The sequence below is a fragment of the Macaca mulatta genome, chromosome 4 (genome assembly GCF_049350105.2).
Source record: "Macaca mulatta isolate MMU2019108-1 chromosome 4, T2T-MMU8v2.0, whole genome shotgun sequence".
NCBI lineage: Eukaryota > Metazoa > Chordata > Mammalia > Primates > Cercopithecidae > Macaca > Macaca mulatta.
The window spans coordinates 137,627,680-137,733,384 of NC_133409.1; the positions used below are offsets into that span (position 1 = coordinate 137,627,680).

At 42.4% G+C, this 105,705-nt stretch overlaps 2 protein-coding genes across 2 annotated transcripts; one reads left to right on the forward strand and one right to left on the reverse strand.

Moving 5' to 3' along the window:
• Positions 1 to 37,559: 37,559 nt before the first annotated feature.
• Positions 37,560 to 102,519, reverse strand: CDC5L (cell division cycle 5 like). Its single transcript, NM_001261272.1, is given in 16 exon segments — positions 37,560 to 37,957; positions 38,696 to 38,908; positions 54,976 to 55,173; positions 58,155 to 58,397; positions 58,692 to 58,772; positions 60,291 to 60,455; positions 62,076 to 62,238; positions 65,281 to 65,429; positions 74,665 to 74,853; positions 76,811 to 76,955; positions 79,263 to 79,481; positions 94,200 to 94,299; positions 97,048 to 97,175; positions 97,781 to 97,942; positions 99,982 to 100,085; positions 102,462 to 102,519. Coding segments are annotated over 16 exon segments (2,409 nt in total). The 5' UTR covers positions 102,507 to 102,519; the 3' UTR covers positions 37,560 to 37,852.
• Positions 82,223 to 85,237, forward strand: LOC144340349 (uncharacterized). Its single transcript, XM_077999836.1, has 2 exons — positions 82,223 to 82,362; positions 83,771 to 85,237. The coding sequence occupies exon 2, from the start codon at positions 84,104 to 84,106 to the stop codon at positions 85,142 to 85,144; it is 1,041 nt and encodes a 346-aa protein (XP_077855962.1). The 5' UTR covers positions 82,223 to 82,362; positions 83,771 to 84,103; the 3' UTR covers positions 85,145 to 85,237.
• Positions 102,520 to 105,705: the final 3,186 nt, after the last annotated feature.

Genomic DNA, 105,705 nt, shown 5'->3' on the forward strand with positions numbered 1-105,705 from the left:
AAAGATTCCCTTATGTGCGGCCGATACAAACCACGCTTTCAAAAAATATTAAATGTCATGGGAAAATACTCGTGATGCTCAGAGGAAAAGGAGACCAAACTGAGTGTGCAGCACTGATCCGAACATCAATGTATGCACAGTAAAAAAGCCTGGAAGGAAAATTGCAAAAATGTTCAATGAGAGTATCTGAAGGAGGGAACCATGATGGTTGACATTTTCTTAATTTTCTAGATGAACATACATACTGAAGATATTTTGAAAGAAAAATAAAGATGCTTGAATCCCGCATCAGATGGACTAAGCCAGAATCTCCAAAGGCTATGAATCCTAGAGATCTGTACAGCACTTTCGAAGCGTTTGGAACTCTTCCGTGTCTACGCCATGCCAGTGCTTTATAACTAACTGCTAAAAATCCAAGGCCGAAAGAGGTCTTGCTCCTGCCTGTGCAGGACTCTGTAAACTTGATTCGCTTGGCCCTTGCAGATGGTTCTAAGGGAGGGAGTGGCAGGGCAGAGGGCAGCCTGTGGGCAAAGCAGGACACTTCACAGGCAAATGCTCCCTGGCATGTGACTTCCTCTGACTTGGAAAGAAAGAGGTCTCCATGGCTCTATGAAAATCGCTTTGCAAATGAAACTGAAAACAGGGCCTTGGAGATAGCCAACCCCAAAGCACACCCCTAGAGTCACTCACCTGGAAATACAGTTATAGCCAAACACACAGCTCCACCAGGTGTAATTCGATCAGAGTTCCATCTGTGAGTTGACAAAGTAACAAAAACATTTCACACATCACTCTGCCATGGGGCTGCCATTTTGAAATTTAGAGTCCAGGAGACCCTTGTGCTTCCCAAGAAGAAAGACATTTGTGCGCAATCCAACCTAATTACTGATGAGGCCCTCTTTAATCACCACAGTTAGGGCCCAAGTGGTGCCTTGATAGGCGGGAGACAGAACAGGCAAACCTGAATGGCCCGGGGCAAGCTGACCCTGGAGGTCTCCCTCCAATGCCTACTCGGAATCTCTTCCCATTCCCCCACCCCCAACTGCCCAGAACCCTACCATAGGTTCTCCCAAGCCTGGGTCCCACTGAAGGTCTGTTTAGCACAAACTCTCTCTTAATCAATCCTTTCACTCACAGTGCTAGCCCCTCAGTGGACAGGGCCCAAGTACATAAGCAGAAAAAATCAGATTAATTCATACTAAGGTGTGATTGACTGATGAACTGACCCCTGAGAGCCACAGGAAATTGGCTAGCCATGGAGAACATCTTGGCCCCAACCCACAATGGGCTTTGAGACTCCCGCGTCCTCCTGAGAGGCTGGAAGACAGCGAGGTTCCTCCGGACAACTTCAGCCCTGGAGAAAGGAGGCTTCTTCCCGGGTCTCCTTGGTGAGCATCCACAGGCCAGAAGCACTGAGGAGAAACTCCTGGGGCAATTACATCAGCACAGGACGCCTTTGTTTTGAGCTAAGGCTGGTTTTCCCACAAGCGACTGAAATAAATTAGAGCGTTTTCAACGAGGGCGGTTGAAAGCGGCACTCTTGGAAAAATCTCAGCAGCTGCTCTTTATTGGATTATAACTAGGAGCAAAACACCCCAAACCACACAATCGCCTGCAAAGAAGGGGGGGAAATCAAATCAAATACAACATTGTTGTAGGCTCTGGAAAATGTTTCCCCAGGAAACCCAGCCTGGGAACCTAGTCAATGTTCTCTTGCTCGGCTGCGAGGGGATACAGACATTGCTTCTCGGGGGTCAAATACAGTTTGTCTACATACAGGCAGCCAGAGACACCGACAGACAGCCACACACAGGCAGGCTGGAGACAGGGGACAGACGCCCCAGTGCAAGGCTGCTGCCAGAGGGATGCACTGAGGCCCAAAGAGAATGTCCCGTCTGCTGCGCTGGCTCAGCCCGGAACGAGACACGCCAAGCTCTCTGCTGAGAGGTCTTTAAGAATAGGTAAAACTACCCTGCTTGAGGGGTGAGTGCAGCCCATCGTTCCCTGGAGCCCAGAGGTGGGATATGTTCCCTAGGAAATCCATGGAGGCATGGATACATTATTGGTATCTAATTCGGCAGACAGCCTGAGATGGAAAGAAGGAGCTAGAAGACCAGAAACCTGGCTGGGTCTAACACTGCTAATACTTAGCTCTGTGAGCTCAGACAAGCCATTTCTGTTTAGCTGAGCCTTCATTCCCTTATCCATAAAATGGCTATAGTCTGAGAACACACAGACACATAGAGGGGAATGGCACACATTGGGTCCAATCAGAAGGTGGAGGCTGGGAAGAGGGAGAGGATCAGGAAAAATAACTAATGGATACCAGGCTTAATACCTGGGTGATGAAATAATCTGTACCACAGACCCCCATGACACAAGTTTACCTATGTAAGAAACCTTCAGATGTACCCCCCTGAACTTAAAATAAACATTAGAAAAAAGAAAAGAAGAAATGGGTATCATCACATTAGAGTCTCCTACATTTCCATGGTGGACGTGGGAGATTGTTCAGAAGCCTCAAATGAGAAGCAAAAGGAGACAGCAGTCAGAACAGTGGTTGTTTGGTGGGGGTTGTAACGGCCTGGGACAGGGGCAGAGGGAACCCTCTGGACTGATGTAAAGGCACTAGCTCTTGACTGGGGTTCCTCCGAGTTCCTCTGGCAAATGAATTCGTCAAAACTGATCAAGCTATATACATTTAAGATCAATGCATTCCACTATATGTAAATTACACCCCGGTTTTTAAAAATGAGAAGTAAAACGAAAGCGCTGAACAAATGAAAGCTACTTCTGCCATAAAGGAGGCTTTATTGGCCTGCTGTGAACAGAACACTCTCAAGTAAATAAAGTCTCACTTTGCCCTCGGATAGGAGATTATTTTGAAGTTCAGGTTCAATAGTTTCAGAAAACACATATGTTTGTGTCTAGTTCGAACTGGTTTGGTAGGTATTTAAGAAAAAAACATTAGTTCAATTCAGAGTTCAGTCAAAAAATAATAATATTTGGATTCGGTTTCGGGTTCAGTGAATCAGGGCAGTGTTTTCCAATTTGGGGGTCACGGTTCGGTTCAGTTCAAGTTCTTGTTAGAACAGCCCAGCATGGGGCTCGGCCCCTGGGACACAGCCAGCCTGGCCCACCAGCCATTGTCCACACACTCTCATCCCTTCCCGATCAGCAGCAGTCAAGGGGGACTTTCCAGCCTCTTTCCTGCACCTTCCAAAAGGAGAAACCAGAACTTAAAAGGAAAAGAAAATAGTTAAATTTTTTGGCAAATCAAACCTCAGTCTGTATTCTTGCACACGTGGGTGATGCAAGACTTGGCCTCTGAGATGCTGCCACCCACCAGGAGGAAGAGTAAATAATCAAGGCATCGGGGCAGTTTATGCCCTGGGCCCTGGGTGGGTGGGGGCTGCTATACCCTTTTGCAGGTGGAGGAACTAAGGAAGGGGGTGTGATTCACCCAGTGCCCCAGTGAGGGCTGGAGACTGTGCTCACACCCAGGTGTGTGCAAGAGAGGGCAGGGTATGAGAAGTCCTCCTAGACCACCCCAAGCACAGCGGCAGCGGCTTACTCTTCCCAACTTCCCATTGCACCCTCTGTCCCCAGTTAGTCCCAGCAGACACATGTGTGTGGTCATGACTTCCCTTTTTAGCCTTGGCATTTCTGCTTAAGAGTAAGGCTCCAACTTCTGTTTCCAAGATTCCCAGCAGAAGCTGGCACAATGGGCAGAAGACAGAGCTCAGAATTATTGCTGGAGGTTTCTGGGAATATCATTGATGTGGTATGAAAATAAGCCTCTAGAGGAGCCTACGAAGAGGAAGGTTACCTCCCACCTGGCTCTCCCTTGCTGCCCTCTTCCCTCCAGCCTGGCACCTACCTCCCTGAGCCTCAAATAGAGAACAGCCTGCAGAAGACCAGGCCTCTAACGCTAGCCCCTGCCTACCTCATCTCCTGCTGTCCCCACCTTGCACCCTACTCTCTAGTCAATGGGGAAGTTTTATGCCTCTGTGCATTTGCACTTTATATTTCTTCACCCAATGCACCCGTCCTCCTCCTTATCCTCCTGTATAACTTCTCCCGGATGCTTCCTAGGAAGAGTTGACCACTCTGAGCACAGAAGGGACCAGATGGGGAGGGCATCACCCAGGTCTCAGGTACCTCCTGCTTCCTGCCTGCAAAAGGGTTATCAGTCCTTGATACAAACAGCCTCTGCTGGCAGAATCATCATGTACAGTTGTACAGCTTATGCACTGCACAAATGTGTCCAGCTAAGACGGTTAGCAGGGACTGAACTCCACTTACAAAGCTGCGCTACTGAAGGCTGTGCCCATCCAGAGAGGGCTCTTTTTCCTAATTCTCCCTGTCAAGAGAGCAGCAGCCTTGCCCAGCAGACACGTGCAGATCCTGGGAGTAGGCATTTGGTGCCTTGACCAGCCGTGCTGATAAGCTTGTCACTCATCCTTGCTGCAGTGACTTGCAGAAGGGCCTGTCTGCTGCTGGGCTGGTTGCTTTCTTCTATAGGCACTGGAGGGCTGGGTCTTCTCTCTATAATAGTAGCCCTGAGCACAGCATCCAGCCTGCCAGCTGCCTGGCTGCTACAAGAGCTGATTTTACCCAATGAATCAAGGACTTGGCGAATCCCTTCATTTCGGCTTCCATGCTCAGGCTGAATGTCCATCCAACATCTGTCAGAAGCTGACACCATTTCATGGCCCTCTGTGGAAGTGGCCGATGCCGTTCCTGGCCACCTGGCAAAGGGCGCTGGGGTGAACTTCCACCAGCATCTGCTTCTGCCTACGTAGCCCCCATCCAGGCACCGCCAGGTCCTCGGCTCACCAGGCTTAGGGGTTTGGTTCTTGTCCTAAAAGATATTTTAGATAAAGTACCTGGGCCATGGAGGAGGCACATGCAGGTATTGGGGCCTTCTTGGCGGTGGTATCTCCCTTCCCGGCCCTGTCAGCCTGGCTGTGCCCCCTCGGCCTGGCCCAGTGTGTGCTTTTCTGCTACCTGTGCTCTGACCATGGGGTTCCACATCCCTTGTTTCTGATGTGTTGCTCCCCTCAGACCTCCATGCCCTCAAGGGACTCCTGGGCTGCTGCCCCAGTTCAGGCGACCACCACAGCACACAGCATAATTGTCCATGCCCATGGCCCACAGCTGCCTACCATTTGGGCATCACGGATTCGCGCCTGTGAATGCCACTTCTCATCTCTCGATCTCAGAGGCATCCAGGAGAAACAGCATGGGTCAGGTGGTCCTAAATTCAAATGTCCACTCTTCTCTCCCCATCTGGAGAGTTTGAGCAGCTTGTTAGACTCTTCCAACCTTAGTTTCTTCTTTACATTGGGGAGATAACAGACCAACAATGTGGGTTCAGCAAGGTGATGCCTGAAAAGTGGCTTGTACCTGGCCCGAATGACCAACTTGTTGGGTTGCCCAGGATTTTCTGAGTTTAGCACCAAAGCTGTGCATCCAGGAACTCCTCAGTGATAAGCAAACTAGAACAGCTGGTCCGCCTACAGCCCCACAGATGGGAGCCACGCCCTCTTCACCCGTCACTCAGAGGAGCAACTGACAACCTGGAGCAAGACCATCCGCAAAGCCTTGGGAGTGAGGAGAGGCGGCCAGGAAGTAGTATTCATTGTGCCAGACCCAGGCTGGGCCTCGCTTTGTCACACCTAGCAACACCCCTTCGAGTTGCCCCATGCCCCCGCAGAAGTATGAAGTCCATGGGGCTGTGGGCCCCACAGCTCCTAGGGCAGAGCCTGGCAGGCAGTGGGTGCCCAGGACCCCCAGCTGTTGGGTGCTCCCACGCGCCCTGGCCAGGCCAGTGAGGGAGGGCGCAGCCCAGCAGGCCTCCGTGGGGTCCTCTGAAGGGAAGGAGGAGAAGGGCTTTTACTCCTTCCCTTAGGCAGAGGTGCAGGCAAACAGGCTCCTAACCCTGCTGTAAGGTAAAGTCTGTGAAGCGGGAACAAAGCGGTTTGTTCCAGCTCACCGTGTCTCCGCAGCCGTCGCCTGCCGTCTCTGGGGCAGCAGTGACACCTGCTGGCCGCCGGATGCGCCTTGCTCCGCATTCCCTGCGGGAGCCCAGTTGCCTGCAGCCCTAAGGAAGCTCGGGACCTGGTAGGACGCAGAGGAGAGGCCAGTCCGCCCAACCCTGCACCCCTGGGGGGCATGGGCTACAGACAGGCAGCTGGCTGGAGATGATGCTGGAGCTGCCGGCTCTGGGTCCTTGGGGAGGGGAGGACAAGTGGCCGCGGCATCTGTCCTCTCTGGAGCATGGGCCCCGCATAGCCTTCAAGAACGAGGAGGAAGAGGGACCTGGACAGAGCTGAGGGCGCAGGGAGCTAGACCAGCTTGCGGTGGCAAGCACCCTCTCCTGGATTTACCTATTTCCTCCCCTAATGCTCCAAGAACACATTGTTTCCCCCGTAACACTTCTCAATTCTAAAAACAATCACTTTGTCAGAATCTTCATTTTCTCTTTGTTTCAATCCTAGTGCTAAAATCTGGTTTCATCTTCAGTGCTTCCTCCAGAAGCAAATGTCTCTGCAGCTCATGAGCAGGATGGGACATGCCTGGGAGGGTGGTACCACAAAAGCCTCATGGGGGCAAGGGCACCCTGTGGTCAGCCGCCTCCCTGGCGGCCAGCTGATCACTGCCCACACTCCAGCCTCGGAAAAGCAGCTATTTAAAAACGAGGCCTCAGCAGAATCTCAGGCTCTCCTATGCCTCAAAGTCCAATGATCTATGCTCTTCCTAGTAGACATCTGGGGAAATCGAGGCTGGGAGAAGCAGAACAGCTTGTCCCAGATCTCAGAGCTGGCTCAGTCTCACCCTCTGTGCCTCCCATTGCTCTGTGCCTGCTTCAGGCTTCCAGAAGAAATCACGTATTGTGTTTGGGGATGCCTTGATATCAAAGAGAAAAACTGAATACAACATTAAATGTTTATCCATAGCGGACTGATTACATAAGTAACCTATACCCACCCACTGGGGTGCTGTGAAATAGCACATTGGCCTTAGAATGGCCACTCGTCTGTTTATTTTGTGATTGTGAGCAGATTACCCACCCTCTCTGAGCCTCTCTTTCCTAATCAATAATGGGGTGATGCAGTAACATCCTTCTAAGTATTTATCTGAGGCCCCCAGGACTTCATGACTTTACAGGATATTTATATATAATAACTCCTTTTTACACACACACCCACACATACATGCGTGCAGATTACAAAACAATATATGTGCTTATTCTCGGTCAAGATTCTGAAAAACATAGGGTGGGGTGACTTGAAAATAGTTTACTTACAGGGTTTAAGGAAATCAACAAGGGAAGAAGGGCCAGTAACCATCTGTAGGGCTGAAGGGTAAAGGGAGGAGGTTATTATGGGAATCCAGAGAGGGAAAATGTGTGAAGGGGCCACCTGACAGGAGCTAGGACTCCCAGCAGAGGGCTGCCACCAGCCCCCTGACCATGTGGTCTCCCACCAGCTCCCTGACCATGAGGTCTGCCACCAGCCCTCTGACCACAGGGTCTGCCACCAGCCCTCTGACCAGAGGGTCTGACCTGGCACAGAGGGAACCAGCGAGAAGAATATCCTAGCCGTACCTCCTATCCCCTGCAGAGGCTGAGCCCTTTGATGCAGTGCACACTGGTCATCTTCTGAGCAGAGAGTAGGGTGAAGGAGGCAGCCAGGGCAGAGGCCCATACAGCTTGTATGCATATGAGAATATCCAAAAGAGACAGCCTAACATATCAAACTGTGTTCATCTTGGGTTGGGGGCCAATTGGGGTTGCCAGGAAATGATACTTGGATCTTTTACTTCCTATTTCTCTATATTTGCATTTATAACAACTAGCAGATATAAAACGTGTCATCGGCAGCAGTCATTAAAATGTTCCATTTGGGGAACAGCACCTAGATTTCAGTGAGGTCCTGGTGGAAAGAACCCCATGCAGGGGTCCACAGTCTCAGCAGCTGTTCGCGCCTCCTTCAGGAAGTGCCGCCTGCCCCCTACTCCAGCCCACTTGCGGCAGTCGCTGCACAGAGCTCCAGGTCAGCTTAAAGTTGAAGGACGGTACCTCGTGTTGGGCTGCTCTGTACCCTTCTACTTAAATGAGGCACGTGTATCCACAGCAAGACAGCGGCCACCCCATTTTCCTTTCCTTCTGTGCCCCGGGCTGGGCACAGAAGAGGTGCCCAGGAATATGTGGCCACAACAAACTGATGGAATGCACCAGCTCTGTGTCTTACCAGTGGGATGATCTGCAGGGTAAGCCATTTAACTTCAGCGTCCTCATCTCTCAGGTGCAGAGACGGATGGGGGCCTTGCTCACCTCCCAAGGCTGCTATGAATTGAAAACATTCTGAAAAGGCAAAAGCACATGCAAAACCGATGTGTCAGGAGCAACACGCTTGGATTCATGCGCCTTTGCAAATGCTTTTCTTTTCAGTGTTTAAAAAAAAAGTGTGTTTAAGAAGAGCGATCACTTCTCTTCATTTCCTGCCCTCTCCCCTTTGCAGGGGCATGAGACATTTCATTCGGGGTCACAGATTCTGTTTCTGTCTGGGGGAGGTAGGCCTCGGGGGAATGGCCCCCTTTAGGAATTTATACCGGGGGAAATACAATCCAGTGTTTTCCAGCCACCATTTAGCAAAAAGTTGTCATCGGAGTAGTTTCCTCCCAGCGATGCTGCCTTCACCTTACCCCCACCCCGCCCCCCGAAGGACCGACTTGGTGACTCTCTTCATAGTTATGAACAAGCAAATCTGCGAAAACTTAGGAGGCCTCGGCTGAACCAAAACGTTTTTCAAAGAAACACTTTCCAGCCCAAGAAAGGTAATATCCTGGAGGGCTGCCCGCCTTCCTGCAATTAACTAGAATACCACCCAACAGCGCTTTTGTTGGCTACCATTTCCCATGGAAATACCTCAAATGCTTTTCCTCCTGGTGGTTCAGCAACTAGAGACATGGAAACAGACTGCAGCTCTAAAATGGGACCTTTGTCTTTTCCTGTTCAAGCCACAGAAGGGTAGCCTGGACCAGAGAGCCCTTCCTCTGCCACCCACGGCAGCCTAGGCGCGGGCAAGGGGCAAGAGTCCTGGCTCCCGGGTGGGCTCTGGGCCCAGGCCCTGAAGCAGGATGGGAGGGGAGGGGGCGATGTCATGAGGAGGGGCCTAGGGACTGAGACTCTACCAAAAGTATACTCAAGTCCAGCCCCACCAGAGAGCCTCCAGCTCTGTGAACTCGACTGCTTAACTGTACCTCCCTCAACCCCCAGGCCTCCACTTTCCTATCTGTTAACTAGGGAAGCAAAACCTTGCAGGGTTGTAGTGAAGATTAAATGAGCAACACTTGTCCAACCTCCTGATACCCAGTAGGTGCTCGTTACAGAGTAGTTTTCATTTTATTCTTTGAGTTAGAGTGTCTGCTCCACTGTCTCCTTTTAAAATATAAATGCTGCTGGGCGCGGTGGCTCAAGCCTGTAATCCCAGCACTTTGGGAGGCCGAGACGGGCGGATCACAAGGTCAGGAGATCGAGACTATCCTGGCTAACACAGTGAAACCCCATCTCTACTAGAAAATACAAAAAAAATCTAGCCGGACGAGGTGGCCGGCGCCTGTAGTCCCAGGTACTCCGGAGGCTGAGGCAGGAGAATGGCGTAAACCCAGGAGGCGGAGCTTGCAGTGAGCTGAGATCGCGCCAGTGCACTCCAGCCTGGGCGACAGAGCGAGACTCCGTCTCAAAATAAATAAATAAATAAAAATTTAAAAATAAAAAAAAATATATAAATGCTGCAGGAGGAATAATCTTCGAAGGTTTCTAAAAGCCTATCAGGAAGAGGAAAGGAGGTGGTGGTGCCAGGTGGAGGGGGCCAAAGGAGAGATGTCAGAAGAACCAAGCCACAGAGCAGCTGATCTATCCTATCAGGAGCAATGGCAGAGAGCTCTTCCAAAGAAAGCATTAAGGCTTCTGAGCCCCCCTGGAAACCTAATGCAAGGGCTGTCCCCTGACCAGGTGGTCTGTACCATGCCATCAGTGACAAGGACACTCAGAGTTTCACCACTGACAGGACCCAGAAAAGGAATTGGTATGCAAAGTATGTCCCTCCAGCTTCAAGCCTACCCTGCGCGTCCTCCATGACCTCAACCCACGCCGCTGCCCCTCCTTCCCAGCCATCTCCAACACCAGTCTGCAACTGCACTGATGCTAGGTTACCAGCACCAGGCCTCTCATTTCCCAGAAGCATGCCCTTGTCCACCTAGAGCAGCCTGACCAGCCCTGGGAAGGACCTCCGGCCCCGATGACCTGTCCAACTGGGTGTCTGCACCTGAAATTTCACCAGCAGCTGTTCATTTCTTTAAGCAGGAACTGTACAGTTTTGAAAATGTTCAAACTCTGGAGGAGACAAGATAAGTAAAAGGAAAAAATGGGGTGGGGAAAAGGGAGTTTGCTGTTGTTTACAAGGAGCACGAAGATAGAGGCATGAAGTAAGTTTGTAATTTTGTGACTCGTGCTATCTTTTGCTCACTGAATCATCTCATTTGACATTATCTCTGATCCTTTTTGGACTGAGGCAATGTATTCATTTGTTATTTAATATCAAGTTGGATATATTACATTTAAAGATATAATTTAGTCAGCAAATAATAAATTTGCAAATTGAATTTCATTTTTACTTCATTTTAAAACGAGGCTACAAGCTGCTACTCCTCTATAAATGTAGCATCTTGACTTTTGCTTCTGAAAAGCAGTTTTTATAAAATCATAATCAAGAAGAAGTCTCCGCTATGACAGAGTGAAACTTTGGATGTGTGCGTGTCCTTTGATCGTCTTCAGGGAAGGAACAATTCTGAGCCCCAAATCAAGAATAAAACAGCTGAAGACGAGGTGAATGAGGAAGAGGTCGCAGCACACCTTTTTGTACAGGAAGCTCACAAGTGGCAGCATTTACACCACGGGGAACAGCAGCAGCCACTGGGACATGATAACAGGCAGGGCAGGGCACAGGGACCAGAATGAGGAATTTGGAAGGTAAAATTTGTATAATTTGCAATTTTGCTAAAGAATGCTGCTGTTGCCAAATGACATTTTAGTAGTTTTCTTTGTTTATGCTGATTTTTTAAAGATATACTCTAGTCTTTCAAAAATGCATTGGATGATCCAAATTGTCTCTGAGAATTTTTTAAATTTATTACAAAGGAGTATAAAGAGTAACAACAATGCTCATATCCACGCCACCTTGAGTTAAGAGTTCCTCCTTTTCAGAGGCCAAGACAGGTTGATCATTTGAGGTCAGGAGTTCGAGACCAGCTTGGCCAACATGGTGAGACCCCCGTCTCGACTAAAAAAATACAAAAATTAGCCAGGCCGGTGGTGGTGCACACCTGTAATCCCAGCTACTCCGGAGGCTGAAGTAGGAGAATCGCTTGAACCCAGGAGATGGAGATTGCAGTGAGCCGAGATCATGCCACTGCACTCCAGCCAGGCAACAGAGTGAGAGTTTGTCTAAAAAAAAAAAAAAAAAAAAAATCTTCAATTTCACTGGGAACATTACTACGAGTCACGAACTGCTATAATCATGCCTAGTCAGCTTTTATTACATATCCATGACAAGAGAACTGTGTTTGTGTAGTGCCCAGCTGTATTAGTTGGCAAAAAATCTAAGTTCTTACATACAGGTTGGTGAACGGCCCTCGCCACCCGAGCCTTTCCCGGGGGCTCATGCATCTGGTTACAATCCAGCAACTAAAGAGTTAACATCTGTCACGGAGCCTCCAGCACCTAGGTTACTGTCCCAGAGGGCCTGGCTGAGGAGCCCTGACTGGGGATTCCCTGCACCCACTAAACCTCTGAAGCTCCTGCGCGAGATTCTATCCCAACATGCCTCTTTGGCCCAGCAGCTTGGACACTCCTTGGCAGTGGTGCGGCCATCCCCCGACCCCCACACCCAAAGGCTGTGGCTGCCCCATAAATCGGCACTCCCCTGGCATCGCCCTCACATGGCCACGTGTGGAACTGCAGGCTCTGAGCTCTGCCGGGCGGGAGAGCAAGTAGCCAGGCAGTGACTTGTCCAGTGCTGGTTAATACTGCTGGTTCTGACAGCAGAGGCACCCGTGCGACAGAAGGAAGGAGGCGGGCCCAAGTCTGTAGGAGCATTGAGGGCCACGTTCCCTCAGGGGTAGGTCCCTCTTTCCACAGTCCCTGTTGAACTTAACCTTCTTTTTTTTTTTTGGTTTGTTTTTGAGATGGAGTCTCGCTTTGTCGCCCAGGCCAGAGTGCAGTGGTGGCGCGATCTCGGCTCACTGCAAGCTCCGCCTCCCGGGTTCACGCCATTCTGCCACCTCAGCCTTCCGAGTAGCTGGGACTACAGGCGCCCGCCACCACGCCCGGCTAATTTTGTTTTTGTATTTTTAGGAGAGTCGGGGTTTCACCGTGTTAGCCCGGATGGTCTCGATCTCCTGACCTCGTGATGCGCCTGCCTGGGCCTCCCAAAGTGCTGGGATTACAGGCGTGAGCCACCGCGCCCGGCCAAATTTCACCTTCTTTTAATAAAACACGTATTAAAACATTGAAGCACCTGCCCATGCCCATCACTAGCATTAAGAATCTAAACTTAATAAAAATGAGAGCTGACATTTATGTAGTGATGCTCACTGCCAGGTACCATTTTAAGTGTTTCCTGCCTCCCTAAGTACCATCCATATCATCACCATCATCACCGCCCCCCTTTACAAATAAGGAACCTGAAAACAGAGGTAATCAAAACTGACGCAGGAGAATCAGAATTCAAAACCAGGCAATCTGGCAACAAAGCCCACACAGGGAGCATCTTCTCTCATCCACCTGAAAGATTAAACTTGATCTAATTAAATATGACGTTTCAAGAAAGAAATGTCAATGATTTCATCACTCATAGAGGTATGGAATATATGGAAATTTCTGACATTTTTGTAAGGCCTTGAAAATGTTTTATTTAGCTGCCGTTAGTTTAGCAGAAGCTAGGAAGAAATCAACACCACTTACAATAGCTGATGTTCAGAAAGATTTTCCGCTTATTGAGGCTAAAAGTTACCTCATGCCTATAATTTTGTGGGGAAATTCTTGGAAGAGTTTGCTGCCATCTCCTGTATCAAAGCATGGCCCAGACCAGCGCATCACTTACCGAGGGTCCACCGTATCAAACAGCGCATCGCTTACCGAGGGTCCACCATATCAAACAGAAGCTCACACCAGCAATTCCTGAAAATTAACAACTGGGAAATTATAAGATGTATTTGATAAACCAGTTTGCCAGAACTTAGACAATAAAAGAGAATATTTTTAAATCTTGGATTTATTAAACTATGTAATTTACATTATCTCTCCAGCTAAATATTTGCATATCAACTTCTGTCCCTACCAATAATAAGAAAGTTTCACCTGTGAATTAGATTGTCACAAATGCTCTCTTGCTAAGTATGTCATTCTGCATCCTCTTTTTTCTCAGTGGTTGCTTTTGATTGCTGCACAGCAATTCCTCTTGAGACCCTCCCACACTTTATTTTTTCTTTCCCTACTGATGGATGCAACATCCAAAGGTTGTTGTTTCATCACTGAAACCTCTGCCTCCCAGGTTCAAGTGATTCTCCTGCCTCAGCCTCCTGAGTAGCTGGGACTACAGGTGTGCGCCACCAGGCCCAGCTAATTTTTGTATTTTTACTAGAGACGAAGTTTCGCCGTGTTGGCCAGGCTGGTTGCAAACTCCTGACCTCAGCTTACCAAAGTGCTGGTATTACAGGCATGAGCCACCGCACCCGGCCTAAATTTTTAAAAGTTCTTAAAGCATCTGGAATTTATTCTTGTGAATGGTGTGAGGTGGGGAGATAAGGCAAGGAGACACACAGAAGGGAATTTAGGAGCAAGATGACAGCCACTAAAAATAATATTGCAGAAGAAAATGAATTCCATAAAAACTTACCATATAACATTTTTTTAAAAGCCAATCACAAACCACATGTCCACTACTAGTGCATTTGTATTAAACATTTATGTGTATTTTTAAAAGCTATACACAGGTCATGTTTTAAATGTCTCCCTCCTAATAGTCCTCCCTCTCCCATTAGAGTCACTATATCTCCCCGATGCACCTCTTCTCCCTCTTCTCCCTCTTCTCTTCTGAGAAAGGAGGAAGAACTCTTTCCCCAAAAATCATCCTTTGATCTTTGGTCAGTAATGGGATGTCCTGGTTTGCCTGGGATAGCTCAGTTTTCCCAGATTTCCCAATTGTTTAATCTGATGTGTCCCATACTATGGTATTGGTACCACCAACATGTACCACCACTGGTATTGTTACCACCATTTTGGCATTAGTACCACCAATACCATAGTATGGGATACATCAGATTAAACCACTGGGAACTAATACCCTGACTCAGCATATCTGATACCCAGAATAATTCGTAGTTTCATACATCCCACTTTTTACATGTTGAAAAATTTTCAGTTATCAAATAAAAATATTACAATTCACAGTTTGCACTGTTTCAGTGTTTAAATTCTGAATACAAAAAAAAATTCCAAGTGGTCACATAGGATGACAATTAAAGTATGTAATTTACATTATCACTCCAGCTAAATATTTGCATATCAACTTCTGTCCCTACCAATAATAAGAAAGTTTCACCTGTGAATTAGATTGTCACAAATGCTCTCTTGCTAAGTATGTCATTCTGCATCCTCTTTTTTCTCAGTGGTTGCTTTTGATTGCTGCACAGCAATTCCTCTTGAGACCCTCCCACACTTTATTTTTTCTTTCCCTACTGATGGATGCAACATCCAAAGGTTGTTGTTTCATCACTGAAACCTCTGCCTCCCAGGTTCAAGTGATTCCTTTCATCTTTATGATGATCATTGTGTTATCATTGTTTATTTCAAATCTATTGTTTAAATGCAGGAGTAGGCCAGGCACAGTGGCTTACACCTGTAATCCCAGCACTTTCGGAGGCCGAGGCAGGCGGATCACCTAAGGTCAGGAGTTTGAGACCAGCCTGGCCAACAAGGTGAAACCCTGCCTCTACTAAAAATACAAAATTAACCAGACGTGGTGGCACATGCCTGTAATCCCAGCTACTCAGGAGGCTGAGGCAGGAGAATCACTTCAACCTGGTAGGCGGATGTTACAGTGAGCAGAGATCACACCACTGCACTCCAGCCTGGGCAAAAAGCGAAACTCTGTCTCAAAAAATAAATAAATAAAAACAAACCCAGGAGTTCTCTGCCAGGGGTTGGAGACATGAGCTGTTCCCTAAGCCTGATGACTTTTAATAATTGTGAATTTATTCACACACAAAAAAAATGTGTGTAGCGCATGCCAGAGGTCAACTGTGTAACTGGGTGTTTGTCTAATTAACTTCCATGTAAAATATGTTTATTTAGTAAAAGGTAAGAAATTAGGCCAGGCACAGTGGCTCACGCCTGTAATCCCAGCACTTTGGGAGGCTCAGGCGGGCAGATCACCTGAGGTCAGGAGTTCAAGACCAGCCTGGCCAACATGGTGAAACCCTGTTTCTACTAAAAATACAAAAATTAGCCAGGTGTGGTGGCAGGCGCCTGTAATCCCAGCTACTTGGGAGGCTGAGGCAGGAGAATCATTTGAACCTGGGAGGTGGAGGTTGCAGCAAGCTGAGATTGTGCCACTGCAGTCCAGCCTGGGCAACAAAGCGAAAGTGCCTCTCAAAAAAAAAAAAGTAAGAAATTAAAACAAGCTAATTTGAAGCTTACAGGTATATTAGCACAATAGTAACCACAGCAATTGCTTAGGAGTTAAACCAATTAAAGATTTTTTTTTTAAGGAGGGGTAGGTTATCACTGATATAGTTTAGAATTGCTGATTGCTGCTGCATGGTGATAATGAAAAGCAGACCAATTCTTACCCATTTAAATAGCCTTTAGTTAGTGTATGTCCTGCTGGACTGCTTTCACCACCTGCACTGTTACCATTCTCAGAAGTGTCCCAGATTAGATGATAAATTATTAAATATATAGTCAGTGGTTTCTTTGAATCTTTGTTTTTGCTTATATGGGGGGGGAAAATGGCTGTTGAGCACAACTGAGAGAGGAAAGAAGTCTGGAGCTATACAGCAAACAATGAGTTAATACTTTGAGGTCTTCTTCCTGGACTGGAATCTGCCTCCATGGCCCCGCTTCTCTTCCTTGGGGGTCACATGAAAGAAAATTAAGCCTCTTGCATGTGACAGCCCTTCAAATTGGGAAAGGGCTTGCTACAGATTGAACTGTGTCTTCTCCAAAAAAGATGTTAGAGTCCTAACCCCAATACCTGTGAATGTGACCTTAACTGGAACAGGGTCTTTGCAGATGAACAAGCTAAAATGAGGTCATTAGGGTGGGCCCTAATCCAATACCTGGTGCCCTTGCAAAAAAGGGAAGCTGTGGACAGAGGCAAGCACACAGGGAGAATGCCACGTGAAGATGAAAACAGAGACTTTGTATGTATTTTACATAGGAGTTAATGATGGAGCTACATTACAATGAATGCCAAAGATTGCCAGCGAACTGTCAGGAGCGAGGAGAGAGGCAAGGAACAAGTTCTCCCTCACAGCCCCCGGAAGAGCCAACCCTGATGACGCCTTGACCTTGGAATTCTAGCCTCCAAAACGGACAGACAGTAAAGTCTATTGTTTCCGCCCGCAGTGTGCAGGCGGCCCTAGGCACCTAACACGGGGCTCTTACGTCGCTTTCCCACGCCCCACCAGCTCTCCGCCCAACCACGACTCCCATCGCTTCACCCTGATGATTCCGTTTCCCCCAAAGTTCACAACTGAACAAAAGTCCCCTACTAGTCTTATACGGAGGCCATTGGTATCCGGGCCCCAAATCAGTCAGATTCTTCTATTCGTTGTCATCTCATTTCATACTGTTACACTCAGCTCATCATTCTGTTTGGTCAAAATATTTTTTGCATCCTGCAATACTTTTCAAAACATGAGCTCTCCTGACCAGCTTCAAATCATCCCGGAATGTAGTAAGTGTGCTTTTCAGGCTTTCATGCAAGTGAATGCTTGGAATGTTAAGCAGTTCAGGGTCAAAGGCAGAGTCTGGGACACACTGCCAGATACTGCCCTTGGGGATGACACTACTCCCTTAATCAGCACAACTTTTTGTGCTGACTTTGTACCTTGGTGCTTTTATTTCTTTAAATATTGTCCTATCTTGACCATAGTTACATCAAGTTATATAAAGCAAAGTTTTATAAATACAAAGGTAGTAATTAAGTCTTTCTCTTGACTTTTACTGTTATTTAATGAAGAGCTTTACTTTACGTGAAAAGTAATATTGGCTGGAGTGTTCCCTATTCCTGTTTCTCTCCACTATTCACATGTGGCCCAACCTCATCAGACGCTCCTGACGGCCTGGTTCCACCACCAGCAATGCTAAGTTCTGCCTTGCGGGAAATAATTACGCTCTTTAGGGATATCTTTGCACATTCAGAAAGTCCAGAGATGGTCAACCTGGGCTAGCATGGCACTCCCTGGTGTATGGGGACCTGGGCCCCTGCTGTCTTGCCCTCCCTCATGCCTGGCCTCTCTTCCCAGTGTCTCCTTGTGGCAGATACAGTGGCCACAGGGCTGAGAGCCTCTAGTGTCTGCCTCTAGCTGGCAGAAGAGAAGGAGGAGGGTACAGCCTCTCCCGTCTTAAGAACACACCCTCTCTCGCTCATCATTCCTGTTCTGTTCCACTGGCCGGGACCTAGACACTCCACCTTCTTCATATGGGCTTTGAAGACTGTGAAAGACTGCAGAGAACGTCCATTGGGAGAGTGCTGGCGATTTTGCTAAAATATGAAACAGGTTTAGAGGCTAGGCCATGTGTAGGAAACGTGGGGCTTGTAACTTTGGATTCCTTTCCAAAGTGTGGAATTTATCTGTAAAGTAAGTGTATTCGTTGGAATTTAGTTCAGCTGTAACAGAAAACCCCGCAGTAACAGTGGTTTGCTTCTGTTTCCCATGTCTGAATGTTTTAAATGACAGTAATGCCTACCACCGACTGAAGGCCTGCTGCATGCCAGGAACGGCCCTAGATACTTTCCATTTCACCTTCTGGAGACCCAGTAAAGGAGGGCCCCCCTTTGAAGGTGAAGAGACTAAAGCTTGGAGAAGGGAAGTAACTTGTCCAAGGTCACACAGCTCCTTCATGATAGAACCTGCAGGAACTTAAAGCTCTTTCCATTCCACTGACCACACCAGGGGATGACAAGTGCCACCCTCACTGCACCCAGGTCAACTAGACGGGAAGGGACATCACTCAGCTGACTGTCTGGTGACAGAAGCATGTTTTCCTGGACTGGCTTTCATAACATGTGTGCTAAATGGGTGAAAACTAAAACTGAAATGTGCATCCACACTCATCACCCCACACAGGCTCTTCCTGTTAATTTTTTTAAATACCGCAGAGTGATCTATTTGGGTTACACTTCTGGTTCACCAAGCACAACTATGAACCAGATATGAGACATAAACCGATGCCAAGGACGTCTGAGACGAGACCGCACGGAATGATGAGTCTCCAGGCGCTCAAGTCCTCTCTTCCTCCCCAAGTACCAAGTTTTGGTCAAAACAAACAAACTCGTGGCCCTGAATCTGGTGTGAGGCTCACCCCTGGTATCTTTCTCTATGAACTACGGCCCAGAATCATGAAGGGCCTGGGTGGTAGTAAAGCTTTCCAGGTGCGGGCACTTGGGGGCTCAGAGGCAAACAACCTCACGACCCCTTTTACTCGAGCAGTAACAGCTGCACTTCACACAGGGAAGTCAAGGTCAGAGATGCCAAGTAATTTGTCTCAAGTCACACAGCCTAAAAATAACAGAGTCAGGACTCAAACCCAGGACTTCTGACTCTGAGAACAGAGCTTGTTCTTGTTCCCGAGAAGTTCCCCCTCAATGTCTCCCCCTCTTCCCATCCCCTGCTGTGTGGAGCAGCAAAAGTAATTGGTAATTTCCAGAGGTGAAGCCCATCCATTGTGCGGGCACTGGGGATGGAGACTGCAGAGGGGGCCTGGTGTTTTGTGACCAGACATGCTGGGGGACAAGAGGGAGAGAGACAGAGACAGAGGCTGAGCGAGTGGTCCCCTTTCTGGGCAGATAAGCAGAAGGCGTGATCTAAAGAAGCTTATGACCTAGCTAAGGAGCCAAGACGTGACACCGGAAGAAACCACGACGCAATGTGAAAGCCACAGACTGCCGGTCAGCAGAGAGTAGGGCTGCCCTTCCACGGGGGTTCTGGGCAGAGGGTGGGCTGAAGCCAGCCCAGCCAGATTTGGACAAGGGAGAGAATGGAGAGGACCCAGTGAGAGGATGGAGAGGAGACTAGCCTGAAGTAGGGGATGACCCGGGAGGCACCCTCACCTTGAGGGTGGAGGCAGCACCATCCTCCATCGCGTGGGTGTTGCCATGAGTTTAATTCACTGAAGAACGTTTAGGTTGTTTCAGTCTTTTGTGATCACGATGCAATAATGATAGATTTCCCTTCCAGATCAATCCCTAAATGTAGAATTGCTCACTTAAAGCACAAAGAGTGTTTCCCAGGGTTTTTTTTCTTTTCTTTTCTTTTCTTTTTCTTTAGGCAGGGTCTCACTCTGTTGCCCAGGCTGGAGATTGCAGTGGTGCAATCATAGCTCACTGCAACCTTGAACTCCTGGGCTCAAGCAATCCTCCTGCCTCAGCCTCCTGAGTAGCTAGGACCACAAGTGTGTGCCACTACACCCAGCAAATGTTTTAATTATTTGTAGAGACAGGGACACCCTATGTTGCCCAGGGTGTTGTCAAACTCCTAGGCTCAAGTGATCCTCCCACCTCAACCTCCCCAGTAGCTGGAACTATAGGCGCATACTGCCACACCTGGCTACTTTTTGTAATTTTGGCAGAGATGGGGTTTCACCACGTTGCCCAAGCTGGTCTCAAACTCCTGAGCTCAAGTGATCTGCCTATCTCGGCCTCTCAAAGTGCTGGGATTACAGGTGTGAGCCACCGTGCTGGCCTTTCCCTGTTGTTCTAATTGCATTCCGTGTTGCCGGGTTTGATGGGTTTCTCCTGCCCTGCTCCCCTCTGTCTCCGCTGTGCTAAGACAGTCTCAGAGCTGCTGTCCTGCTTCTTGCCAGCTCAATGAGGTGGTAATGTGTGCCCTGATCATGTTTTTGAGAAAATGTAGAGAAATCAAGCTTTATAAACTCACTCTAAGCTTTTCAAATGTATGAGAGGGCCCGGGCCAATTGGTGAACTCCACATTGACTCAAATACAGTGAACAATCTCTTTTATGCGCTTTGGGAAAGAGCCCAGGTTTTCAGATATATCATCATTTTCAGGGCTTGTTTGTAATGGTGTCAGGAGGACATGACTCTGAGAGTGACCCCCATATCCCCAGCCACAAGATGGTGAAGCAGGTGCAAGACTGAGAAGTGGGTGGTTATAGAAGCAGGGCCAAACTGTGCTCCGTCCTAACCTTTTCTGAAATGTTGGTCCTAACGTAGGCATTCCTTATCTATCTCATCCCCTTCAGGGGCCTCAGGAATTTGTATTTGTGTTCACATAATATCTACAAGATGTGTTCTCAGCTGAGTTTGAAATATGTTGGAATATACTTTCAAAGACCAATGCAAAAACTTCGAGTTAACTCAGATGCTGTTTTACTTGTATGAGGGGAACCAATCAGCAGTGCTGACCAAATGAGTCAAAGGAGAAGGAGTTTTCCCCTCACTGACACAGAAGAAACTGCAGGGACCAGGGTGCTTTGAATTTCAGACAGGAAACAGACACATTTCATAAGTGCAAACCCTTCCTTATGTAAAATGTGCTGCTATATGAGAATGAAAATACCTTTGTGTTTAAAATATCATTTTGCTAAGCTGCCAAACTAAGATTTTGCTATGTAAAACAGCCTGCATCAAGGTTAGTTTCAAGCCAATTAAAATTAAATCTCAAAAGCAGTATTAAATTTGTACATCTCATATTCTAATATAGTTTCAAAAAGAAGCTTACAAGCCAGGCACTATGGCTCATGCCTATAATCCCAGCACCATGGGAGGCTGAGGTGGCAGGGTCGCTTGAGCCCAGGAGTTCAAGACCAGCCTGAGCAACATAATGAGACCATGTCTCTAAAAAAATTTAAGAAAAGCTGGGCATGGTGGCATGCACCTGTAGTCTCAGCTACTTGGAGGCTGAGGTGGGAGGATCGCTTGAGCCTGGGAGTTCAAGGCCACAGTGAGCCGTGATGGCACCGCTGCATTCCAGCCTGGGCAACAGAGCAAGACCCTGTCTCAAAACAAATAAACAAACAAAAAACTTACCTCCACCACATACACCAGTGATTTTTCCCCTAGAGAGAATAATATGCACATCTCCAGAAGTGTAGGGAGACAGGAGATAGAAGTGTATTTTCTGCTGTTGTTTAATTTTGTTATTGCTGTTTTATTTAACTAAATGAGGATTCATAAACGTTTTGGTTTTCTTTTTTTAATAGTTATTGTGGAGACAGTGTCTCACTGTGTTGTCCAGGCTCATCTCGAACTCCTGGGCTCAAGCAATCCCCTCACCTCAGCCTCCCAAAGTGTTGGAAGCCACTGCCGCCAGCCTCATAAAGGTTTTCATCCTGTAAGTCACGTGTGCAATTCACAGCTGCATTTTCTCACTAGTCCACCAGCACCCTGCTAGGTGGTGACAGACAGTGTCTTTGAATAAAGAGATCAAGATTTTACCAATTGTCCAGGGTGGCATGAGACAGGCAAGGAAGCCGGGTGTTCTGGTTTGGGGTTCACTATGTGGCCTACAGCTCCTTGTACATTCCACAGCAGCAATGGCCACACCGTTGCCATTTAATTGACTGTGTTCAAAGCATGGCAGAGTAAAAAGGCACACTTACTCACCCATGCTCACGGAAGACTGAACATTGAGGCCCCTCGTGGCATGTACAGTGCAGTTTTGAACCAGAAATGAGTTACTACAACTTAGTAATCAGTATGTCTTACAGCTGGGATGTCCAATCTTTTGGCTTCCCTGGGCCACATTGGAAGAAGAATTGTCTTGGGCCACACATAAAATATACTAACACTAACACTAACAATAGCTGATGAACTTTTTGAAAATGGCCAAAAAATCTCACAATGTTTTAAGAAAGTTTGCGCATTTGTGCTGTGCCTCATTCAAAGCCATCTTGGGCCACATGTGGCCTGCGGGCTGCGGGTTAGACAAGCTTGTCTTACAGCCCTATGTGACTTTCTAGAACAGCACTGTCCAGCAGAACTTTCTGTGATGACAATAAGCTGGCTAGGGTGACTGAGGGACTGAAATATCTACTTTTATTTAAATTTAGCTAATTTAAATTCCAATTTTAATAGCTACACATAGCTAGTGCTTACCATATTGGACAGCAAAGTTCTGGAAGAACCAGAACCTTTCTGAACTTTGATTTTTCCTTGGGTTTTCTGACCCTCTGTCAAAGCACAAACATGGCAATTGTAGGTACAGCGAGAGCCCTTGTTCTCCCCTCCCTCACCCAACTCCCCTGCCCTTTCTACATTCCCCCTTCCACCCAACGCCTTTAGAGCTTTCTAGGACCAAATATTATTTCTAATAACAGAGCTTTCTCATTCCAGTTATAATCACAAATCCCTCCGGGGGGAAAGTCTTATAGTGCAACAAATGGCCTATCCAAAGATTTCAGAAAATTACTTTTTAAAAAACCTTTGGAGTGGACTATGCGGGGAAATTAAATAAGTATCAGGTTGGTTTGAGTAAGTTATCACATATGCCCCATGAGTTTCAGGCCATGTTTTGAGAAGGCTTTTTTCACTGGTTGCAAATAACGGACAAATTGTTAATATCATGAGTGATCGAAGGAAGGGCCAGTTGCTGCCTTCAGAACAGGAAGAGCTCTGCAGGGAGGAGAATATTAATCAAGCCATCTGGAGAGCAGAGGACAGCCAGGAGAAAAACAAGCTTCTCCTTCATGTATAGGCAGCTCCTGGGTGAGGCTCCAGCAGTGTTTCCCAAACTTCCACGTCCTTGCACGCCACCTGTATTAAAAGGCAAATCCCCATTCAGCAGAGCTGGGTGATGCTGATGCCGTGGCCCATGGTGACCCTGCAGGCCTCGATGCCCCGAAGCTCACAGAGAGCGTCCGCATCTTCCAGCCCTGGCTCTCGGGTCTACCCTGCCTGCTGAAGGCTAGCTTCTCTTGAAACGAGCATCTTGGAGCCTATCTCCTTCTAGGAATTCAGCTCTGCTTTATAAACTCACCTGCTGCAACCAGCAATCTGCAGACCTCCAGGAAGTTGCCAGAACTCATCCAAATTTATAGGATAGGACTGGGCATGGTGGCTCATACCTGTAATCCCAGTGCTTTGGGAGGCCAAGGCCAGAGGATTGCTTGAGGCCAGGAGTTCAAGACCAACGTAGGCAATATAGCAAGACCCCATCTCTACAAAAAAATTAAAAATTAGCCAGGTGTGGTGGTGCGCGCCTGTAGTCCCAGCTACTTCCAGGCTGAGGAAGGAGAATTGCTTGAGCCCAGGGAGATCGAGGCTGTAGCAAGCTATGATCATGCCACCCTAGCCTCAGCAACAGAGGGAGATCCAGTCTCTAAAACAAACAAACAAACAAACTTGTAGTTCAGAAGCCCTGAGAGATTAGCTTTGGGAGATTTATATATACAATCTTCTTCCTGGATGCCTATGTAGGTGAGAAACCTGGGGTCATCCCTGACGCTGCCTGATCCTAACTCCCCACAAGTTGTTGCCCTCGCCTTAGCGCCTCTTAGACCTGTCAGCGTGATGTTCACCACCACTGCTGCCCCCATGGCTCAGGTTTGCATTGCTCTCTGCTCCCCTGTAAGCTGGCCTCCAGCAGTCCTTTGCTCATGCTGACTCCTCCTCCTTACGCCTCTGCTGGAAACTCTCCTTGTCCTCTAAGTACAGTTTTCCACCATTTCTTTTTTTCAGTCTTTCATTTTGGCACTAGCTAGAATGGTTTGGTTCCAAGTAACAGAAACCAATACAAGAGGTCAGGTGCGGTGGCTTATGCCTGTTAATCCCAGCACTTTGAGAGGCCAAGGCCACTGGATCACCTGAGGTCAGGAGTTCGAGACCAGACTGACCAATATGGTGAAAGCCCCGTCTCTACTAAAAATACAAAATTAGCCAGGCGTGGTGGCACATGCCTGTAATCCCAGCTACTTGGGAGGCTGAGGCAGGAGAATGGCTCGAACCCCAGGAGGTGGAGGATGCCGTGAGCCTAGATCACACTGCTGCACTCCAACATGGGCAACAAGGGCAAAACTCCATCTCAAAAAAAAAAAAAAAAAAAAAGAAGAAACCAACACAAGTTAGCTGATGTGTAGGGGCTCTCGCAGGAACCAAGGGAGGTCTGCAGCTAGTTTTCAAGAAGATCCTGAAAGCAAGACTGAAGCCACTAGAATTCTCCCTAGATCTCATCTCTGCCCCTTTCTGGAGACAGCTTTCTTGGTTCCTCCGTCCCCATGAGGAAACGTGGCAGCTCTTCTGCTCCTGACTTTACACATTCATGCCGCCATTAAGGGAAACTGAACTCTCTCTTTCAGCTCCAGATTCCCAGTAGAGAGGATTTTATTTGCCCAGATTAGGTCAAGAGTGTCAAATCAACTATGAGGAAATGGAAGAATAAAGAATTGTTGGGCCCTGTTTCATTGTATGAAATTTTCATACAATGAAAATTTAGAGAAATAACTGATTGGAAACGAGGACATCAGGAAGGCTCCACGGAAGAAGTAGAACTTACAGTATCTTTTAGGCACACACAAGGAAGCAGGGGGCTCGGTATCCCCATCACTCAATATATAATCTCACTTGGCTTCACTGCCTCCTGCATGTTCATCCCCACTGCCCCATATGGGTATTACTGGTCTACCCACCCAAATTCTTGGTTGCAAGCCACAGAAACCACTTCTGACCAGTCTCAGCACAAAGGGAGTTGATAGCTCACACTCTGTCAGGCAGGCCCAGAGAACCAGGTATGGCGTCTGTGTTGCCCGGAACAATGTCCAAAAGACACCCTGCAGAATCAGTCCTGTGCCCACTGGGTAGATACCCCGAGGTCTGCGCCACCACCACCTCTGCTGGACATTCCTCCAGTGGTGACGGCTGGCTCTGAAACTGCACGCATGGGTCCTTCTGAGCTGGAAAGTGTGGATTCCACACAGCCTGGGCTCCTGTGCATCCCTGGCTCCTGAGCCAAATCCAGCAGCACCTGACTGGGGAGCTTTCACTGCCAGGAAGACAGGGAGAGCAAGTTTGCAGCTTCTATGGTAGGAAGCAAGGAGGAGATTCCACAAACATACCAAGACACTGCACATAGTATGAGGCCAAAACGAATGATGAGCGTCAAGTCCAGCCCTGAAATCCTGAACTTCTCCCTGCCCTATCCACCCCGGGGAGCCCACGGTGGCTGTTCACATCACCATCCCTTTACTCATGCCTCAACCTATATGAGCTTCTCTCCTCTCTTGCTGGTAAAAACCCATCTGCCCTTCAGGACAACAAACACAACCCCACATGTGCCACCTGCCCTGTCCAGGCTGCAGCTCCCGCCTGTATTCCGTGGCCCTTGACTCTTAGCCCTATTTTACAACCTGCTACGTAATATTGTCACTGTGTTGTCACACCTGACCTCCCCTCCCTGCCTGCAGAGGGACCTAGTTCCTCTGAGCCAGGAATCGCGTCTCGTTTGTCTTCTGAATGCAGCATCTGCATTCATGTGTGCCCTCTGCAAGTTGCTGAATCGTATTGGGAAGGCACGGAGAACACTCCTTCTCCATTCCTCTGCTTTCTAAGAGAGGGGTTTTCCCTAAACTCTCCTGGCCTCTTGCCCAGAGACGTAGGAGTAACCAGACTGGTGGGTGACAGCCAAAAGCCTAGAGTCCCAGGCCTCTCTCTTCTTTTCTTCTCATCCTTGACCAGAATAAGGCATCAGCCTGGGTGAAGGAGTCCACTCTGCAAACTCATCCTGGCCCATAAGAGGGAGCTCTGAGGCCCAAGGGTGGTGGGCGCTCTAGGAAGCCACTGCTAGCATGAATCTAAGCCCTATCTGCTTTTATCAGTAACCATGTTGATTTTTCATCTGTTTCTTTCTTCTTGTTTCCTCCTCTCTCTTACTTAATTTAGTCTCTGGTAGGAAGGAAATGGGTCAAATTTGCCCTTTCAAGCTTGATCTCCATCTATAAGAGGAAGACAATCGAGTACTTATACTTCTGTTTTGTGAGGATCATATCAGACAAGGAATAGGCGGGTTTAACCTCATCCCTAGTATGTCAGATGATTACTCAACACAAGCCATGAGAATTAGAGGTACCTACAATGTTTGTTCTATGTACAGATCAGTCTCCAAAAACAACCTCCCTCTTGACCTCCAGATCCGTATTTTCCAACACCTGCTTGACATTTCTACTAATAGTAAACATTTCATCTTTTCTCCAAAATCAGTTTATCATGCCACCTTCTGTCAGAGGTATCATCATTGTCCATCAGAGACATATCCAGGCACCAACACCTTCCACTCTGCCTCCCCAAAGCTCTTGAATACACCCCTGCTTCCTTCTCCATTACCCCACCCTCATTACCTGCTCCTAGACTCCTGCAATAACTTCCCATGGTCTTCCTGCCTCAGCCTCTTTTCTCCAACCCCATTACGGGCCCCGCCTCCAGGTTAGTCTTCCAAGCACCGCTGAAGGCATTCGAAACAATCCCAGTAAACAGCTCCAAAGATGTGGCTCTTTAAAGTCACATCCCAATGACTCATTGCCTCCTCCACACCCATGGAGCCCCCACTAGGGCTGGAAGCTGAGGCTTCAGTAGTAAATACGGCGAGCCCCACCCTACGTGGTCAATCTGTTTTCGGGAGGCTTAAATCCCAGGTCGAATGAACCTGTTTTTCAGAGAGCATTGGTTTGGTTTAGGTTTTTCCCTGCACTTACTTGCTATGGTTTTGTCATCAAGCAAAAACATTGCTTTTGTTTCATTATCTGCTAGGGATTTTAGGACCTGATATTGTTTTGGAATTCATCTAGTTCAAAATAATGTTTTGTTTTGTTTTTTTTTTTAAAGCAAGTTTGCTTAAAAATAGTGGTGACAGTCGAGAATGAACATGTTCTGCTTCTCAGATTTGAAGGTCAAAAAAATTTTGGCCGGGCGCGATGGCTCACGCCTGTAATCCCAGCACTTTGGAAGGCCGAGGCGGGCGGATCACAAGGTCAGGAGATCGAGACCATGGTGAAACCCCGTCTCTACTAAAAATAGAAAAAATTAGCCGGGTGCAGTGGCGGGCGCCTGTAGTCCCAGCTACTCGGGAGGCTGAGGCCAGAGAATGGCGTGAACCCGGGAGGCGGAGCTTGCAGTGAGCCGAGATTGCGCCACTGCACTCCAGCCTGGGCGACAGAGCGAGACTCCATCTCAAAAAAAAAAAAAAAAAAAAAAAAAAAAAAAAAAAAATTTTACCCCAGTTCTTGGTCCCTCGGTTAAAAGCCATTCCTCTGTTTAACCACCAGATGGCACTGGAGCCGCGGTGGGCGGGGCCAGCTGGCTCCGGAGTTTAGGACCACACCCCAAGGGGTCCTGGACAGAGAGCAGATGGAATTTGGAAGAGATGTCCCACCAATTCCTTAACCAACCATACAAGCATGTCACTTTATTTTTATTTTATTTTTTTTTATTTTATTTTTTTTTTTTTGAGACGGAGTCTCGCTCTGTCGCCCAGGCTGGAGTGCAGTGGCCGGATCTCAGCTCACTGCAAGCTCCGCCTCCCGGGTTCACGCCATTCTCCGGCCTCAGCCTCCCGAGTAGCTGGGACTACAGGCGCCCACCACCTCGCCCGGCTAGTTTTTTGTATTTCTTAATAGAGACGGGGTTTCACCGTGTTAGCCAGGATGGTTTCGATCTCCTGACCTCGTGATCCGCCCGTCTCGGCCTCCCAAAGTGCTGGGATTACAGGCTTGAGCCACCGCGCCCGGCCTATTTTATTTTATTTTATTTATTTTTTTATTTTATTATTTTATTTTATTTTTGAGACAGGGTCTCACACTGCCACCCAGGCTGGAGTGCAATGGCACTGCACATCTCAGCTCACTGCAACCTCCCCCTCAAGGGTTCAAGCAATTCTCCTGCCTCAGCCTCCCGAGTAGCTGGGACTTCAGGTGCGTGCCACCACACTCATCTAATTTTTGTATTTTGAGTAGAGACAGGGTTTCCCCATGTTGGCCAGGCTGGTCTGGAACTCTTGGCCTCAAGCGACCCGCCCACTTCAGCCTCCCACCACGCCCAGCCAGCATATCCCTTTATTACCGATTTTTATTAAAGAACAAAATATTAATAATTGATTACCATAAAAGCAATAGTGGGAAAAAAACCCAATAGGTGATTTAGAAAACCCCAGTCTGTAGCTCACAGAGTCTGCATGTCATGATTCTTAGTTTCACCTTCTTGTTACAGCTCACCCCCAGAAAATGACACCTTCTACAGAAGAAGCTGGAAAAAAATAATCCCTCTAGTTTGGTGCCTGTCCCATCTGCACACTTACCACTGCTAAGATCCTGCCTTCCCTGGGAGCTCAGTTCTCCAGGGCTCAATTCCCCAAGGTGTAATCCCTGAAACATTTAGTAGCTGTTCATCCACATGGGCTCCTCCTAACTCAGCAAGCAAAGAGGAGGCGGCTTGCTCCCGCCAAGCCTCTCAGTTCCCTGCCACTTGAACACTAAAATAAAACGTGACCTGGAGCCTGTAACCCCATCACTTTGGGAGGCCCAGGCCGGTGGATCACTTGAGGTCAGAAGCTCAAGACCAGCCTGGACAACATGAGGAAACCCCGTCTCTACAAAAAATAATGTGGGCAGCTGCCATCCTCCTTTTTCTTCCACCAGATTTTCAGAACCAATTAAGAGAACTTTGAGGGAAGACAATGGAAATTTCTATGGACGTTTGAAACCTGTAGTCTAGGCAGGGCACGGTGGCTCAAACCTATAATCCCAGCACTTTGGGAGACTGAGGCAAGAGAATCCCGTGAGGCCAGGAGTTCGAGACCAACCAGGGCAACAGAGAGAGATCCTGTCACTACAAAAAAAACTAACTTCTAGATTTCTCAAGCAAGCGAAGCCTATATCCGGGGAGGTTTTCTTGATCTCTCCTGTCTCAGATGAAGAGTTTTAAAACCCAAACTATAGTTGACAGACCTGACCATTTTTGTGGGGAAGCAGGGAGCTCACCTTGGAGTAATCAAATAACCATCTCCCACATATCCTTTGTTTTATAAATTCTGTGTTTATTTAACATAACGTTATGAAATATATGAAATACATATAGATAGTAAAAATCGTTACTATAGTGAAGCAAGTTTGACATAACCATCATCTCACAATTATTACCCTTCTTGTGTGGCAAGAGCAGCTAAAATCTACTCATTTAGCAAAAATTCTGAGTACAATTCAGTATTAACTATAGTGCTTATACTGTACATTAGATGGCTAATTTGTCCATCCTACAGAGCTGCTACTTTGCATCCTTTGAATTAGATATTTCCTACTCTCCGAATCCCTGGTAACCACCATTTTCATCTCTATGTATTAGACTTTTTGTTTTTAGATTTCATGTGAGATGGTGCCATATTTTTCTTTCCATGTCTGCCTTATTTCACTTAGCATAATGTCCTCCAAGTTCATCCATGTTACAGCAAATGGCAGGATCTCCTTTTTTAAGGCAGAATATTACATCGTGCGTGTGTGCATGTGTGTGTTTACACATTAATCTGTCGATGGACAGTTGTGCTTCTGTGTTTCCTATTGTGGATAATGCTGCAATGAACACGAGAGACCAGATTATCTTTATGAAGTAGTGATTGCATTTCCTTTAAGTGTATACCCAGAAGAGGGATTGCTGAGTCATATGGTAGGTTTACCTTTTACTTTTTTAGGAACCTCTGTACTGTTTTCCATATGGCTGCACTAATCAACACTCCCACCAACAGTACACAAGGATTCACTTTCTCCACACCTTCTAGTTCCATCTCACCCCCAGGCTGGTCTCAAACTCCTGGCCTCAAGTGATTCTCCCACTACAGCCTCCCAAAACACTTGGATTACAGGCGTGGGCCACCACACCCGGCCAGAAAATGTTATTTTAAAAATCGTTAAGGAAGACAAAATATATCTAGAATTCCTTAAGTGGAAGTGGATCATCATGAAGGCCTTCATCTGCATCATCTTCACACTGAGTGGGCTGAGGAGGAGGTGGAAGGGAAGGGACCGGTCTTGCTGTATTAGGGATGGCAGAGGAAAAAGAAAATCCTTGTATAATTAAACTCTGCAGTTCAAACCCATGTTGTTCAAGGGCCAACCATACTCTCATTTCAACATGTAAGCAATATAAAAAAAATTGAGCTATATTATATTTACTTTCATATTGTCTTCAAAATCCGGTATTTTACACTTAATAGCATACCTCAAATTTTACAACAGCCATGTTTCAGGCACTCAACAACCACGTGTGGCTAGTGGCTCCCATACAGGACAGCACAGTGCTACATGGTACATTAACAAGTCTCTTATAACTGGCAATTTTAATACGCATATATTACTAAGTTACTGTCTTCTTTTTTCAAAGAAAAAAATCTTGAGACAGAACAAAGCTTTTGAAATATTTAAGCCTATCTCTAAAATGTTCGTCTATTAATCATTGAGATTACTAACCTCTCTTCAATGTTTTGGTGAACAGTAGACAACATGTACCACAACCTCCCCATGAAGTTACAGCAGAGCTGAAAAATTTGTATCACCTAGTGATGTCATAGCTGTCATAAAGTATAACACAATTACTTTACTTTTTAAATTTAGTGTAGCCTAAGTGTGCAGTGTTTGTAAGTCTACAGTAGTGTAATGTCCGAGCCTTCACATTCACTCACCACTCATTCACTGACTCACCCAGGGCAACTTCCAGTCCTGCAAGCTCCACTCACGTAAGTGTCCTATACAGGTGTACCACGTAATCTTTAACACCATATTTTTACTGTACATTTTCTATGTTAGGTGTATATATAGTTAGGTATACAAATAGTTATGACTGTTACACCTGTCTACAGTATTCAGTACAGTAATGTGCTGTACAGATTTGTAGCCTAGGTGTGTGGCAGGCTGTATCATCTAGGTTTGTGTAAGTACACTCTAAGATGCTCCCACGACAGTAACCTACTAACACATTTCTCAAAAGGTATCATCCCCATCAAATGATGAGTAACTGTACTTTCTGATCTGGTAACAGAGCTGGCTAATGAGCCGGTAATATACACAGCCCGGATACACTGGACAAAGGGATGATTCGCCTCCTGGGCAGGATGGAGTGAGACCATGAGAGATTTCATCACACCACTCAGAGCTGTGTGTAATTTAAAAAGCACAAATTACTTCTTTCTGGAATTTTTGATTTAATATTTTTGGGCCATGCTGACTGCAGATTATAAATCTCAAGTAAAACCTCAAGGGGGGACTACTGTAATATTGCCTGAACTTCCCTCCTTGGCCTTATCTCTGGCAGCAAATATGCAGAGGAGACCCAAAGAAATACTGTAGGACTGCAGGAAGGATGAGGAACCAAGGAGTCACTTTCAACAAATAATCCAAGCCCAAGAGGCCAGGCAGAGGTGAAAAACTTGGAACCAAACGCAAAGATTGGCCACCAGCGACCACCAGATGAAATAAACAGCCTTAAATAATGAAATAGGATGCATACCCTAGAGATCCCCCCAAAACATACATAAGCTGTCCCCTGACCACAGTGTAAAGGAGCTGCTAAAGGAATTAAAATTGGCTCAAACCACTGCTTCATTCTTTACTCAGGAGTCCAGAAAACTACAGGCTTGAGTGTGATTTTGAAAAGCAACGGTTAGTGTGCCAGCTCGAAATTCACCCTGCTTTATGAAACAGGAGTTGTAACCTAGAAACGTTTCCGTTTTGCCAGTGGATCCAATAGCACAGCCACTGAGGGACACAACAAGTGGAAGGGGCTTCACTTCTGCTTCTGGCGCTTTTCCTTCTTGCTTCTACTGTGTCACTGTCGGCACTTCTTTCTGCCAGGGAGGCGTGGGAGACCCAGTAGTGAGGGCGCTCTGGAGTTCTGCTAATGACCCAGGAGGCAGGTTTCCTCCAACTATCACCAGCACCCTCAGCAAGTGACTTCCTAGTGAGGTTCCCTGGCACCCTGGCACCTCAGCAAACTTCTCCACCCACACTCTCTTCAGTGAGATGTGAATCCCAGCCTTTGAGGAGGCGGGAAAAGGGCTCTTCCAAGTCCTTCTTCGGTTACTCTCTGTCTACAGGTAGCAGCTGCTCCCTACATCTGCCATTCCTGTATTATTAAGAGATGTCTTTGTCCCTCTTAGTAGTTAACTCCCTACTACTGGTCAGTAATCTTCATATTGAGTCTTCCTTGTTCAAATCACCGGTTTGCTTTCTTTCTCCTGAACAGATCCTAAACCCTGAATGACACCATAATTATTTGTAAGATTTTAAAAGACGATGTATATTTTCTTTTTTTTTTTTTTTTGAGACGGAGTCTCGCTCTGTCGCCCAGGCTGGAGTGCAGTGGCCGGATCTTGGCTCACTGCAAGCTCTGCCTCCCGGGTTTACGCCATTCTCCTGCCTCAGCCTCCCGAGTAGCTGGGACTACAGGCGCCCGCCACCTCGCCCGGCTAGTTTTTTGTATTTTTTAGTAGAGACGGGGTTTCACCTTGTTAGCCAGGATGGTCTCGATCTCCTGACCTCGTGATCCGCCCGTCTCGGCCTCCCAAAGTGCTGGGATTACAGGCTTGAGCCACCGCGCCCGGCCGACGATGTATATTTTCTAAATCACTAAGAAAATTAAAACCAAGAAATTACAGTCCATTTACGGACATCAGTGAGAAAGTATAAGACATGATTACAGAAGACTAAAGTCATTAATTAGCATAAATGAAACAGACAACCTATTAAAACCCAGACTCTCCAAATGGTTTGAAATACAAAATTCAACAAGATATGCTGTTTAAGAGACAACTAAAAATTATATATGAAAGTTGAAAATAAAAGGACAATTTATCATGCAAATATAAGCAAAGAAAGGAGATATTCTAAAAACAAAGCAAGTAAAATTCCAGGCAAAAAGCATAAACAAAACAAAAAGGATAGCTTTAGGCCATGAAGTCTTCCTTATGAATTGTATGTAACAGACACAAGTATTTATATACTAAATAACACTATTAAAATACACAAAGCAAAAGCTCTAGAGAAACAAATGAAATTGAGAGAAATAACTATAATCGGAGACTTTAAGAAAACACTATTATTCTAGGGTATCTATAACAACAATAAGAACATTAAATTTGAATAATTAAATTGGTTGAATAAACACACATTCACCTCTGTCCTATACAAACTAAATAAATCTTCATTTATAACATCCATATAACACTTTTTAAAGATGCTAGGCCCCCAAGCCTCAATAAACAGAAACTACATAAACTTTATTTTTTTCCACAAGGTAAAAATCCTACAACTAGGAAAAAAAATTTTTTTAAGCCAACCATACAGATATTTTGAAAGACTTAATTATTGAACCAGAAATTTAAAACACAATGATAAACTACTTAGAAAACAAGACTACTACATGTCAAAATGGCTGGGATGTGAATATATTTGAACTTAAGAGATAGTTCAAAAGCCTTCAACACATTCGTTTGTATACAAGCAAAAAATAAGCATCAGTCTCAAAAAGTTAGTCAAAAAAATCTACAGAAAATAAAATAAGCCTAAATTGAGAAATTAACATATTTTAAAACAAAATCCCAATCGATAAGCAAATCAAAACAAACACTAGTTTTCTGAACAGAAAAGGTGTATCCTTAACAAGTCTAGTCAAGTAAAAAGCGGTAGAATTAAGAGAAGGTAAATTTCCTAGAACTTAGAAATGGCAAAGTTAATAGAAAAGAGATTGCTATTAGAATTTTCTGCTAACAACAGATGTTTAAATGTAAACAAAATAAAAGTATTTCTTAAAAAGTATACATTACTTAAATTAAATAATAAACATAAAAGGAAAAATATATTTTAAAACAATTTTTAATTTAAAGTTGCTTAAATTTAAAAATAGATAACATAATAGTCACAAAAGAAACTGACAGTTACAAAGAAATTATTTCCAGAAAGCACTGTGAACTCAAAAGTTCTACAAGTACAGACTTTCAACCTTTCATGAACAAATCATTCCCATGTTATAATAGCTTAATGCACAGAAAAAGATATACAATTATCCTATTTAGAGAGCTAGCAAAATCCCAATGTCAACATACAATAACCAGGCTGGGCATGGAGGCTCACACCTGTAATCCCAGCATTTTGGGAGGCCAAGGTAGGTGGATCACCTGAAGTCAGGAATTCAAGACCAGCCTGGCCAACATAGCGAAACCCCATCCCTACTAAAAATACAAAAATTAGCCAGTTGTGGTGGCGCATGCCTGTAGTCCCAGCTACTCAGAAGGCTGAGGCAGAGAATCACTTGAACCCAGGAGGCGGAGGTTGCAGTGGGCCGAGATTGCACCACTGCACTCTAGCCTGGGTGATAGAGCAAGACTCCACTTAAAAAAAAAGTACAATAGCCCAAAAGACCAATCTCACTAATGTAAAAATGTAAATTTCCTAAATAAAAGATTAGTAAATCAAATTCAAATGCATTTCTAGGGAAGATGCATGGTTAGCCAACATTAAGTCTGCAATCACTGTAGTGTAGTTTTTCTTTGATTTCGTTTTTTATTAGACAACATTATGTCTTTAATATTTCAAAAAGGACTCTCCCTTGTGGTGGTTTCTTTCAGCTTTTTATCACATTTTATTTCTATCCCAAAGTTACCGAGACTTTAACATGCTTAACAAAATTTTAACAATAGCTTAATGAATGCCTTAATGACCAATACCTTAGTGAACAATACCAAGGTATTGAAGGTTATTTTTATTGTGATTATTTTTTAATAGAGACAGGGTCTCACTATGTTACCCAGGCTAATCTTGAACTCCTGAGCTCAAATGATCCTCCCACCTTGGCCTCCCAAAGTGCTAGGATTACAGGCATGACCCACCACCCCTGGCCTCAGTGTGAATGTTAAAATAGTAACCAAAATTGCTGTGTGGTGCTGGTAAAGAATCCTGGGCTTTACAGGATACTAACAAAGGATAACAGTGTGTCTGTTCACCATTTCAAGTGGCACTGCTACCTGGCAAACGCATATGCAGTTTACGATGCGCCAGTTTTGATATTTTGTAATTCTTGCCAATTTTTTTAGGCTATAAGTTTGTGCATTACTTCAAATTTTAAGAACAAAGTGAGCCTTTATTAATATTAGATCGACTTTTAAATCCATATGTCTACAAAAAATGCAAATAAACTATAAATCCTTTAAAACTTTTTAAAAATTAATCTACCTGATTCCAGGAATGCAAAGATGATTTAATGTGGGAAAATCTATTAATACAGCTCATCAGAACATCAAATGAGAAAAATTATATGAATGCTTTAATAGATGCCCGAATGGTATATTTTTTAAAGTTCCAGAGCCATTTCTAATTCAAACTCTTTAAAAATTAAAAAAGAGACACTATCTTTCAGATAAAGACTATCTAACTCCCAACAGCAAACTTAAAAGTAAAAACTATGGACATTCCCATTAAAATGAGGGAAAAAAAGTCTAACATCATTATTGTTATTTAACATTGTCCTAAACATTTCTGCTAACAAAACATGCAATAAAAGTGAAATAGAACTATCAGAAGAACCACTATCATTATTCACTGATGATACTGAAGTTTTTCCTAGAAAACCCAGAACTTACTGAAAAAAGTATTTGAATTAAGTGACTACATACCAGGAAAATATGAATTTATGGTCTGATAAGACTATTAAGAATACACCTATCATGCCTCTCCACATATCTCCACTACTATTACCTGGACCCTAGTTAGAATCACTATTATTTTTTTGTCTGGATGACTGCATCAGGCTCCTAAATGGACTGGTTTCCCTATTCCCAGCCTGGTGAGATCTTACACAGTTAAGGAGATAAAGTGATGTTTCTAAAACCAAATCTGATTATGTCATTCCTTTGCTTAGATCTTCTCATAGATTCTTATCATATTTAAAGTAAGATCCAAATTCCTTATTATAGCCTTATTTATGTGGCTCTATACAACCAGGCCTTACATACAGAAATGCCATTCTTGACACTCCAGCCACATAGTCCTTTTTGTTCCTCAAACATACAAAAGAGGCTTTGTTTGCTATTCACTCCACCTGGGATGCTCTTTCCTTGAATCTCACAAAGATGGCCCATTCTAAAATGTCAATCACATGTTATCTTAAATGTTACTTCTTTAAGAGGTCTCCTTGGCCATGCAGCTTATAGTGGTATGGTGTGGTACAGTGCAGTGGTATAGTGGTGAGCACAGCTGCCTTCCAAGAGGTCTCTTTGATCGTCCAGTCTAAAATAGCCAGTCATTCACTATCTCATAATCACCCTACTTTAATTTCCTCCACAGAATCTGAAACTCATGGTCTGATACTTTCCCTGTACATATTTAGTATCTCCTCCCCACTAATGTCACCTCCGTGACAGCAAGAACTCTGTCTTAATAACTGCTTATCTCCAACACTTAAGTAAGTGTCTGACACATAAGAATCACCAAATAAACATTTGGATTTTAATTGTCTGTTATTCTCAAAAGACTATAAGCTCTACTAAACAAGAACTAGGCCTATTTTGTTCGTTGTTCTCTCTCTAAAACTCTGGCACAGGGTATACATTCAATATCTGATGAATGAATGAATGAATGAATCCCTTCCCTTCCTATAGTTCCTAGTATTCTAAGACTGGGCAAATGTTTTTGGTCATCTCAAAACATTGCTGGCCTATAATGAGCTCATAGCCAACTGATACTGTACACTAAATTAATTTATATGAATTATTATAAAATTAAATCTCTCCACCTCTATCCATTCCCCAAATTCTACACTGATGTAACTGACTTCTTACGCTAAACATAGAGCTTTAAGTTTGATGGCCTTCTTGAAATTAACTTTTAAAATGCCTTTGTCAAAAAATACTTACAAGAAAATAATAGGTCAAGGAAAATTAAATATTTTAAGCCCTGACCCATAAATTATTTAAGTAGCTGGAGGAGAAGAAACCTTCTTTAAAGTGATATTTAAAAAAAATTTGAGGTACTAAAAAGTTAATCTAACTCGTCAGTGTACACAGAAATGACCATTCTTTGCTGAAACTAACAAAGCCACAAAGAACTGCCTCTTAAGTGTTTAAGATACTGCATCACCATTTTGATTACCCAAGAGTTACTCATTAAATATGACACAGAGTACATAGCTGCTGGTTTGCGGGCACTCTTAAGTATCTAATTACTTAAAACAAAAGGCTACATTCTCAATTTTTTATATTTTGTTTTTATTTAAGAGTTACTCACAGGCAGCACTTTAAAATTAGGCTTTTTAAATTAAAGGCCAAAACTAAAAAAGTTTGCAAATATGACATTGCTAAAAGAATGACAGCCTTAATAATTTAAACTCTAAAATGTCCGTCCTGTGGAGTTAAGGTCTTTATACACAGAATGTGTAAGATCGATATCATTTAAAATAAACAACCAAAAAACCACAGATGGTGGGTAAATTTGTCAATGAAGATAAGCATCAGTTTCAGCCTTCTAGAGTATGAAAACCGGCAATTAATCCTGTGACAGAATATAAACTGTACTTCAGAACTTTGACTTTAAAGTCTCTTTCTCCAGCAGCAAATCAGCGTATCTATGTTGAAGTTCCTTTTCTCTTTCTTGTTGTCGCTGAACATCTTCTTTTAGACACTTAAAGAAACAAAAATATTAAGTAATTCTTTTAGATGTAACTATATTGAAAAAAATCTACAGTACTTTACTATCTTAAAAACCAGCTGAGTTAAATCATGATTCTTAAGAGGTAAAAATTTCTCAAAGAGAAACAAACGTATCAAATACTTTTGCTATAAAACCAGTATCACAGCCATTCTTTGATTTGGTCATATGAAATCCTGCTGCTACTTCAAATAAACAAACCACTACTGTCTTATCAGTACCCACAAATGCACTTCAAGAAGCCCTGGCTGCCCTTTAGCTGGACAGGAGCTATTATGCACATTTGGGAGATAAATTGAATCCAAATCCGGTCAAAGGAATTTGATGGTTTGGAAGGACTAGCTATGTTCCCAGCCACCTAAGTTATAAAACAGAAAGATATTGGTTTAGTTTCCCCTCACAGAGCTACACGAATGGGATGTGATCAAGTTTCAAGGGGACAAATTACAAGGGCTAAGTATTCCATTTCACAGTGTATCTACGTATGAAACAGAACATGAGTAAAGGAAGGCCTTTGTATCTACAACTTGCCTAGTCTATCCATCTACACAGAGGCAATTCTAGATTAAAGTCAAACACTTTAGGCTCTCATTTTTAAAAGCCTGACACTACCAACTTCAGAGACAGCCTACATAGGAGAAGTAAAAGAGGACAGCCCTGATAATTCTTTGCAGCACTCTTTTAAAGCAACGCTTCAATATATAACGTTACCTCTAGCCTCCGGGGAATAGCAGAATCTTCATGTTTCTTGAGTTCTTCAAAAGTGCGTAACTCCAAGTGAGCCTGTTCAATTTGGTCCCATAAGTCATTCAACTGTTTCATGAGCCCCATAGCACGAGACTGGTAACCCCCAAGCAAAATTTTCATCTTCTTTTCCATCTTTGCAGCTCTCTTGGCTTCTGTCGTCATGTGACCCCTGTTTATCTGGAGAGCAGGGGAAGATCACATCAGCATACATGAGAAAAGTAGGCTATTAAATAAAGGGCTAAAAAGGTACCATTCGTTCATGCATGTGCCTCAAAGCAAAAATACACTAGAACTCCTTATAGCTCAACTACTGTAAAAAAAAAAAAAAAAAAATCAAGCTTAAGAAGGATTTATCTTGCACCTAAAGGGTTTTATAGGTGAGTACCAAATAATCTATAATCTATTTATAATAATTTGACCCATGACTGAACCTCAAAGCGGGCTTGAATGTCACAGTAGGGGAAAAACTAATGCCTACTTTCTGAAAATGACTTCTGCTATCATTCAACGTATTTATTTTGGGACTAGCTACAAGCTATCTTCATCATCTATATCCCAAAAATGTACTTCTGGGAGTCTGTTCACACATCAAGACCCCAACTTTTACAGTTTCCATCCCAGGGCCTGCATCCTAAATCTCCTGGCTCTGGGAGCTGAGGGATCTAGTGCAAGTCTTCCTAGATCACTACATCCCTAGAACAAAGAGATACTTTTAATCAAGCATGCAAGTACTTTCACAGACTGCACCCGTTGGGGGCAGTGCAGAGAAGGAGCCAAAAACATGAAGCTCCACATTTCTCCCTGGAAGGGGCTCATGGCACAGTCTTCCAGTGGCTACTTGACAGCCTGGCTTTTAACGTGCATGGGGAGTTAATGGGACAGTGGAGTTTTTGCAAAAGTAGCCTTCTGGCAGCCTAAGCAGCAGCTGGACACTTTCCAAGCCTTTCCCCCTAGTCTGCCCCAGCAGTAACTCTAGGCCTACCAATTCCTCCTAGGAGTTTATCCACACATCAAATGCCTCAATTTGCACAGCATCTACCCAAAGGACTATATCCTAAATCTCCTAGATCTGGTAATGGAAGAGACTAAGCATATGCATGTCTCTCTAGATCAGAAAACAAGGAGGTGGTTTTAAACAGGTGTGCAAATACTTTCTAGGGCTACACTCTCTGGGAGCAGTGAAGAAAAGAGTCTGGAACATGCAGCTCTCATTTTCTCTCCAGAAAGGGTTTATAACCACATACTCTTCCAGTGGCTACTTGACAGCCTGGCCTCTAACTTGCATCAGAGAGCTAATGCGGGAGATAAACAGTACCCCTCAGGCAGCCTGAGCAGGAACTTGGCATATCCTGAGCCTTTCCCCCAGCACATCCCACTGATAATTCCAGGCCTACTCATTCTTCCTAAAAGGAGTTTGTCTACAGACTGCGTGCCACACTTTTACAGCTCCACACAGACAAGGGACTGTACCCTTCACAACCTAAGCTCTGGAAAGTGACAGGGCTTTGCATTCCTGAATCTCCCTAAACCACAGAAAACAGAGGTGGACATACTACGAGCCCACTTCCAGCAGATTATCTCACCAGGATCACAGAGTGCAGCCACAACACAAGTATAGGCATTTGCCACAGAGACGGCTTAGTGTAGAGAGAGTGGAAGAATCAAGCACTTATCTTCAACATGATGACAGAAGGAACTAGGACACATACCCAACACCTCAACCTTCCCAGCTACATCGAAGCATCTGGCTTCTACCTGACTGATTACAGGGTATTGATGGAATATAGTACCAAGAATAGAGACAGCAGTCTGAACAAATACAAAGATTTAAAGGGTATCTTAAAATATCTAGCTGGATGGATTGGCAAGATCCTTCTGCTACACAAGGCCAGTCTAAGAAGTCTGAGAGAGGCAGTTGTCTCATGTAACGCACAGAAACCAACATAGAGACAGCCAAGAACAATTAAGAAATAGGAAAATATATTCCCCAAAAAAAAAAAAAAAGAAACAAAATAAAGCAATAAAAACCAACCCAAGTGAACTGGAGATATATGATTTACCCAACAGGAAATTCCAAATAATGGTCACAAAGATGCTCACCGAGGTCAAGTGAGCAATGCAAGAACAAACTGAGAACTTCCACAAAGAGACAGAAAGTATTAAAAAGTACCAATGAGAAAACATAGATCTGAAAACTACTAAAACTGAACTGAAAAATTCAATATGGGGGTTCGACAGCAGACTAGTTTAAGCAGACGAAAGGATCAGTAAACTAGAAGACCGGTCACTGGAAATCATCTAACCTCAGGAGCAAAAAGAAAAAATAATGAAAAAGAATGACCTAAGAGACTTATGGGACACCATCATGGAGAACAACTTATGCATTATCAGGTGCCAGAAGGAGAAAAGAACAAGTAACATATTCAAAGAAATAATGGCAGAAAACTTCCCAAGCCTGGGGAAGGAAATGGAAAGCCAGATCCAGGAAGCCCAAAAGACACCAAATAAGATAAATTCAAAGAGACCCACCAAGACACATCACAATTAAAATGTCAAAAACTAATGGCAGAGTATTGAAAACCGCAAGAAAAAAGCATATCACCATGTATAAAGGAACCTCCATAAGACTATCAGAGAATTTCTCAGCAGAAACCTTACAGGCCAGAAGGGAGTGGGATGATATATTTAAAAATGAAAAAGAAAAGAAAGAGAAGGAAAGGAAAGGGAAAGGGAAAAGAAGAGAGAAGAAAAAGAAAGAGAAGAAAGAGAGAGCAAGAGAAACTGCTAACCAAGAATACTATACCCAGCAATCCTGTATTTCAAAACCAAATGGATGATAAAGACTTTCTCAGTCAGAACTGACTTTATCACCACTAGACCTGCCTTACAGGAAATGCTAAAAGGAGTTCTTCAAGCTGAAGGAAGAAAACACTTATTAGTAACATGAAAATATATTAAAGTACAAAACTTGTTTTTTGTTTATTTTGGATATTAACCCCTTATCCAGGCTGGGCGTGGTATGTACGTTGTCATATCCAAACATTCTAATACTCTAATGGCAGTGAGTAAATCAATTATATCTCTAGTATAAAGGTTAAAAGGCAAAACTATTAACAACTAAAGTGCAACAATTTGTTAAGGGAATATTATATAAAAATTTTAAGTATAACATCAGAAACATAAAATATGGGAGAAAGGGGTGTAAAAGTGCATAGTTTGTATATGCAATTGAAATTAAGTTATCAACTTAAAATACCCTGTTATATAAGCTCTTTTATGTAAGCCTCAAGCTAACCACAAAGCAAAACTCTGTAACAGACAGACAAGAGATAAAAAGATAAAATCCAAAGCATACCACTACAGAAAGCCATTAAGACACACACACACACACACACACACACACACACACACACACACACACGAGGAGGAATAGAACAAAGGATCTATAAACAGAAAACAATTGGCACTGGTTAAGTCCCTCACCTATTAATAATTACTCTGTAAATGGATTAAATTCCCCAATCAAAAGGCATAGAGTGGGCCAGGCACGGCGGCTCACGCCTGTAATCCCAGCACTTTGGGAGGCTGAGGCAGGCGCGTCATGAGGTCAAGAAATCAAGACCATTCTGGCCAACATAGTGAAACCCCGTCTGTACTAAAAATACAAAAATTATCCGGGCACGGTGGCAGGCGCCTGTAGTCCCAGCTACTCGGGAGGCTGAAGCAGGAGAATCGCTTGAACCCAGGAGGCAGAGGTTGCAGTGAGCCCAGATCGCGCCACTGCACTCCCGTCTGGCAACAGAGCAAGACTCCATCTCAAAAAAATAAAAGGCATAGTGGCTATTAATAAAAAGAACAAGAACTTTTTAATCAATAAAAAGAACAAGACCTCACAAAGTGCTGGGATTACAGATGTGAGCCACCACGCCCCAGCCTGGATAAGGGGTTAATATCCAAAATATCCAAAAAACAAACAAACAAAAAAGCTCAAACTACTCAATAAAAAAACAAGTAACCCTATTTTTTAAATGGGGAAAGGACCTGAATAGACATTTCTCAAAAGACGACATACAAGTGGTCAACAGGTACATGAAAAAAAAAGCTTAATATCTCTAATCATCAGAGAAATGCAAATCAAAACCACAATAAGGTATTACCTTACACCTGTTAGACTGGTTATTTTAAAAAATGAAAAACAGTATGCGTTGGCAAGAGATGTGGAGAAAAGGGAACCCCTGTTCACTGTTGGTGGTATTGTAAATTAGTACAGCCATTACGGAAAACAGTACGGAGGTTCCTCAAAAAACTGAAAACAGAATTATCATTCAATCCAGCCATTCCACTTCTGGGTATATATATCCAAAGGAATTGAAATCAGTATGTCAAAGAGATGTCTGCACTTTCATGTTAATTACAGCATTATCCACAACAGCCAAGATATGGATTTTTAAAATATGGTATACACATACAGTGAATACTAGTCAGTCTTTAAAAAACAGGAAATCCTGTCATTTGCAACAACAGATGGACACAGAGGACATTCTGCTAACTACTATGAGCCAGGCACAGAAAGCCAAATACCATATGATGTAACTTGTATATGGAATCTAGAAACATTAATCTCATAAAAGCAGAGAGTACAATGGTGGCTACCATAGGATAGTGCAGTAAAGAGTAGACAGGGAAAGGGGAGATGTTGGTCAAAGGTACAAAGTTTCAGTTAGACAGGAAGAACAGGTTCTGGTGATCTATTACACAGCATGGTAATCACAGAATCATGTTTATTTCAAAATAGCTAAAATAAGGGATTTTTAGGCTGGGCATGGTGGCTCACGCCTATAATCCCAACATTTTGGGAGGCTGAGGTGGACAGATCACTTGAGGTTAGGAGTTCACGACCAGCCCTGCCAACATGGTGAAACCCCATCTCTACTAAAAATACAAAAATGAGCCAGGCAAGGTAGCACATGCCTGTAGTCCCAGCTACTCCGGAGGCTGAGGTGGGAGAATCGCTTGAACCCAGGAGGCAGAGGTTGCAGTGAACCTAGATCACACCACTGCACTCCAGCCTGGATGACAGAGCAAGCCTTCATTTAAAAAAAAAAAAAAAAAAAAGATTTTAAATTTTCTCTCCACAAAGAAATGTTATATATTTGAGGGGATTAATATGTTAATTAGCTGATTTAATCACTTCACATACGTGTATGGAAAAATCACATCTTACTCGATAAATATATGCAATTATTATATGTTAATTAAAATAGAACTTTAAAAAATGCACCCAGGTGCAGTGGCTCATGCCTGTAATCCCAGCACTTTGGGAGGCCATGGCGGGCAGATCACCTGAGGTCAGGAGTTCGAGACCAGCCTGGCCAACATGGCAAAACCCCAACTCTACTAAAAATACAAAATTTAGCCAGGCATGGTGGCACACACCTGTAGTAGTCCCAGCTACTCGGGAGGCTGAGACAGAAGAATCACTTAAACCCAGGAGGCAGGGGTTGCAATGAGCCAAGATCAGGCCACTGCACTCCAGCCTGAGCAACAGAGCAAGATTCCATCTCAAAAAAAAAAAAAAAAAATCAAAGTCAAATAAGCCCATGGGAGGTGGAGGCAGAGGAGTAACACTGCATGTATGTGCCTTACAAACATGAGATGGATCTAAAATTAATTTAAATGAAGAAGTTCCTTTAAAACCATTCATTTCTTCAGATTTTTATAAAAGTTAAGCTTTTATTCCTCTGCAATTTACTTGAACAATAAATTCATGAAAACTGTTCATGTCCTTTATAAATGAACCTCTGATAAATCAAACCATGTTCCATGGCAATGATTATATGTCTCCTAAGGGAGCCAGGATATACTGGTTGAGGGCAGGCAGCACAATACAGTGGGGTAAGAGTGAGTCACTCATACAACCCAGCACTGCGGCCTAGCTGTTTTGAGCTGATGCAAGTTATTTAACCTATGTGTCTCCATTTCTCCATCAGTAAAATGGCAGTCATTGCTACAAGTTATGAAGCTTAAATAAGATCATAGACATAAAAAGCCTCAGTTGCCCAGTGCCTGGCAAGAATAAACAGTCAACAAATGTCAGGTCTGATTATGATGATTATTTTCCAGATACTAACAGTTCAAACATTTTGCTCTTTTCCCTAATAACTAAGGGGTAAAAGGATGAGGCTTTAAAAACTTCATTAAAATTCCAACTTCAATATAAGTCTACATGGACCCTTTCCTGGAAACACAGCAAGGAAAAACAGTTGGTCCTTCTTTTAAGTGAGGAGTTTGCCCCTTGTGGACCACAAGACCAAATAACACACACTGGACCTCTGTCCTACAGTGTAAAAATAGTGTTAGAACATGGACTCGCGGTGCTTCCCAACTCTATGGGAAGACTTTCTAACCCTGAAGTTCAAATAAGGTGAAGGAAGTATCTAAGTATTTGATCCAAGAATTGCACTCCTAGCATTTCCCAAGAGAAATGAAAACATGTCCACACGAAAACCTGTACACAAATGTTCATAGCAACATTATTCATAATAGGTAAAAGCTGAAGCAACCCAAATATCCATCAACTGACAAATGGATAAACAAACTGTGGTATTATCCACACAATGAAATGGTACTCAGCCAGAAAAAGAAATACTAATATATGCTACCACATGGATGAACTCTGAAAACATTATGTTAAATGAAAGAAGCCCATCACAAAAGACCCATCACATATTATATGATTCCACTTATGTGAAATATCCAAAACAGACAAATCTACAGATACAAAAAGTAGATTAATGGTTGCCTAGGGGTGGGCAGGTTGGGGGGAATGGGGAGTAACTGCTGATAAAGAATCTGTTTCTGAGGTGATGAAAATGTTCTAATAATAGTTGCACAACTATGTGAATTTACTAAAAGCCACTGAACTACACACTTTAAATGGTCTTCACTTTATGGTATGTAATTTATATCTCAGTAAGGATATTATAAACATAAGGTGTACAGGGAACAGAAACACTACCTCCACAGGAGAAAAAAAAAAAAAAATCCTCATCTTCAATTCTTCTGTACAGTAAATGCAAAAATATTTTTCCCCAGAAATCAAAAGCAGTACTTTCTGAGTATAAGTTCTAGAAAGGTGGTAGTGGGATGGATTTAGAGTTAAAAAAAAAAAAAAAAACTTCTGCCAGCCACATAAATTTTATGACACCATTAAGGGGAGAAGATGATAATTCGTACTCACTCTTTTCCACTTCAAATATTTCTGGAGTATGTCTTTTTAAGCCAGTGGTTTTCAACCACAGCTAAACTCACCAGTGCCCTAACTCAAGAGACTCTGATTTAAATGGCCTCAGATCTTTGTGTCCTTAAAAGCTCCCGTAAGATTCTAACAGGCAATTAGGATGTCAAACTCTGTTTCAGCCAGAGTCATTACAGAAGCTAGGTATCAGTTGTTTTCTCAACTATATCTACCAAAAAGTCCTCATTTCCGATAACATATGAGCAACTAAATCCATCAAGTTATACTCAAGTTCCTTATTCTATAATTTAACATGTTCAGCCAGGCAACAGTGGTTCACGCCTGTAATCCTAGCACTTTGGGAGGCCAAGGCAGGTGGATTGCTTAGAGCCCAGGAGTTCGAGACCGACCTGGACAACACAGTGAAACACTGTCTTTCAAAAAATATATAAATTAGCCAGACATAGTGTCGCATGCCTGTGGTTCTAGCTACTTGGGAGACTGAGGCAGGAATCACCCAAGCCTGGGAAGTTGGAGGCAGCAGTGAGCCATGATCACGTCACTGCACTCCAGCCTGGTCAACAGAGCAAGACCCTATCTCCAAAAAAGAAAAACAACTCAGCATGTTCTAAGAATACCCATTATTACATACTCCAATCATATCTGGATTCAAACACACATTCCAAAACCTTAAGAGCAAATAATTTCAAATTAATACATACAATGCTTTTTAAAAATTAGTCATATGAATTAATATTTTCATTCATTAAGATAACTCAATTATCTATACACTGTGCTCTGTGGATAGTCCATTTCCAGTTTGGTGTAAGAGCATAACATCCATACTCAGAAACTGCTTAATTAGTCATCAAGGTACATTTAGTATTATCAGTACCCTGTATCTTGGAACTACCTCACCTCATCCAGTGGAGTCACTTATTATTCTCAAACCATCAGAGATTTTAAAACTTCAAAGTTGTTAGCTTTCATTTAATGCCATTTTATTTCATTTAATGCCATTTATTTCACAATCATTTTATTTCATTTAGCTCAAGCTTTGTAAGTCTTCTGGCTCAAATATTGTGCTAAAGTTCCAAGCAAATATGAACATAAGTTGTACAAAAATTAAGCACAGAAAAAAATTAATTTAGCCAAATAACTATATAGCCATTAAACATATAAAGAAGAAATGGAATACAGCTTTTAATATTCAAGTTGAACTTAGTTATCTTACGTCTGTCATTTGATTATTAAAACATGAAGGAAGATATCTGCATGCTTTGTAAAATGCTCAACCTATGATTGCTCAATATGCTTTAAGGAAAAATCCTAATCTACAGTTTCTGGTCTTTTTCGAGCCAATAAACCTCACGCATGAAATGTACATGCATACAGGGACAGGACTAGCTTAAATCAGCCCAGCTCCTCCCAACACCCATCCACACACAGAAACAACACTGAGGTGCAAGACAGCACAAAATTTTATTTCCTAAAATTCAAATAAAAAGGAAAAATCAGACTCAGATTTAACCAGATTCAGATTTCTAAATTAGTTTTTTAAAACAAGCACTAGCAACTGCCCTGATGGACACCTTGCTTTAGAAGCCACCACACTGTGCTTTAAATATGTACTGGCACAAAATTTCTAATAGTCTTAAATAAAATGAAGTTCACTGTCACTAATAGGAATTTAAAGTAGACCAACACTGGATACAATTAAAGCTGACTTGATCAAATATGAAAGGGTAAACTTCAATTCAAAGAAAGAAGTTAAGAATATATCCACATACAAATCGGTAGGAAGACCAAGCTGACAAATTTTACGCATCATAATTCTATTTCATAATACAGTATCTAAAATTTGCTTCAAATTTGCTTCAAAGTAATAGTGGAAGGGGGGATAATAGGGGAAACAAGAGTGGCTATGATTGATGACTGTCATAGCCGGGTGAGAATACATGAAGATTCATTACACCAGTATACTTTGGGGTACATTTGAAAATTCTTGCAACAAAAGAAATTTTTTTTTTTTTTTTTTTGAGACGGAGTCTCGCTCTGTTAGCAGGCTGGAGTGCAGTGGTGGGATCTTGGCTCACTGCAAGCTCCACCTCCGGGCTTCATGCCATTCTCCTGCCTCAGCCTCCCAAGTAGCTGGCTACAGGCACCCGCCACCACACCCGGCTAATTTTTTTAAATATTTTTAGTAGAGACAGGGTTTCACCGTGTTAGCCATGATGGTCTCAATCTCCTGACCTTGTGATCCGCCCACCTTGGTCTCTCAAAGTGCTGGGATTACAGGCATGAGCCACCACGCCCGGCCAAAAGATATTTTAAAAGTCAAATTCAATACTGTATCTACTCTAAAGGCTACTTTCTCAAGACCATACATCACAAACCATGAAACATCAATGTAATGAAATATAACGAGACATTAAAATTTACAAGTATGTCAACTATTTCAACACACCAAAATGTATACATGAAATGTTAGATTAAAATCCACAATGATGTAAAAATCTATTTACACTAACCAAAATCTGAGTTTTAAGCCTCACTCAGTACAATCTCTCTCCTAAAATCAGCCCATGTCTCGAATTTCAGACTTTCCTCAAAATTTACAGAATATAAAAACTTAGCCACCTGATTGTTTAAAGTGAGGTTAGTTCCTAATACCTCATAGTATCAAACCAAGTATGATCCAATTAGGAAACTCTAAGGGTGATATAGATTTGAAGAGACATGGGAGAATTCCCATTTACTAAAACCTGCTATTCGCTAATCACACAGTATCTCATTTAATCTTACATTATCTCAAACTCACACTTCCATCAAACAAAAACGATTACTCAGCCGGGCACGGCTGGCTCACACCTGTAATCCCAGCACTCTGGGAGGCCAAGGTGGGTGGATCACTTGAGGTCAGGAATTCAAGACCAGCCTGACCAATATGTTGAAACTCGTCTCAACTAAAATACCAAAATTAGCCAAGCGTGGTGGCAGGCGTCTGTCATCTCAGCTACTTGGGAGGCTGAGGCAAGAGAACTGCCTGACCCCTGGAGGCAGAGGTTGCAGTGAGCCGCGATCGTGCCATAGAACTCCAGCCTAGGCAACAGGAGCAAAACTCCATCTCAAAAAAAAAAAAAAAAACTATTACCCAATTTTACAGATAAGGAAATATAAGACCCAGAGAGGTTAAGTAGGGCACAACTGCTGGCATCATCACCGAGTGGCTCTGTGGCTTGCCCTAGGCCACAGCCACCAGGGGATGATGGAATGCAGCTGGGCCCCACTTAAAGTCCAATACATTTGCCACACCACTGCTAATAAACCGAATGTCCTCCTTGGCTCAGCCCCTGAAATGCAAACATGCCTGAAAAAATTTAAGCTGTGGAACTGAACAGCTTAAATGCCATCAGACAGCTCCCCGAAAAAGAAATTATTCTAGACACATGTAAACAAGAAATAAGACCTTAATTAGCGATTCTGCCCATCATTCTTTCCCTGATTTAGACTCTCACCTATATGTACCCACTTATAAGAATTTTGACACCTGAGAAGTTTTTCCTTTCCTCAGTTTGTATTTTAAAATTCTAAATTCTTTTATTAACAAGCTATAAAACTATAAGAAAACAAACATCTCTCAAAAAAATGTATAGAAAAAAGGTTGCATTTACCACTTTTTTACAAGTAGGGTGGAATATAACTAGTGTTTAATCATATTTACAACTATTAAATGAAAAATGTAGAATATGATGATCCCAGTTTAGTTTTAAACACCTTCATCCAAACATTAAAAAAAAAAAAAAAGATATATGGAAGTATGTGGGGGAGTGTGTGCATATATGCACTACAATGTTTACGGTGATTATGTCTGGATAGTAGGTTCCTTTTCTTCTTTATGTTTTCTATTTCTTTTAAAACTTCTACAAAGCACAGGTATTATTTATAGAAAGACGCCTAGAAATGTTATTTTTTGAAATGCATAGAAGAGAAACTGTCTAAAAAAGACTGGCCAGAGACCAATGGAAAACTGATGGTCCCCAGGAGATGAATCAGTGGAACCTAAGTGTTTCCTCGGGTCATTACAAAAGGGAGCTGTATGGGACTTATAAAAGTGTAATTGTTACTTTCAAGCTCACTAAGTTTGTTAAGGTTACTAAGCTTAAGTAATTCCAAAATAAACACATTATCCTTGGGTCTCCAATACTGTCTTCAGTAAAAGTCCGTTACAGTGAGCTTCAGAAACATTAAGAGCACCCCTCACTGAAACTCTTGCTTGGGGGCCCAGAATATAACCTTATCCCACTGGAAAAACAGGTTTAAGGATACCCAAAATAAATACACAGTCAATGGGAGCTCCACTTGCCAGTCCATCATTCAGCAATATGATCCCATATAATAGTCAAGATGTGGTTCAATCACCAAAACGTTTGCAAACAACAGGAGTCCATGAGTGATTCTCCTTTAATCTCTATACCACTTACCAGCATTTTTATCAGTGAACCTACTCTACTCTGATGAGATGCAGGTCCAAGAAAGTAATTATTGTTTGCATCTATGAGTTAGCAACCATCAGACTGCATCCCTGAAAAGTACGCTAACCAGGAAGGCAAAACCTTACTAAAAACCTTTCCAAGGACAGTAATACACGAACAAAGCAATACAAGAGCACTTTACATCCGCATACATTAGGAAGTGAAACACGTCAACTGCATAAAACAAATTCAATTCATGTTGAGGCATAACAGAAGCAACCTGGTTATATCAAGATCTCTGGTCCAGCTCATAAAGTTCTTACCAGAGACAACTACGAAATCCGTCAGTGCCTTTAAGGGTCATGGCAGAGAACAGAATTTGGGAAACAGAGAGTATTCCAAAGTACTGTGAACTCCTCTCCTGTACCACAGGTCACTTCCCCCACCCCTACACAAGGCAACATAAGCATAAACCTGCTGATATCTGACAACATATAGCCCTCTACCCAGAACTGTCTACTAACTAAATCCTTGCCCTAAGTTTTCCCTCTTTAAAGTATTAAGGAAATTTTTTCCTGTGTAAAAATATCTGACTTTATAATGAAAATCACTGAGAAAATGAGATCTACTGTGCAGCCAATTTTGTAGAAATATAACCTTCAGACAAGTCAGGGGTCCCCATAAGAGCTACAAATACACTGAAAAGGATTTTAAGTGTGTTATCTGTGTTTTTTAAGTTACTTTACTTCTAAGAAGTCAATGTTATATAATATTTCTTGACTACAGTTGACTGTGCCAGTAAATTACAGGGAGAAGTAGTATTACTTCTGGACCTACTTTCTATCTCTAAGGAAAGCCTTTCCATTTTTATAGCTAACATGACAAAATCCACTTTTCAGCCAAACTTCCTCAACACAGCAGTTTAGATACTATTTCAAATACTATTAAATTTAATGGCAGGCCTAAATTCAGACTTCTCATTTCACTTTTGCACCTACTGGAAATTATTTCACTCAAAATAATTATGTCTTCAGATGATTTCCTATTTCCACTTAAAGTAGAAACAAATTAGAACACTTCAAATTCTATTTGCACTTCCCAAATACAGTAATGACTCATTTATCTGGCATCATCAGAAAATGAGGTTCTCCACATTAAGCATTTTCCAGGTAACTGAAGCCCACAAACCCAGAGAACTTGTCTGCCTTGTTCCTTGCTGTTATCCCAGGACCTAGAACAGTGTCCAGTACATGGTAGATAGGCAGTAATAATTACTGAACGTGTGAATAAATAAAAGTACTAAAGCTCTTTTATTTTTAACCATTTGTGAAAATGTTTTCTACACTGAATTACAGCCATCCCTCCCTTTGAAAAAAAAAAAAATGACACTGAAAAGAAATAAAGTTTTTCTTATTAATTTGGGATACCACTATAAATAGCAATCACTTTACTCCCGTACAATGTATCTTAGTGCCTTTAAAGCTATTAAAATACACTGGGCTTTTTGCCACCATGTAAAAATGGCCTCAGCATGGTATGCTCTCATAACTTTTCCTTTCCTTATATTAACTGTCATTGCTGTGTTTGCTCTTGCTGTCTTATTTTACACACAAAAGTCTGGCAAGGTTCTAAACTTAATTCTGCCTCCAAAGCAGAATAAAATACATGGACTTGGTTACAATTCAGAAGCCTTTTCCACTTATTTCTGACCTGTAACTACATTCTGATTCTATTTATTTAACAAACTCCTTGCTCACACACATCCTCTACCACATTCTACATAAAATCTGAGATGGTTCTATTAGTTTTAAATGAGTATCTTAAGGATTTTCATTTAAGTGCTAAAGTTTCAAATATTAATCCTGAGTAATGAATGGCTCAAAGACGACCTCCAATGTAAACCTCAGGGAATTTTTTTTTTTAATCCATTCAGGAGACACCAGCCACGACAAAGCTGGATTTCATCTTGCTTGATAGGCAGTGATAGGGCCATAATTTAGATTCACGGTTCCAAAGTTCATGACAGCAAAAATCGAACACACTGGCAGCCATGGCATACAGTGCTTACAGAGGAGGGCTTATCTCCTGAACCTAAGAGTGGAAAGGATAATTTAAGTACAGCATTTAGTTTATACAATATAACTGGAGTTCCTTCCCCACAACAAACTTTGAATAATGTTTATAATTTAGCAATCAACTGAAATGAAAGAATTACCACAACTGAAATAAAATATTTATGTATTTCAAACCAGTAGAACTGTGTCTTCAAAAACTAAAACAAGCTAAAAGAAACCTAGTTCTGAATTAGGGATGGATACAAATAAAATGGGGGTTTGTTTATTCGGGTCTTTGAGCTGCTTTTCTTTTTTTAAAAGATTTCATGAACTTTCATTTGAAATAAGCACAGTTTGCTAAATTAAAGGACCTGATTAAGTATTCTTTAAAAGTAACTAGCTGGGTAAACAATAAAGTAAGTTATCCAAGAGTCAAGAAAAGAAAAATGACTTCAGACTGCTTTATGAATATTCTCCAAAATCACCAATCCTTCAACAAAAATAGTTCAACGGAAGATTTCAGTTCCTGGTACTGAACTGAACAAAGAGAACCACATGTTTTTAATGGTTGCTCATAAACGACCCAAATAAATCTCCAAAAGAACAGGAGTAGTTCTTTCAGTATTTTTCCCTTTAAAATTCATAAGACCAATTCAACACAGAAATAAAAATTACTGTACTTTATGGCACCACTCACTCTGTGACACATTTATTTGCTGTCATGAAAGTTAGTGCCTCAACAAAGTAAATGAGATTTAGGGAGAAAAAAATTTTCTACCATTTTAAAAAGCACAAAACGTCCTTGCCATTTGCGGCAAATAGAGTTTACCCCCCTCAAATGAGAAGATTTTCATACTAAATAAGAAACCTAAGTATTTATATATAAATGATACAAAGAAGCTTTCCAAATAGCTTTTCAATCAGTGATGATGCTGACCTCAGATCACAATTACACTGCTAACTACCATTTATAAGAAACGAAGTCTACACAACCAAAAACTGTAACTTACAATTTAACCACTGATGTTCTATCTTCCCTGGCTTTAACGCTGAACCGTAACACAGAGCAACAGCACACCCTGCTGGAAGTTGGTAACACGAATAATTAGCAGCACTGAACTGCTAAGATTTTACCCAAGATGAGAATTACTTCAGAACCAGTCATTTCTCACTAACTGAGAAAAAAAGAGGTTCACAGGCATTAACCATCAGCTGCCTATATGTATGTGATCTTAAAGGTTAAATTAAAACTCAGAATAACTCAAATTAAAAGATACTGCTTTTTCCTGCTCATTTCCCCAGCCCCATAGAGCCCCAATCACCCCAAGTGATTTTACTACTCTGGCTTTAACCCTAAATAAAAATATTTTCAAATGTGCTTTTTGTAAAGAGAAACTGGTAATCACATAGAAGAGGAAACCAAGCCCATTTTCTATATATGACTGCCTGAAGTACCCCTTCTCTCCCATCCCACCTTGGCCTTAGAAATGCCCCTAAAGATTACCATTAAGAATGCACAAGGCGTGGCCGGGCGCGGTGGCTCATGCCTGTAATCCCAGCACTTTGGGAGGTTGAGGTGGGTGAATCACGAGGTCAAGAGATCAAGACCATCCTGGCCAACACAGTGAAACCCCGTCTCTACTAAAAATACAAAAATTAACTGGGCGTGGTGGCGCGTGCCTGTAGTCCCAGCTACTAGGGAGGCTGTGGCAGGAGAATCGCTTGAACCTGGGAAGTGGGGGTTGGAGTGAGCCGAGATTGCACCAATGCATTGCAGCCTGGCAACAGACTGAGACTCGGTCTCAAAAATAAAAATGCACAAGGCAGCCTGGTGGCCTGTGAACCACAATTACATGCCATTGGCAAAATGCCTACACAGATTCTGGAATTCAAAATATGAAGACTAAATTAAGAAACCACATGTCCTGTTGAAAATATACGCATCTAGTATGTTTTCAACATTTTCACAGACATGGAAAATCATGGAAGCCACTGTCTAGAGAATCCAGCTCTGCCCTCCCTAACTCAAACTCACAGTAATCCAAGGATGAACAGAATTGTATTTAAGTTTTGTAAATGTGCTCTCTTTGCTATAAAAATAAAACTCCTTGGTACTGTTGAGATTCCTTTTTAGAGAAAACAGGCTATGCTAGCAATGACCTGCACTGTTCTGAGTGACTAGTGTTGGTTTCTTGGCTCCTTGGTCCCACATCTAAAGGTTCTGATTGACCTCTGGTCAACTTGCAGGGTACTCTTTAGTCATGAAGGTCAACAATTCTTTAAAAAAATAAAATAAAATAAACAAAAACAATGAACAAGGCCAAGGAAGATCCAACACTTAAGTGTACTTTTCTCCAAGAACCAAAAAGGCAATAAGCACCTCAGGTGTATTTTTCTGAGATTGTCTCCAGTGGCATTATCTGGTTCATTATCTCAATCAAAGTACATTTACAATTAAAATTTTGAAAGGATACCAACCTCGAGCCTCTTTTCAAGTGATTCAATTCTGTCCTTTTTACTAGCCAGATTGGCCCGTGTGTAGCGGCTCTGCCCAGGAAGATATAAAACTTGACTGTAGCATTCTTCCCACACCTGGTTATAGGCTTCACTTGAGAGTTCTCCATGGCTCATTCCTTGTTTAACCACTTCCATCTCCTGCACCAAAACATCCTGGGCCTGTTTACAATAATAATTACAGTAAGTTTAAGTACTACAAACACTTGCCATATCCAGAGAGCTTTAGAAGACTAATTTTTTCCCTCCTTCCTTGAGCCAAAGCCAAGGAGACGTGATTGGTTGTTTTTTGGAAGGGGTGATAACAATACCTAGGAAAAATAGCCTCAGAAGCCTTTGAGTCAATGCAGACTGCTTTTTAAAAGTCAAGCATCCATGTTTCCTCGAAAGTATAAACATCCTTTGCTTTCACTCACTATAACAGCAGTTATCATTTCTCAGGTACCTACTGTGTGTGAGAAACTAGGTTTAAAAGTTTTACCTACATTATATCCAAAGATCACAATCACTTTACAAATTAGCCAATATTAACCTCATTTAAAAGCTAATGAAATTAGGCCGGGCACAGTGGCTCACTCCTGTAATCCTAGCACTTTGGGAGGCTGAGGTGGGCGGATAAAGAGGCCAGGAGTTCAAGACAGCCTGGCTAACACAGCAAAACTTCGTGTCTACTAAAAACACAAAAATTAGCAGGGTGTGGTGGCACACGCCTGTAATCCTAGCTACTTGGGAGGCTGAGGCACAAGAATCACTTGAACCCAGGAGGTGGAGGTTGCAGTGAGCTGGGATCACGCCACTGCACTCCAGCCTGTACAACAGAGCGAGACTCGGTCTCAAAAAAAAAAAAAAAAAGGCTCATGAAACTAAGGCTCATAGAGATTCAACAACTTGTTAAGACCACATCGTTAGCAGGCAGCATGAGGCAGAATACAAATGGCACCAATGGGTGTGTGCCTTCCACTCTCCCACTCCACCGTACGTGCAGGACCTCACGTGATGGTAAAGGGGAGCTAGGCGTCTTTTTGTCACGTGGCTTTTTTTCTCATCCTGAAGGAATGCCCCTGACATTGCCAGAAAATGAAACTGGGGCACGAATCAGATGATAGATCATAAACCAGCTTAGTTCACTACTAAAGAAAAGAGTGTAAAATGACAGAATGAGAGGGAAAGCTGGACAGGCCTGGGTTCAGATCACAGCTTCACCATTTAAGCATCTCTCTGAGTTTGCTTAATTTATCTGAGCCCATTTCTCAGGATTTTTCAGCTTGGAAAGCTGAAAAATACCTTTCCAAGCAATTACGATGCTGACCTTAGATCAGACGTGTTTGTTATTAGGATTAAGTGAACAATATACTATAGAGCCTAGCCCAATGCCAGACACAAAGAATTCCATAAGCATATGAATTTTTTCCCAGCCCTTTGCTTCACTGCTTATGAAAAACTGGGAACCACCTTCTGTGCCTTACAGAAGGCTTTCAATCTTTCTAGTAATAATAAAAATAAACATATCAAAATCCATAAAATCAAGAGAAATTATCAATAAACAATTTTAACAAAAAAATGGAAAATCATCTCTATAGGAGAAAAAATGGACACTTAAACAATAACTCTTAAGGGAAATAATGGAAACAAATCAATTTTAACATACCTTAAAGAAAGTATATTAAAGAAAAAGAAAATCTGACACTTTATTAAAAGAGAAATGCTATTTCACTCTGAAACTGTACACAATAAAAATTTACAAGTTCGATCTTAGGAGAGAATATGGGTAAGTTATCTTTAAACTATCCATAAATAATCTGCTAAGTAAATAGCTGCTTCAAATTCTTTTTGGAACAAAGAGAAATATACACAGATAAATAAAATATGAGAGAATATTTAAGCTACTTTGTTTCAAACAATTCCAGACCAATACTTAGAATTATCATTTTTCAAAAACTGTGTTAGGGTTTATCCTCTACAGAATCTCCAAAAGCAACAACGTGATCCTTGTTTCAGGTTTCCATACATATAATTTAGGAAAATTTATTTCCTAAATTCCTCTTCCCCTCATATTTTCACTTTAAAAAGAGGAAACTGTGCAAGTATCAATTTCATAGCCTGATTTTCAATCCCAGTTCAATGATTACATGTGCTCGACAGAGGAGGCAACTCAACAATGTCAGTTTCCCTATTGCACTTACTAAAAAATGAGTGACTCAAAGTTACTCTGAAATCAGGGACAAGTTGTTGAAATATAAATCGAAACCCTCCTTCCTCTATTTTCTAAAAATCCTATAATAAATATGTATTAGTTACGCAATACAGAAAATACAAAGTAAGAAATTGTGAGAAGGGAAGAAAGAGGAAAAATGCAGGAGGGAAGACAGGAGACTTTGTAAGAATCTTGTTTGTTTCATTCTAAGTATGCAGCAGCTCATTCCAAATCCATGGGTCTATCACTGCTCCTCAGGGCTGAAGACTAAAGAAAAAAAGACTTTTAAACTAATGACCACTCTGCTTCCAACTATGAGACCCACTGTATCTTCTTATACAATTATGGAGATTTCTATTTACAATCACAGTTGTTTGCTCTGTCAAAACAGAAGGAATAAAATGCATATAGAAGAAAAGACCAGACATAGACTTCATACAAGAAATCATGTCTTCATGTCCTTATCCAAAAGAGTAGGGGGAAATCATGTGAGGGTAATATAGTCAGAAAAAAAAATACTTCCTTTTTTCCAATAAGTAAAAGGTTTAATCTATAAACATGTTTATATTAGTCTTTCTTACCTCTTCATATTATTCTAAATAAGTGAGGTTTAGGTACTAAAGGCATCTGCATCTAATTTTTATTCAGGGATAGCAGAGCTGAATACAGAAAATGGCAACTGTAACAACTGTCAACCAAGCCATTAATACCCATGAACCAAAAACACCCTGCAGGTGTTTATTTGATAAAGGTCTATCACACCAAACATGGGGGATGGAGGTATTTAAAGTATGTCTTCTTCATAACAATCTAAACATGTATCTCCTAATCATACATTTCAGTTGTTTATGAATACCAATGGGGAAAAATAAGTTCATTATTTGTCCATGATACACAGCACCTAACAAATACCTAAATCTCAAGAAGAAATAGTCCAGCTCAATCATACCTTTTTCAGCTCTTCTTTGGAGAACTTCTCATAAGGATTATGTTCCAGGTAGGTAATGTGCTCTGAATTATTGGTACCAAACCCTACAGTTTTGCCTTTTTTATTTCCAGATGGTTCATAAGGGTGATGTAGAAGGTCATAATGAAGCATTGTGATCATTTCTTTTTTGATTAGTTCTTCACTTTTCTGTAAATCTGTTAAAGGCGGTTCTACATTTAAGGGTCTTAGAATAGTTTCATTTACCTAAAATGTTAAAACAAATACAATTACCAAACATATCACTGCAATATATTAATGTTATTACCTGTTACAGCACGAATTAAATAGCAGTTTTACATTTTCAAAAGCAATTTCTACTTTTTTCCTTCTAAATTCTGGTACTAGTGAAACATTTTAAAGATTGGGTTTGAGAACTACTTTGCTATATTCCAGAAAGTAGATGAAATTTTGTTTTATAGTCTTTATGAATGATGTAAAAAGCAGCAATCATATAAAAAGAAACTTAAAACTTCCTAAACCAGAAATTCTAACACTTACTTCTGATGGTCTTGGCAGATCTTTCTGGACAGCTTTATGCATTCGTTTCATTTCCTTTACACGCTCTGCATCTCGTATGGCCTAAAAAATGATTTTTATATCCTTTATTGCAGCTATAGCGTATTTGATACCTCTCAATAAAGCTAAAAACACTTTGGTATGTAAGACTATGTATGTTCAATAGCTAAAGTTTAGAAATTGGTTTAAGTTTGTAGAAAGGCAATGCTAAGGCAACAGAAATGAATCAGTCTATTCACTCTCATTATAATAGAAACTAAGAGCTTCCAGTGTCTACTAGAGCATTCTCCAAATTTTCATGGATCCATCCATCACGTAACAAACTTCTCTCATCTAAATGGAAAACCTAAACTCCAAAGAGACTCCCACGACACAACTCTTTCTTCCCTTTCACTCCAAAATTACTGACTTAATTCAAAAAGCCAGCCAAAAAATGTAGTTTCCTGATTCTTATGAATAATGTGGGATAACACATTAAAATTTCACGCCATTTCTGAAGGAGTAAATGTAACTCAAAGTAGCTGAGAACTAAACACAAAAAGTATCATCCTCTGTTCCCACTGAAAAGCACATTCATATCGGTCCCCTCTAAAATATTATTTCCATTGATGTCATTCTCACTCCAATCCCCTGAGATTAAAGGTACCTAAAATCATTCAGCAATGGACTGCAGCAAGACTTACTAAAAAGGTCATATAATATTAGTTCTAGTTTAGGATTCACCACTTACCCACTATTAGACCTGAGAAAGTTGAGACCATGAGACCTGAATTCATCTGAGCTTGTTGAGTATTCCTTATTAGAACTATCTGGGACCAGAGGATCTTGGATTTCTGATTTTTTCAGATTCTGGAACATCTGCATTATACTGACTCTAATTCAAAAAGCTTCAATGAGCATTTCTTTTGAGCATCACGTCAGCACTCAAAAAGTTTTGAATTTTAGAGCATTTCAGATGTTGGATTTTCGGATTAGCAATGTTCAACCTGTAATACCAATCCTATTTATATCACTGTGCTGTTATGTGCAAATGAGAAAGTAATTACGTATAAGATATATTACTAGAAAGTGTTACTAATATTATTCTGACATACTCTATCTAAATTTCCAACTCCAGTTTAGACACAGGTCTTACTATGTTGGACTGGATTCAAACTCCTGGGCCCAAAGGATCCTCCCACCTTAGCCTCCTGAGTAGCTGAGACTACAGGCTCGTACCATCGTACCACCCAAAAACCAAGATGTATTTGTTTTTAAGACTAACCGATAACATCTTTTCTTTGCTAGATTGAAGCAATGTCCAAAAGACTACCTACGTGTATTTTAGAGAAGCATAATGAATTTGACAAAATGTATTTAAATTTCCATATATGTATTTTTAAGAATGTCCATCAAAATATTGTGAGTATATTAATTATGTGAGGATACATTATTAATGACATAAATTATTTACTTCAGAAGTTTTTTCAATATTAAAAAGAACTAGGTAGAGATCTTGAGACATTTAATGGCTGTTCTTCATTCTTCGAGCCTACTGACACATTCAGCCGAACTCACGCTTCTTTCAGTACAGTTACCCACCTGCTTTCGAGCATCCACATCGGCAGCATCTTCAATGTAAGTATCATCTACTTCACGTTCTTCCAGCTCCTTCTCGGCATTTTCTGGTAGAACAATTTCAAAATCATTCTTAGGGGCAGGAAGGCCCAACAACCCTAAACGGAGATGTTCTCGAGATTCTCTTTCCTGTAGAAAAGAAGTGGTCCTTCTCAATTCATGCATATTAAATATTCAACCAGAATTTTATGAGTCTTAAAAATTGATAGCACAACAGTCTAGTCAAAATAACTGTACAATTTAAAATAACTAAGAGAATAATTGGATGGTTTCTAACACAAAGGTTAAATGCTTGAGGGGATGCATACCCCATTTTCCATGGTGTGATTATTACACATGCATGCCTGTATCAAGATATCTCATATACCCCATAAACATATACACCTACTACGTATCCACAAAAATTAAAAATTATAGACAGAGAAAAAAAAGTCTCAAAAAAAATCAGCCTAATATTAATTCTAGAAAAATAATCCTGACTTCAGAGCTAAGACAAGGCTTTTGTTTATTTTCTATCCCCTCTTCTTCCCAACATTAAGACCAATCAAACACTTTCACTTGTGATCACTGAAGATACTCTGGGATATTCCAACAGGAGGTTTGAGGCCAGGGCAGAAAAAAAGACCACTATAATTTTCATTTGAGGGAACACATTTCTGACACCGAAAGTTAACAGCAAATGAAAAGAACAGGTTCAAAAGTTAGTCTGTCCTTGGACTAATAAAACCCACTCTGAAAGATACTTGAATTTGTATGTATATGTTTATTGTTAATAAAAATACTAAATCCCATGCAGACGAAAGAAAGTAGAGTCCTGGTTCCCAAAAAACCCTCCTGGTACCCAGAGGTTTTCCAGTCCATCCTCAGTACTGACATGTACCAGGTGTGAGGAACAGATGAGTTGCTATGTCTAAAACATCCTCCGTGCTTACTCATATTGTAGTCTCCATCTGGGACAGCCCCCACCCTCCTTCGGAACATACCTCTTCCAATAAGGCTTTCCTGTTACCCAACAAATGTGATTATTCCCTTCTTTAACTACCCTAAGCACATTGGCTTTACTCAAAGGGCTTATTCTGTTCTGATATTACAATTATTTTTGGACTTAGTTTAGTACTGCCAATCTCCCCAGAATATAAATTTCCTCAGGACAAAGGACATCTATATTCAACTTTAGATCCCCTCAAATGTCCAAATGCACACTCCGCACTCATGAGGTTCTTAATCTGTTTAATTCTTATGTATCCATTCAGAGTTGGCTTTAGTTGATATCAATTTGAACTTTAAGAAACATACATAAATCAACCAAATATATATATGAAGTTAGAATTAATTTTAAACTGAAGACAAGCCAGTATAATTAGAAGTTTTTTTCTTTTTAATTTCACAATGATTTATGTGGCATTAGGTAATAAGGCCCAATAGCAAAGTAATAAATGCAATAACACGGGCAGAAGCAAAACTTAACTTTTACAATTAGCTTTCTACCTCACCTTGCTGAAGAAAACTTCAGTGAAATCAACAACAAGCATCAATATTCACAAACCTAGTAAGCATAAAGAAAGATGGGTTTTGAGCCCAAAATATTCCCTTTCATCAAGTCTTACAGATCATTCTCTTTTTCTGGCATCCACAGGTGTATAGATTCTTAAGGTATACGTGATATGCACTAACAGGAGAAATTTTAATTTGGCACCCATGAGATATTAAAAAAAAATTTAAGAGTATTAAAAGGGAATTGACATTTACCATCTGCTTCACATAAGAGGGATCACTATAGTCTGCCATTCCATCCTCAGGATTAATGTTTAACTTGTCTCGAAGAGGAGTTCTACCCGGGGTAGAGTTAATAACCGGTTTGGGAGTTGTTCCACTCCGGGGAGTCAGCCCTTCAGCTCCATTAGAAGGAGTCCTAGAAAGACAGGAATCCCAATTAACAGAAGTGCCACTTATATTTAGATTGTGCTTTCAAATGTTTTTCACATAAATTATTTCACAGGAAATATAGAAAAAAAAGGAATAAAGATTTCAGAAATTCTGTCTAGCTGGTTTTGTTAGGATCTCTAGGTTAAAATCAATGTTTGGTCTAGCTAGCATGGTATTTTTATTTTATTGACTTAAAATAATCACTATATTTGATATTTTCTTGCCTTCCTAAACTGCGCCCACTAAACATTATTTCCACTTTTTCTTGGCACATTAGGGCGGCTAGGAACATGCAGCGGGCAGGGAGGTGGGCCACCACACTCAATGACCCCAGATGACTCTTCGAGTTTGGTGTATATTTGTCTCCTACCCTCCCTATCAAGCTGTTGGTTCTCACATCATTGTCACTGTCATTATTACCAAAGTACACACTTTAAATAGTTCCTCCTTTTACATTTTGTTTAGAAACCAAACACCACACTTTTGGAATCACATGTAAACATGAGTAAGTTCCTGAGGGAGGCCTAAGAGATTCTCCTAGGAATAAGATCCACAGAATCTGCAGCAACCTATACTTTAAATATTCAAAGCCTTTTTTTCCCCTGGTTGCCTATTTCCTGTATATTGGTGTGTTGCAGAATGGTGACGCTGCCAGACAGCTATTCCTGGTAAGTAAGGTGTTATCACATAAGACATGGTTCCCGCCCCCAAGGATTTTACAATCGAGGTGAGAGACAAGACATACAGTTGTCCCTAAGTATTCACAGGGGATCGGCGGATTAGTTCCAGGACCAAAATCTGCAGACACTCAAGTCCCTGATACAAAACGGCATCGTATTTGCATATAACGTATGCACACCTTCCCATGTACTTTTAAATCATCTCTAGGTTACTTATAATACCCAATACAATGTAAACGCTATATAAATTGTTGTTATATTGTATTTTTATTTGTGTTATTTTTTATTGTTGTACTGAGTTTTTTAGAATATTTTTTATCCACAGTTGGTTGAATCCACAAATGTGGAACCCTCAGATACAGAGGGCCAACTAAACATAGGAAGTGAGGTATTAGGCTCTCTTATAAGACACTCAAGAAGTGTTAAATGTCTACGACTGGCTGTCAATGCTTCTTGGTTCTGCTGTCATGACACCTGTAATAGCCTGAAGTGCTTTCTCTACTAAATAACCAGTAGGAGGACATATCTTAACACTTAAAATTCAAAGTAAACCCCAAATATATCCAACCACTGTAAGTTCCAATTCCATTTTACTACTACATGCTTCCATAACATTTGTATTTTAAAGATTCTTCTTAAAAAACAGCAGCTTAAAACTAAGCAAAAGAGTTATAAAGAAATACTGAATTCCAGTTAATGCATGTGGAAGTGTTTAGGGATCAAGCAAACTGATATCTGCAAGTTACTTTGAAACTCATTAAAAAATATGATGGATTGGTGGATGGATATGCAATAAAGCAGATACAGTAAAATATTAACGATCTTAGAATCTAAGTGGTAGGTATATGGATGTTCACTTTACCATTTGTCAACTTCAACAGGTGAGAGACTGGGTCTCCAAAACAGAGTTTATTTGGGAACAGCAAGGGATTACAATGTGGGATATGTGTGCTATAACAGACCATAGGTATACCTGAGAGTGCTGGGGCAAGGAGAAGTTTTTAAAGATACAAGGGAGGAGTCTACGTAAACTGTTTTGAAACAAAGACCATTGGTTACAGGGACTTAATCACAGGAGGTGGCATTTGTTTTCATTGCCGGTATACATAACAGTATCCTTTATCTGAAATGGGGGACCAGAAGAGTTTTAGATACGGGATTTTTTTTCAGATTTGGGGATAATTCCATTATACTTACTGGTTGAGCATGGCAAATCAGGAAATTTGAAATCTGAAACGTTTCAATGCGCATTTCCTTTGAGTGTCATATTGGTGCTCAAAAAGTCTGGATTTAGGCCGGGCACAGTGGCTCAAACCTGTAATGCCAGCACTTTGGGAGGCTGAGGTGGGTGGATTACCTGAGGTCAGGAGTTCGAGACCAGCCTGACCATCATGGAGAAACCCCATCTCTACTAAAAATACAAAATTAGCCGGGCACAGCGGCGCAAGACTGTAATCCCAGCTACTCGGGAGCCCGAGGCAGGAGAATTGCTTGAACCTAGGAGGCAGAGGTTGTGATGAGCCAAGTTCACACCATTGCACTCTAGTCTGGGCAACAAGAGCGAAACTCCGTCTCAAAAAAAAAAAATTTGGATTTTGGAGCCTTCTGGATTTTCAGATTTGGGATGCTCAACCTGTACTGGCTGTTGGTAGGGCAACATCTTCACAGAAGCAACTTATCTGGAATTTGTGTGGTTTTCAGAAGATCCCTGGAATAATTTCTGTCATGGGCATATATGCATGAGGGTTCCTTTTTCATTAAAATGTAACATTAAGTGACTCCATTTCAATACTGATAACTTCCACACATTCTTTCAACCTTTCTAAATGCCTGAAATTTTCATAATAAAATGCTGGAGGGAAAGCAATACATAAAAGGATTACAATTTTAATAAAATTCACAAAGTAATCATTAAAAATGAATCAATCTACTCTAAAATCAAACACAAAGTATTCAAAAATAACGTGATAGGATCCGAAGTTTTGCAAAAGGACACTCCAATTAGACAGGTGTGGTGGCAGACGCCTGTAATCCCAGCTACTTGGGAGGCTGAGGCATGAGAATCGCTTGAACCCGGGAGGCAGATAGGTTCCGTAAGCTGAGATCGTGCTACTGCACTCCAGCCTGGGTGGCAGAGCGAGACTCCATCTTTAAAAAAAAAAAAGGGAGAGGCACTCCACAGTATTTAACCATTTCCCAGACACTATCATTTATTACTGTGAAGAAGAAATCAAAGAGGAAAACTCAACACAATAAGTATTAGCTCTCCATAAACATTACTAAAGCAAACATGCTAAGTCCTTGAATTCATGTTTTTCTAAAATAAAAAACATGTTCATTTACAATACCTGAATGGAGTAGAGAGAACTGTGTTTGGAGTCTGTACAACCTGCCGCTGTGGAGTTACACCTGAGAAGTCACTCTCATGCAACGGGGTATTAAGTCCACCTTTTAATGGGGTGTCCACATTGGTGAGGGCCATGAGGTTCTGGGCTTCCTGATAAACAAGCAGGCAAAGAAGCACGGTTAACAGTTTAGACAGGCTTGCAGAATCTCTTCTGGTCCTACTATATAAATCTTGAAGCAGGCAGAATTCTTACTCATTTTCTCAATGAAAACCAACAGAGAAAATGAATACCAGTCATGTCAGATTTCAATGTTTCCATTCCTTCTATCAATCTAACACATCACATCAGAAGTTTTATATATCAAATAAAGTTTTATGTGTAGAGGTGCACTTTTGTGGCCTCACATATGAAATTACTATTACCCAAAAACTTCTCCTATTACCTGTGCCAAACCTCTCTATAATCGTGAAATATAAGAATTCAAATTTCCCAGTGTGAGCTTAGGCCAAATGTCTGAATGCCTGGGTTTTAGTCTGGCTTCACCACTGAATTCTCTATCCAGTCTTCATTAGTGTCTCTGAGGTCTGTTTCTTCTACTGAAACTTAAGATACTCCCAAGCAACCTTTCCACTGCACAAGAAAACAACTTGTGGGGGTCAGGTCCCTTTCAGAAGTCTTGCCTGATCTCTTCAGGCAGAACTGCCCATGTTCTCTTTAGTCCCTCTATTGTAACGCCGTCCTCAGTGCTATCTTTGTACCCATAAATCTCTTAATGTCCAACTTAGGGCCTGTGGCAGAGTTTATTTTCCAAAGATGGTCACAACCTTCTCTCTCATGTTTCATGTTCTTAAAATCCAACCACAATACTCCTTCCATCAAGAGGTTGGGTCTATATTCCCTCCCCATAAATCTAGGTGGGCTTGTGATTCACCTGTAACCAACAGAATACAACAAAAGTGACAATGCTTGACCTCCAAGGTTAGTTTAGAAAAAATTACGCAGCTTCCCACCACATTCACACTGGAGCCCTGAGACACCATGTGAGAAGTTCAACTGTTCTGAGACCACCACACTATGAGAAAGCCCAAGCCACATGGAAAGACCACATGCAGATTCACTCCACATTCCCAGCTGAGGACCCACCCAACCAACAGCCAGCATCAACCACCAGACATGGAAAGACAACACCTCCAAATGACTCTATCCCCTCTCCATCAAATCACACAGAACTGCTGAGTCCTCCTTACTAAGGCCCTAGACATCACGGAGCACAGACGAACCACTCCTTCTGTGCCCTGTCTGAATCCCTGACTCACAGAAGTCATAAGCATAGTAAAATGCACTAAACCACTAAATTTCAAGGCAAAATGAAAATAACCAGAGCAAGACTTAATTCCGTTATTCTGTATATCTTCACTCATGAAAAAAAAAAACCTTGAATTTTACATTATCAAAGGCCCTGTGTGTGTCCTTTTTGCTATTCCAAATATAAAGCATTTACTAGAAAGAAACATATGTAGGCTTAGAACTTCTGCACAGGAAAGAGAAGAAATAAGAATCAAATAGCAAAAGTATATATTCCTGGAAGAGTGGGTGACATGTGACATATCATATGTGCCAAAATTACAAATAGGCAACACTCCCAAAAATGGTGTGGCTAAGGAGTGGGGGAGTTTGGTCCAGTAAAATGCCGGGGCATTTGAGAGCTATCTCCTATGTGGTGAATTATCCTGTGTCGACCTGGTTACACTGGGATGTTTCCCAGAATCCTCTTCCCTCTTGGTACCGAGTTAGAGTTCATCAAAAGTAAAACAGAGGTAGAGGCAGAAGGAGAAGCAGAGGTGACAGAGGTGAAGTAGCAACCACTATGCTCTGATGGCCGTCATTGGTTAGAGGTAGTGACAGACTTGCAGAGGAGCTGGCGAGTTTCAGTGTGTCCTTGCACCCCACTGCTCCATATATCCAATTCTCCTCCTTTATAGGCAGCCCTGGTGACCAGACTTCTGCTTCAAACTCACAGAAACAGTAGTGACAAAGAGCCAACAACCCTCCAGACTTCCATGCCTAGCCTCCAGATTTCCCTATAAGCTAGGACTCACCCCACACCAGGGCTGGTGACCTTTCTCCGATCTTTAACGCTCCTTTTCAGACCTTTAATGCCCTGCTTTTCTCATAACTGTATATGGGACTAATTCCTCTAACAAATTCCTTATTCCATGATTTTCATAGTGGTTCTGTTTCCTTAATTAAATCTTGACTGATGTATCCTAGACTAGATCAGAGGAGGCCAACAGAGAGAAGCAAAATTCCTCTTATCCCTAGCTACACACAACAGCAGCCAGAGGTACCACCTTTATCACACATAGAACAGAGACACTGAACCAATAAAAGCTCACAAAGTGAAAACTAAATTTATCAAAATTTTACATAAAAATATGTCACAGACTAGACTAAATCTCAACTTCTGTCAGTTCATCTTAGAGGTTCCAAAGGGCTTCAACCAATCATAATCATTTTCACTAGTAGATATTTATTTTACTGTGGCAGAGACTTCTCCTTGTCACCAAGCACCCATTCTCTTCCTCCATAGTAACAGAAGCCTCAATTCTTAACCGGCACCTAGCTACCCAGAACAAATATCCCATGTCCCAGTAGCTAGGACATGTGTGTCTAAGTTCTGGTCAGCAAGACAGACAGAATGATGTGTACAAGAGATGTGTTCTTAAGAAGGGAAAGGGTGTGCCCTTTTTCCTCCTTCTTACAGGCTATATGCAAACATGATGGCTGGCCCTGCAGCGACTGTACCTGCCACAAGGAGAAACTAAGAAGAGAAACCTGACACGCGGGAGGACAAAAAAGCAGGTGCCCAGGTCCCTGACACCAGGGAGTGCCACACAAGCCCATTTGATTTATCTCTCAACATTTAGAACATGAAACAGAAATAAATCTCTATTCTATTTAGGCCACTGTTAGAGGTTTTCTGTTACAGCTAACCCTAATTCCAACAAATATATAAGTTCCCCCACATCTTTTAGAAGAGGAATCCAAAGTTACAAGCCCCAAACTTACTGTATATGGCTCAGGTTCTAAACCTGTTTTGTGCTTTTTCAAAATAACTACTACTCTTTCAGTTAACATTCACTCATTACTTCAATATTCTTTAACAATCAGTTAAAAAGCCTGTATTAAAAACACAGAAGGATACTACAAGGCTACAGGAATTAAGACAGTGTGGTACTGGCACAGGATAGATAACAGATCGGTGAGACAGAATTGAGAGTCCAGAAATAAACTCTTACATTAATGGTCAATTGACTTTTTTAAGGACTGCTCATAAGACCATACAATGGGAAAAGAACAGTCTTAACAAATTGTGTTAGGAAAACTGGATATCCACATGCCCAAGAATGAAGGTAGAGCCATACCTAATAGTACATACAAAAACTAACTCAAAATGGATCACAGACCTGAACGTAAGCACTAAAACTATAAAATCCGAAGAAAAAGCATGGGAGTAACTCTTCATGACCCAGGGTTGGAAAGAATTTCTTGGGTAAGATTAAATGCATAAGCAAAAAAGAAAAAGACAGCTAAACTATACCTCATGAAAATTTAAACCTTCTGTACTGCAAATGAGAACATCAAGAAAGTGAAAACACAACCTACAAAATGAGAGGAAACATCTGCAAGTTATATCAGATAAGGTACTTATATCCAGAATATACAAAGAACTCTTACATTATTAAAAACCCAGTCAGGTGCAATGGTTCACGTATATAATTCTAGCACTTTGGGAGGCTCAAGTGGGAGAATCTTGAAGCCAGGAATTCAAAACTAGCCTAGGCAACACAAGCAAGACCTTGTTGCTACAAAAAAATTTTTTTAATTAAAAAAAAAAGATAACCCAATTTAAAAATGGGTAAAGAATATGAATAGCCATTTCTAAAAAAAAATAGATATACACACACACACACACACACACACACACAAGCCAGGCCAGGCACAGTGGCTCACACCTGTAATCCCAACGTTTTGGGAGGCCAAGGTGGGAGGATCGCTTGAACCCAGGTCTTCAAGACTAGCCTGGACAACATAGTGAGATTCCATCTCTACAAAAATAAAAAATTAGCCAGGCATAGTGATGCACACCTGTAGCCCCAGCTACTTGAGAGGCTGTGGTGGGAGGGCTGCTTGAACCTGAGAAGTTGAGTCTGCAGTGAGCCACAATAGCGCCACTGCACTCCAGCCTGTGTGACAGAGTGAGACCCTGTCTCAATAACAACAACAAAGATATAAAAATGACCAATAAGCACACGAAATGTCATTAGCTATTAGGGAAATGCAAATCAAAAACACAAGATACCACTTCACAACTAGGATCTGTTTGATTACAAGAAAGCTATAATCAAAAAGACAGAAAACAAGTGTTGGTGAGGATGTAAAGAATCAGAACCCTTATACATTCCTAATAAAAATGTACAACGGGCTAGGCACGGTGGCTTATGCCTGTAATCCCACCGTTTTGGGAGGCTGAGGCACAGAAGGATCACTTGAGGTTCTTGAGGTCAGGAGTTCAAGACCAGCCTGGGCAACACAGTGAGACGCCCATCTCTACAAAAAATTAGAAAATTAATTGGGCCTTGTGGTGCATGCCTGTAGTACCAGCTACTCGGGAGGCCAGGTTGGGAGGATCGCTTGAGCCCAGGAGGTCAAGGTTGCAGTGAGCCATGATTGTACCACTGCACTCCAGCCTGGGCAACAAAGCAAGACCATGTCTCAAAAATAAATAAATAAAATGGTGCAGCGACTTTGGAAAACAGTCTGGCAGCTCCTCATAAAGTTAAACATAGTTACCACAGGACCCAGCAATTCCACTCCTAGGTATATACGCAAGAGAAAGGAAAAAAACATGTCCACACAAGCATCTGTTCAAAGCATTATTCCTAACAGTCTAAAGGTAGAAACAACCCAACTGTCCACCAGCTGACAAGTGGATAAACAAAACATGGTATATTCATACAATGGAACATTACGCAACGACAAAAAGGAATGTAGTACTGATACAAGCTACAACATGGATGAACCCTGACGATATTATGCAAAGTGAAAAAAGCCAGTCACAAAACATCACATATTATATGATTTCATTTACATATATGTGCAGAATAGGGAACTCTATAGAGATACAAAGTAGATTAATGGGTGCCTAAAAACTTGGCAGGTTTGAGGGGAACGGGGAATGGGTAGGGGTTTTTTTTCTGGATGATAAAATTATTCTAAAATTGACTGTGGTGATGGCTATACAACTCGATAAATACAGTAAAAATGGGTGAATTCTGTAAGAATGATATCTCAATAAAACTTTAAAAACCATGAAAGGAGTTCCATTAAATGTCCCTTATATTACTGTAAAATGTAATTTTTTCCCAAAATTTAAAAAACTATGTATTTTTTTTAATTTCAAGTGTGAATAATCACACTTGCAAACTTCTTCAAACAGCACCACTGAAAAAAGCAGGGGTCAGGTGCAGTGTCTCATGCCTGTAATCCCAGCATTCTGAGAGGCCAAGGCGGGCAAATCACTTAAACCCAGGAATTCGAGACCAGCCTGGGGCAATATGCCGAAACCCTGTCTCTACTAGAAGTAAAAAAACTGGCTGGGCACAGTGGCCATGATTGTGCCACTGCACTCCAGCCTGGGAGATGCGAGTGAGACCCCGTCTCAAAAAAAAAAAATGGGGAACAGGTTATTCCTATCTGTCAGAGAAGTGGAGACATCTGAAAGGCTGAGGCGTGGATAAAGCGACAGAATCAGGAAAGCACGCTCTGTATTTTAATGAAAGGGCTGGATAAGTGCTACACACGCACAAGCAATACTAAGCCACGTAACACTGACAGAGCCTCTATCAGAAGCATCTCCATCACTTCAGGGCCACCAGGAGGAGATGGCTAGTGGGATTCTTACAATATCTATAGCCATTATTGCCCCCTGTTATTAACAGGTCTATATCATTTAAGTGGATTCCTGTCTGTATTCTGGATTGTTTAGTTCCCTCCATGTTTCCTCTGTGAGTGGTTAGGTTTTCTAAACTTTCCCAGCCTGCCTGAACAGGCTTATCTGACACTTTACCTGGCCTTGAACACCCGAGAACACATTCCTTACTTGTGTTCAGAGTCCAAGGAAATAAATGCAAGATCACATTATCGTTTTTAAAGCTTCTGATATGCTAGATATTTTACTTATTTACTTGAGAAACCGTATGTTCAGACCTCCTCAAAGCCTTGAGCTGGTTAATAACTAGTGTGCCATAAATTCGTAAACTTTCATGAAACAATATAAAAAGAGAAGAAAAGGGAGAGTGATAATAAAAAACAACATCTATAAGATTTTTAGTCTCACACATACACCCCTCCCCTCTCTCTGTCTCTCAGGATTTACAAAAGACAGAGGGGCTTTACTCTCTGAAGACAGTACAAAAAAGATTTCTAAACCAGAGAATACCAAGAGTTAAGAGCAAAATTATCACTATGAAAATAGAGAAATGAAGCAGAAGTTTTTATTTTAGATTGGAGACATCCAGCCTTTTTCCCCAACTTTTTCCCCAGAGGCTGGCCAACCTTATACCCTGTAGATAGGAGACTGGAAATTACTTCTCTGAGGAATCTAACCTAAGCAAAAAGAACTAACATTGACCCAAAAGGACTAACACTGACATCAAGAATTTCCCCAATGAAACATCCCAGCCATATCAGTCTCCAGGGAAGCCAAGAGTCAAAGAGCCCTACCCACAACCAGAGAGTTTCCAATCAGCTTGTGATTGCCCCCCACCCACTTCCAGACACAGGCAAAGAGCACCAGACATTTGAGGAAATATCCATCAGGAAAGACAGAAAGGAAACAAAACAAAAAACTTAGAAACTATGCAAGGAAAAGAAAACTTGTAAAAACAAAACCATCATTAACAGCCTCAGAGACATAAGATACTCATGAAATAAGAGATGGTAAAAAAAAAAAATACCAAACAAAATTTTAAAAAGCACTTAAACATTACATATATGATAGTAAATTAAAAACCAAATAAAGAAAAAATTGAGAAAACCTCCTACAAATAAATCAAAATCAGTAAGATAGAAAACTGCAGAGGAATTAATAGAAAACTTGGAGGTTCATAAAGAGATCAACGAAAGGGAGAAAAAAATTTTAATTCAAAATAATTTTACAAAATTGAAGGCCAGGAGTCTCCGGAATAAAAATATCCACAGTGGTTGAAAAAGACCTACACCAAGAAACATGCATCATAAATCATGTAAGATAATATAAGTTTCCAGAAAAGAAAAAACTAGGTTTCCTTTTAACAAACTGAACAGTATGGGAGGTCTCAAGAGCAACAGTGGAAGCCAGAAGACCCTGCAGCGCTACCTTCAACACTGTGAACAAAAACCACTGCAATATGGGATTCTATACCCAGTTATACTATCAATCAAGACGGTAGATTAGTAATTGACAGATACACAAGATCTTGAAAAATTCTACCTCTGCAAACAACCTACGGGTCCATCAATGGAAAAATGAATTAAAAAATATGTTGTATATAAACACAATAAAATACTTTTCAGCCTTAAAAAAGAAATCCTGTCATTTGTGACAAGATGCATGAAACTGAAGGACGTTACATTAAGTGAAATAAGCCAGATACAGAAAGACAAATTTTACTTATTTGTAACAAATGTTACTTATTTTGGATCTAAAAAAGTCAAACTCACAGAAAAAGAGTAAAATGGTGGTTACTAAAGGCTGAGGGATGAGGGAACCAGGGAGATGTCTGTCAAAGGACACAAAATTTCAGTAAGAGAGGAGAAATAAGTTCAAGAGATTATACATTGCAGTAATTATAGTGAATAACAGTATACTGTACATTTGAACATTGCTAAGGGTAGATTTTAAGTGTTCTTACCACAAAAAAATGATAAATACGTAAAGTAATGTACATGTTAAACAGCTTGACTTAGCCATTCCATAAGGTATATATATATCAAAACATCATACTGTACACCATAGATACAATTTTTCCTTATCAATGAAAAAAACTAATAAAAAAAACTACCTCCTATGAACCCTTTCTCTGAAAGCTACTGAATGATAATCTTCATTGAACAAGGGAGTAAACCAAGACAGCCAAAGGCATGGGAGCCCGAAAAGACGTGATCCAAGGGACTCTCTAGGGTGACAGTGAAGGGAAATCAAAAGAACAAGCCATAAACAAGCCCTGAAGAAAAATCACTCCAGGCAAGAACATTCGGAAGTTCTAAGAAAGGCTTCTTCAAAGAGATAAGAATATCTGAAGTCAGTACAGGTTAGAGAAAACGGACACAGCCAGGGTAGTCTAGAGTTGAATTAGGGCTTAGTCAAAAAACTTAGCAACTGAATAAAACAAGTATTAACTCCAAGAAAAACAAAATACTATACTGCAAAGCAAAATGGTATGCTATAGATTACATACTATATGTAAGAGTATTACATATTTGTATAACTTATACAAATTATAAGGTAATTCATGGTTTAGCAATGAATAGGATTTACAAGAGTCGTAAGATAAACCAAGAATATAAAGCTAACCAAATTATAACAGACAATAGGGGAACAGAAAACGTATGCATGACGGACACAGAGGGTGTGAAAGCCAAATGTCAAATTATATATGGAAAAACAACAGATAATGCCCAAAACTGAAAATGGTCAACGAGTAACAAAGATCTTAAACGGTGAAAGTAAAACAAAGGGTTGTAACAAGTACCTCTATAGATGAGGGGCACAACTGTTTTTCTTGCTAAGCCTTACACAACCGTTTGCCTTGAATCAAAACCTTAAAATTATATTCCTATCAGAGACGAGGAAATGAGATGTAAGAGTACCAAAAGACCCAACTATGTTTTGTAGGTTTGGATATTCTCTGGTATACAGATACCCTGGGAACACATAAAGCTGTGTCTACCCCATGTGTTAGAGAGAGGGAAGAAAGCAGAATTGCAGGCACACTATGCGAAGCTAAGTACAGAAATGCAAGGAAGTATTTCTTTCTTCCTAGGATTGGTAGGCAATGTGAAATTTTACAAAACTATGCTTTACTAACAGGTACAAAAGACTAATGAAGGTAAAAGGGTTGGCTTCAAAAAGTTACAAATTAATAAATGAGAAAATAAAACTTATTGCTGAATCTATTTAGCTTCTCTACTACAGAAATGTTGCAAGATCTATGCATTCAGGACTCAGTTTCAAACCATTTACACTAAAAGAAACACAACCAAACCACTTAGTTCTCCTGCATGATACTTCTAAGGACAATAAACAAAGTAAAAGGCTCATTCTACTACGTGACACCTTACCTGCAGAATTCTGTCCTGGGAAGCTGGTGTTCGTGGTGTTCTAAGAGCAATGCTGTTGTTGGTGACATTGTACTCAGACAAAAGTGTACTGGAAGCAGAGTTTGTTATGCCAGATTCCTCGGCAGTTTGACGTGCAATTTCACTCGCTTGGCCTACTTTTACAACTTCCTGGAGTTCTGCATCTGAAATCTAAAAGGACACAATTATAGTAAGCAACATTTTAACTGAGGCCGGGCACAGTGGCTCACACTTGTAATCCCAACACTCTGGGAGGCCGAGGAGGGCAAACTGTTTGAGCCCAGGAGTTCGGGACCAACCTGGGCAACACAGCAAAACTGTCTTTTAAAAAAAAAAAAAAAAAAAAACCCTATTTTAACTGAGAGCTGACACATCTTTAAATTTCCACATTCCAGAAAAACGAATTGCTAAAGCTGTGTGATTAGTATCAGGGGTTCTCGGTAGTACTCATCTTTTTTGTGGCTTTGAAAGTTTCCATAATATAGCTTTAGAAAGTCTTCCTTACAGAATGTGAGGGGAAAATTCACATTTGATATAAAATCAAGCTACAAAGGCTGTATCTCTATACTGAAATTCTTTCAAATCAACGTATCAATGTACCAAGAATGTAAAATAGCAGTATTTATACAAAATTGGAGGAGGAAGACTGAAAACCAATTAAAATATCACACAGAAATACTCCAGTGAGCCACAAGATCCCTAAGAAAATCTAAAGGTGTTGTGTTAGTAATTTTACCAAAATAAATATCCTAAGGTGTACTAAGAAAAAAATTAAAGACAAAATTTCAATTTAATAAATATCCCCACTAGGAATGTCAGGATACGACAAAATTAGTTTATGCCCAAGAATCTTGTGTTGATGCAGCCAATGTGCTCACAGGGGGAAAGAGTTCTTCTGGTCTCCTAAGTCCTTTCTTCTGCACCATTAAATCTGTCCAATTCTACAAAGCTGTACTACTCAAAACAGAAAAAAAAGAAGGTTAGCTAGGCACAGTGGCTCACACCTGTAATCCCAGCACTTTGGGAGGCCGAGGCAAGTAGATCATGAGGTCAAGAAATCGAGACCATCCTGGCCAATATGGTGAAACCCTGTCTCTACTAAAAACACAAAAATTAGCTGGGCATGGTGGCGCACGCCTGTAGTCCCAGCTACTTAGAAGACTGAGGCAGGAGAATCACTCGAACCCGGAAGGCAGAGGTTGCAGTGAGCCTAGATGGCGCCACTGTACTCCAACCTGGCGACAGAGCGAGACTCAGTTTCATTAAAAAAAAAAAAAGGTTACTCTAAGGTCCCATGTTTCTGATCAACTAGAATAAGTAAAAAGAAAACAGCCTGTAACAAGCTGAATGAAAGAATGTTTGTATCTTTTCTCCACAACTCCTACATTGATTTTCGTAACTGTTGTCTCAAAAAAGACAAGCAAAACACAACAAAACACTCCCTGGGAGAAGGTAGCTTAAAGTCCACAAAGCCAAACCACACCTTTACCCTTGTCAGCTACAAAAAAGAAGCCTAAAATCCTAACCTGTTGACAAAATGTTAAGAGCTGACGATTACTTACCAAACCATCATATGAGCAGTTTAAGACCTGATACAATAATTTATACAGAGAAGCTGAAGCTATCTTATCATACTATATCACAATTACTTGTGGGTTTTTCTTTTTCTTTTTTTTTTTTTTTAGACAGAGTCTCACTCTGTCACCCAGGCTGGAGTGCGGAGGCACGATCTTGGCTCACTGCGACCTCCACCTCCAGGGTTCCAGTGATTCTCCCGCCTCAGCCTCCTGAGTAGCTGGGATTACAGGTGTGTGCCACCACGCCCAGCTAATTTTTGTATTTTCAGTAGAGACAGGGTTTCACCACACTGGGCAGGAACTCCTGTTGTCTTGAACTCCTGACCTCAGGTTATCTGCCCATCCTGGTCTCCCAAAGTGCTAAAATAACAGGCGTGAGCCACCGCAGCCAGCCCACAATTACTTGTTTTTATGTGTGTCTTACCCATTAAACTGTGAATTTCTTAAGAGCATCCAGCACAAACCTGGCACACAGGCCTTCAAACATTTGCTGAATAAATGATATAAGCATATAAATTCACATAGTGAAAAATTTGCTTTTATCAGATTACCTGAGGGGCAGGAAGTACTAGTTTGCTTCTCTTTTTAGTAAATTCAGAAACACCACTAGTTTGAAGAATAGCTGATGGTAAATCAGATTCTTTTTTCCTTTTCAAATGCTGTTTGTCTTTTTTTCTATCTCTTCCTTCTTTTTCACTGTCATGGATCAAGGTAGAAAAGACATTTGTAAGTTACATATAGGCAAAAACATTAAAATTCATACAAATACTCATACCCTTTGAACAAACCAACCTCATTTCTAAGAAAATAACTAAAAAAGCCGGGTGCAGGGGCTCACGCCTGTAATCCCAACACTTTGGGAGGCCAAGGTGGGTGGATTACCTGAGGTCAGGAGTGCGAGACCAGCCAGGCCAACATGGCGAAATCTCGTCTCTACTAAAAATACAAAAATTAGCCAGGCGTAGTGGCGTGTGCCTGTAATCCCAGCTACTCGGAGGCTGAGGCAGGGGAATCACTAGAACCTGGGAGGTGGAGGTTGCAGTGAGCTGAGATCCTGCCACTATACTCCAGCCTGGGCGATAGAGAAAGACTCCATCTCAAAAAAAAAAAAGAAAAGAAAAGAAAAGAACTAAAAAAAGGCAAAAACAATATGCATTAAGTGGTCCCCTACACCATTACTTACTATATTCAAGATAAAAGCAAACTCAGAATAGCAATAAAATTATTAATAACATACCCTAAGTAATTGAAGTACTAAATATTAAAACATATAAGTATGAAGACTGTGATAAGCAAAACATTCCACATAATGTCAAAAGAAAAACTATTCCTATATTATGAACATTCAATGAAAATGTGTGTGCACATAGGAAAAAGTATGACAAGTATGTAAAAAGGACAATGTGTATGAAAGAAATAATATTAAAATATAGTATTTAAATTTCCCTTTAAAACTTACTAAATTGTCATGATTCTTAAAATTCACAAGTTTTTTAAAAAGGCTGTTTTAATACTGACAAGCAACATCTAAACATGATTAAGACGCCTAAAGACAGGCTCGAAGCAGTCTTTCAAAGCTCCAGGAATACCTCCTCCCCTTCTGCGTCTTTCTTGCCTCCCCCACTTAGTACTCCTTCCAAATCAATAGTTTTCCTGTTCCGTCTCTTTACTTGTACAGCCTACCTAAAGCAAAGTCCTAATTTGAGGAATAAATACAATGGAGTACATCTAAGAAAATCCTATTTTACAATGGCCGATAGCTGTTGTTTTGTAACAATTCATATCAACAGAAATTAAAGGTCAACAGAGCAGAAAACTTTTAAAAATCCTTGACAACCATAAAATACTTTCCCTACAATATTCAGATATGAGATTTAAAGAAACTAAAATTCTCAAGAAATAGGGAAAATCTGCTATCTTCTAAAACATAAAGATTTTATAAAAGTGTATCTATCCCATCAAGTGAAAGGATCAGTAGTTTTTTCTTTTAATTTCATCTTAATAAAAACAAAATTTTTCACTAGAAAAGACTAAAAGGGCCAGGCGTGGTGACTCACGCCTGTAATCCCAATACTTTGTGAGAGAGGCAAAGGGAGGACAGTTTGAGCCTAGGAGTTTAAGGCCAGCATGGATAATATGGCAAGACCCACCTCTCTACAAAAAATAAAAAATTAGCCAGTCATGGTGGCACACATCTGTAGTCCCAGCTACTTGGGAGGTTGAGGTGGAAGGATCACTTGAGCCTGGGAGGTGGAAGATACAGTGAGCTGTGATCATGTCACTGTACTCTAGCCTGGGTGATAGAGTGAGGCCTTGTCTTAAAAAAAAAACCAAATTTTTTTAAAGACTAAAAAAACCAGACTCAATTTTGACAGATTCCAGCCACCAGTGAAACTAACCTATTCATAAAAGTACCTAAAAGTTAAGAAGTGATTCAAAGAGTAAACAGTCAATTAAGAGTCACGCACTTCAACTTAAGAGCCATAAACAGCATTCTGTGCTAAAAACATGATAGCCAGAGTCCCTGATTTTCTCAGAAAGATGAATCCATTAAATAAATAAAACCATATGTAGGCCACATTGTACTAATAAAAATCTAGACCAGGCACAGTAACTGATGCCTATAATCCCAACACTTTAAGGAGGATCGCTTGAGCCCAGGAGTTTGAGACCAGTCTGGACAATAAAAGGAGATCCCACCCTACAAAATAAAAAAAAAAATTATCTAGGTGTGGTGGTGTGCACCTGAAGGCCTAGCTACTCAGGAGGCTGAGGTGGGAGGATTGCTTGAGCCCAGGAGGTCAAGTCTTCAGTAAGTCATGTTTGTACCACTGTACTCCAGCCTGGACAACACAGCAAGACCCTGTCTCAAAAAAAAAAATTAATTTTAAAAGAATTTTAAATAAATAATAAAAATCTGGCTCTGACAAGGATAATACTTCGCCCTTCGTAAGACTCCTCCTACTATTCCTTTCCATTTCCAAAATCAGAAAGGCAACTTACGATCTTAGCTCCCCATCAAGATCCTGTTGTCTTAATTTCCTGAAATCTGCGTCAAGAGCTTGGTAGTTTTCCTCGGAAGTATCATAAAAACCAAGGGCAGGCTTTTTTTCAAATGGGATTTCAGCATTATAATCAACTCCTCTCTTCCTTTTTCTTTTCTTCTGAATTTCTATGCCAGCTGCTCGAAGTTCTCTTCTTTTTTGGAGGGCAGCAAGACGTCTGAAAAGAATGCAAAATCACTTTGAAAATCATCCGCCATGTGGCAGGGACAAATTATCCCATACAGTTAAAAAAAAACTATTTATTTAGGGAAGAAATATTTATTTAAATCCTTACCTCACATCATTCACCAAAACAAATCCTAGTTTTAATTTAAAGGTGCACACACACATGCACACAATAAGGCAAAAAGAAAAACCAAAAGGAACTACAAGTAAATATATATCTTATTTCTGGATGGAAATGTACTTAGCAAATATAAATTAAATAAATGGCAAAAGAAAAAAATCAACAGCTTTTTTTTTCCTTTTAGTCCACTCATCTGCACACTGAATAGCTTTGAGATACAAAACTTCTAATTGTAGCACTATGAAAATTTATAAATGAAATTAAAAGGCAAATACTAGGAAAAAATATTTGCAACTAGTATGATGATTAAATATAAAGAGTCTAAGCAAAGTTTTTTTCTTTTTTAAATGCACTCAAAGGGTGTAAAAAGAGCAAAAGGAAACAGTTCACAAAGTAAACAATGCAGGCAGCTAAAATGACGAAAGTTTTACTAAACAATTAAAGAATCACAAATTAAATTAACAAGTACCATTTCTGCATATCTAATTAATACCATTCAGTTTTTTGTTTTAATGGCAAGGCTGCAAAAAATGGACAGTCTGCTTCACTGGTAATGAAAAAGTATATTGGTGCATCTTTTCCCAAAGAGAAGTTAGAAATACACATTCACAGCCTAAAGATTTTCATATTTTTTGAGCAGCAATTTCACTCCTTAGCCTTTAGCCTAGGGAAATAATTTAGAACATGAGCAAGGACTTAACTACAAGGCTGTTCACTAAGCACTGTTTATAATAGTGAATAGCTGGATACAATCTAAACATCTATCAGTAAGAAATTAAATGAATTTATAAGATATTATACAGACATTTACATAAACTTTTAAAAGGCTATAAATCTACTCTGACATGGAAAGAGGCCCAGGACATACCACTGTGTAAAAAATGTTAGAAAGTTTACATGTTACAGAGCAACACGTAAGCACTGTATGCGTATCTATCAAAGCACGTCCACCAAAATATTAATAACGATAGTCATTGGAGAGTGGAATTCCATTTAATTTTTACTTTTTTTAATCTTCCTATGTTGCTATAACTGTAATTGAAAGGAGCTGGGCACATTCCTCAGCCCCCAGGCTCAAAACTCCCTGAGCCCAGTACAAACACCACCTGGAAAGTCTCCGATAAGGAGACAGCCATTCAAGGTTACTGAAAGCGCGGGAGCCAAAAGAATTTCTTTGTTCCCCTGCAACTTTCGGGCTATAAAAAGCAAACGCTCGCATTGATCGGGGCCCTCTTGTATACTGTGTAAAGGAGGGACCAGGTTCGAACTTGTAGTAAAGATCCTTGCCACTTGGCTTTCACTCTGGACTCTGGTGGTCTTCTTTGGGGAACAAACGGTCTGGGCATAACATCTGGGGGCTCGTCCGGGATTCCCCAAGCCCACCAGACCCCGGTCAACGGACCTGTTAAGATCGATCTACTGATAGGTGAGCTGGCTCATCTCCGTTTGTCTGTCTGTGTCTGTGTGTCTGTTCTGAATCTGAATCTGTGACTCGCGAGGTCTGAAACTGAGGCTGGCACAGTCCTGGCGGACGCGCTATAGGACAGCCAGTGGAGACCGGTGGGAGACGTCCCCTGGCTCTCTTCTGATTTAAATTGCGATCTGAGTTGCCGGAGCACGTTCGCGATCCGGGCAACAGCTGACTCTGACCCCGGTTCCCGGGTGCGCGCTTGCAGTCTGAATTGCCCCGGTCCCCGGGTGCGCGCTTGCGGTCTGAATTGCCCCGGTCCCCGGGTGCGCGCTTGCGGTCTGAATTGCCCCGGTCCCCGGGCTCCCGGCTTCTGGCACCGTGCTCCCGGCCCCGGTCCCTGGCTTCCGGCGCCACGCTCCCGGCCCCGGTCCCCGGGCTCCCGGCTTCCGGCACGGCGCTCCCGGCCCCGGTCCCCGGGCTCCCGGCTTCCGGCACCGCGCTCCCGGCCCCGGCCCCGGTCCCCGGCTTCCGGCGCCGCGCTCCCGGCCCCGGTCCCCGGGCTCCCGGCTTCCGGCGCCGCGCTCCCGGCCCCGGTCTCCAGGCTGCCGAGGCACGCCTGCGACTAGCTATCATTAATAAGTCAGATCAGATTTCCTCTATAGGGATTCTAACCCACATTCCTTTACAGGAAGAGACAGAGAAAGTGAGAAGGGAAATCGGAAAGAGAAAGGGTAGGAAACGGCAGATGTGGAGAGTCAGAGAGAGAGACAGAAAGAAAAAGAGACTGAGTGTGAAGGAGAAAGGACACGGGATGACAGAGAGAAAGAGAGCGCGCGCAAATGAAATAGCGGGAGAGAGCAGGCGGAGGGGAGGCGGCCGGCACTCACGGGCCTGCTGAAAGGGAAAGTAACTTTGAGGGGCCGGCGGGGCGGACACGAGGGCGCACTTCGCGGACTAGCCCCCCCCAGCCGCCTGACTCCACGGTGGCTTTACCCCTCCGGGAAATAGGACCCCCAGATGACACAGGAATCCCCAGGCTCCAGTACTGGCCATTCTCCACCAGTGATCTGTATAACTGGAAAACTCAGAGTGCTCGGTTTTCAGACAACCCCAAAGATTTACTGGCTTTACTGGATAGTGTCATGTTCACCCACCAGCCCACTTGGGATGATTGTCAGCAGCTCCTCCGAATCTTGTTTACCACGGAGGAGCGAGAGAGAATACAGGTAGAAGCTAGAAAGCTGGTCCCGGGGGACGACGGTCAACCGACTGCCAACCCCGACCTCATAAACGCGACCTTTCCTCTGACCAGGCCGGCGTGGGACTACAACACGGCAGAAGGTAGGGGACGGCTACGCCTTTATCGCCAGACTCTAATGGCAGGTCTCCGGGCAGCTGCTCACAAGCCCACTAATTTGGCTAAAGTATATTCTATTCTGCAAGAAAAGACAGAGAGCCCAACCACCTACTTAGAAAAATTAATGGAAGCTTTTAGACAGTACACCCCCATAGATCCAGAGGCTCCAGGAAGTCAGGCAGCTGTTGTAATGTCTTTCGTAAATCAGGCAGCCCCAGATATTAAAAGAAAACTCCAAAAATTAGAAGACTTAGAAGGAAAGTGGATCCAAGACCTCCTTCAGATAGCCCAGCGGGTTTACAATAACAGAGATACTCCAGAGGAAAGGCAATTTAAGGCCACTGAAAAAATGACCAAGGTCCTGGCAGCAGTGGTACAGAAAGAGCATCTACAGCCAGAGTACACCCAACCCAGGCGGCCCCCCAGGCATGATAATCTGAGAAAAGACCAATGTGCCTACTGCAAGGAGGCTGGCCACTGGGTAAGAGACTGCCCCAAAAAGAAACAACGAGGACAGGGACCCCCTAGGTCTACACCCGTACTAGTCACTCAAGATGAAGACTAGAGAAGACGGGGTTCGGATCCCCTCCCCGAACCTAGGGTAACTTTGCAAGTGGAGGGGTCCCCGGTCCAGTTCTTGGTCGATACGGGGGCACAGCACTCAGTCTTAGTTAAAACTAATGGAAAATTATCCTCCAGGTCCTCGTGGGTACAAGGGGCCACAGGAGTTAAGAAATACCCATGGACAACACAAAGAACAGTAAACCTCGGAGCCAAGAATGTAACCCATTCTTTCTTGGTTATCCCTGAGAGCCCCTGTCCCCTATTAGGGAGAGACCTGCTAACTAAAATGGGAGCACAGATCCATTTCCTCCCTGAGGAGCCCGTCGTGACAAACTCCCACAATCAACCCGTGTCCGTCCTGACTATAACCCTAGAAGATGAATACCGGCTCCACCAGGAGCAAACGGCCCCTGACCAGGACATAGCAACCTGGCTCCAGCAATATCCAGAAGCTTGGGCGGAAACGGGGGGCTTAAGACTAGCAAAACACCGTCCTGCTTTATTTGTTGAACTTAAACTTGGGGCAGACCCCGTGCGGGTACGCCAATACCCGATGCCCCTAGAGGCCAAGAAAGGAATTGCCCCGCATATCCGCCGGCTCCTTGACCAAGGGGTCCTCCGCTCATGTCACTCACCCTGGAATACTCCATTGTTGCCGGTACGAAAACCTAATAGTGGAGAATACAGACCTGTACAAGACTTAAGAGAAATCAATAAGAGGGTTGTGGATATACATCCAACTGTGCCTAACCCATATACCCTCCTGAGTACCCTAAACCCTAAACATCAATGGTACACCGTTTTAGATTTAAAAGATGCTTTCTTCAGTTTGCCTTTAGCCCCTCAGAGCCAAAAGCTCTTTGCCTTCGAGTGGAATGACCCTGATAGAGGCATAAGTGGCCAACTAACATGGACCAGACTGCCACAAAGATTAAAAAACTCTCCTACCCTGTTCAATGGAGCCCTCCATGAAGACCTGGGATAACTTTCCTGCCCCCAACGACCTTAAACCCTGCCTCGCTGCTGCCCAACCCAGACCTGGACGCCCCACTCCACGACTGCACCGAGATACTAGCTCAGGTGCACGGAGTTCGAGAAGACCTGCAGGACCGCCCACTTCCTGACGCCGACCTCGTCTGGTTCACTGGTGGGAGCAGCTTCATGCATCAGGGCCAGAGGTACACTGGAGCGGCAGTGACTTCAGAGACTGAGGTAATCTGGGCGGAACCCCTGCCCCCGGGGACATCGGCCCAGAAGGCCGAATTGATAGCGCTCACCCAAGCTCTTACCTTAGGGGCGAGGAAAAAGCTGACGGTATATACAGACAGCCGATATGCTTTTGCAACAGCGCATATACATGGGGCCATTTACAGGGAGCGGGGGTTACTGACGGCTGAAGAAAAAGAGATAAAAAACAAGCAAGAAATCCTAGCCCTGCTAACAGCCCTATGGAGGCCAGAAAAGTTAGCCATTGTGCATTGCCCAGGGCATCAGAAACTAACTACTCCAACTGCTCAAGGCAATTTTCTGGCAGACCAAACTGCAAGAAAGGTGGCGAAGGCTCCCAGCCAACTCCTTGCACTCCAGCTCCCTGACCCGGGCCCCCGGGACTTGCCATATTTCCCTGATTATTCAGAACAAGATCTCCAGTGGATTGACAAGCTTCCCCTGAAACAGATCCAGAATGGGTGGTGGACTGATACTAATGACCAAACCATCCTACCAGAAAAATTAGGACAACAAGTGTTAGAACACATCCACCGAACCACCCACCTGGGTGCTCGGCAGATGATAGACCTGATCAGACGCTCTAAGCTCAAATTCAGACATACAGCCGAGATGGCCAGCAACATCGTGACAAGTTGCAAAGTCTGTCAGCTTAACAACGCCTACCCCCAATCCCAGGCTGCAACGGGAACAAGGCTCAGGGGAACCAGGCCCGGTATCTACTGGGAAGTAGATTTTACTGAGATAAAGCCAGGAAAATACGGGTATCGGTACTTACTTGTCTTTGTAGATACTTTTTCAGAGTGGACTGAAGCATTCCCCACCAAGAAAGAAACTGCTCAGGTTGTAGCAAAGAAAATCCTGGAAGATATCCTCCCCAGGTATGGCTTCCCCATCCAGATAGGGTCAGATAATGGGCCGGCCTTCGTCACTAAGGTAAGTCAGGATTTGGCTTCCATCCTTGGGGCAAATTAGAAACTACATTGCGCTTACAGGCCCCAGAGTTCAGGACAGGTAGAGAGAATGAATCGGACCTTAAAAGAGACCTTAACTAAATTAACTATGGAGAATGGCGCTAATTGGGTGGTCCTTCTCCCCTACGCTCTGTTCCGGGCCCGTAATACCCCTTACAGACTGGGCCTTACTCCTTATGAAATTATGTATGGCAGACCCCCACCCTTAGTTCCCGGCCTAAAAGATGATCTGCTCAAGTCTGAAACAGAAAATGTCTCTGAACTCTTATTTTCCCTACAAGCCTTGCAGAAAATTCATCAAGAAATCTGGCCCAAGCTGAAGGAACTATACGAGACCGGTCCCCCGCCGACACCCCATCCGTACCAGCCGGGAGACTGGGTCCTGGTCAAGCGACACCGACAAGAGACCCTAGAACCCAGGTGGAAAGGACCACTCCAGGTACTCCTAACCACACCCACCGCCCTGAAGGTAGAAGGCATCGCATCGTAGATCCACTACTCCCACGTCAAACCAGTGGACCCAACCTCCGATCTTCTGGGACCAATCACGGCAGTGGCTGAAGCACCGGACACGTGGACTGTGGACAGAGCTAGGAACAACCCCTTAAAACTCACCCTGCGCCGGCAGCATAGCTCACTGCAAACATGCAGTTAGGTAGTCTAACCCTAACGTTAGTCGCCCTAGTGGCCGCTAAAGAAATCACAAAACCAGCTCATAATCCCTTTGTCTGGAGATTCTGGCTTTATGAAAACCGAACCCACCCTGGACAACCTCATAAGCCCGGAAAATTATTGGCCAGTGCTGATTGCCCTTCCTCAGGGTGCAACAGCCCAATTCTACTAAATTTTACTGGTTTTCAAATAGCCAAACCTATGACACCAATAATATGCTTTGAGTTTGATCAGACTAAATACAATTGTAAACACTATTGGTGGCACCAAAATGCCGGCTGTCCTTATAACTATTGTAACATCTATAGACCCCGTTACTGGGGAGAGAGAAAACAGTTAGACCCTAAGTGGCCCTTCCATCATACACGGGATAGAGACTTTTCATATACATGAATAGTTAGAGACCCCTGGAACTCCCGCTGGACCACGCCTCAACATGGGGCTGTATACTACTCCCCCTCCTCCACATGGCCTAGCAGTCATCTCTATCTGTGGCGAGGCCTAGTGCAAGTACTGCCCCTGGTCCACGGGAATATCCAACGACAGGAAAACAGACTAACACAAGACTTACGTCCTTTCTCCTGGTTAAAGTTATTACAAGAAGGACTAGAACTTGCTAACCTTACAGGACTTCATAGCCTGTCTGGCTGCTTTCTGTGCGCCACTCTAGGGCGTCCACCGCTAACCGCTGTCCCTCTGCCATGGGGATCCTCTACCTTTGCCCAAGCTAACAACCTCCGAAACCTCTCGTATGCTCCTATCCTGAACGTGCCCCTATACCTAAACCCCAGTCAGGAGAAGTTTCCCTACTGTTTCTCAGGAACCAATTCCAGCCTCTGCAGCATCACTGCAACGCCCCCTAATATCACCTTAAGGGCTCCATCAGGCATATTCTTCTGGTGTAATGGAACCTTATCTAAGAACCTACCTAGTCCTTCTGTTAATAACCTACTGTGTCTCCCTGTCACATTAGTTCCCCGGTTGACTCTACTAACTGCTGGCGAGTTCCTAGGGTATACCGGTAACTGGACTAGTGCTGTTATTCACCCAGACCCTAGACCAAGACCTGCACGAGCCATATTTCTCCCCCTCATTGCAGGAATCTCCCTCACCGCATCCTTCATTGCGGCCGGACTGGCGGGGGGAGCCCTAGGTCACACCCTCATAGAAAGTAACAAGTTGTACCAACAATTTGCCGTTGCTATGGAGGAGTCGGCTGAGTCCCTTGCCTCCCTTCAGCGGCAGCTCACATCCCTAGCTCAGGTAACCTTGCAGAACCGGAGAGCCCTAGACCTACTCACTGCAGAAAAAGGTGGTACATGTATATTTCTAAAAGAAGACTGTTGTTTCTACATAAATGAATCAGGACTTGTAGAGGACCGGGTCCAACAGTTACGCAAGTTAAGCACTGAAGTAAAAACACAGCAGTTTGCTTCAACTGCAGACCAATGGTGGAATTCCTCTATGTTTTCTCTGTTAGCCCCCTTCCTTGGACCCCTGCTAAGTCTACTATTTCTGCTTACCGAAGGACCTTGTGTTGTTAACAGAATTTTACAATTTGTTAGGGAAAAATTTAACACCGTACAACTCATGGTCCTCAGAGCCCAATACCAACCTGTAAATGCTGAAACAAAATCAGACTTATAAGACCCAAGATTGGCTCTAAAGATACCTAAAAAGAAGGGGGGAATGAAAGGAGCTGGGCACATTCCTCAGCCCCCAGGCTCAAAACTCCCTGAGCCCAGTACAAACACCACCTGGAAAGTCTCCGATAAGGAGACAGCCGTTCAAGGTTACTGAAAGCGCAGGAGCCAAAAGAATTTCTTTGTTCCCCTGCAACTTTCGGGCTATAAAAAGCAAATGCTCGCATTGATCGGGGCCCTCTTGTATACTGTGTAAAGGAGGCACCAGGTTCGAACTTGTAGTAAAGATCCTTGCCGCTTGGCTTTGACTCTGGACTCTGGTGGTCTTCTTTGGGGAACAAACGGTCTGGGCATAACATAATGATTTCATAAGAAAAGCTATTCACAATATTAAAGATGGAAAACAAGTTACAAAACAGTATCTATGAGTAACTTCCAGCATGACAGCATGAGGAACTCCATAAACTCACTACCCAGGAAGAATAGTGAAAATTATATATATTTTAAAAACAACCAATTGAAGTCTCTGAAGAGGATCTGAAGCAGATACAGCAACTATATAAACATTAAATCAAGACAATCTACTTAAACTCAGTAAGAAACACGAGAATCTAATATTTAAATCAAGACCCACTCCCTCCTTCCCCCCAGCTCAGAGAAACAGAGACCCCACTCCACACAAGTGCAGCCAAGAACCCAGGGCTCCTTCTACCCTCCAGCTCCCAGCAGAAGGGCTTTCATTCCAGGAGGAGCAGGACATCAGTATTTCTGGTGGCAAAGTTCCATCAAGAGTGGCTGAGAAGCGGCCTTCCTTCCTCCACCCAAACAGAAGTCCTAGCTTTGGATACAATGCTGCTGAGAATACTGGAGCCCTGATAGCCTGTGAGGGTTCCACACTGGGGGTGGACAGGGAGGGCAAGCCAAGGAAACCTTGGGCTGCTGTCCATCCCCCACTTCCCACCAAACACTCAGCTAATAAAGTAGGGCTGTCACTTGGAGACATGCCCTGTCAGAGCCCTGGGGAAGAAGCAGGATATAGAACTGAGCTCCACATTTCTCCTCAAACAAAAGGACTTCATTTGCAACAGAGTGTAGAGAAGTTCAAGCCTAAGGGCACTCTCAAAAACAGTGGAAGTTCTGGTAAAAGGCAAGCTGGGAAAACACTTGACAGACTCCATGGAGATATCAGTGAATCTGTAGGCCTAGTAGTTTGCCAGAGAGAAACAGGGAATAAGAGCTGGGAGGAGCCCTCCCGGGGTGAGAATAAATCTCAAACATTGACATCAGGAAGCATCCCTTGAAAGGAGCCCAAATTTGACTGGATCAATTTGTAGTGCAACTCATGCCCCAAGACATTGTTGAAAACACAGCAAACAGCTGGCAATCAGCGAAACTTAACAGGGAAAGGAACGTCAAAGAGAGACCTGCCCAAACCATGCCATCTCAGGGTGTCTGTGAGCATACACAAGACTGCCTCCCTGGGGAGCAACATCAGATGCTTCACATTTCTCACAGGAGGGGAGGGAAGAATTAGATAGACTAAAATTGGCCAGACACGCTGGCTCATGCCTGTAATCCCAGGACTTTGGGAGGCCAAGGCAAGTGGATCATCTGAGGTCAGGAATTCAAGACCAGCCTGGCCAACATGGGGAAACCCTGTCTCTATTAAAAACATAAAAATTAGCCAGGCACGGTAGAGAGTGCCTGTAATCCCAGCTACTCTGGAGGCTGAAGCAAGAGACCTACCTGAACCCAGGAGGCAGAGGTTGCAGTGAGTCGAGATCATGCCACTGCACTCCAGCCTGGGTGACAGAGCGAGACTCCATCTCAAAAACATAAAATAAAATAAAATAAACCAGTCACCAAACAAGTAAACAAGCAAATAATAAATGAAGGCTGGGGAATTACCCAAAATTGCTACAATATATCATCTTAAATGTCTCGTTTCCAACAAGAAATTTAAGACATGCAAAGAAACAGGAAAGAATGCCCCAAATGCTAGAAAAACTCCAAGCAACAGAAACTGCCTGACAGTGCAACCAGATGTCAGATTAACAGACTTGAAAGTAGCCATTATGTTCCAAGAACAAAAGAAAACCAAGAAGTAAAGGAAGGTATGATAACAATGTTGCATCAAATAGAGAATATCAGTAAAGAGATAAAAATGCGCCGGGCGCGGTGGCTCAAGCCTGTAATCCCAGCACTTTGGGAGGCCGAGGCGGGTGGATCACGAGGTCAGGAGATCGAGACCATCCTGGCTAACATGGTGAAACCCTGTCTCTACTAAAAATACAAAAAACTAGCCGGGCGCGGTGGCGGGCGCCTGTAGTCCCAGCTACTCGGAGGCTGAGGCGGGAGAATGGCGTGAACCCGGGAGGCGGAGCTTGCAGTGAGCCGAGATCGCGCCACTGCACTCCAGCCTGGGTGACAGAGCGAGACTCCGTCTCAAAAAAAAAAAAAAAAAAGAGAGAGATAAAAATGCTTAAAAAGAAACAAATGGAAATTCTCAAATTGAAAAGCACAAAGCTGATCAGCTAACTTAGAAAGGGAATGAAATAACAAAAATGAAAAAAAATTTACGTAATTAAAAAAAAAAAAAAGTGGCCAGGCGTGGTGGCTCACACTGTAATCCCAGCACTTTGGACAGTCGAGGCAGGCGGATTACCTGAGGTCAGGAGTTTGAGACCAGCCTGGCCAACCTGGTGAAATCCTCTCTACTAAAAATACAAAATCAGCCAAGTATGGTGGCACACGCCTGTAGTCCCAGCTACACGGGAGGCTGAGGCAGGAGAACCGCTTGAACCCGGCAGGTGGAGGTTGCAGTGAGCAGAGATCGTGCCACTGCACTACAGCCAGGGTGACAGAGCAAAGCTGTCTAAAAGAAAAAAAAAAAAAAGTACAGGCTGAGCACGCTGGCTCACGCGTGTAATCCCAGCACTTTGGGAGGCCAAGGTGGGCAGATCACGAGGTCAAGAGACCGAGACCATCCTGGCCAACATGGTGAAACCCCGTCTCTACTAAAAATACAAAAAATTAGCTGGGTGTGGTGGCAGATGCCTGTAGTCCCAACTACTCAGGAGGCTGAGGCAGGAAAATGGCATGAACCCTGGAGGCGGAGCTTGCAGTGAGCCTAGATCGCGCCACTGCACTCCAACCTGGCAACAGAGCGAGATTCTGTCTCAAAAAAACAAAACAAAACAAAGTACAAAGCTGAAATGTAAACTTCACTGAAGAGTCTCAACAGTAGATGTGAACTGGCAGAAGAATTAACAAACTTTAAGAGAGAGCAGTAACAATTATGCAATCTAAACAGAGAAAAAGAATGAAGAAATATGAATAGAGCCTCAGAGAAATATGTGGCACTATTAAATGCACCAACATAAGCATAACAGGGGTACCAAAGGAGAGAAGTGAAAGTAGCAGAATTAAATATTTGCAGATACATAACGGCTGAAATTTTGAAAAATTTATTGAAAAACATTAATCTACATATCCAGTAAGCTCAATGAACTCCAAGTAAGATAAACAAAAAGAAATCTACAAACAGACACATCATATTAAAAATGTTGAACGTCAAAGACGAGAAGATTTAAAAGCAGTAAGACAAACCAGTCACAGTGGCTCGCACCTGCAATCCCAGCACTTTGGGAGGCCAAGAAAAGAGGATAGCTTGAGGTCAGGAGTTCAAGACCAGTCTGGGCAACACAGCGAGACTCCGTCTCGACAAAAAAATTTTTTTTTTATTTAGGTGGGAATGGTGGTGTGCATCTGTAGATGCAGCTACTCAGGGAGCTAAGGCAAAGGACTGCTTGAGCCCAGGTGTTCAGGGCTGCAGTGAACTCTGCACTACAGCCTAGGCAACAAAGACCCTCTCTTAAAAAAAATTAAAATTAAAATTAAAAGCAGTATGACAAAAATGATTCAACACTTACAAGGAAATCTCAGTAAGATTTACAGCTGACTTCTCATTAAAACTACAGTATGATCCAACTTTGTATAAATGTTTGTGTACATATATACACATAAATGCACATCTATGTTGAGAGAGAGAAAGGTTTAGAAAAATATATTTCAAATTTTAAAGTAATTTCATTTATAAATAATGGAAATAAAGACTTCAAACCACATTAGAAAACCTTTACATCATAACGCTAAATGAATATAACCAAGCCATATAACATTATATCACCTATGTCCCAAAATGAGAACATTAACAATACTGGAAGGAAAAATGTGTTACTTTTATAATCAATAAAAAACTGCTTTAAGTTGTAAGGTAGATTTGTAATTTAACATTTTAAAGCAAACAGCCCTGCACTGCACTTTGCATAGAGGCCAATCCAGCCTGTTACAATATAACTTATAAAGATGTGTAGATTCTACAAGAATGCCTACAAGAAATTATAGGGTAAATTAAAATCTGCAAATTTTATTTAAAGCAATCAATGCTAGCCACACTTGGAGATTTTTCACATATGCATTTGCTGTGTCCCTGGCCCAAACCACATGGTTAAACGGCTCTAAAAATTTGGTCCCCTACAACCATGGATAAAAATGGAAAAGTGATTTTTTTTCAACCTTACTCACAGTACCTAACTCTAAAGAGTACACAGAATAGAGGTGGCCAAGAATGGTAGAAAAGTTAGTACCTCCTCTTGGTTTCTGTTTACTGTCCCAGGCAGCTAATACCCCCAAATAAGCTAACTATTCTAGGCTAGCAATGGGCCAGCTCTGTCAACATGCATCCTGAGGCATTAAAAAATCCTCCATCCCAGGATCTGGCACTTCAAAGCCATTAATTACAACACAATGCTAGTCATCAGGTCAAGAAGAACCAGCAGGCCAACCTGGGGGCCACAAGGGGCACTCTATAGAATAGGGAGGTTATTCTAGGGCCTGAATCCCAGAAGCTAATAAGCTGTTACGCAGTCCAGATTTGCTCTTTAGTGACATCATCCTGGTTTCTGGGCTATTAGAACTGATATCATGGACTTAGCCAAAAGGAAAAAAGGGGAAAGAGAAGAAAATCCTGGGTGAAAGACAATGTGTAATATATATTCATTTACTTTTTAAATACAGATTTCTATGAGGACCTAAAATTTGGTTCTAGGCTCATTAATTCCCTCTTTGTTCAGCCAAGTTTCCTGTTTCACAGCCAGTGCCTTTCCAATACCAATCAAGGAAAGTAACTAATTGGCAGTCATACAAAAGACACATAATCTTGTGTGTCCTACAGTCATCTGACTCCAAAATAGCTACAACAAATGAATGTCTCATATGCCAACAGAACACACTCAACATACTGGATAAACTGGGCATTACTTCTGCTATAGCTTAAATTTTTTTTGAAATATGGTTTTCTATAACTATTCTGAAATGGTTAGGAGAAAAAAACACAAGATATTTTCAGAGAAATAAAGAAGGTAAAGAATACTAGTGAAATGGGAACTGGACAATTCCAATTATCATTCACCCAACAGGGTTAATAAATCATGCAGTTTTATTGGTCCTAAGGATGCCTAGAATAATTATTGAACTGTGAATGCAGACAAGCACACTGTGACATTGTGAAATAACGTATTTGGTCTTCATCCGTGTTTCCAACAATACAGCTCCTAAAATCCTGGGACTCTTCCAAGTGATAAGTGTCTTTCTGCATGTTAATGAGTTGACTGATAGCTGGCAGTCACCAGAAAGACCACGGCAGGACTAGAGGGGTTGGGACTTTCAACTCCCCGCCTCCAACCTCAGGAGAGGGGAGAAGGGCTGAAGATTGAGTTGATAAGCAATGGCCAATGACGTAATGAACCTTGCCTATTTAATGAAGCCTCCATAAAAACCCAAAAGGACAGGGTCTGGAGAACTTGTGGGCAGCCAAATACATAGGGGCTTCCAAAAAGGTGAACAAGAACACACCCACTTGCTGAGAGGGTGGCATACCCCAGCTTCAATGGGACATAAGCACCGGCACTCAGGACCCTTCCGGGCTTCACCCTGTGTGTCTCTTCATGTGAATGTTAATTTGTATCCTTAAAATATCCTTTGTAATAAACCAGTAAATGTGGGTGTTTCCCTGAGTTCTGTGAGCCCTCTAGCAAATGAATGGAACCCGAGGTGGGGGCAGTGGAACCTGGCTCATTGGTCACAAACACAAGCAAAATAACCTGGGGCGGCCGGGCGCGGTGGCTCAAGCCTGTAATCCCAGCACTTTGGGAGGCCGAGATGGGCGGATCACGAGGTCAGGAGATCGAGACCTTCCTGGCTAACACAGTGAAACCCCGGCTCTACTAAAAATAATACAAAAAACTAGCCGGGCGAGGTGGCGGGCACCTGTAGTCCCAGCTACTTGGGAGGCTGAGGCAGGAGAATGGCGTGAACCCGGGAGGCGGAGCTTGCAGTGAGCCCAGAACGCGCCACTGCACTCCAGCCTGGGCGACGGAGCAAGACTCCGTCTCAAAAAAATAAATAAATAACCTGGGGCTTAGGGTCAGCATCAAAACTGGGGTTCAGTCTTGTGGGACTAAGTCCTCAACCTGTAAGATATGGAGCTATCTCCAGGAAAACAGTATTAGAATTAACTGAAATAGAGGACACCCAGCTATCCACTGCAGAATTGACTGCCTGCTTGCTGGTGGGGCGGGAAAAAAAAAAAAAAAAACACATATCTGGTCACAGAAGTATTCCGTGTTGATCATTACATGAGAAAAACACTTTGCTTTTTATTCCTATATACACACATACCTTGCTTCTTCCAATTGCTTTTCTCTTGCTTTCCTCTTGGCCTTCTTTCCCTGAGTATTAGCCAAGCGGGCTCTGGCTTCAGAAAGCATCTCAAGTTCATCTGCCAAAATTAAAAGAAGAAAAACTAAGTATTTTCTTAGTTCTTACATACTTCAGAAGCAAAGTATGTAAGAGACAGACACTCTATTGCTCAAAATGAGAAAAAAAAAAAATACTGATTTTATGGTGTAGCATAATGGAAACAGCTTGAGTTTTGAAGTCAAAGAACCTAGGTTAAAAATCAGGCCCACCACTTGCTAGCTATGTGACCTTAGTCACTTACTTACCCTCCCTAAGCATGTTTCCCTATAAAATTGGAATAACAATTCCTATTTCACAAGGATTTTCAGAAGAGCTAAGTAAAATGAAATATGTAAAGCATCCAGCAAGTATTCATTAAACAGCAGCTACAATTATTATATCCTTCATTATCATCAACTAACTGGCACAGCACAAATTGTGAAACAGGGTAAAAACTATTTAATTATGAGAGAATTGCTATCATTAGATACTTTTTTTTCCCCTCAGAACAATTTCTCTCCTCCAATACATTTTTCATGGCTCTATAGAACAGAATAACACATGCCACTATTGATGCCTTAGAACAATTCCTATGCAAGGCTGTCCAATTAAATCACATGGGAACTTGTAAAATACTCAGATTCCAAGATAACTGCTCTTCCCTTGCCTCCCACACCACCCCAGATGTACTGTCTCAGTACATACAGGAGAAGCCCTGATACTTCTATTTTTAAATGCTCCCCCTGTGATAATGATGCAGCCAGCCTAGCCACAGTCTGCCTTTGGGAACCACTACATTCAAAGTTTACATTTCAGAAACTCAACAAATATTCACTGAGGGCTTCACAACAACCCTGCTAAGGTAAAGCAGGTATTAAGATTCCCCATCTAGCAAGAAAGGGAATTAAAGCTCAGAGAGATTTTATGACTTGTGTAAGGTCAAACAGCTAAGAGGTGGCACACACGGGTTGAAAATCCAATTCCTGATTCTGTTAACTGATACATCATACTTTACACATTTATAGGGTACATGTGAGAGTTTGTTACATGCATAGAATGTATAATGATCAAGTCAGGGTATCTGGGGTATCCATCACCTTGAGTATTTATTTCAGACCTCTCTTCCAGCTACTATGAAATATGTAATACACCATTACTAACTACAGTCACCCAATTATTCTGCTATCAAACATTATAACTTGTTTCTTTCCATCTATGTTTGTACCCATTAACCAACCTCTCTTCATCCTGCTCTCCCACCCACACACCATACCCAGCCTCTGGCATCTATCACTCTATTCTCTACCTCCATGAGATCAACGCTTTTAGCTGCCACATATGAGTGAAAACATGCAGTATTTGTCTCTCTATGCCTGGCTTATTTCACTTAACATAATGACTTCTAGTCCATCCATGTTACTGCAAATGACATGATTTCATTGCTTTTTATGACCAAATAGTATTCGTGTGTGTGTGTGTACCACCTTTTTTTTTTTTTTTTTTTTTTTTGAGACAGGGTCCTGCTCTGTTGCCCAGGCTGGAGTGCAGTAGCTTGATCTCGCTTCACAGCAAACTCAGCCTCCTGGGCTCAAGTGATTCTCCCACCTCAGCCTCCCCAGTAGCTGTATCTACAGGCATGCGCTACCATACCTGGCTAATTTTTGTATTTTTTATAGAGGCAGGGTTTCACCATGTTGGTCAGGCTGGTCTTGAACTCCTGGGCTCAAGTGATCTGCCCACCTCAGCCTCCCAAAGTGCTGGGATTACAGGCGTGAGCCACCATGCCCAGCCACATTTTCTTTACCCATTCACCCATTAATGGACACTTAAGTTGATTCCATATACTTTCTATTGTGGAATCCCCGATTCAATGCCTCACAGAATCACTGTTAAGTCTCCATCACTGTCTCACAGTGTTGCCTTCTCACACAGAATAAATAACTTGCCTATAGTCAAATAAGTAATTAATAGGAGGACTGAGACTTGTTGTCTGTCTCTATAGAATAGGAATGAGAAATAGAATCCTCAAGGGCTCACCTCTAGCCTCTGAAAAATCTACACAATAGAATCACACTATCAATTTTAAAGACAGGGTCTCATTATGTTGCCCAGGCTGGCCTCCAACTTCTATCTAGGCTCAAGAGGTTATGATGCCCAGACTGGCCTTCAACTCCTGGGCTAAAGAGATCGACCCATCTCAACTTCCTTAGCAGCTAGCACTACAGGCACACACCACCACACCCAGTAACACTGCTTAATTAACTGAACTTAAGAAACAGAAGATGAAGGGGCACTGTTCAGAAAAAGCAACTACTCTATAACAGAAACACTGGACATATTTGGAAAGATACCTAGAATAAGAACACCACTGACAAAATTGGGGGCCAGGTATAGTGGCTCACACCTATAATCTCAACACTTTGGGAGGCAGAAAAGGGAGGACAGCTTAAGCCCAGGAGTTTGAGACCAGCCTGGGTAACACAGGGAGACCCCATCTCTACAGAAAAATTTAAAAAAGAGCCAGGTATAGCGGCATAAATCTGTAGTCTCAACTACTCAGGAGGCTGCGGTGGGAGGACTGCTTAAGCCCAGGAGGTCAAAACTGCAGTGAACCATAACTGTGCCACTTTATTCCAGCCTGGGTAACAGAGCAAGACCTTGTCTCAGAAAAAAAAAAAAAAAAAGAATTCTAAAGTAGAGGAGTTAAGAAAGGAACTAAAAGAGTTACAAAAAGGCCAGAGGAGTTTACAGTTACCAAAGAAATAAATTCCTCAAAGCATACACTTACCCTCATCCATATCAATTGGATCAGGCCGCGCTGGTTTTGTTTCTGGATTTGGATCTATTTCTCCAGGTTTAAGTTTTCGTGGATCATCTGTTGTTTCCTCTTCATTGTCTCTTTGGGCAGCTTTATCCCTAGAAAAAAGCCCATAGGAGTTACTCACACTATAATACCATTTAGTGTTAAAATTACCAGATTTCCAAGTTCTGACACTCTTTTTCCCCCCTAAGAAAACAATGGATGGGCTTTAACAACATAAAGCCTTTTTACTATCACTTCATCTGAAATAAATGATATTAAAATTTGTTACTTTCAGTGACTGGTTTCAACCACTCTGAAATAGGACCCAAACAGATCCTAGTCACAAATGCAGTACAGCCATACAAATTAAAAAAAAAAAAAAACTATTAGTAAAGAACCAAAACGTTCCAGTAGTTAATTCTTAGCAGTGTGATTATGGGTGACTTTTATTTGCTCTTTTACTATTTTTTCCCCGGATTTTTTATGATGAACATGCATGACTTGTATAAATCTTTTAAATTATTATTTTAGGAAGTATATAATAGAAGGCATAATTTTGATCAACCATCTGAGATTTGGAAAATATTATCCAATGGCTTTAGCTTTGGCTTTACTCACATCCATAATTAAAAGTTTAAGAGAAAAAATACTCAAAGTTTATTCAGCCTCTTTCAGAACATATACATATATTCTATGCTCTTTCTGAAGACTCACTTACAGAAGAAATTCATAGTGTTCTAAGCACTGGGCCGCTGTTCTTCCAATGATTGGAGCAATGGTCCTCCACTGAGTTGGCATCAACTTGGCCAAGTGCAAGAGTTTTTCCTCTTCTTCTCTGGACCATTCTGTCTTCTTAATGCTTGGATCCAGCCATTCATACCTATTAAAAATAGATCATTTTATATATTAGTCAGTTACCTGGCATAAACATCGAATTTGCACAATGGATGCACTGACTTCTAGTGTCTGAAAAACAAATGCTCTCATCCTTCAATTACTAAAACTGTTCTTTTTGACAACAGAATATTTGCTGTGTGGTCACACTTAACCCAGCCAATATTGCCCATCTCATCACATTCTATTTTATTTTAATTATGCAAGATTAGTAATGGTTTAAAAAGGTTACTTCACTGTATCATGATCATATGCTTTCTTTCTCAACTATCATTTGTTTTTATTTATTTTTACACTTTTCTAGAAATTTTGAAATATTTGGAAGACAATACAACCTCACGTTTTGTACAGTGTTTCCAGTTTTCATACTATTTTCTCATGCTTTGGTTCTCACACCAAGGCTTATTTCTTTAAGCATTTGACTTACACTCACTAAATTCACCGTATCCTTTCATTTGATATGTTTTAAAATTTAAGTAAAACTACTACGACATCCCCTCCGTCTTTCCTAATTCCCCACCCAGCACACCTTTTCCATCCAGTCTACTTAGCTGGATGACAGGCAGGCAAACAGGACTTACGTCCTACCAAATATGAGAGCAGGAACTGGTACCACTAAGACAAACAGAAATCGGGACCATTTCTTCAGCCTAAAAATCATCTTCCTCTTTAACAGCCAATTTCTACATTCTTTTTTTTTCTGAGATGGAAAAAAGCCTCGTTCTGTCACCAAGGCTAGAGTGCAGTGGCACCATCTCAGCTCACTGCAACCTCCACCTCCTGGGTTCAACTGATCCTCCCACTTCAGCCTCCCAAGTAGCCACCACACCGGGCTAATTTTTGTATTTTTAGTAGAGACGGGGTTTTCACCATGTTGGCCAGGCTGGTCTCAAACTCCTGGCCTCAGGTGATCCCAGCCTTGGCCTCCCAAAGTGCTAGGCTTACAGATGTGAGTCACCACACCTGGCCAATCTCTACATTCTGATCCTTTCCCCTACACAGGTGCCGAGGAAATTAGGTCATTCTTGTACAATCCAAAGTATTTTCCTAACGCCACATGAGTTGGGGGATGGTGCTAAATAACTCATGCTAAGAACACACTAAATAGCTTCACGTGTCCACTATCCTATAATTTAAGAGGTGACACTAGCCGGGCGCAGAGGCTCACACCTGTAATCCCAGCACTTCGGGAGGCCGAGGCGGGTGAATCACGAGGTCAGGAGACTGAGACCATCCTGGCTAACACGGTGAAACTCCGTCTCTACGAAAAATACAAAAAAGTAGCAGGGAATGGTGGCAGGAGCCTGTAGTCCCAGCTACTGGGGAGGCTGAGGCAGGAGAACGGCGTGAACCCAGGAAGCGAAGCTTGCAGTGAGCCGAAATCACGGCACTGCACTCCAGCCTGAGCAACAGAGTGAGACTCCGTCTCAAAAAATAAAAATAAAAAAGAGGTGACACCACAGGCTCAGGGCTGGCTTATGTTTTAACATATATAACATATTAAATATGCTTAATATATAACATATTAACTATAAAATATATAATATTTCAACTGCATTATGAGGAAACTCAACTACTGTAGGCTCATTTGGAAAATCAGCCGTTATCACTTATTTCTTTGAGAAAGTAAGTCCTAAAACAGCTAACTTATGCACTTCTAGAACACAATTAATTTACAAGCTGGGGCTCATCTGTCCCTGAAAGTAGACTTTGTATGCTTCACAAAGCACTCTCAAATACATTAACCCATTTAGATGACACCTCACATCTCTATCAGTTAGCATCAAGTATTATTATCCCTAATTGGGAGAAGACAAGGGCAGGGGAGAGGGATAGAAAAATGGCTTGCCTAAGATTACACAGGAAGAAAGTGACAGCTAAGTCAAAAATCCAAATTCCATCTCCCACTCCATGCCTTGTTATATCATGATGTCTGCTTCCTTTGATAAGGTTCACAGAGCTGACATTTTCCATCATCACGATTAAGCTCCTTTTCTGTTTTCCACTTATTAAACTGGTACATACCATCTGGCTTTGCACTGCTTTGCTGATTTTCTATGCAGCAATGAGGCAATCCTAGACCACTGGTTTTTCCCATATTTCATTACCGCTGCTTTCAGAATTTCATCCTAAAAAAATTTGCCAAAGAGTACATTCAGTCACAAAACTCAAAGTGAGAAAACACAAAATTTAAATTAACTCTGATAGGGCTGTTAGACAGACACATAACATGCACATTCACACCCCCTAGGTTAAAAGACTAAGGATGAAAACCTCATTAACTATAATAATAAACAGCAACCAAGGATTAAGAAATTAAGAAGAAATCCCTTAGAAAGACATCTACCCACCCTTACACCACACTCTTCAATAAATTGGGAATGGGAATAGCCCAATCTGAGAAACCCTACTTTACGACAAAGATTAAGAAAAAGTATTCTTCAACGTGTGGCTGTCCTTCTCTTCAAAAAGGACAACTAAAAAACACAACAACAACAAAAAGATATAACTCATTCATTTATAGTCACTCAAAAAACACTTCCGCAACATCTGCCTTGAAACAGGTCTTCAGGAAAGGTCTTATCAAACAGGACATATCCAGGCCTCAAGAAGCAAGTTGGGACTCTGGTGAATGTATTCTCCAATCCAAGCCTCCTGTTTCAAGTTTACACATGGCATTTCCCCGCCAGTCCCTTAACCCTACTTATGACCCAAATCTCAGGTCTAACCTAAGAATTAAATATTTCTACCCCAACCCCACCAGTCAGCTTTCCTTCCAGAGACCCCCCGTCTCTGGATACCATATCACCAGGGCACCCATCACAACGTGGAATGCGCCAATCTCAAGGCAGCCTGGCAAGCCAAGTCACAGACAAGAAGGTTAATGGAGTCACAGATGCATGCACTTGGGCGATTTTACTTCTAGGCTTTTTTTCCCACATTGCATTTGAGGTACATGCTTCTTGAGATACCCCACTCCATCCTCTGCATCTCCCATGATCAAAGATAATGTTTTAAAAAGACTGCAGAGCTTTGACCACTGCATAGGAATCCTACTGTTACTTGATTTTATATCTGTCTCTCCCTCAGAAATCATCTCTTCTCAAATTGAAACAGACTGCTTCCCTCGGAGCAAGCTGAGGCAGTTTTCACTGTCTGTATTTGTAACTCGGTTGCAGTACTACTACACTTAAATACATTTTCAACTAAACAGATACAGCAGATACCTACTCTACTTGATTCATTCTGCAAACACCTGTCAAGCAACCTACTTCATGCTGGTTACTGTCCTAGGTTCTAGGGATACCAAGACCTGGTCCTCTCGCAATGCCATCTGGTGAGGTGAAAGAGGAACCAGCACTTACTCAGAGGCTACTATGTGCCCTACTCTGTTCTAAATATTCCAAACGTATTAACTCGTGTAATCCTCAAGTGAGGTAAGTATTATTATCCCAATTTAGAGAAATTAGAAAACTGAGGCTCTCAGAAGTTAAGAAACTTAACCAGTACCACACAGAGGATGTGATGCTTACAAAAAGACAAAGCGAGCTTTAACAAACGGAAGAAAAAGGTACCATGAGAATACTGGGGGTGCAACTAACTCTTACAAAGATTCCAATAAGTGTTTCTGACCTAGGTTTGAAGGATGATCATAAAGATGTCAAGTGCTAGGAAGGCAAAAGACGTAAAAAAAAGAAGGCATAAAATTTAACGAAAAAAGGACACGGAGCATGAAAAGATATGATGTGCTCCAGAAACTGATAAATTCGGTACACTTTGAACACAAAATGCACTAAAATCTAATTTCTATTTCACTCCCACTCTACTGCCCTTTGGCTCACCAATGGCACTATCCACTACGTTTCTGGAAGCAGAGACTATCCTAAGCAGTTTTTCCTTTCTGGCTTCCATCCAGGCAAAGGCAGTGACAGAAAGAGCCAGACCTTGGGATCTGTCGGGATGGCACACAGGTTATGCCCTGATAACAGGTAACCAGAGAGACGCGGTAACGGGCTCTCTGAACCTGGTACTCAAACTGCTTCCCCTCTGCAAGGAAGTCAATGAAGAAAGTTGTGGCCACGGCAACTTCTTTATTTCTGAGTATCGGACAGAGCCGTGATGCCCGGACTACGGACTAAGAGTGGATGGTGCCCCAGGGGACCAACTCTCGCTGAGTTGGAACTCTGAGTTCCTCCAGGGGCGCGGGGGTGGGAGGGGGCGTATTCAAGTCAACAAAAGTTCACTAAGGGCCTAACAAGTGAGCTTGGAGCTGAGAAGCCAGGTGGTTACATCACGGTCCCTGTCCCACTGGCGCTCGCACAACACGGGTCCGGACACACGGAAAGGGCCCCGACACACGGAAAGGGCCCCGCGGGTCCGCCCCCAGGCTGCCCTCCACGCAGATGCCACAGGGTCTCCTCCTCGCCTACCCAAGCTCCGCGCGCGTGCGCAAAAGCTGCTAGAGGGGAGCGGAGGGCAGCGGACGGCGGGAAAAGGAGACTTACCTCGGTGTTCCTCCACACGCCCCCCTTGATCATAATTCGAGGCATCTTGGCGGCAGGGTGTCTCGGCAAGCAGCCGACAGGAGGTTCAGAGAAGTAGTAACGGCGCTTGGGCCACGGGACTCAAAGCCGCCACTTCCTCCAAGCGCGACCTTCTGCTTTGAAGACCTGCGCAGGCGCAAGGTGGGAGGGGGAAAGCAAAAAGCAAGTCTCGCGAGATCTGGGGTGGCTGAAAGGGAAAAAGTGTCTTGTGGAAGCTCAGCTGTAGGAAGACTGACAAAAAACCATCAAACCACTCTGGCCAAAGCGCCTTACGCCCCGCGCATGTCCAAAACCGAATGGAAGAAACTACGGCTCTCGCGAGATAGCGGCGGTGAAGCTTGGCTGAGAACAAAGTGGTGGGATTGATCGTAACGTCACCGAGTGGCAGAGGCTGGGAACGCCACGCGTGTGGAATTTCAGCACAGTTGCTACGAAGAGGGCTTTGTTAATTTATTAATCTAGCTCTTTTAAGTATTTCAGTAATAGGAATTTATTCACAGAATACTCAGGAAAAGCCAGTAGTTTATTTAAGGCTCAGTTTCCTAACCTGTAAAATAGAGAACATAGTAATGCCAACCTCACAGGATTGTCGTAAGGACTAAATGAGATCATAGACCCAGCACAGTATCTGATCCATAATAACTGCTCCAACACAATAGCATCTATTATTGCAAGGAGGGCAACGCCAACTTCACCCCGTCCCCAGGTGATCCATGCTTGTTCCAGAAACCCGCAGAAGCGTCACGTCAGAGTTTTTAATTCATCGCTCAGTCTGGATTAATAATACCGTTGATATGCACTGGTATTAGAAAACTCGAGTTGGGTTGAAATCTTGTGAAATCTTGACTTTCTCTTACGTTTGGGTAATAACCTTACTGAATCTCAGTATCCTCATCTGAAAAGTGGAACTAACAATACCTGCCTCATAAATGAGGCAGATTAACTGAAACATAACTAAAACCCAGTGAGGTAGGGATTGGCAAACTCTCTGCTATCCCACCCCAATTATTCATGCAGTCTCCTTCTTCACCATTCCAGAACATCTCTGGCTCCATCCCTGGAAAATATCAAAATATTTAATGGGTTGGGAAATGCCCTATTTATAGTATTTAGTATTTTTATAGTGCCTAACTCTTTATATTTCTCATTTCTCCGTTTGCCTCTTCTGAAAGAGCTAAAGAATTTTCTTTCTTTTTCCTTTTAGCTTTTATTTACACACATTCTGTACAATTATGGTCGGCAAGAGGGCATTTTCCGTGGCCACCCTGGTAGTATTTGCCACTCAAAGGTTTATGCTGGCGGGCAGCCCGCCCTTGAGCTATTTACCTGTGTGGTGGATAGGAAACCATCGGACCTGTGGCCTGTTAAACTCAAAGTGTTTTCATTTGGACCTCTCCTGTAACGGGGCAGTTTTTTTAATTTTTTATATTTAATTTTTGTGGTTACATAGTACATGTATTTATGGGGTACATGAGATATTTTAATACTGGCATACAATACATAATAATCACATCAGGGTAAATGGGGTATCCATCTCAAGCATTTATCCTTTGTTTTACAAACAATCCAGTTATAATATTTCAGTTAATTTAAATGTACAATTAAATTATTTTTTGCTATAGTCATCCTGTTGTGCTATCAAATACTAGGTCTTTGAGAGTTTAACACTGGAGCATAGAGGAGGTCAGTCTCTGCTGACTGCTGAGCATCCACCATGTGACACCCAGGAGTTGTCTACCACCATGTTTTGGATTAAGGGAAAAAAGCAGGTAAAGAGAGAAATGTAAGTCCTGACCATGTCAGAGTACCTGGATCCAGCATGCTCCTGAGTCCCAGCTGCATTCCTGTTCTTGCATTCTGATTATTAGTTTCCTGTTGGTGTTAGCCAGTTAGAATTGGGTTTCTATTATTTGTAAGCAAGAGTCCTAACAATTCCAGAGATGGATCAATACTCTCTCAGAGGCCTTTCAGATCTCACATTCCAAGAGTTGATGATGGCTTCTCCTTCCATTCAGGGCCACCTCTATACCATATGTCACCTTTGTGAGAACTAGAAAAAGGTGCCCCTTCCTCAAGACACTTTATGCCACCTGCTGGAAAATTGTCACAAAATACTGGCGTTCTGAGAACAGGACACTCTATTACAAGAAAATTGGATCTACCATCTCCACTATGTGAATTCCACCCCTAGAGACATGCATTGTACAACCTACTCATCCAAATAAAACAGCCCTGTCAACTGTCCCTCATTTCACCTTTGAATCAGATTGTATATCCCCTTTCAGAATTCAGAAAATGCAACATCGTGGAAGTCCTAGGATGTCTGAAACCAGAGCACTGTAGCCACAAACATCAGAACGCAAACACACTGTCCTCCAGGATGCCCTGCTTGGCCAGTCTCCCCCGTCATACTACTGCAGTCTCACCAGCCAGGTATGGGAACCCTTACAAAGAGGCTCCAGGGACTGCCAATAATCTTTTGAGGGACAGCCATAAGAAGCATCTACCATCAGGGAACCAGACTATATGGTCGGTCACTGCGAATCTTTGGTAAAGTGAGTGGCCACTGCTAAATAGTCTCCTCACTCACCCAAGGCATTTTTCCCCAAACATGTTCCTTAGAACACCAGTTACATAAAATATGTCTTTAAAAAAAAAAAATGGTTTGTATGTCCTCCCCTCTTGCAGAGTCACTGAAATTAAAACCTGTAAGAAGCTGTCAGATGAAAAAAATCTGTTTCTGCCTGTTGAGAGTTCAATTGTATTCCCCCAAAATAGATATGTTCAAGTCCTAACCCCTGCTATACCTATAAATGTGACCTTATTTGGAAATAGAGTCTTTGCAGATGTAATCAAGTTAAAATGAGATCATACTGGAGTAGGTTGTCCCCAAATCCAATGACTAGTGTCCGTATAAGTGGAGAAGAAAAAAGATACAGACCCACAGGGGGAATATCATGGGAAGAAGGAGGCAGAGACTGTAGTGATGCAGGTCCAAGTCAAGGAATGCCAAGGATTCTGGCGGCCACCGGCAGGAGAAGGCATGGAACACATTCTCCCTCTGAGCTCCAAGAAGGAGCCAGCCCTGCTGACACTTTGATTTTGGACTCCCAGCCTCCAGAACTGTAAGAGAATACATTTATCTTGTTTTAATTGTACTTAGTTTATTGTACTTTGTTGTGGCAGCCCTAGGAAGCCAATACAC

Coding starts and splice junctions, on each gene's coding strand:
- LOC144340349 (XM_077999836.1), top strand. CDS start 84,104: ATGCATCAGGGCCAGAGGTACACTGGAGCGGCAGTGACTTCAGAGACT.